Source organism: Sciurus carolinensis, chromosome X (genome assembly GCF_902686445.1).
Source record: "Sciurus carolinensis chromosome X, mSciCar1.2, whole genome shotgun sequence".
In the NCBI taxonomy this organism is placed as follows: Eukaryota; Metazoa; Chordata; class Mammalia; order Rodentia; family Sciuridae; genus Sciurus; species Sciurus carolinensis.
Genome location: NC_062232.1, coordinates 74080323 through 74224501, shown reverse-complemented (window position 1 = coordinate 74224501; position 144179 = coordinate 74080323). Strand labels below are relative to the sequence as shown.

At 32.7% G+C, this 144179-nt stretch overlaps 1 pseudogene; it reads right to left on the bottom strand.

Moving 5' to 3' along the window:
- Window positions 1-64750: 64750 nt before the first annotated feature.
- LOC124972732 (uncharacterized) lies at window positions 64751-64850 on the bottom strand (annotated as a pseudogene).
- Between the last annotated feature and the right edge of the window lie 79329 nt (window positions 64851-144179).

Here is a 144179-nt window from a genome sequence, read left to right as displayed (position 1 = left end):
ACATACATATGCTGGATCTCAAGAAAGTACTTATTCATTAATCACATACCTTGTTGGGATAGTGGCATTACTTTTTTTTTTATTTATGTATAACTAAATATTTTCAATATGCTTTTGAGGAGAGTACCCCACAACTATATAATTTCATGGTCATTAATTTGGTTTTTATAACTTGGAAAGAAATCAAATATTGTGTATTAAATGGGTAAGCCTAATGGGGTCTAGGGCTTTCTACCAACATCATTAGTGTATTAACTTTTCTTGGTATATGTTTATTGTGGAATTCATCAGTGGTGCTACACAAATTTCACAGTAAATTTTGGAACTGTTAATAACTTCTTGTGATGACAGCACTAGAAGTAGCCATTTTATAATGATGTTCTAAATGAAAAATTGATTTATCTGCTTTAATTGCTAACCATTGAAGTAGAAATAGTAAATACATTTATGACAACAAGCATCATTTTGTAATTGGGAAAACACTGTGGTCTTTTAAGTATGAAAATCAAAGGACAAATGAAAAAAGTTACTATGAGTGTGTTAAATTTACTATTTTTTTTCTTTTTGGTTTCGGGGGGTGGGTATTGAGGATTGAACTCAGTGGCGCTCAACCACTGAACCATAACCCCAGTTCTATTTTTTATTTTATTTTGAGACAGGGTCTTACTGAGTTGCTTAGTGTGTCATTGCTACTGAGGCTGGCTTTGAATTCGAGAATTCTCCTACTTCAGCCTCCTGAGCTGCTGGGATTACAGGTGTGCACCATAGCACCTGGCTTCTTTTTTTTTCTTAGAACACAAAATCTTTCTATATAAAAACCGGTAATTAACTTTCTTCAGTTGTTATGATTTTAAAAGGGTATTTGAAACTGGAAGACATATGAAGGATCATCTGGTCCACACATTTTCTCACTGTATTCCACAAAGGGCTAGGATGTCACATAGGTACCTTAGAAGCTAGGATATGAGGTAAAATGAGAAGATGGGTAGACAAAGCCCTGAATCATCTTCAAGTAAAATAGCTATCTTTTTTGCTGATACATATGTAAGGTTCTTCTTAATATTTTTTTTTTTATGAAGTCGGAGTTCCTACCAAAAACTACCTTAAGGAAATCACTTATCTAGACCATAATCTTCATTTTACATTTGAGAACACTGAGGCCTGGTGGACTTAGACAACATATTCATAAACATACCAATTTACTCAATAGCAAAGGAAATTGTTCATCAAAGAAACTTGCCAGGATATATTTAGAAACTTGCTAGGATATATTTAGAAACTTTCCAGGATATATTTATTATTTTTATACATGATTTTGAGCTTTTCAAAGCAATACCATGTCTATTATTTGATTTGATCCTCAGAAAATAATACTATTAAGTCGTCATTCATAGAAACTCTTAGCCCAGTTTTAGAGATAAGGAGATGAGGTTGAAAGGGACAAAGCCACCAGTTATACTACTTTACTGGTACACTCAGAATGATCATGCTGCTCTCTTGACTCCCAGAAGATTGTCCTAAACAATAACTTGTTCTATAAATAACTTCCTGAGAAAGTGCCATTTTACACAAATGTGGCATAAACACTTGTCAAAATACTTATCAACAATCAGTGAGGCTATCACCATAGAATCTCAACTCACTGAGCCTTTGAAAAAACACCTAGGCCTACATTCCCATTTTACTGAGAGTCAAGCTAAATAAAAGAGCTTATAATTAGAGCAGGGTTTGAATTAAAATCTTCATATTTTAAATTAAAAGTAGTGTTTTTCCTACCAAACTGCATTACATTTTAATTTGTAACATATGTTAAATAGTGAAAATACAAATTCCTGCCAGAGTTCTCTATGCTTTTAAATCAATTACCTTCTCTGTCTCTAGATGTTAAAGACCTTGCAGTAGTAGACTTAATAAACCTTCTGAGATAGGTGTGATGAACTTTCTTATGAATTGCAATGTCCCCAAAGAAGACTGAAATGTTCATTGTGTGAGGAGGAATTATACACATCTAACATTTGCACAGAAATTATAGTTTTCTTGGCCCATTATTGTGAGAGCTTATAAGTGAAGAAATACCCACTTTTCCATTCAGAAGATAGATACAATCCTCATGTTTCCTATGTAAAATTGAATTACCTAAAAGCTTAATTCCTTTGAAAGGTAAAATTCTTTTTAGTTCACAGAAAATTCAGACATAAAGAAACTTAAATATCTATTTTTTCTAAATCTCTACTAGATCAATTACAAGTTTTTTAAAAATTCTTCTGTGTGCACTCCATTTCTACTATTAATGTCACCTCAAATACGTTCTTAAATGTAGAGTTTTTTTCCACAAATACACAGGCAAACTGGGATGTGATCTACTATATCATAATTAATAATCTTAGTAGCACACTTATATTGTCTATAATTAACCCTTGTTCATATTGTGGTTGAGGGATATTTGGGGTTGTAAAAAATTATGGCAAAAAATATAAGCTACTCTCATGAGCTTATGGCTTTTCAGCTAGTTGAAAATGAAATAAGAAATTATTGAACAAAATCCATGCTTCTAGTGGTATATAATTAATTTTAATTATGCATAGAAATGTATTCAGGAGCAACAATTATATATAAATTATTATGAAGTACCCATTAAAAATCAAGTATAGCAAAAGAAATATTAGTGTTTAGAAGAAGATGAGATGTGTTACAAAGATAAGATCTATTCAATAAATAAGGTTGGATAGGGCAGGAAAGATTGTAATGAGAGAAAGAAGCCAAAGGGTAAGGCAAGAGCTCTTGACCCCTTAACGCTGTAGCTCAAGATTGCTGTGTATTCTTAGGCAACTGTTCACAGCACAAGGGATTATCAAGTGGGAATGTAAACCCAAGGCTTTCTCTTAAGGGAAGGACTATTGTAATAGCCACAATTTAAAAAATGTCCCCTTCTTCCCCTGAACCCTACCCAAGATTTCTAAACTCTGATTATTCAAAGACTGATCTAGATACTATCATAAAGATATTTTGCCAATGTGATTAATGTCCAAAGTCTGTTGACTATAAAATCTAGATATTATTTTGGTGCTCCTGACCTAATCACATGACTCCTATAAAAGCAGAGTTTTCTCCTGCTGGTTATAGAAGGGGAAATAAGAGTTCAGAAGAGTAAGGGCTTCAGCATACCTTTGAAGAAGAAATGCAAGTTACCATTAGGAACTGAAGCAACCTCCAAGTGATAACCAGTAACGGAGCAGGACCCTCAGTCCTATGTTCATAAAGAACTGGGTTCTACTAACTACCTAAATGAACTTGAAAGCAAATTCTTCCCCCAAACTTACAGCAAGGGAACCCAGACTTGCCAGTACCTTGACTTCAGCCTGATGACACCCTAAGTCCAGTTAAGTCTACTTGGACTTCTGACCTATAGAACTGTGAGATGATAGAGGAGCCTCCACATTTATGACAATTTGTTATGATAGTAATAGAAAACTGGTAGGTTTTTTTTTTAATCACATAAATAATCCTTATGCCCTAGTGGTAGTTCTTTCTATGGCTTTATGGCAAAGCTCCTCAGACTATCAGAAGAAAATCTTAGAGGTAACCAATAGTATTTTCCCCTTGTATTCTCACTTAAAGTAAATTTACTTTCAGAGGCAGTTTGACAATTGTTAGTGTAATTACTGATCTAAAAATCTCAATCAAAAGTAGAGGGATTTTTGTTCTCATCTCATTTTTCCTTTTAAATTTACTTCCTGCTTCACCTTTAATCTCTTCCACAGAACATCATTAAGGAAGTCTTCATAACGAACCTGTTAATGAGGCTAATGCTTCCATAAACAGATATTAGGGAAAGATTTATAATTGTGGATGTCACTAAGTAATTCTTAGAAAGCATCCTGCTTATTAGGAAGAGGTGAGTGATAATTCATTAGGGCTTTGGTTGGGTAAAACCAAACAAAGCCAGAGGGAGTAAGATTTGACACCTGACCTTGTCAGCTAAAAACCCAAGTCTTATAGCTAGATAGTCTCTGAAATAAGGGAAGGTAGAATTCTTATGACACATCACCTCTTTAGTGCATTTATAGGCTATGCTTTTTTGTTTTTGTTTTTCACAAAGTGACATAGTATTTCAATGTGTAGGAAGAAAATTGGAGAAGAGTTCAAGTTAACTCCCAAGTTCCAGTTATCTTTCAGTATTTTTTTGATGCAAAAATAAAATTAAATGAAACCAAATAAAAAAGAAATTGTGTAATGCCAAGTACTTTAAAAATGTTTTAAAAATTTATTTATTTTTGTGGTGCTGGGGACTGAACCCAGGGTCACATACATGTTAGGCAAATACTCTACTATTGAGTTACATCTCCAGCCCCAATGCTAAATATTATAAGCAGACTTTGCTTTCTTGATGTGAATTATTGTATTTATATTTTGTCAGATTTAGAGATTTCAGATTTCCTGACAAAATGCCACTATAATATAAACTCCTGAAATATGAACTCCTGAAATATGAATTCTCATAGCTGGCAACACGTTTAACTTATGAATATATCTTAAAAGCTTCCATGTATTTGTTTACTGTTTTATGGTGAAATAGTGCACATGCCTAGGCATAGTTCACTAACATTTAGTTTTTAATTTACTCTGAGGAAAAAAAAAATCTCTGCTACCTAATGTTATAATCTCTAATGAAATGGATGAAAATGAAAGCATCAAATATGCTATGACTAGATGAAAATAAATTTATTATACATAAACTGTTGTTATGGCAAAAGCAATAGTAGTCCTGGTGTGTAGTAATTACTAGTCACTATAAATAAATAATAGTACTTTTTTTTTTTTTTGGTACTGGGTGCCAAACTCTGGGCACTTGACCACCAAACCACATCCCCAGCCTTATTTTCTATTTTATTTAGAGACTGGGTCTCACTGAGTTGCTTAGTGCCTCGCTGTTGCTGAGCTGGCTTTGAACTTGTGATCCTCCTGTCTCAGTCTCCAGAACCACTGGGATTACAGGTGTGTGCCACTGCACCTGGCAATAGTACATCTAATCAGAGGGATGATGGCACAACAATATTTTACTCAAGCTGGATGGACTCTGGCAGCATTTAAAAAAACATATATACTCAGGCAGGTAAAGTGCTTACCCTGAAACTTTTTCCATTCATGAATTTTTGTTTAGACATCACTTCTTATTCCTAGGATTCTTATTCCTTGGATTGTTCTCTGAATCAGTCTCATTTATCTAATTTGTGGGCCACCATTTCCTTTCATCTAAACTATTTCTTAGAAATGGAAAATACAGCAATATGTAAGATAACATGCTTTATCTCTTTAATGAGCACTCTCAAAAGAAATGTGATTCTGGATTATGTTTGCTTTGGTCTATAAATATTGATTATTAATATGACATGTTGAAAAATGATAGTGATTCCTCTTTGTCTCTATGAACAGAAAATGAAAAATTCTGAAATCATATCCTCTTATGTTTAGATATACCACTGTGGGGCAGTCACAACAGCTAAAATAAACTGATTTAAACAAGTTGTTTGTGGCTTTCAAATAAAACTGTACAAAAAACTGTACACATTTGAATTTAGAGACAATCTACATATAATCTTTTTATTCTGAGATCTTTAAAACTGTATAGCTCATTTTGCTAACAGACTTTTAAGAGTTTGGTTTATTTTTAACCTTTGGTTTATTTTTTGCTTATGCTTACCATTTTTTCTTTCTAAAATTGCCCTTTAGTTACAACTGAGCTGAAATATCAAAGTAATTATTTGTCATTATTTTAAAACTGAAATGCTGAATTGGGAAATGTCAGATAGTGAATCGAATCCAATCTACATGTTCCAAGTGCTGCATTTACTTTCTTTTGCATCATTTAAGAAAGAAGCCTAGATGCTAATAAAGATTTAATTATTCTCATCAAGTTGGTCATAGATTTAGTCTAAAAGAAATTTGTAACACTCTTTATTACAACAGTGTTTATGTCCAAGAAATATTCCCAAGAGTATAACTGATAGGACTTTTATAATGAATGCATATTTTGAATGGGATTTTCCATATAATCACAATGTCAACTTCAGGAATAAGTAGTTAACTCTACACACAGGTAGAGAAGAAAATTAGAAAATTACAAAGCTGGTAAGAGTAAGGGAAGATTGATAGATAATACAGAGTGTATTTGTAGGAAATTGGGAGAAAGACTTAAGAACTGACAACCAGCAAGAAAAACATAAGCTGTTAGCTCTTGAGTCATCACAGTATTTAAGACTCTGGGACAAAGTGTAGAGGAAAACCCAGTAATCAGGGCATCAAGTCAGTGTTGGATTCCACCTATCTAAAGATGAGTTTGATCTTAATAATTTTCTTAATAGGGAAATTGCTAAGCCAACTGGTAGAGGGCAACAATTGAATCAGAGGAGAGAAAAAGAAAACTTTTAAAGGTATGGGATAAAGAAGGGACTAACTTTCAGGGTCAATGCATACAGATAGGGGTTTCTAAGAGCTATTGTTATTTAGGCTGGATAATTTCCTGTGGAGGACGCCCTAGGGCAGGATAGGATATTTAGCAACATCTCTGGCCTCTACTCTACCAGATGCCAGTAGCACTCCCTTCTTCGCAGTTTTAACTGTGGAAAATATCTCCAGACATTGGAAAATGTTCCCTGAGGAGCAAAATTGCCTTAGATTGAGAACCACCTTTTTAGAATATAGTAAAGAATTAGTCTTCTGTAGAGTCAAGCCTGACCACATGGATGGCTAGAATTTGAAGTGGAAAGAAAAGGGCAGTTTCTGACCAATAAAAAAAGAATTTCAGTGAAAATACTTGAAAATTGTCTAATGTTTATCCTTGAATAGATATTGACACAAATTTTAGTTATAGCAATGATTAACTAGGCTTTACTACAATATACAATTGTTTGGTAAGATATTCATTATAAGGTCAAAGGTAGAGGTAGAATTACCAGTTAATTTGATTGGTACAATAAATCAATATCAGTCTATCAAGACACAAGCAACAACATAAAGTAGACTAATGTTTATTGACTATAAAGTGTGTTACTATAGAAAAATGTGCAATATTTCATAATTGTTCATAAAAATTAAAATTTTTCTGGGGGCAGTTAGGATGTAATCATAAAATTTAAATAATAATATGAAATTTGAAAGGTAAAACATAATTGATTCTTTACAAAATTAATGGTAATTCATAATTCAAATTACGAGTTAGAATCGTAAAAGAAGTGGCTAGATTTTGGAGGGATTTGGTTCCAGATGGCACAGATTCATTGAAAAGTGTTGCGTATAAGAATGATTTGATGAAACTACTTTTCAGTAGATTAATTTAATAGTGATTAGCATAATTAATTTGTAGTAGAGTGAAGCTTCAGAAAGAAAGCCTTGTTAGAGCATTATTGTAGGGATCTGGTAGAGAGAAAAAAGGATATGTGCTGTATGAATGAATGGACATCAAAAGGAGATAACTAATCAAAGACACAATTACGAAAAATTTGTAAGACTTGGGAGGTCATAAAATAAAGAAATTGACTGAGACTTAGTTCAAGTATCTAATTAATGATAATACCATTAATAAAATTGGAAAACTCTAGGAAGGGGAGTCGGATTGGAGGGAACTGCTGGCATTTGTATTCAATTAATATAGAGAAAACTAATAATCCCCATAGGTTCTTAGTTGTAATGAACTCCTATTACAGAAGGCAGACTAACAAGAGAAAAACAAAAGTTTACTACTAGGCATACTTCATATACACCTGAGAGATGCTTAGGACAAGAGTACCTCTCAAATGGGTGACTTTGAATCTCAGTTTATAGAACTTTTCAGAAAGAACAGTAACATTTTTAAATAAAAAGAAAAGAGACTTTGAGTCTCTACAGGGACACTTGGGGACAGGCAGATAACTTCTTAACCTAGATTTACCTGGTATCACCAGGATGATAAGTATCCAAAGATGTCTTCAGTGATTTACCTTTCTTTTTTCTCTTGGGAGAAGAGGTCAGGGGAGAAAGATTACATTTATCTTTGTAAATCTGTGTTCTGCTTTTAGGCAAAGAGCTTTCCTGCTGGTGGCAATCCCAGAAGCAGTAATCCTATGCCAGTAATCCCAGCAGTTTACAGGCTGAAGCAGAAGGGTCCTAAATTGAAAGTCAGACTCTGCAACTCAGCAAGACTCTGAACAACTGGTGAGACTCTGTCTCAAATAAAAAATAAAAAAAGGGTTGGGGGATGAAGCTCAGTGGTTAGGCACACCTGGGTTTAATCCCTGGTACAAAAAAAAAAAAAAGCTTTTTCTCAGTAATTCTTCATATTTTGCAGAGGAGTATTCTGGCCTCCCACTGTTGAGTACAAGAGGAAAACAAGTCTTTTTTTTTTTCTTTTAATAACAACATTTTCTGAAATGTTTGTTTAAGACTTTTGTTATTGGGTAACATGTATTTTTTTTGTAGGGGGAATTGAACCCAGGGATGCCTTACCATTGAATCACATACTGGAGTTTCAACCCACGGGCACTCAACCACTGAGCCACGTCCCCAGCCCTTTTTTTGTATTTTATTTAGAGACAGGGTCTCCCTATGTTGCTTAGAGCCTTGCTAAGTTGCTGAGGCTGGCTTTGAACTCATAATCCTCCTGCCTCAGCCTGCTGAGCTGCTGAGATTATAGGCCTGAACCACCATGCCTGGTGAAAGCAAGTCATTTTATGTTGTTGTTTCTAATATAACATTGAATATATTAGTCTGGAGCTTGGAAGAATTTCCAGAAAGCATGGAAACATAGAGTTGGAAAACATTCATGCACTTTCTATATGCCAGGAACTGTTCAAAGTGCTTCATATATATAGCTAATTAAAACTTTTTAATACTCATGTCTTTAAATAATTTATTGTTCCTATTCTGCATATGAGAAAGGTGAGGAACCAGAGTGTTAAGACTTTTGTCCAAGGTCTCATAGTAAGATGAAATCTGTGAAGAAAAATATGATAAAAAAGAGCAGAAGAACTGGAGAATATTTACAGATGTACCATCATAGTGTTGATGTAGAAGAAGAGTCAAGAAAGGCTTGACCATATGATGGGAGACAAACTAAGATAGTGCAGTATCATGTAAAATAAATGAATATCAAGACTAATTGTGGGAAAATCTTATCTGTTTCCTAAAATAAACAGGAGTCAAAATATGACCTCTAAATTTTTCCTTTGTGGTAAAATAACCACATAAAAAAATGAAGGCATTATTTACATTCCAAAGAACTATATTCTTTGTTTGCAGTCCAATAATTGAATAAATGTGTGCTGTATTTATTTATCCTTGACTTTAGGGTGGACAAATAAATAGAATACTCTAGGAACCAGGAAATGGATTCTGGGTATGAATGGAAATAAGGACTTCTAGAAATTATTATGGAATAAACCAGATTCTTCCAATACCAAAATTATGGCAATGCCTGTTTACACAAAAATAGTAATTTATAATTTACTAATTTCAATGCCAAAGTTTTAAAGGAGTGATGCAGAATTCAAAGACAATATAATTTACAAAAATCATTTATTTATTGTAAAATAGGGTGGCATGCTTGAATTACTAACTCTCAAATAATTTAAAAAATTAGGCAACAACATTTTCTGAAATGTTTTTTAAGACTTTTGTTATTGGGTAACATGTACTTTTTTTGTAGGGGGAATTGAACTCAGGGATGCCTTACCATTGAACCACATCCCCAGCCCTTCTTATTTTTTAAATTTTATTTCTACACAGAGTCTCAGTTGCTGAAGATGGCTTTGAACCTGTGATCCTCCTGCCTCGGCCTTCTGAGTCACTGGGAATACAGGCATTCACCATCACAGGCAGGCTTGGAGGAGTAATTTTAAGAAGTGTGTCTTAAGCTTGAACATGCACACAAATCATCTATGATGAGGATCTTGTTAAAATGCAGATTCTGTTTTTATGTGCCTGAGGTAAATTGGGAAATTCTGCATTTCTTACAAATTCCCAGTTGATGCTAATGTTGTTGGCCCACAAAGTACACTTGGGATAGCTAAGGACTTCAATTCACTGTTTTTTAATTACTTTATCCACAAAATGAAGGGTATTTTTAAAATAAATCTGTGGCTTCTTTTAGCCATAGCTTTTTGCTACTCTACTTCATCTGAAGTAGTACCTTTTTACATTATTTTTATTTTCATTTGGTTTGGTGTAAGAAAATATTCTTTTCAAAATTTTATTGATTTTTAAATTTTGTTCCCTGTTTAATTAAATACTATGATAGCTTAAAGGAGGAACTTATTTTTTTCCTTTCTAACCAGATAGAGAAACCTGGAAGAAAGTGCTTTCTGAATAAAGCATTTAGCTTTTTGCTCTAAGAAAGTTGGCAAAAAAGCAACTATCAATCCAAATAATAATTTCCCATATGGTCTGAAAAGGAAAAAAAGCAGAATTTGGAAGGTGAGTGGCTACCCAAACTTGACTACCAGAAGAAGAGGTAAGTCAGATTCTTTATAGCCAATGCACAAATACATGCTAAATTTTATTCCTATACAAATCTAGATCCAGAGAAATCAAACTCCAATATTGATGCACTTTTCAGTATCCACTATTGTGAATTTTCTGTGTGATAGCAGGAAATTGACTCTACACATCCAGTATACACTCAATTTGTTTTATGCAAAGTCTTTTTCCTGTTCATACTCATTTTCCATTCTGAATTGTATTGCCATTCTTGAATTGCAGCTGATTTCCAGTTCCCAAATAAAAGATTTGGTTTTGATTCTTTGAAATATTATATCCTTGTCCCAGGTGTAGTTTTTACATTATCTTGATTAAGATTCCAGACACACTGAAATGCACTTTGCTACTTATTACTATTTTTTATTTGGGAAGCACGTAATCCAGTTACAGATGCAATCTGTGTTTTCTAGCAGTCCTACAAAAACCTCTTTTCATTCACTATAGCTTTAGTTACTGTAACCTAAATCCTTTCTTTTAGATATGTATTTGTAACTCCTGTCAACACCAGTGTGTGCCACAAATATGTTGATAATTGAAGATCCTGGTTAAATGCTTTTCTATTCATCATGTCTCAACTTTAATGGGAGGCTTGTGATCACAAAAGGAATAATCTATATGTAAAATTTCCAAAATGTCATTAGAATTCTTATGATTCATAACTCTGTTATCTGCCAAAAGGACTAAGTTTCATTTTGTTTTAGAAAACTGTTGCTTATTAATTTATCATTGTATTTTTTCAAAATACATGGCAGTCATAACTCTAAGAAGTTGCACATAGTTTAAAAAAAACACAACAAAACAAAACAACATAGATACACATTTGTCTCCTAAAACATTGAGTGTTAAAAATAGTTCTTGGTTGGTCTTTGTATGTGTGTGTGTGGGTGTTGTAGGTGAGGGAGATATAATCATAAGTATTTGGGTACATGGGTACATGATAACAGTAAAGAATTAAAGACATTTTATATTTTACATAGTTTTATTTTTCCTTTAGTTATTCCTCCCTTAATAGTTGGGACAAGAAGGAATGCTAAAACAGAGAAAGTGGAAATCAGATGGGAAGAGAGCTCCACAAAGAGTGAAGGTCTACGACAGGAATTAAGTTTGTCTTAAGGGACAAGAAAGAGTACATCTTCAGTCAAGTCTAGTTTGTGGGATTCCTTGCTCTGTTTCTGCCCATGGATATGGTACATTGACAGGAAAGAGATTTTGTGGAATAAATGTCCTCCCTATTATTAGTTGGCTTATTCATTTTAAAATATGTGCATTATAATAATGTTGGGTAGTTCAAAACTATTGCTTTCATATCCTTCTAAACAAGGGCTATGGAAATCCTGTAGTAATAAGCATGGTTTGTCAGTTTATGTAAACACATCTGTGACATCTCCCTGCTTTGGATAAATGACAGCAGGCTATTTGTCAGAACCTTTTTCACATTTGAATTTTCATATTACAATTTTCATATTACCTGACAGGAACCTGTCCTTGTCACTGATTTATTTATTTTTATTTTCTCTTCTTTTCTTCCTTCCTTCCTTCCTTTCTATATTCTTTCTTGTTATTATTGATCTTGTTTATATGTGTTCTTCCTGATTGCATTGGCTCACCTAACTGGACAGCTGGAATATGTTAGAGAGCAGATCGTTCAGAGAAACAAAATTGTCCCTTTCATAAAATTTCCAGGAGTGACTGGAAGATCTCTAAGGTCCATTTCATTTAAAAAGGCCTGGATTCTACATTTAGTATAATCCTTCCTTTATTTGAATTTATTTCCTCTCTGAAAACAGCTTAATAAATTGGTTATTTTTTTCTATGAATGCCTTGTGACTATTGAGACCACAGAAAATTTTTGGAAAATGTGTAATAAAGAAATTATATTAATTAAACATTTTTCATAATACATATTTTTTGAACTGCTTAGGTCTATTAACTAAGAATTCCTATTTATGGTTTCCATTCCCAATATATGCTAGAATACAAGTTCCCTAATAACATTATCTGGAAAATTTTTTATAAGGATATGGCCTTGCTGGTTATAAGACCTGTATATTAGAAAAGAGAGAAGTTTTATATTTCAGTGAATAATATAAGTCAATGTTAATGGAATTTTATTTTGTTAAAAATCTATCCCATTTGTTTACAATAAAGAATAAATAAATAAATAAAGCACATAAATGTGACATCTTTTTTAGATTCATGTTTTGCCATGGTAATATTTTAGTGCATTCACTTCAGTCTTTCTAGAGCTAAAAATAAATGCTTAGTAAATTTGATGCTTCCTGTGTTTTCACAATGACTGGCTTCTTTGTGCTTACCAACATTCTTTAAAATCATATTTTCCTGTAAGAATCTCTAAAAACAGATACTTTTTTCCTTTTTTTTTTTTTTTTTAAATAACGTCTACTTCAGTCAGGAGGTAAGCTAGCTGTTCTTGTTTAGTTATTCTGGTGAAATTCAACATTTATAACTATTTTACACAATGCCTATAAAGGAAAGATCAAATCTTATAGGATGACCTCCTGGGGAGGTTTTTATCCTAACCTCATTAGCAACCAACATCCAGGAAAATAGTTTACCAGATGTATGGTTTATAATTGCTTGGATAGCTCTTTCTCCCTGCACATGCTTTATGACCCTTACTTCACACCCTATGTAGACAAAGATTTTGTGGTTTCAGATAGCAATCACGCCTCCCTATCACTGGTGCCAGTGATTCTTTGTACCTGAGTTGTGTAGTATAATCTCTTATTACTGACAGTAGAGTTATAGCATATCAGCTCTTAGAAATCTTCTCTTAATAATTGCCATGTATTATTCAATTAGAACTGCTTCATAATTAATACTCTGTGAACACACTATCTACTGTTATCACAATGGTAATTTCCTCTACAGAATGGCATAGTATAGATATTCTCAGAGGAGTTTTTATCCAATGCTGTTATGTTTAGAGACAAGATCCTCCTTACTAGTCAAATCTGTGATGTGGGATAAATAATGCTCATGTTTTAATCTTATATGTCCCACCAACAGAATAAATTAAGCTAATATTTATTCATTTTATCAACCAGGGTGGGTGAGTTATTAGAAAATAATTAGACTGTATTTTGTGGCTGGTTATTGACTTTACAGAATCAGGCATTTAGAGTTATAGAAAGCTCACATGTTCATTATGCACTTTTTACAGATGTGAAAACTGAGGTACAGTGAAAGTTAAGTCTCCCAGTTAGTTAGAGATGGGAGCCGGATCATCTGAGCCTGAGTCAAGATTTTTCAACATGAAACTCTTTTTAAGTTTTTATCATCAAGGTATCCTAAGGGGCTGTGGCGATGAAGCATGATAACATGTGTGGGACACTGGGTTCGATCCTAAGCTCCACATAAAAATAAATAAATAAAATAAAGATAAAAAAGTACAATAGCATTATAGAAAAGTATCCTAAAACTTACAGAACTATACTGGGTCATTAAATATTGTACATTTGCATTATAAAACCCTATGAAAATATTCTAGTGATCAAAGGGCATCTTTGAAATTTATTACCCTGGTATCCTTTGGTGGGCTTAAACTGGGCACAATTTCATACCATCAGATTGACAATGTAAAATAAAACTGGAAAGTAATATCGTTAATTTTTTTTAATTATTGGACCCTAGTGCAAAACGGGGTCACCTTGTGTGTACTAATTCTTTGAATACAATTGATTCACTAAGGAAAATTGATAGCATTGCCTTTTATTAGTTAAGCAATATCGAATTCCCAGGAGGAAAGAGATCTTCTTTGTTCCTGCCTTCTACTGAAATCTGAGCAATGTGGGGATTATTATTGCTTGTTATGCTTATATCATTCAGTTGTTGAATAATTGTTTTGAGATTAAATGCATTAACATATAGATATGAATTAGAATGTCTGAGGAATGCTATTCTTTATCGGTATTATGTATTTATGTTTTTTTATTTTTTATTTTTATTGTAAACAAATGGGATACATGTTGTTTCTCTGTTTCTACATGGTGTAACGGCATACCATTTGTGTAATCATAAATTTACATAGGGTAATGTTGTTTGATTCATTCTGTTATTTTTTCCCTTCCCCCTACCCCTCCCAACCCTCTTTTCCCTCTATACAGTCCTTACTTCCTCCATTCTTGACCCCCTCCCTAACCCTAACTCTAACCCTAACACTAACCCCTCCCACCCCCCGTTATGTGTCATCATCCACTTATTAGCGATATCATTCGTCCTTTGGTTTTTTTGAGATTGGCTTATCTCACTTAGCATGATATTCTCCAATTTCATCCATTTGCCTGCAAATGTCATAATTTTATCATTCTTTATGACTGAGTAATATTCCATGGTATGTATATATACCACAGTTTCTTTATCCATTCATCAGTTGAAGGACATCTAGGTTGGTTCCACAATCTGGCTATTGTGAATTGAGCAGCTATGAACATTGATGTGGCTGTATCTCTGTAGTATGCTGATTTTAAGTCCTTTGGGTATAGGCCAAGGAGTGGGATAGCTGGGTCAAATGGTGGTTCCATTCCAAGTTTTCTAAGGAGTCTCCACACTGCTTTCCAGAGTGGCTGCACTAATTTGCAGCTCCACCAGCAATGTATGAGTGTACCTTTCTCCCCACATCCTCGCCAACACCTATTGTTGCTTGTATTCTTGATAATCGCCATTCTAATTGGGGTAAGATAGAATCTTAGGGTGGTTTTCATTTGCATTTCTCTTATTACTAGAGATGTTGAACACTTTTCCATATGTTTGTTGATTGCTTGTAGATCTTCTTCTGTGAAGTGTCTATTTGTCGATTGGATTATTTGCATTCTTGGTGTAGAGTTTTTTTAGTTCTTTATAGATTCTGGAGATTAGTGCTCTATCTGAAGTATGATTGGCAAAGATTTTCTCCCACTCTGTAGGCTCTTTCTTCGCATTGCTGATAGTTTCCTTTGCTGAGAGAAAGCTTTTTAGTTTGAATCTATCACAGTTATTGATTCTTGCTTTTATTTCTTGTGCTATGGGAGTCCTGTTTAGGAAGTCTGGTCCTAAGCCGACATGTTGAAGATCTGGACCTACTTTTTCTTCTATACTCTGTAGGGTCTCTGGTCTGATTCCGAGGTCCTTAATCCATTTTGAGTTTAGTTTCGTGCATGGTGAGAGATATGGGTTTAGTTTCTTTCTGTTGCATATGGATTTCCAATTCTCCCAGCACCATTTGTTGAAGAGTCTATCTTTTCTCCATTGAATATTTTTGGCCCCTTTGTCTAGTATGAGAAAATTGTATTTATTTGGGTTTGTGTCCATCTCCTCTATCCTGTACCATTGATCTACCCTTCTATTTTGGTACCTATACCATGCCATTTTTGTTACTATTACTTTGTAGTAGAGTTGAAGATCTGGTATTGCCATACCCCCTGCTTCACTCTTTCTCCTAAGGATTGCTTTTGCTATTCTGGGTTTCTTATTCTTCCAGATGAATTTCATAATTGCTTGCTCTATTTCTGTAAGGTACGTCATTGGGATTTTAATTGGAATTGCATTGAATCTTCATAGAACTTTTGGTAGTATGGCCATTTTGACAATATTAATTCTTCCTATTCAAGAATATGGGAGATCTTTCCATCGTCTAAGGTTTTCTTTAATTTCTTTCTTTAGTGTTCTGTAGTTCTCATTGTAGACATCTTTCACCTCTTTTGTGAAATTTATTCCCATGTATTTTATTTTCTTCGAGGCTATTGTGAATGGGGTAGTTTTCCTAATTATTCTTTCCAAAGATTCATCACTTATGTATAAAAATGCATTAGATTTATGTGCATTGATCTTATATCCAGCTACTTTACTGAATTCACTTATGAGTTCTAAAAGTTTTCTGGTGGAATTTCCTGGTTCCTCTAAGTATATGATCATATCATCAGCAAATAGGGATAGTTTGAGTTCTTTTCCTATTCGTATCCCTTTAATTTCTTTGGTCTGTCTAATTGCTCTGGCTAGAGTTTCAAGGATGATATTGAATGGAAGTGGTGAAAGAGGGCATCCCTGCCTTGTTTCAGTTTTTAGGGGGAATGCTTTCAGTTTTTCAACATTTAGAATGATAATAACCATGGGCTTAGCATAGATGGCCTTTACAATGTTAAGAAATGTTCCCACTATCCCTATTTTTTCTAGTGTTTTGAGCATGAAGGGGTGCTGTATTTTATCAAATGCTTTTTCTGCATCTATTGAAATAATCATGTGATTCTTGACTTTAAGTCTCTTGATATGGTGAATTACATTTATTGATCTCCTGATGTTGAACCAACCTTGCATCCCTGGGATGAAACCCACTTGATCATGGTGCACTATCTTTTTAATATGTTTTTGTGTGTGATTTGCCAAAATTTTGTTGAGAATTTTTGCGTGGATGTTCATTAAGGATATTGGTCTGAAGTTTTCTTTCCTCGATGTGTCTCTGTCTGGTTTAGGTATCAGGGTGATATTGGCTTCATAGAATGAGTTTGGGAGGGTTCCCTCCTCTTCTATTTTATGGAATACTTTGAGAAGTATTGGAATGAGCTCTTCTTTAAAGGTTTTGTAGAACTCGGCTGAGAACCCATCTGGTCCCGGACTTTTCTTTGTTGGTAGGCTTTTGATGGCTTCTTCTATTTTATTACTTGAAATTGGTCTATTTAAATTGTGTATGTCCTCCTCGTTCAGTTTAGGCAATTCATATGTCTCTAGAAACCTGTTGATGTCTTCGAAATTTTCTATTTTGTTGGAGTGTAGATTTTCAAAATAGCTTCTAATTATGTTTGTATTTCAGTCATGTCTGCTGTGATATTTCCTTCTTCATTACTAATTTTAGTAATTTGGGTTTTCTTTTGTCTTCTCTTTGTTAGTGTGGCTAAAGGTTTATCAATTTTGTTTATTTTTTCGAAGAACCAAGTATTTATTTTGTCAATTTTTGTATTGTTTCTTTGTTTCAATTTCGTTGATTTCAGCTCTGAGTTTAACTATTTCCTGTCTTCTACTACTTTTGGTGTTGGTCTGTTCTTCTTTTTCTAGGACTTTGAGCTGTAGTGTTAGGTCGTTTATTTGTTGAGTTTACTTCTTTTATTGAATGCGCTCCATGAAATAAATTTTCCTCTAAGTACTGCTTTCATAGTGTCCCAGAGATTTTGATATGATGTTTCTTTGTTCTCATTTACCTCTAAGAATTTTTTAATTTCCTTCCTAATATCTTCTGTTATCCATTTATCATATAATAGCCTATTGTTTAATCTCCAGGTGTTGGAGTAGTTTCTGTTTTTTACTCTTTCATTTATTTCTAACTTCAATCCATTATGATCTGATAGAATACAAGGTAGTGTCTCTATCTTCTTGTATTTGCTGACATTAGCTTTGTTGCATAATATATGGTCTATTTTAGAGAAGGATCTATGTGCTGCTGAGAAGAAAGTGTATTTGCTCTTGGTTGGATGGTATATTCTATAAATGTCTGCTAAGTCTAAATTATTGATTGTGTTATTGAGTTCTATAGTTTCTTCATTCAATTTTTGTTTGGAAGATCTGTCCAGTGGTGAGAGAGGCGTGTTAAAATCACCTAGTATTATTGTGTTATGGTCTATTTGGTTTCTGAAATTGAGAAGGATTTGTTTGACATACCTGGATGAGCCACTCTTTGGGGCATAGATGTTTATGATTGCTATGTCTTGCTGATTTATGCTTCCCTTAAGCAGTATGAAATGTCCTTCTTTATCTCTTCTGACTAACTTTGGCTTGAAGTCCACATTATCTGAAATGAGGATGGATACTCCAGCTTTTTTGCTGAGTCCATGTTCATGGTATGTTTTTCCCCATCCTTTCACCTTTAGTCTATGGGTATCTCTTTCTATGAGGTGAGTCTCTTGCAGGCAACATATTGTTGAATCTTTCTTTTTAATCCAATCTGCCAGTCTATGTCTTTTGATTGATGAATTCAGGCCATTAACATTCAGGGTTATATTGAGATATGATTTGTATTCCCGGTCATTTGGTTCATTTTTTAAATTTTATTTATTTATTTATTTTTTTGACATGACTTGGTTCCTCCTTTATTTGACAATTCCTTTATGATAATTCCTCCCTTTGCTGATTTGCTTCTTTGTTTTTCATCTCTTCCTCATGGAATATTTTGCTGAGAATGTTCTGTAATGCTGGCTTTCTTTTTGTAAATTCTTTTAGCTTTTGTTTATCATGGAAGGATTTTATTTCATTGTCAAATTTGAAGGTAAGTTTTGCTGTGTATAAGATTCTTGGTTGGCATCCATTTTCTTTCAGAGCTTGAAAAATGTTGTTCCAGGCCCTTCTAGCTTTTAGGGTCTGGATTGAAAAATCTGCTGATATCCGTATTGGTTTCCCCCTGAATGTAATTTGGTTCTTTTCTCTCACAGCTTTCAAAATTCTGTCTTTATTTTGTATGTTAGGTATTTTCATTATAATGTGCCTTGGTGTGGTTCTGTTATAGTTTTGTGTATTTGGAGTCCTTTAAGCCTCTTGAACTTGATTTTCCATTTCATTCTTCAGATTTGGGAAATTTTCTGATATTATTTTTGAATAGATTGTTCATTCCTTTGGTTTGTTTCTCTAAGCCTTCCTCAATCCCAATAATTCTCAAATTTGGCCTTTTCATAATATCCTATAGTTCTTGGAGATTCTGTTCATGATTTCTTACCATCTTCTCTGTTTGTTCAACTTTGTTTTCAAGGTTAAATATTTTGTCTTCAATATCTGAGGTTCTGCCTTCCAGGTGTTCTATCCTATTGGTTATGCTTTCTATGGAGTTCTTAATTTAATTTATTGTTGCCTTCATTTCAAGGATTTCTGTTTGGTTTTTTTTCAGTATCTCTAACTCTTTATCGAAATGATCTTTTGCTTCCTGTATTTGCTCTTTTAACTGTCGATTGGTGCGATCATTCAATGCCTGCATTTGCTCTTTCATCTCATCATTCAATGCCTGCATTTGCTCTTTCATCTCATCATTTGCTTCCCTGATCATTTTAATTATGTACATTCTGAACTCCCTTTCTGTCATTTCTTTTGCCATGGTGTCGTTGGATCTTATTGATGTAACATCTAGATTTGTTTGGGGCATTTTCTTCCCTTGTTTTCTCATATTGTTCAGGTATCAGTGGACCACTGAGATATTGCAGATTTCCTGTATTGACTTATAATGTGCCTGAAGATTTCTAGTATATCCCCTCTTAGCCTTCAGTAGCCTGAAGTCTTGGAGGAAGTTGATAATGCGGTGCTCCACAAGGAAGCTGCCTCTGTAGGGGTGGTGGCCTTCAGGTGGGGTATATTCCCTGCTAGTGGGCAGAGGTGCCTCCACTTGTTGACCAATGGTCATCCAAAGGGGAACTAGGCTGCGGGTTGAGGCAAGGCCTGTTTGGGCCTGTGTCTCTGGTTTTACTATACTTGTGGGAAAACCTCACCCGTGTATTTATGTTTTTTAATAGTGATCAAGAAATTGACTCTGCAGTGAAATTGCATGGATACAAATTGATTCTAACATTTACTTCCTATGTTACTTTGCCCTTAGTTTATTCTCTTCACCTCCGTTTGTTGATCTACAAAATGGGGGTATGGGGGCTGAGGTTGTGGTTGAGTGGTAGAGTGCTTACCTAGCATGTGTGAGGCACTGGGTTCAATTCTCAGCACCACATGTAAATAAATGAATAAAATAAAGGTCCATCACAATCTAAAACATATTTTTTAAAATGGGAGTATCAATATGTAGTATGTGTTCTTTGTAAGGATATGAGTTAATATATATAAAGTACAGATTTCTTGGCAGACCAGAAAACACTTTTTAAATGCTAGACATTATTATTATTTTATTTTTGGTATTTTCAGGGTTATTCATGTATTTATTTATCCTAAAATATCATTGCATTCCTGCTATGTTCTCCACATGATGAGGATACAATATCCTAGAAGTAGGCAAGTAAACAAGCACTCTGTGAAGTCATTAATGATATGCTGTTGACTATGTAGTGTTTTTAGTCAGCACATTTAAAAGCTACCTACCCTGTTTGTGTATGTGATGGGAGGAAAGTAGAGAGGTAGGATTGATAAAAGAGTGCATGATGAGAGATTGTTAGTTCAAAGAAAGTTTCCTGGAGGAGATTTCATTAAGTCTGAAAGAAAAAGCATGAATTGAAGTCAAGATGGAATATGAAAGATGGAAGAGAGAATTCATGAGCAAAGTGAATCTAGAGAAAGCACAGAAAATCAAGAAAATAAAAGAACTTCAAAATGACTAGGACATAGAATATAGGATGGGAAGTGAAGAAGAATGAGAATGGAGAGTTAGATAGGGATGGAGTTAGATCATAGCAAGGTCCTGAAAGCCATGATAATGTGCTCAGGGAATAAACTGAAGAATCTGTTAACTGCTTTAAGAAAGGATGTGAAATCAATAATACTTGTCTTTTGAAAATATTACTTGGGCTATAATGTGTAAAACAGTTGTGTATGACTTGAAGTGGGCAGAGCACTTAGAATGCAGTTACAATAGTTAGAGTGAGGGATGATGGTACCCCATATTAGGGAAGAGGAAATAAAATTACACAGAAGTAGATTCCAGACATTTTAAGTAATTGAACCAAAAAAACTGATGGTGCATGTAAGAATGTTTAGAAAGATGACCCCCCCACATTATTAGTTTGGAAATCTAGATTTTTTTTTATTGTAAACAAATGGGATACATGTTGTTTCTCTGTTTGTACATGGAGTAAAGGCGTACCATTTGTGTAATCATAAATTTACATAGGGTAATGTTGTTTGATTCATTCTGTTATTTTTTCCCTTTCCCCCCACCCCTCCCACCCCTCTTTTCCCTCTATACAGTCCTTCCTTCCTCCATTCCTGCCCCTCTCCCTAACCCTAACTCTAACCCTAACTAGTGTCCCCCCATTATGTGTCATCATCCACTTATCAGCGAGATCATTCGTCCTTTGGGTTTTTGAGATTGACTTATCTCACTTAGCATGATAGTAGTACTATCTCCTCTCATCAGAAAGTCACAAAAAGGAGCAATTTTTACAGGATAGGGGGAAGTGGAGATCATCATTTCCAGTTAGAGTTGCTTTAAGACATCTAAGTGGAAATGTGAGGTAACCAGTTGAATATGTGAATATGGAGTTTAGAGGAGAGGTTAGGATTGGAGATTTGGGAATCACTGTGTGGAGATGGTAAATGAAGTCATGGAAAACAAATGAGATGATTCAGAGAGAATGCACAAACTTACATGAGGAAGTAATGTAGGCAAGAGACAATGGTTCTTATCCTTTTTTATTCCACCAAACTCTTTGTTACTTTAGTGAAGTCTAAGAACTTCTTATCAGAATTAGGTACCCTAATTATTTGTTGTTTGTATATGTGAGTGTATATGACATGTAACATATACACACATATACATACACACTTTATAATACACAGTTATGTACTTACAATACTTAATTTAGTATAAAACATATATAATATTAATGATGCAGTCAACAATTATGTTGAATTGCTTATCAAAATATTTTGAGGGGCTGAGAGTGTGGATCAATAGTAGAGCACTTGCCTCACATGCATGGGGCACTGGGTTTGATCCTCAGCACCACATAAATAAATAAAATAAAATAAAGATAAAAAAATTTTGATGTTTATTTGTTGTAAGCAAATACATGTGCTTTTTACTGACACATTAAATAACAATATCTAGTGAGTTTAATAAACAACCTTAATATTAAAGTAATAAATATTTTATTAAAGTAATAAATATCTTTATCTATTATTATTGATATGAAATGATCTGATTTCTATTGGTGATTAATTTGCAGGTTTTGTTCATAATATTTTGGTTTTGCGAAGGCATTGCTAATTTTCATTTAGTTTCTAAGAGGCTATTGAAAATAAAGATAATTTTTCACCATCCAAATCGCAATTTCCTAAGTGCTATGCATAACCTCTTCTTAGAGGTCCTTGGACTCCAGTTTATAGGGAGTTAGAACCCTGAATACCAGTAACAGTTCAGGGTGGTGCAGAGTAATAGTAGTTCAAAAAGGTGTCTAAAGGAAAGGTGTGAGAAGTAGGAGAGAAACCAGGAGAATATAATGATAGAATGAAAGGCAAGTAAAAAGAGTATTTCAAGAAAAGGTTGTGAACACCAATTTTAAACACTATGGAGAGATCAAATGAAGTAAGGCCTAGGAAACATCCTTCAGATTTAGTTGGGAACAGTTTGTGGTTAGGTTTGAGAAGAGCAGTTTTAGTGCTTGTAATAAGTGTGCTGTTGATGGTAGTGATGTCAGTGATACAAATTTGAGTAGCTTCAAGAAAGTTTAATAGATGATGAAAGATAGAAAATTATTTTTTTCTGAAAATGTGACAATATATGTAGAAAAAAATATTTGGATGGGAACAGTCTCAAAAGAAAACTTAATTTATTTTTTTAAGATAGCAAGAGAGTTGATCATACATAAATTCTCATAAGAAAGTGTTAAAAGGAGTATTAGCACATTGAATGGTATCCTTGAGGAGGGGCAAGGGAGGACATTGAATACAAAACTTAATTTGAAATGCTTGGAACTTTCCCAGAGTAAAATGACATTCAGAGCAAAGAATGATAACTACTGAAAGGTCTGAGATGCTACTGCCTTTCCTTTCCTGTGCTTTTCTGCACTATTTTCTGTTCTACCTCATTCTGTCTTGCTCCAGATACATTCCATGAGGGTAGACTTAAACTTCAAGGAATACTTTTACTTATGCATCTTGATATGACCTCTATAAGTTATAATCTTTGATTATACCACTACAGTCTGAAAATGCAATGCTGTACTCTGGTATTCACCTTTTAATAACCTATTTATTTGCAGTTTACTTCAACTTATGTTTTTCTCAACATAGGACTTGTTTTTCCTTAATGATTCTGCAAGTGTTAGTATCACTACTATATATCAGTATTTAGACATTTTTAGATAAAGCTTACTTTTTCATACCCTTTCTAACGGAATCTAACATATGCAATCTATGAATCACATTTAATAATATTTTTAAAAATACACCGTAATTTTGAAGTACTCTTATAGATATTGAACTGTTTTGCCTCTTACCTTATGCATCATCTGTATTTAAACATATAATAAAAACAATTGTGAACTCAAGTAACAACCATGAATAAAAAGTTTATTTATATGTATATAAGGCACATTCTCTCTGATTAGAAATTTGGGTTCTAGAGTCAGATTCCTTACTTTTGAATTCTACCTCTACTACTGATTTGCTGTGTGACTTTGGACAAGATATTTATCCTGTCTGTGACTCAGTTTCCACATTTGTAAATGCATAATAAAGGGCCCTATCTTATATAATTGCTTAGAAAGATAAAATTAGTCAATAGATGTAAGGTAGATGTGCTTAAAAATGTTTGCTATTGACCTAAAAAAATGTTTGCTATTTCAATATACCCCAAATGCTTAATTTTATTAAATATGAATCTATTGGATGTAGACCACCATACTAACTGGTGTTTTGAACTAAATAGTGGCTCCCCAAAATACATGTACAATTCCTAATCCCTGGAAACTCTTCTTGTTATCTTACATGGTGAAAGAGTGAGTACTACATTACATGGCAAGAGATGTATATTAAGGATGCTGAGTGGAGATTATCTTGGAATATCCCTGAAAACCTTAAATCAAGTGACAAATATCCTTATAAGAGAGAGGCAGAGGGACATTGCACTGAATGAATAAGAAGAGACAATGGGAGCATGGAAGCAGTGATATACCCACAAAAAAAGGATGAATTCTTCCTAAGACACTTCCGAGGAAATACAGCCCTAATGATATCTTGATTTTTTATTTTAATTTTATTTTTTACTTCTGGTCTTCAGAACTGAGAAAGATAAATATTTCATGTTTTATGTCACCCAATTTTTGATAATTTTTGTAGCATCTTTGGAAACTATTATAGTGTTTCATGTTGTTTAGTTACATTGGGCTGGTTGTTTTTGTTATTGTTATTAACATATTGCTAGTCATCATTTCCCATTTTTTTCTCCTCTCCATTGACTGCTAAAATATTTGTGGATTGAGTACAGGGAACCAGATTCAGTGTCAATTTATCAATATATACAAAGAAAACATAATTTAGATCTCACATTAAATATTTTACTGTTTTAAAAATTCTTGGGGCTGGGGTTGTGGCTCAGTGGTAGAGCGCTTGCCTAGCAAGTGCAAGACACTAAGTTTGATCCTCAGCACCACAAAACAAATAAAATAATGGCATTCTGTCCATCTACAAGTTAAAGTTACAGTGTATTTTTAAAAATTTAAAATAGTCTTATTATTATTGTTACACTGATCATCTTCACCATTTTATTTTTAGTGGGAAAAGAGCTTGTATTTGTTTGTAAAGTGCTAATTATGTGATTTCACACTTTTTTCTTTTACACTATTGCTTTTCCCTTTCTCCTACCTTAGCTTTTTGTTAAGCATTAATTTCATTATTCACCTTCCCACCTGTTTTCTCTTTGCTTTACTTCTCCACCTTTGAATCTTTTCTAAGATCAACCACCATATCACTTTAAGCTATTTTAATGTCTTTTATTTCATATTTTCACATAAATGCTAATTTGATCCATATTAACTCTGGGGTATTCTTATCAAAATTATGATCACTATTTATACAGGAAGAAAACACAGGCTTAGAAAACCCAGAGGAGCAGAAATAGGCTTATAACCTGTTTATTGTTCTTCCTGTTATATCAAATGTAGGCATACAAATTACTTGGGACCTTACTTAAATACAGATTATGATTCTGTTCATCCATGATGCCACCTCAGATTCTGTGTTTCTGTGATGCTACCAGGTCACTTAAATTCTGCTTATCTGAGGAGCACACTTTAAGTAGAAGGAAGGATGTAGGTGATAAATTTATGAGATTTATAATACAACTTAGAAGTTCAAACTAAAGCAATTCAAATAACTATAACTTTAAACTTAATATGTCTGGTTCATGTTCATATATTGCAAGGCAAAACAAAATTACAGATATCTGAATGTCAAATTTTTAATATAAACAATTTTATAAGTGCTTCAAACTTTCCATTGTAATTTTTTCAGATGTTTGTGAAAATGTGACATTTATCATGTGTTTGTTTATACAGAACATATTCATATACAAAATCATGATTATACAAAGTATGAATAAAGTCAGATGTGGCTTTTAAACTCTCAAAGAAAAAATCAACGATACCATATTTTTTAACTTGGAAGGTTAGCTGTTCATCAAGCCTATTTACCATTTATGAAGCAGTGCGTTAGTGTTGCATTAGTTTACATATTGTTTTAATATGATTTAGAACAGTAGGGTGTGTAATTGTTTGAACGTTTTTTTCCACTGACTGCTCAGCATTGCTTCTTCCTGCACCTGAGAAAGTGTTTTCTTCTACCTGACACTTAAAAAAGCAAATTCTCAGTCATTTGGCAACAAATGCATACAATTTAGAATACATTTCATTCATATAATTAGTATTTAAAATTTAGCAGATTGCCAAATAGTATTAGGACAGCTGACACACAGGGGCAATTGTCTCCTTGTTATTCTGCAGTATATTATACCTCTCTCTCTCTCTCTCTCTGCTGTATTATGATCATAGAAGTAAGTGAAACCAATGAATCAGTTTTGCCTCTCACCAAGACAGTAATGGTAACTAAATCAAGAGAAAGACTAAAAGTAAATGATCCTTTCTTAGTTTTCTCTTGTAATTTCAATTATTTAACATGTAATTGGAAAGGATTTTGAAAGTTGAGCTTCATTACAGACTTACAGTATCCTCCAGAATGAAGTCAAGTACTTCTAAGCAACCATAACACATCCCCTTGAGAAATGGTGAACATCAGTTTGTACATTTAGAAAAAGAAGTTCCTTCCAAACCTAAATGATTAGGACATCCCTCAGACATAATAAAAAGTTATGTCCTTGAGCTTTTATACAAGGATATTTTTGTCATGAACTCTGGGAAACAGCAATTATAAAAATCTAGCCTTAGATATTTCTAAAGAGTCAATTAACACATTATATATTTGGTCTGATATTTAAATCCCCATCTCAAATTTTAAAACACTCCATTTTCCCCATTTATACTTACGTGTGTTTTTTTTATCTTTAGGAGGGTAAATATCTATATAGAAAGATGATTCACTTTTCCATATTTATCTACTCATGTAGGGGCTCACACAAAGCATTTTTTAAAATATGGGAAAAGATTTCTATATATTCCAAATACTAAAAGTGAATAGCAAACTCCTCTTTTCATATTTAAGAATTCATAATAAAAGTATTCAGTCTCCTGAACTAATTTGTTTTTACCTAACTGCTCCTTTTTTCACCTACCTCAGAGTGTTTTGAAAGATGGAAGGTAAGATTCCTTACTGTTCTTGATACAGATTTGTCTTACCTCCTGGAAAGATCTCAGTCAGATGGAAAAAGGAGATAGGCTTTTAAACTGTCCCAGATTCAAACGTAACAGTGGGATCCATCTGGTAGGAGGGAAAAAGAATGATTCTGAAAGAGATGTTTCTATGCCAATTCTGACATGCAAATACTTATTTCTTTCTAAATATACACAATTGAGAGTAAAGTGTTAACAATTTCTCATGCTATTTAGTTTTATTAAAATGCACATATTTGAAAATCATTAATTTACCTCTGTTCTTAGACATAAGTTCATCATATGTATACTTTGATAAACCCTTTGTATACTATTTTAATAGATAACCATTTATGGGGTAAACTTATGGAAATCTTAAAAGGCAAATTTAAAAATTTTCCATGAGCATTAAACAAAAATCAATTTCTTACTGTTATGAATTTCACAAAATGTAATTGTGCATGCATATGGCAGACTAATAAGATCATTTTAATCTTATTTAATTAGGAAGTAAAGATGATGAAGATTAATCCTGATCTACGCCACTGGCTTCCTTTGTGACCATGACCACACATTTCCTGACTTCTTTTTATACTTGGGATGATAATAAGCCTAATCTTTCTCAGAAGGGTTTGATATAAAAGTAGAGTGCTTTGTTCTCTTAACACTCACTGAAAATTCTCAGAAGAATAAAGGGCTCCAAGTCATCAAATCAGCAGTGAACAAAATAGAAATGGATCATAATGTCGGGTACATCAGTTCAAGGCTCCCATTGACCATGAAAGATTTATCTTCAATATAAAGACACACACTGACAGAAGGAGAGGAAAGCAAACTCAGGTAAGATAGAAACTGAAGGAATTATTTTGAAGGGAAATGGTGCTAAGGGACCAGGAAAGAAAACTACCTTCCTTACTTTTTGAAACTTAGGAACAATGTCTTATTTAACTTTGCATTCACAAAGTCTAGCATAGTGCCTGACATATATAAGACTGTATATAAATTTTTGTTGCATAGAATCGAGAACAAATACTAAACTTTTTGAATTGATTGGAAAGGTCTTTTGCTTTGAAGAAAATGTTTCAAACGGCCATTTTTATGTTGAATTATTTAGAGGTTTGTGTAGCAGATGTTAGCCATTGCACTTGGAAATTAGGTCTTTTTGTAAAATGAAGCAATATGTTGCTAAATTTGTCTAATCCAATTTCCTGGCATTGATTGCTGTCAGCCCCATCCTTTGAGTAATATTAAACGAACTGTGACTACATAGTATAGAGAAATCTTGGACATTTATTAGAACATTCAAAATAAATCATATCTTTAAATCCAATATTAATGTAACAGTTTTGAACTCTTACACCCCACCTCTTCAAATTACAGGGATCCTGATTACAGGCAGGTCATCAAATTAATTATAGCTTAAAAAGGTGCTGGTATGGGAGCTTTACATAGAAATAAGGACAGCATTAAAAAAAATAGGGTAGCCAGGCGTGGAGGTGCACACCTGTAATCTCAGGGGCTCAGGAGGCTTAGGCAGGAAGATCACAGGTTCAAGCCCACCTAAGCATTTTATTGAGGTCCTAAGCAATTCAGCCAGATGCTGTCTCTAAATAAAAGTATAAAGAGGGCTGTGGATGTGTCTTAGTGGTTAAGCACCCCTGTGTTCGGTCCCCATTAGGGGAGAAATTAGGGACCAGTTGAGGTATCTTTCCAGTCCTTGGTAACAAGTAGAATAGTGCTTAGTGAAAGGTAAAATGACCCCTATCACATGGGGAATGATGCATGACAACAATGTCAGGGTATCATCCCAGTTGATGTATATGAATTTGTGACAATTTTCTCAAAGTTAAAAATTGTTGGGAGAAATCCTAGTTCTTGGCTCGCAGCAGTTAATGTCTCAAGTATGTAAACTTGCAGAGAGGAGCACTCCGCTCTGACCACCTAGGAATGTAAATGACTGCCCCCAAATTCACCTAGTGTTACCAAGGGAACCTGTATAGGGGCCTGGTGGTCTGATCCCCCGTGGCACATTGTGATTGGGCAAAAAGTTTATAAAATGTATGGTTTTTCCTGCAATAAACGAGTTTGCAGGTTGCTTGCCACAAGCCTGCTTTTACCCAATTCCCGGGGTCTGGGTTCTGGCTCTGCTGGCTCTTCCTGCGCCTGAGTTAGCCTGGAACTCCCTACACAAAATAAAATATTGTCACATTTTTTTATGACACCATAAGGTCTACCACATTATAATCACTGAGTTATGTAGTCGACCAATATGTCTAGACAGTAAAGTTGCATATGGATGGAAAATCTTTACAAGATAGAGCATTCTTTCATTGTGAAGAGAAACGTTTTTCTTGAAATTGTTAATCACCACCTCCTTTTAGAAAACATTTTCCTACTTTCCTCTGAGTTCCTTGCATTAGTTAGAAGAGTGTATGAATGTACTTGTACTGTCATGGAAAGTTCTGTGAGGGCCACCCTAGTGTATAAAGTCTTTTATAAACCTCATCAAATCTAAATTGGGATCCTGTTTGTGGTAGTTGTTACATAGCCATTTTTTGTAGTAAAAACTGTAAGATGATACAGTAGGCAGTGTTTTTTTTTAATTTAATATAGATTTTTGTTGTATACAAAGGCTTAAAATCCATATGCTTAAATCCATATTCCAACTCTTTTTCTCTTTCTCTATCTCTTTAATTGCTTTTTGATGAAGGAAATGTTGAGTGCACTAAAGTAGAACAGATTTAGAATTGTTAGACTGAGGAGAATTCTTGTAACTTGAGTGTCTGTATGTCTGATATTCCTGCAGCTGTACAATGAGAAGCCTTCTTAGAGAGATTTATTCTAATTTTGCTTTTTCAGTATACTGTAGCTGAGGCAAAGGAAGGGATATCAAAAAGGGTTTAAAGGTGATTTATTGTAAAACATTGTCCTTGACTACTAGATAGTAGCACTAGGAAAGGAGCTACAATTGTATGAGATGAATAAAAAATGGGAGGTGAATAAGCTTTGGAGTCCTCAAAGGTCCCTTCATCAGTTACCACCTTTATCCTTCAGAAAGAAGTTCTCATTTTTCCAAAGCAAGCATGCTTGACGTTTTTCTATGCAAGACTAATAAAAGACTTTTTTGTTGATAAATTCTGGAACCTCACTGTGCAAGGTACTTTAATTTTAAAGAAGGGTTAGAGAAATAGTGTAAATAAAGATCTGTTTATTTGTAGCTATTGCTTCAGAGGGGTAGTTCAGCTCCTGTTGGAATTCACCAGTTAGTGTTTTAAATGAAAGATACTATTAAATATCAGCAGCATTTCGATATATAATAGATTTTGTGGAGATGCACATTGGGTATCTAACATAAAACAATGTAACTGTTTTCCTCTGGTACCCATCATATGGCAAATCAAATTATTGCAGAAAAAAGTTTAAGCCAGAACAGGCAGGGACTCTCAGTCCTATTTGAAATAGGAATACTACTTTCTCATGGGTTTACTGGGAACCAGATAAGATAATATCTGTGAACATGCTTTGTGAATTATAAAATGCTCATCAGATATTAGTCCAAATTCCATTGTCACATACATTAATAATTAGTATCCTTTTATTCTAGTAAGTGCTTTTATTTTTAAATGAGAGAATACTTTCTTTTCACTAGTCTCCTGGATTTGTGTGTGTGCATGTGCATGTGTGTGTGTGAAACCAGTTGTGTGCCTATGCCATTTGATGATAGAAAGTGAAAAATGGAAATATCCCCTATAACCAATCTATGTGTAGATAGGTAGATAGACAGATAGATATAAAACTATGTTTGGACATGTAGGGCACATACTCAATAACTAAATATCTGGCCATGTATTATAAAATACAGTATATAAGATTTCATATTTTTAAACAAAATATTGTCATCTCATTTTTGGAATTAAGGTTTCAGTTCTCTTTTACTCTCATGTGAAATTAATTTCTTTTGAATCAATCAAAGTTTGAACCTTCCGACAAGTGTTATTCAGTCTCATGCATCTATTAAATTTTCTATTAGTATGACATGTAGTTTGGATGTAGACATTACTAAAAAAAAGAAAAGAAAAAGTTGAAATGATTCTTTTCTTGGACTTGGATAACAGACATGGTACTATATAGTCTTTCTTTATTTCAACCTTGGCAAAGTTGTGAGGGTAGCCAAAAACTTTCATTCACAGATTGTTTCCCTATTCCTAACAAGTGATTTCATAGATAAGTGCTGCAAGGACAAGAACCAGAGTATGTTTCCATTAACATTCTCAATCTCATTTCCTTCTTGGGAAAGCTGAACTTTTTTATTGGGGAAAGAAGAAGGAAGTGGGATTTTCCCAGTGTCTTGAACATTGTAAATTCTCAACGTATTTGTTGAACAAATGTAAAATAATTGCACATTGTTCTAATGGTTGCATTAATTCTCATGTAATGTATCATAATACACATTTACATTCATGTATGTTTATATAACTGCATGTGTAGAAATACAAAATATTTCATCTTTATTTAAATTATGACACTTGTAAGCAGTAGCTGACTATCACAAATATAAACTTTTAGAGAAGGACAGGTATGTGGTAGTTTGTGCAATAGAATGGTGTGATGTGTCTGCATACTGTAAATGGAAAAGTAATTTTGGCTCTTGTTATCAGTGTGAAGAAACACTGCTGGGAGCACCATGTGAAAGCTGTGCAGAAAGTGTCAATGCAGGGAAATCGAGCAGGAAAATACACAACTGACAATAACTATCTCTGTGTTTGCTTATTAGCCATACTTAAATAAAAATTAAAGATGTATTTTAACCTAAGACCTTTAAAACCATTTGATTTCTTTGTAATTAGGTTGAATTTATTTATTTATTTTTGGTGAAAGTATTTTAATTTAAAATACAAATAAAAGGGTTTATGTGCAGTTACTAAAACAAGATCTTATAAAGGCTTTAAAATATTTAGTTAGAAACATGGTATCTTTTATTATATTTCTTATTTACCACAACAACAGAGGAGGTTCATATTTATGTAAATGTTGCTGATTAACCAATGTATTTTTATTTTTCTCATATGTAAATTGGACCTTAAAATACCTATTTCATGTGGTAAAGTTGAATTAGGGTAGTATATGTAAAGTGCAGAAGCAAGTGCCTGATACTAAATTGTAGTTGTGTGGTCTTGTCCCCCATCTCCCCCTCCCTTTTCCTCTCCCCTCTTTCTTCTTCTCCTTCTCCTTAAGCAACTGACACCCTGACTAAAAATAATAATAATAATATTATTAGTAGTAATATAATAAGGGCTGGGGATATGACTCAGAGACCTCGGTTCAATCTCTAGTATGAAAAAGAAAGAAAGAAAGAAAGAAAGAAAGAAGAAAGAAAGAAAGAAAGAAAGAAAGAAAGAAAGAAAGAAAGAAAGAAAGAAAGAAAGAAAGAAAAGAAAGAAAGAAAGAAAGATAGATCAAGGAATACACTTTAATTCTATTTTCTTCTTTGTCTTTTCTTAAATTTTAACATATATAAGAAATAATTAGCCTCCTTTGAATTCCATGACATATTCTTCTTTTAACTGTTTTCTTCTGTCCCTAGTTCTGCAGTAGCATTTTTACAGTTAGTGTAGTGTACGTGTAACCAAACTACCACTATAGTGTTCAGGAATACCAGATTAAGTAAGGTTCATTTTTTTCATTGTTTTTCAGAGTAATTTATAATTAACTGTAACCTAATCCTGTTACGATGCATTAAATGACAATATTTACTTTTCTTGAAACTTATTTGATGCTTTTGTGTCAACTCAAATAGCCATGTTATGTGTCTTCTTGGTTTAACAGACCCATATAAATTGGCATTTTTCTTTTTCCATTTTCTTTGTACCATTTAAATGATCTGATGGGTAGGTAACAAAGCTAGATAATAGTGCACTCTGTTATGTGAGATTCCTAAAGACTTGTCCTAAATAACTAAAGAAACAGGTATCTTTCATGTAGGCAGAGTGTAAGGTCACCTTTGTGCTATCTTTTTCTTACTTATTCATTGTTACACTAAAAAATGAGACTATCTTCAACTTTTGGTATGGTGAAGAGGTTGAACCAATTAGTATGCTTTACGTCCTGGTGACTTTACTGGGAATGGGAGAAGGTTATTAATCATTGAAGAGTCAAATTACATTTTCTGTAGGAATATCTATCTATCTATCTATCTATCTATCTATCTATCTATCTATCTATCTATCTATCTATCTATCTATTTATTTGAGACAAGTTCTCAACATGTTGCTCAGGGGTTCTCTAAGTTGTTGAGGCTGTCCTTGAACTTGAGATGCTTCTGCCTCAGCCACCTGAGTCACTGAGTTTACAGGAGTGAACCACCATCACCCAGTGCTCTCTAAGAATAACTTTTGACCTCTCCAGGCAATTAGACTTGACTTTACCCTCTTTCAGCTCTATGTTCACACTTTTGTTGCACCATTAGAAGTTTTCATGATATGTAACACAGTCTGAAAGTGATATTCTCAATATACATGCATAAACAAATTAAAAATAAAAAGTGAGACAAATATTTAAGGGAATGATTTTATCTTAAGAGTTTAATACCTCAGCATGCAATATTTAATAAGATCTGTGTATGAGTTGATTTATTAAGGACAGATCTTTTGAAGTGTGAGGAATGTGGTGGGGGTATTTCCTATACAAATGAGAGGGGGTTCTCAGTTGGAGAGAAGTGCAGAAAGGACAGGCAGATAATTCTAACAATTTTCATTTAAGTCTTCCTGAATTAAGCCATGCCTTTGCATACTTGACCACTAATTATGTTCTTAACTTCACACCATTCCACAATATCTTCCTATATCTTCTTTGCATGTTGACACCATTTCTTTTTCATACTCTTGCCTTTGTGTTCCAAATTTACCAACCCATAGAGGATCAAATGTAAACTAGGAATTACTAATCTACACCCACAAGACTGGGCCCCTAATTAGAATAAGGTATATTCCATGCATGTATATTTATATCAGAATGAAATCTACTGTCATGTATAACTAAAAAGAAACAATAAAAAAGAATACTAAACAGCCAAACAATGTACATAAATGTAGAAATATATTAAGAAACCAAAAAAGTGACAAAATTTAAAACTATAATATTATGAATTGTAGATATCCATTTAGAAGGATTTATTTATTTAGGAAATAAGTTCTGTTTTAATTTTTCATAAAGAGTGACATAAAATATTAAACATTTTGAGTACAAATGTTACATAAACAAAAATAGTCATAGCATTGCTCTTGGTTGAAGCTCTATCTTTCAGATTCATACTGTTAATCCACCCACAATGAGGAGTTTCATGGAAGATTATTTCCTTTACCTTTTTTTTTTTAAGCAACTTGTCAGAGTTATTTAGGTAGGTTAATAAACTTTTGGGTGACAAATGCCTCTGTTTATTACTATATGCCCACTACTGTTTTCTTTATAGAGCAACCAATTCTATGAGATTTGCGTTCAATTTTATGTGCTTTACTTTTTAAGAATTAGAATAAATGAATCATATTTCCATTTAGGAAATATTTTAAGAAATGGGATTCAATTATAGGGCTAGAAACTTATTTTTTCTGATTGACATATTTTAATTATCATAAAGGTGGAATTTATTGTAATATATTCATACTGCACATAACATAATTTGATCAGTTTCATTTGCCAGTATCTCCCTTTTTCCTCCCCTCTTTCCTTTACTTCATCCCTTCCTCTTCTCCACTGGTGTCCCTTCTGTTTTTTGTGAGATAACTTTTTTATATATTTTCTTTTTGGGATAGGAAATGCACTTTAAAATAAAAATGATACCAACACAAATGAATGTAAGGTTGATGGTGATACATGGAAATAAAGAACATGCTTTTAGGATTGTGAGTGAGGAATGCTGAAATGTAACATAAAACTTAAAATCTATATTTGAATATTTCAAGGAAAATGTCAAATTCTTTGTTCTATATTTCTCATATATGTTTTGAAAATTATGACCATATTGGCCTGAGGAATGTCACCCTTAAATCTCCTTCTAATAGTACTTCTGGTTCTCTCAGCCTTTTCAAAGCAATTTTCTGTCACTAAGGGCATTTTGTCAAAATTAACATGTGGAAAGTAGAGTTTGATTAGTGGAGGGTGTACTTTATTCCTAGCTCAACTTTAAGCTTATTTTCCATGTTTCTAGCATTAGTCTACTTCATCTCACCAGGAATAAATAGTTCATTTTATTCTCTCATCATTTGAACCAGACGCCTGTCCTTATGAATGAATAGCTACCTATGTGGCATGATGTGAAAAATACTGACATGCTTCTTAGTTTATTAATATCTCCCTTGTGTATGCTGCTGATAATCTTGACAAGTTCCTTTACTTTCATTCCTATTTTAGTTTTGAGGAAATATTATAACCTTTGTTAGCGTCATTATCTTTATATATACAAAGAAAATAACAATATGAATTATTCTGAGTTTTAATTTGTATTATATGTATGGAATGCTTAGGAATGAGTAGATGTGGTACTATGGCTTGAACGTGTGCCCTCCAAAATTCAGGTGTTGCTAATGTGACAATATTAAGAATGGGGCCTTTAAAAGGTGTTTTGGTCATGAGGGCCCTTCCCTTGTGAATGGGATTAAAACATTATAAAATAAACTTTAGAAGGCTTATGCCTGCTAGCTTTTCTGCCTTACACCATGTACAGACACAGGATTCCTCCCCTCCAGAGGATGCAGCAGTAATGTTCCATCTTGGGTTCCTCACCCAACATCCACATGTACTAGTGCCTTGATCTTGGACTTTCTAGCCTCCAGATCTGTGAGAAATGAATTTCTGTTTTTAAAATTTACCTAGACTCAGGTATTCTTTTATAGTAACACGCATTGACTATATAAGATAATAATAGCAATTGTATGAATATATATATATATATATACGCTTATATGCATATTTTATATATAATTATAAATGTAATACTAATAGTCAGAAATTGTGAGGATAATTTAAATTTATTTTTATGGAAGATGTTAGTACTACTCTCCAGTATTTTTCATTATTCTTTCTGGGTACAATGGAAAATTGTACTGCCCTTTCTCTTTGAAAATTGTTGCATACATGTGACTTGTCTTGAGCAGGCATTTGTTTCCTTCTTTGAGTGAGTTGTTTTCTGGTTTCTTTGTATACCCTTTGGTTATATTTATTATATTTTGATATATTCATTATAGTATATGTATAGTACTATATTAGCTGGTTAAAAATTTGGCTTTTGAAAAAATGCAGAAGTCTTTCCCCTCCTTTCAGACTGGCTTTGTGCCTGGTACATCCTCCACTAATTAATTGGATCTTGGTTATGAACTTTAAAATCAGTCTAAGAGGAAAACTAAGGTGTCTTCAGGTCTTTTTTGTCCAGGCTTTTTTTTTTTATTCTAGAAATTTTATTGCTTTATATTTTAAATTTAGATCTATAATCTGTTATGAGTTTAATTTTTGTACATGATGCTTAGTATGGGTTTTTCTCCACATATGAATTTTCTGTTACAATTTGTTGAAAACACACCCCAGTTGCCTTGGTACCTTTGGTACCTTTGTTGATAATGAATTGACCTATTGTGTGGATCTGTGTATGGATTTTATCCTGTTCCGTTGAGTTAGATGTCTATTCTCTCTCTCTCTTTTTTTTTTTTTTCAGAAAAAACAGAAACAGAATTTTAAGGCTCTGGGGCACAAAACAATAGGTGAAGTCAAAGGTGAAACACCAGAATCAAAACAGAAGCATGATTACATTAATCATGAGATCCTTAGCAACCTTCTTTCCAATCCTCAGAATGTTAGTTCCAAGGTTTATGATTGCCCAGGAAGGAGTTGGTAGAATTAGTCTTTAGATTAATGTGTCCTCCAATTAAGACCTATAAATGACAGCATCTGAAGTGCAATAATTTAAAAGTTATTTGTGCACAGTAGGCTAAGTCTGCATTAAATCAACTTTGTTATAGACCTTTTACAAAATAGTCTCTTGGGTTCAGGATTTTGGCTCAGTCTTTAAAAGTATCAATTTTATAACAAAAGTCAAGAAGTGCTGATTAGTGCATTTCCAAGAAGTAAATTTCTGAATATTTTTCAGAATAGATGAGCCATGAGATCATGTCCAGGCTTTTTATTTGAACTATTTTATTACTTATTTTTTATCATGTTCCCACCACCATTGCTACTTTTATATGTCTTCATTTAAAGAGTTTTATCCCAGCTTCTCTTAAGGGCTTTGATTTTCTAGTGTACTTCTTTTTCCAGAATCTTTGGGCCCAGTTTTTGTGATCTTATGCATGAAAGTATCATTTTTCCAACTGGTCATGCAGATCTGTTGCATTTATGTAGCTCTTAACAATCAGTGCTCACTGATTTGTGCTGTCTTCTTGCTTGAGGTCTTAGATTTGTTGCTTCTCCACACCTGAGCTCATTGTTAAATAAAATGGAGACCAGTCCTTCAGTCTGCCCCAGACAGGTTGGGACATTGAACAAACTTGCTGACCTTCCCTCTAGTTCAAGTTTGGTAATAACTGGGAACTCCTCTGGAAACTTCTCTAGACCAAGAACATGTTATATGAAGGAGGGAGCAGGACAAGGAAGAAAAAAATTACCATGAAATTTCTTACCATATATCTTTTTCTTGAATGGACATTCAAGTGGATGATATAGTCCTTTAGTTATTTTTCAGAAGCATCTATAAATTTAATCCAGCCATTTTTTTGGCAAAACAAAGGCCTACAGCTCTCTGGTTCTCAATTTTTCTTGAGAATTTTAAAAATTGTTTATCTTTACAATTTTCATTCTGCCATCTACATATTTACCATAAATATGTGCTTTGTAATTTGCAGTGGACATTATTTTCTATTGAACAGTGTTGGACCATGCACAAAGGCCTATGACAGACCTCTAACTGTATTTCTCCAATATTGTCAATAGTCCATTAAATAATGTGGTTAATATCAGTTACATACTAAGTTAAAAGTGCCCTTAATCTTGTTATCTAAGCCATACTTTTGTATCATTCATTTCCTTTATTCAAGATAATTAGTAATGCCTTAAACATTGATCTGATCTGCTTATAAGCAAATTTTTAAAAAGACAGTTAAGTTGGTTCCCTTACTCTCAGTCATTTCTGGTCACCTCATGACCATTAATTTATTTGATACATCCTCTTAAACTGCATTTGGTGTTCTTTTTAATGTTGCCATTTATCTCAACTCTTGAATTTCCCTCCCCAACTTTTTTCTGCCTGTAATGGGGAAAACACTGTAAAAGCTACTAGGCAACAGTAGTCAAACATTACATCCAAATGGCTGAAGCTGGAGGACAGAAATAAAAAAAAAATGTAGGCAGGGCATGATGGCACATGCCTGTAATCCCAGCAATTTTGGGGGGCTGACGCAGGAGGATCACAGATTCAAAGCCAGCCTCAGCAACTTAAGAAGTCCTTACACAACTTAGCAAGACACTTTCTCATAATAAAAATAAGAAGTAAAAAGGCTGGGGATGTGTCTTAGGGACTAAATAACCGTGGGTTCAATACCTGTTTGAAAAAAAAAAAGAGAATTTAGGAGTATCTCTCTCACCTTGCCAAGTAAGATCCCTGCTTTCTTGCCCCTTCTTTAAATGGGTCATTCACCCCTATATTTTAAGGATCTACATTATATTCCCTTCTATTTTTTTTTTTTACTCTCTCTCCCAGACTCTTCATTCCTCTCTCATGTGCACTGTGGAAGGAGGACTACCTTCCTGAAATCATTGTACCCTCTTGGCCCAGCATCTGTAGGAGCTTTATGTAAAATTCTTTGAAAGTTTTCCTATTTTGCTTATGTATTGATTTGATGTACTGATTTGTGAAGAACCAGGGTCTGCACCAGGATGGATTTTCCCCAGGATACCAGGAAAAATACAAGTTTGTATTCCTGGCACCAGACTTATGGTAAGTTTGTCATAAACTGGACAAGTTTCATACAAGTGCCAGGATGCCTTCTTTCTGCAAATACATACAAGTTACTTGTATGAAGGACTACTTACTGAGCATAGATCAAACAACTAGGCATTAGGTTATCTATCAGCTGAAAGGAGTACCCCATGAAAGGCAAACTTTAAACTCCCACATCCTGCTTCCTTTCACTTTGCATTATGGCAGAGTTGCTGGCCACTGTAGTACTGCAACCCCACTTAAGCTGAGGGCTCTCGAAACATTCTCCCAGTTTTTTCAAATCATGCATGGCAGTGTTGCTCAATGTTCATGCCAAAAATTTTAGAGTAAATCTTGACTCCTATTTCTCACACTTCTCATCTATCAATAGTTGTTCAAAACAGAGTTAAATATTATCAGTTTTTGTCAAATGTGGAACTCATTTCTTCTTTACTACAGGTTATTTATTAATCCCAATAAAACAAAATCCATTATTGTTTCCACAAACTTCTTTAGCAAGTAATATTTCCTTATGAATGTGATTTTATTGCTATTACTATTCTCCTTAGTCATATTCTTTAACAAGAAATTTGTTGGATATTCCCATTTTTGGAGAATTCAAGTATTATTTCATTTCATATTATCTCGCTTTCACAAATACATACATTTTATTACCAAATGGGTTTTTAAATACTGCAAACCACGAATTTTCACATTATATGTAACAATTGACAAAATACATTCCTGGCAGTATATAAGATAAGGTAACCTTCATTATTTCAAGATATTGTAACCATGTTGTTTGTAAAAATAAAAGGTGTATTTATTTTTATGTACATGGATAAAGTCACTAATACACTTTGAACAAATACAATTAGTATTCTACTGGTGCACAGAGGTTTCAAATTAACTAATGCAGCTTAATAGCTTGAGGTTCTTTGTGATGAAGGGTTTGCATCTAGTATTCACAAAATAATAAGGAAAAATTATGGGAACAAACACTTGTAAGGAATTTTGGTATTATTTCCAGGAAGAAGAATTATAGAGTGATTGTGGCTACTTTCCTGCTAAGAAGTGAGTGACTGAGATAAACGATGACAAGGAATAAACAAGCTTAGAAGAACAGTTGAAGTAGTGGTTTTAGTTTTGACTTTTAGTCAATATAATAGTTAATAATATCTGTTAAATAGACGGTCTTAATTAAACAATTAAATTGAGAGCTGCTATGACCTAGGTAGAAATCATGTAGTATGGAGTTGAGAGCTCAAGTATTTGAGACTGACCATCTGAATTCAATAAGAGATAGTTATTAATTTAATTTTTATTTTGTAGATAAATGCTTAGAATGCTTAGTTTATGTGAAGTTAAAGACCATACTAGTAGTGAAACAGCAATTCCTTACACCTAGGGCTTTTTGACTTAGAACTTATGCATTAAAACCATTATTAGATTTTCTAAACATGCCATATACTTTCATATCTCCACACTCTTATTGGTGTTATTTTTTGGTGTTATTCCAGGCAAAATGCTTGTAAAGCTCTTCCCCAGGCTTCTATGTCTGGGAGAATTTCTAATCTTCCTGAAGATCCTAAACTTATAATAATAGCTAAACTTCTTTAAATTCACACCATATGCCAAGCAACATTTTAATTTACACATAATGAATATGTTAACTAGTTCTTCTTTTCTCTGGTCTTTGCTTTGTTCTATTACCATCATAATATGGATTTAAAACTTTCAAATTTAATTTTAGTCAAAGTTCTTCAGAGAGACAAAACCACATGAATAAGCGCAACTTGATGCCTTTTTCCAAATGAAAAATACATATGTAACAAACACCAAAATCAAGATATCACCTTCTTTGATACCCTACACTTCACCTATCACCTGTCTTACTTCAATGTAACAATTGTAGATTGTATAACTAAAATTATTATTGTTTGGTACAGTGTATTGAACCCAGAGTACTTAACCACTGAGCCACATCCCCATCCTTTCTATTTTACATTTTGAGACAGGGTCTTGCTAAATTGGTTAGGGCCTCACTAAAGTGCAGGGTTGAGCCTCAAACTTGCTATCCTCCTGTCTTAGTCTCCCAAGTCACTGGGATTTCATGCCTGTGCCCTCTGTACCAGGCCCCAAAATTATTTTTGCATGTAAAAATATGTAATTTGGCATTATATACTAGAGATTCTTTGTTGCCTGACTTTTTACATTCAATACTATATTTGTGAGAATCTTCCACAAAATGCTTATGTGTGTATGAGTTCATTTTTTCATACCTGCATATTAACCCACTGTGTGTACAAATTCCAATATATTTCTCTGATCTACCATTTATGAATATTTGTACCCTTCATTTAATGTCTATTCTAAATGCTTCCATTTTGATCATCTTCTTAATGTCTTTTGTGCACATGTATTTTGGCTACCTTAGCATTTTATTAAATATTATTCTATTCTATTAATTATCACCAGATTTTATTGTATTAGTACATTACATGTACCTCTTTATCCTCAAGGGTTTTCAAGCTCCTGGCACTGTGTTTGGATTGTCGGTAAACTTCAACAAATATTTATATAATGAATGAATGAACGAATGAGCAATTGCTTGATAATTTTTTACTATTTTTTCCAGAAAAAGATGATGAACAACAACATTTGAAATTGGCAAACTATTTGCAGAAAAGCAAGTTCTCTGAAAAAAGCAACTATCAGAAACCTTATCAGTTATGTTTTTTGTATATGAAATTGTTGTCTTTTGCTAATTTTAGTGTTTAAATAGCATCAATGTTCTCAAGGAGAATAAGGATGTGGGAAAAATGGTGAATGAATGTGTATCTTACTTTTTTAAACTTATAGCAGTAATTTCTTTACAATTCCTTGGCCAACAGATAGTAATTATTGAGCTTATTTATGGTTTACATGTAAAAATGGTAGAAGGATTATTTGTATAACATCTTAAGAGATTTTTGTTTAGATAAAGACACGTTATTTGCTATAATTTCCTTACATAATTATATGAATAATTTTTTGTTGTCCATCCATATCATTCATAGTAGTTTTCAACACAGAAGAAATTACTATTATTTGACTTCTTGCAGAAAAGTTTTGGAGTCCAAAAGAGGTACTATAGAAAAATCATTTTTCTCTCCCAAAATTTTGAATATTAGTGAGAATAATATATTTCTTGAAATATTGAAGCATTAAACTGGATAAATATATTGATGCTTTTTCAGATAAAACATAACATGATAATTATTCAAAGCAAAATCAATTAATATAGCTGTTTCTGGTGCTTGATTATAAAAAGTATAACTTCATTTTATAAAAACAAAAAGCTGAGAATAGTTATGGTTAAAATATAAACAACTATGCCAGATTAAGTGTAGACATTTTCACAGCATAGTGGAGTACTGGAACCTAGGAGTATTAGCACTAGAAAAGGACAACAGGTTTAGTGAAAAAAAAAATTATAGTATTTGGGCTTTTATATTTTCAGTGAATACTGAAAAAGAGCACATACAATAATTTAAATGAACATTTAGATAGCTACATGAGTGATAGATTTAAAATGACTTTTTAGGAATACTAATAAGTCAATGCATGTATTGGGGTCAAAATAAACAAGTAAGATTTACCAGATTTTGATAATTGACTTGACTTCTCTTTATTACCTTTGGAAACTGAGGGAATAATCCATTTTTTTCACATATAAAAGAAAATGACAATCATCTCCATTACTATCACTATTATTTAATGCCTTTTTAATAGAAGTCCTTTGGTTGCGGTAAAGCACTCATGGAGTTAGCAAATATGTGTGTTAATAGGCCTTGAAACATCTAAAGAACTGTTCAGATACAGGTATTTTTTTTTCCTAGTTTTTTAAAGGTAAATATACAGGAAACCATCTGTGCCACCAAAGATATTTCTTTTTTGCTCTGATAAATAAATTTGAATGGATAGGACATAAATATGACCCATTATTGCCTCACATATGTTCTGTTTTATGGAACATCTCTTCATATAATAGACTTTCCTCTCTCAGCTTAATTATACAAATCTTCATATTATTTGAAAATCACTGAAAACTTTATGAGAACATAAATGTTAGATGAATGAGTGATGCTTTAGAATACACAAATTATTCTATAAAATGTATGCTATATTTATTCATAATTTTTTAAAATAAATGAACTTGAGAAAAATACCTAGATATGAGACTATTCCATGCCATATTAATACCATGGTATTGTGCTAAAATATTTACTTCTTTGTGTACATATGATCTCAGGTTTATACCTCACTTTTCTCTTATAATCACAAATAACATTTCAGACTATATTTTGTTTAGTTTTCTTTGCTTTGAAATTTAACAAATAAGTGTCGATATTTTCATGTTGTATATGATGCAAAGTGTGTAAGGCTGCCAGTTGTTATCAAGTTAAACAAGTATCATTCTGCCTGTTGAAATCAGATGAAGGGAGTTGATGTAAAATGTTTACCTCATGTGTCAGAACAGAACAGAACAGAACAGAACAGCATATTATAATTCTGAATCTGGATGCATTCACTCATTCTCTGCTTTATGAAACTTGGCTGGAAACAGTAAATAATGCTAGATTTCACATCTGTCTTGCTGTTTCTGAATTTGAAATAAGTAACTGTGATGGTAGCAATGTTGTATGTCCATATGACAAACATAAAATTTAAACTTTCTCCCCAATAATTCCTAAAAATACTTTTGGTGCACTCAGTAGAATTTCAAGTGAAGCTTATGAATTCATCCACCTTTTCTGCCTGAGAGATACATTGATTGATTTACATATTTATTAAATATATCTTACTAAGATGCACACATCTGTGATATTTCTTCTCATTTACAGGGTCACTTTTGTTGCACCAAGTCATAAAATGGAACATATATTGAATATCTAAACAAAAAATAAAATATGACCACATCATATTTTATGAATACAACAAACAACAAATATAAAGCAAACAAAACATAAGGCTTTAAAAGAATCTTAAGTTTTATATTTTAAATTTAGAAATGTTAAAATAAATCTGAATGCCTTAACTTTTGTTAAATATTAGACTTAAACATTATCTACAAAATATGATTCAGGTTTTCTAGGTTATCTTGAAAACAAAAGAAAAGGAGGAACTATATGCTAAAACATTTTGCAATTTATTTTAAATGGTTATTTCTATTAATAGCATGACTTAAATATTAAGTTTAGCAATCTGTATTTATTCATTTTTGTATTTCATTGGCTGTAACATTCACTTTCTGTATTTAAGAGACATATACATTTCCACAAAATATAAATTCCCTGTACAATAGAATAAACATCTGAAAACCCATGTTTTTCTCCTACATGCAAGAGTAAATTCTTTATATTTTGAGGTATTAATTAAATCTTGGCACTTATTGACTTAAATTTTAAATTTAAATAGTGTCTAATGATTCATTAGAGACATTGTCATAGAACAAGAACTCATCATTAAAGGCTGTAGAGACTAAAACTTTAATAATTTAAATAGAGTAGTTCCCTCTTATGTATGGAGATCTGTTCTAATATCTCCAGGGGATGCCTGAAACTGCAGATAATACAGAAATCTATAAATACTATGTTTTCTCTTATATACATGTACTATGATAAATTTTAATCTATAATATAGTCCCTAGTAAGAGATTAACAAAAACAGCAATAAAACAGGAAAATTATAATAATACAATATAATAGAAATTATGAGTTGACTATTTCTGGAGTTTTCCATTTAATATTTTGAACTTTGGTTGAGCACTGGTAATTGAAACTATGGAAAGCTAAACTGTGCATAAGAAGGGACTACTTTAGGTTATAAAAAAACACTGCCTAAATTAGTTGAATTTAGTCTTTCAAAAGAACACAATACATGGAAAGGAATTTGATACTTTCTTAATATGAAAGATACTTGAACACCAAATAACACCAAACTTGATAGGACCATCTAGCTTTCATTAGTAAACTTTTAAAGTCAAGCCATGTGAAGACTGATATGCTTTACAGATTATAAGTGTTTAGATCGGGATAAATGCGCTGCCACATATAGATAAACATTTTCTTTTATGGTACTTTTGATGCCATGATCTGGGTCATTATATTTGTCTTTTGGAACTGTAGAGAATAAAAATTATTGTTTTCCTACACTTGGTTTGATTTATTCCTTTAATTAGTTCCAGGAATTTATTTAGAACCCCAGTTTACCTAGGAAGTAAAAATTCTAAAGTAGTATGGCACAGTATATACTTGGGAATTAAAGTTTACCTGAAAGTTATCATTTTTTATGTCAGAGCATCTAGATACCAAATTGTCTTTATATTAAATGATGTCAAATACAGAAAATATAAACTTTTGTGGTATGCAGACCAGAGATTGAAAATTATCTTTGCTACATACTAATTAAACAACCATGAGCATGTTAACTAACTTGTTGGAACTGCTGATGAAAAATAATAACCTCTTTCTGATAGGATTTATTACATGTGGGACATATAGAAAGACATATAGAAAATATGTCTATTTTAGAGTCTGGCATATGTAAGGAAGCTCTCAAATATTAGTATTTCCTGTCAACTTTTAACTCATTTTTTCTCCAACATCTCAAATCTCCTTTTTAAATTTTAATTTTTATTTGTTCTAATTAGTTATAAATGACATCAGAATGCATTTCAACTCATCGTACATGAATGAAGCACAGCTATTTATTTCTCTAGTTGTACATGATGTAGAGTCATACCATTTGTGCGATCATGCAGATACCTAGGGTAATGATGTCAAATTCATTCCACCATCTTTCCTATTCTGCTGCCTCCTTCCTTCCCCTCACTCCCCTCTGCCCAATCCAGAGTTCCTATATTCATCAAATCTTTTGAAGCGCTAAGAATTTTGGTCATCTTTGTGGCATCATAAGTAGAATGCCTGACCATTGCAAAAGGAAAATGACTGGCTATTTAGATGTGCAGATTATTATGCTCTTTTTTAAAAATTTTTTTCTTATTAGTTATACATGACGGTAAAATGTATTTTGACACATTATATATGTATGTATGTGGAGTATAATTCCCCATTCTGCTGGTTGTACATGGTGTGGAATTACATTGGTCGTGTATTTGTATATTTATATAGGAAAGTTATGTCTGATTCATTCTATTATCTTTCCTATTCCCATTTCCCCTCCCTTGCCTTCATTCTTCTGTGTCTACTCCAAAGTACTTCTATTCTTCCCTACTTCCCTGTTTATTGCAAGTTAGCATTTGCTTATCAGGAGAACATTCAGCCTTTGTTTTTTTGGGATTTCCTTATTTCACTTAGCATGATAGTCTCAGTTCCATCCATTTACCAGTAAATGCCATAATTTTATTTCTCTTTATGACTCAGTAGTATTCCATTTTGTATATATACCACTTTCCTTTATCCAGTCATTCATTGAAGGGAACCTAGGCTGGTTCCATAGTTTAGCTATTGTGAATTGAGCTGCTATAAACATTGATGTGGCTGCGTCACTGATGTATACTGATTTTAAGTCCTTTGGCCTAAACTGAGTGGGATAACTGGGTAGTTCCATTCCAGATATTCCAAGGAATCTCCATATCGCTTTCCAGAGTGGTTGCATTAATTTGCAGTCCCACCAGCAACATATGAAAGTACCTTTTTCCCCACATCCTCATCAAATTATGTTGTTACTTGTATTCTTGATAACTGCCATTCTTACCGGAGTGAGATGGAATCTGAGTGTAGTCTTAATTTGCATTTCTCTTACTGCTAGAGATGTTGAAGATTTTCATATATTTGTTGCCCAATCATATTTCTTCTTCTGTGATGTGCCTGTTCAGTTCCTTTGCCCATTTATTAATTAGGTTGTCCGATTTTTGTGTTTTTATGTTTATTTTTTAGTTCTTTATATATCATGGAGATTAATGCTCTATCTGAGGTGCAGGTGGCAAATATTTTCTCCCATTCTGTAGGTTCTCTCTTCATCTTCTTGATTGTTTCCTTTGTTGTGAAGAAGTCTTTTAGTTTGAATTCATCCCATTTATTGATTCTCAATTTTACTTCTTGTGCTTTAGGAGTCTTGTTAATGAAGATGGCTCCTAAGACAACCTGATGAAGATTTGGGTCTACTTCTTCTTCTTCTGGATGCAGGGTCTATGATCTAATGACTAAATCCTTGATCCAAATTTGAATTGAGTTTTGTATAGGGTGAAAGGGTTTAATTTCATTTTGCTACATAAGGATTTCCAGTTTATCCAGCTCCATTTGTTGAAAAGACTACCTGTTCTCCAATGTATATTTTTGATGGCTTTATCTAGTATGATATAACCATATTTATGTGGGCTTGTCTCTGTGTCTTCTATTTTGTACCATTGGTCTACATGTCATTTTGGTGCCAATACCATGTTGTTTTTGTTATGATTGCTCTGTAATGTAGTTTAAAGTCTGGTATCGTGATGTTTCCTGTTTCACTCTTTTTACTAAGGATTGCCTTGGCTATTCTGGGTCTCTTATTTTTCCTACTGAATTTCAGGAAGGCTTTTTCCATTTCTATGTCTTCTATGTCAGTTATATTTTACTAGGAATTGAATTAATCTGTATAATACTTTGGGTAGTATGGCCATTTTTATAATATTAATTTTGCCTATCCAAGACCATAGGAGGTCTTCCCATCTTCAAATATCTTATTTTTTTGAGACTACTGTAAATGGGGTAGTTTTCCTAAATTTCTCTTTCAGTTGATTCATCACTGATGTGTTGGAAAACAATTGATCTATGGGTGTTAATTTTGTTTCCTGATATTTTGCTGAATTCATTTATGAGCTATGGATATTTTCTGTTGAAGTTTTTGGGTTTTCTAAATATAGAATCATGCCTCTGGCAAATAGGGATCATTTGAGTTCTCTTCCTATTCATATTGCTTTAATTTCCTTCTTCTGTCTAATTGCTCTGGCTAGAGTTTCAAGCATGATGTATTAGTGGTGAAAAATGGCATTCTTGTCTTGTTCAATTTTTTAGAAGAAATACTTTCAATTTTTCTCCATTTAGAATGACATTGGCCTTGGGTTTAGCACACTTACTTTTCCAATGTTGAGGTATGTTCCTACTACTCCTAGTTTTTCTAGTGTTTTGAACATGAAGAGATGCTCTATTTTGTCAAATTCTTTTTCTGCATAAAATGAGATAATCATATGATTCTTGTATTTTTGAGTCTATTGATGCGAAGAATTATGTTTATTGATTGCCATATGTTGAAACAACCTTGCATCCCTGGGATGAATCCCACATGATCATGTTGCACTATCTTTTTAAATATGTTTTGTATGTGATTTGCCAGAATTTTGTTAAGAACTTTTACATCTATATTAATTAGGGATATTGGTCTGAAGTTTTCTTTCCTTGGTGTGACTTTGTCTGGTTTTGATATCAGGATGGTACTGTCTTCATAGAATGTGTTTGGAAGGATTCCCTCCATTTCTGTTTCATGGAATAATTCTAGGAGTATTGGTGTTAATTCTTTGATGGCCTTGTAGAACTTGCTGAGAATCTGTCTGTTGTTGGGCTTTTCTTACTTGGTGAGCCTTTGATGGTGTCTTCTATTTCATTTCTTGAAATTCATCTGTTTAAATTGTGTATGTCCTCCTTGTTCAGTTTGGGTAGGTCATATATCTAGAAATTTGTTGATGTCCTCAAGATTTTCTATTTTATCAGAGTATAAATTTTTGAAATGGTTTTAGATTATTGTCTGTATTTCAGTAGTGGCTATAGTGATATTTCCTTTTTCATCTTGAGTTTTAGTAATTTGAGTTTTCTCTCTCTTCATTAGTGTGGCTAAGGGTCTATCAATTTTATTTATTTTTTCACAGAATCAACTTTTTTTTCTCAATTTTTGAATTGTTCCTTCTATTTCAATTTCCTTAATTTTAGCTCTAATTTTTAATTATTTTCTGTCTTCTACTTCTTTTGGAATTGATTTGTTCTTTTTCTAGGTCTTTTGAGTTGTAATGCTAGGTTATTTATTTAGTGATTTTTTATTATTTTAATGAACTAACTCAATGTAATGAACTTTCATCTTAGAACTGCCTTCGTAGTGCCCAGAGATTTTAATATGTTGTGTTGTTATTCTTTTTTACCTCTAAATATTTTTAAATTTCATCCCTGATTTTTTCTGCTACAACCAATTCCATTATCAACATCAATTCGGTAAGTTACAAACATCATCTTTAATTCATCTAAATTAGGTTTTGTGAAGATTCTTGTTACATTTCATTCTGGGGAAAAATTCTCCATTTGTGACCTTGTGAAATCTAGAAAACAAGCCATATGCTTTTATCATACAATGATGGGACAGAAATAGGAAAGATGTTACTATTCTAAAAGGAATATATTGGAAGAAAAAAAAGCCTTATGTATCAACATGTCCAAAATTCAGCTGAAAAAAATTCCATGAGATTTCAAATTCTGAGAAACAATACTTATGATTTGATGTTTAGTTTCCTGACCTGTTGGGGTGGAGGTTCAATGAGATACTATTAGTCCCATCCTCCACATCCAAATTTCTGCCTTTGGAACAATTTCACCTTCATTCCATCTGTCTCTGCTCATTTTAGTTAATGCCAGCAGTCTTTCTACTCATACAAAATCCTCAAAAATCTTGTGGATATCAAAAATCCCTGGATATCAAAGAGGTCTTCCCCGTTAAATACAAGATTTTACACAAAAACTTCCTGGAAATCATCCGTATACCTGGTTGCATCTGAGATAAGTAATTGTGTCCATAAATCACGTGCATACTCTATTCTGAAATGGTTGCCCTGCTACACCTTGGGCTAATTTTCACAACACACTATTTGGTTGGGTTTAGAATTACCCTACGAAGTGCTGGTTCTTTTTTCTGTGTAGTTCCTTCCTCAATTTCTCTCTTCCCTGTTATATTTTATAATATGTGGCAAAGAAATACCAGGGTGCAACTTCTACACTTTGGAAAACTCTTCAATCACATATCCAAATACACCATTAGAAGTTATGCTTTTCACTCAATAGAGAACATGATTTAGACCAGTTATCTGGCTACCAGTTATAACGATTGTCTTTTCTCCAGTGTCCAATAACAGGTTCTTCATTTTCATCTGAGAACTCCCCAGAAATAACTTGAATTCTTATGTCTAGCAACATTCCGTTCAGGATTATACTTGTATTCTCAATGATAGAACATTTTTCTAAGACTCTTCTTTCTTAATTCTGAGACCTCATTAAGACATACTATAATATCCATATTTATATCTACTGTTTCCTCGAATCAATTATTTGTTTTATCTATTACTGCTTCAAACTTATTCCAGCCTGTACTCATTACCTGATTCCAAAACCATCTTAAATTTTTTAAGGTATTTCTTACAGCTGTACTCTGCCTATCATTAACTGCATCTATATTAGTTTCCTAAGATTTCTCTAAAAAAGTACAACAAATTGCTGCTAAACAATAGAAATGCATTTTCCCACAGTTATGCAGACTAAAAGTCTAAATCAAAGTATCTTTAGGACTGTGCTCCCTCCAAATCCTCTAGAGGAGAATCTTTTCAAGCCTTTTCCAACCTTGGGAAACCCCAGTGCTTCCTGGCTTGTGGAAGCATAAATTGAATCTCTGTCTGTGTTTTTGTATGGTTGCCTTCCTTTTGCATCAGTCTCTGATCTGCTTTTAAGGATACCAATCATATGACCTCATCTTAACTAATCACATTTTCAATTACCCTATTTCCAGATAAGCTCACATTTTGATGTACTGGGATTTAGGACTTCAACACATCTTTTATGAGATAACAATTCAAAATATTACAATGGATGATTTGTGAAATGAGTTATTTTAAAAATGAATGATATTTCAGTGCTTTGACTTATCTTCATACTATATATGTATCTTTCTTAACAGTTTCTACTTTACTTTTCCAATTCTGCTACATTTAGTAGTTAATAATAGAACTTCTCAGCATGTATTCAAAAAGTCAGAGAAGATTGAAAAGATTAGAGTTTCTGAGAGTTTTGGATAGTGGAGGTTATAGTAGGATATTTTAGACATCTTATAAACTAGCATGTCAGTTCAGAGTATGATATTTTAAGAGGAAGACATGATTTAAGTAGAAGTATTTTTCTTCAAATATTGGCTTTTGACACATGAGTTTTTCATTCATATTTCCAGTTTCATTTTTTTTGCCCCCCCAAAGATTATGTATTAGTTGTCTGTTGTTGTGTAACAAATTATCACAAACTTGGTGGCTTAAAAGCAGCATCTGTTTTGTAGATCAATATTCTGTAGGTGGGAAATCCAACTTGACCTGGCTGGGTTCTCTGCTCAGAATAAAATCAAGTGTCACCCAGGCTGAGTCCTTGCCTGGAGGTTCTGGGGAAACATCTTTTTTCAAGCTCATTCATCTTGTTGAGAGAATGCATTTCCTTGCAGCTGTAGGCAGGTTTTCCTTGCTGGCAGTCAGTCACAGGTTATTTATTCTCAGCTAAAGAGGACAATACATATTAATACATAACATATTAACACATATTCTTTCTCAGATTTACCTGCACCAGAAACAGCATCTTTCTTATATTTTACATTTACGACATCCTTCTTAATGACTTGCTGAGGAATATCATCTGCTTTAAAAGCAGACTCACCTGAATATTCTCCTAATTTCAAGATTACGTATGCCAAATCATCTAACCATGGGGGTAAAATGCATTATATATCCCATAACAGTTAAAAAGAGGAATATATAATGTAATCACCATGATGAAATGACTAAAGTTTAAGGTGATGGATATGTGAATTACCATGAATTGATCTCTAGTCAAGATACACATGAATACAAACATCACATTACACTTCATAAGAGGTAAACATAATATATCTATAAAAATTTTAATTAGATATTATCAAATTTACTGTCTTTGGAATTATAGAGTGTTTCTACATCAAAGGGAAAGAAATCCTGTGGGCCACCTTAGAATTCTGCTTTCTATAATTTAATTTCTAATATTTAACATCATTAATGGTAATAAAAACTTGGAGTAGATAGAGGGAATGGATTCTTTGTGGTCTTCTTTGTTTTGTATAATGAAATTTTTATTACATTTTAAAGAACTATTTGCTATATAAAGTAATATCCATTTCATAAATTATGATATGTACTTTATTTGTATATGTTCATGTACTATATAAAATATATATGTATATAAAGTATATACATACATGTAATATATAAAATATATACATATTTTAATACTTTTTTACTTGTAGATTAACACAATACCTTTTATTCATTTTATGTGATACTGAGGGTCAAACCCAGAGGCTCACAAGAGGTAAACACTACACCACTGAGTCAAAACTTCAGCCTTATATATTCATATTTAATCAATAATTAAATGAACACATCTTACAACCTGAGAATTTGAATCTTGCCAATACCTTGCATCTATTTCCTTGCAATGCAACCTTTTATGATTCTCTTTTAGCTTAAAGGGAAGAATTATAATCAAGATTTGGTCTTAAAAGTGCTAATGATGTACTCTCAATGTGCCTTTATACCCCTTGAAGGCAAAATTTAGAAACAAATGTGTAAAATCCAAGTTCAGAGCAATTCAAAGAAGAAACACATTAACTGTAAAAATTATGGAAAATTTTATGACAGGACAGAGATATTATTTCTTACTGACTGTGGTTGGACAATGAATAGTGTTTTGTCATCAAGAAGACAGTGAAAAAAATTCATGTGGAGGAAAAACACTGAGAAATAGTACAGATTCAGGAATAAATATATTGTATTTCAAGGACAAATTTTTAATATTAGTTAAACATGATAGTAGAATGTATTTTAACATATTATTACAGAGTAAATCTTCCTATTTTGCTGGTTGTACATGATGTAGAATTACACTGGTCATGTGTACATATGTACATAGGAAAATAATGTCTGATTCATTCTACTATCTTTCCTATTCCCATTCTCCCTCCCTTCCCATCTTTCCCCTTTGTCTAAGTTAAAGAATTTCTAATCTTCTCTACCCTCCTTTGTTATGATTTAGCATCTGCACTCCAGAGAAAACCTTTGGCCTTTGATTCTTTGGGATTGGCTTATTTCACTTAGTTTGATAGTCTCCAGTTCCATCAATTTACCAGTAAATGCCATAGTTTCATTTCTTAAGACTGAATAGTATTTCATTGTGTAAATGTACCACATTTTCTTTAGGATAATGAGATTCTCCTTACCATATTAGAGAGTTTGTGTTGGCTAGTATTAAAAGAAATACGTGGAAAACAAGTATGGGGCCATGTTTTGAAGTACTTCAAATACTAGGTTGTGAAACTTGAAATTGAGTCAAAATAGTGGGATCCGTTTCAGTGTTTTGTTGTTGCTGTCATTGTTGCAGTAATGGGGTTTGAATCCAAGGGCATTCTACCCCTGAGCTCCTTCCCCTTTCTTTTTTCTTTCTTTTTAGTTTTTATTTTGAGACAGAGTCTCAAAGTTGCTCAGGTTGGCCTTGAACTTCTAATCCTCCTACCTCAGACTCTTGAGTCACTGATTACTGTCATGTATCAATGTGCCTGGTTAATGTTAGGTTTTTAATTAGAGGCATTCTCAGTATTTAAGCCCTATATGACCAGGAATCAATGGAATTAGTGTCTCTTTGGTTTACCACTGTATCTACAGTACCTGGCATTTAGTAAATACCCAACTAATATTTTGAAGGAACAAATTGTAAGATGGAAGGTACAAGATTCATAGAGATCATATTTGAGGCTATTCAATAAAAATCATAGCTAGAGTGGCTGCAGTAGGAAAGAAAATGAAAATTGAGACAACTAAGGTAAGTACAATGGAAGACTGTGGTTGGACAAGAACATTTTAAGTACAAGTCAACACTGAGTCAGGTAACTAAAGAATTTAATTGGGGTGTGGAATTCTTATATGTTATTGTACCAGATGAAGTGCATGCTTTTGAGGAATTTCAGGTCTCATGTAAAGCTATAAATCGGGTTCAGTGAGTTTGAGGATTTGGATATAATTTTATTTTTATGTATTTATTTATTTTGGTACCAGGGATGGAGCACAAGTGCTTTTAACAACTGAGCAAAATCCCAAGCCCTTTTTATTTTTTATTTTGAGGCAGAGTTCTGCTAAGTTGCTTAGGGTAGATATATTTTTAAATTTAAATTATTTTATTTAGGAATGTAAATGAGCTGGAGAAAGGCCATAATTCTTACAAGACTTAAGAATATATTTCAGGTTTCATAAAAAGTGGTTATTATTTTATATACATTGCAATATGCCAATAAACACACTGCTTTTAGCATTGTTTTAATTTGTGCAGTAAAGGTGATGATAGTTACTTTGTAGGATATTTATAAGAATGAAACAAGTGAATAAATGCAAAACATTTAGTAGAATACTTGGCACATGAAAATCATTTAATGACTATTTCTTAGTATATTAGTATTATTAATTTAATACTAACTTCTGATTGAACATTTATCTGATTGATTGTTACTAAAATTCTACCACTCTTACAGTTTTGGGGACTCATTAGGTGTAGAGCACAATACACTTTACATCCTTCTTTTATCCTTTTTGACCTTGGATTGGATCTATATTAAGAAAACTGTTGGTGTCCTTAATGTATTGTTTTGACTGACCCTCCCTGGGGTAAAAATAAGCAATCAGTGTCTTTTTAAATAGTGTAATAAGCACTTTGCTTATCTGATTAGGACATATTCATTTTTTGAAGTAAATTAGGCATTAAGTCATTGGGATTTTGTATTTTTGCCAACATCGAAATCTGCTTCTGATTTATAAAAGTAAAAGAAAAAAGAAAAAAAAATGGAAAAGAAATAGCTTCAAATATCTTGAGTGATATATAAGCCAGGGTACTTCCTTTAAAGGCCTTTCTTTTGAAAAAAATGATAACCTTTAATACTTAGGGTTATTTTTAGTAAATCAGACAACTTTTGATATTAATTTGATGTGGAAATTCAGGAAATGAATATTATGATTAAAGATGTACCAGAATATATTAAGCCATTCTTTAAGCTATACTTACAGTTGTAAAAAATTCCCCAGGGTTATACTTGTAGATATTTATTTTAAACATTATACATATTAAGTAATGCTGCCAGGCATTTAAGTAAGGCTACCAATTTGAATCCTACTACAAAGTTTTTCATCCTTTTTCTCAGTTGAGAAATAAGGGATGACAGGTATCAATCTCATTGATTTATTGTGAGAATAAAGTGAGTTAATATATGTGAAATACGTAAACCAATGCCCAGCATATATTAAAAGCCCTACATATATTATCTATATTATTTTACATTTGATTTCCAAAAATTATCACAATTGTGTGCTAATATTTTAGGTTTTTCACGTCACAATGTGTGTGTGAAATATTACAAATGGTTTCTTGAGGATGTCAATTTTCAAGTTCTGGATTGCGATTGAAAGGCTATTTAAATCATATATGAAAGAAATATTCCAGTGTTGAAGATTGAATTTCGTTACCACTTATACATATGGCAGTTTTCTATATTCATGCTAATAACTGGAGACACCATATTTCTTCTATAGTTTCCTTACTTTCAAAAATTCTTAAACATATAAGACTACATAAAGATACTATTCATAGATGCCTTCCAGTATCAAGATAAGAGGTTACTTTTTGAAGGAGGCAGTTGTCTTTATATGAATGGTAAGTTTGTTTATTTTAAATAATGTTATATATTTTACTTGTGTATCAAGAGAAAACATTAAGTTAAGAGTGTAGACTAGATAAGAGGTTCTCCAACATATCTTTTTTTTTTTTTTTTTTTTTTTTTTTTTCCATTGTTACCATCAATTTAGTAAAACATAAAGCAGTTTATTATGTCTCAGTTTCCACAAGCAATGCCTTCATTACCTTGTTCTATATTTGTATTAGAGTACATTTTTCGATCCATCAAAAATTGTGACTATCCTCACAAAGGTATTACAAAATTGTTTCTTTGTTTGTTGAGCTCATCACCAGTGAGCTTTCAAAATATTAGATCTTTAAATGTTAATTATGGTTGCAGGTATTTAGGGAAACCCACCTTCTATTGATACAGTAAAAATATTAAGGTTGGTGTGATTTTTATGTAGGAAGAATCAGGGCTAATCTTTTGAAATAACAATATGTTCACCTGGAAAGTATAGCAATCTGAATGCTATGGACTTTCCATTTCAGATTTCTGTTAGGGAGGAAAAAAGATATGAACATCTAAGTGGCTTTAAAGTTTAAAAATTGCTCTTTAGAATGTTTTCTTTTATGAATGCTTATTGTCTAAGTATGACTTAGTTTACTCTTATAAAAATGTTACTTGGACATCACATTTACTTAATTTCAATTGACAAGAGATTCTAAGGCAATTCTTACACAATTGAAAGCTAAAAGAAAAAAGTGATATAAATATGTTTTCATATTTTGCCTACTTGTGAAAAATAATGAAATTTTACTTCAGAGTTTTTTGATACAAATTTTTTTCTTTCAAACATTTTCTTTTAATAATAAAAATATATAAAACATTGATATAAAGCCAAAGGCAAAGGAAGGCACAGTTCAGCATATGTGAAATTAAAGAGAGAAAAGGTTCACATACTTATTGGTTACAAAAAAATATTAATAAAGTTTCTTCACTCTCAATGTGTTCAGTGCTTAAAAGTTGAAAGCACATAAAAACAAAAACTTTAAAATTCACTTAATGCAACATGAATTTTCAGATATACTTGAATATATAAAAAACAGTTTTTAAAATGCTAACATAAATGTAGACTATCCATGTTATGAAAAGTGCAAGCCAAATGGACAGAGGTTTCCACAATGTTCTTTTCATGACACAGGTAAACTAGTCCAGGGGGACAAATTTGATGAGTTAATGAGCCCTTAATTGCAGTCAGATATCATCAGGATTTCTTTTTTTTTTTTTTTTTTTTTTTTTTTTTTTTTTTTTTTAAAGTTTACATAGGGTAATGATGTTTATTATATTTTTTCCCTCCCCCCCACCCCTCACACCCCTCCCACCCCTCCCACCCCTCTTTTCCCTCTACACAGTCCTTCTTTCCTTCATTCTTACTGCTCTCCTTAGCCTAACTCTAAACCTAACCCTAAACCTAATGCTAGCCCCTCCCACCCCCCATTATATGTCCTCATCCGCTTATCAGCGAGATCATTCGTCCTTTAGTTTTTTGAGATTGGCTTATCTCACTTAGCATGATATTCTCCAATTTCGACCATTTGCCTACAAATGCCATAATTTTATCATTCTTCATTGCGGAGTAATATTCCATTGTATAAATATGCCACAGTTTCTTTATCCATTCATCAACTGAAGGGCATCTAGGTTGGTTCCACAATCTGGCTATGGTGAATTGAGCAGCAATGAACATTGATGTGGCTGTATCTCTGTAGTATGCTGATTTTAAGTCCTTTGGGTATAGGCCAAGGAGTGGGATAGCTGGGTCAAATGGTGTTTCCATTCCAAGCTTTCTGAGGAATCTCCACACTGCTTTCCAGAGTGGTTGCACTAATTTGCAACCCCACCAGCAATGTATGAGTGTTCCTTTTTCCCCACATCCTCGCCAACACCTATTGTTGCTTGTATTCTTGATAATCGCCATTCTAATTGGGGTGAGATGAAATCTTAGGGTAGTTTTGATTTGCATTTCCCTTATTACTAGGGATGTTGAACATTTTTTCATATATCTGGTGATTACTTGTACATCTTCTTCTGTGAAGTGTCTGTTCATTTCCTTAGCCCATTTGTTGATTGGATTATTTGTATTCTTGGTGTAGAGTTTTTTGAGTTCTTTATAGATTCTGGAAATTAGCGCTCTATCTGAGGTATGGTTGGCAAAGATATTCTCCCACTCTGTAGGCTCTCTCTTCACATTTCTGATAGTTTCCTTTGCTGAGAGAAAGCTTTTAGTTTGAATCTATCCCAGTTGTTTATTCTTGCTTTTATTTCTTGTGCTATGGGAGTCCTGTTAAGGAAATCTGATCCTGAGCCAACAAGTTGAAGATTTGGACCTACTTTTTCTTCTATAAGATGCAGGGTCTCTGGTCTGATTCCGAGGTCCTTGATCCATTTTGAGTTGAGTTTTGTGTAGGGTGAGAGATAGGGGTTTAGTTTCATTCTATTGCATATAGTTTTCCAGTTTTCCCAGCACCATTTGTTGAAGAGGCTATCTTTTCTCCATTGCATATTGTTGGAACCTTTGTCTAGTATGAGAAAATTGTATTTATTTGGGTTTGTGTCCATGTCCTCTATTCTGTACCATTGATCTACCTGTCTATTTTGGTACCAATACCATGCCGTTTTTGTTACTATTGCTTTGTAGTAGAGTTGAAGATCTGGTATTGCAATACCCCCTGCTTCGCTCTTGCTACTGAGGATTGCTTTAGCTATTCTAGGTTTTTTATTCTTCCAGATGAATTTCATAATTGCTTGCTCTATTTCTGCGAGGTACATCATTGGGATTTTAATTGGAATTGCATTGAATCTGTATAGAACTTTAGGTAGTATAGCCATTTTGACGATATTAATTCTGCCTATCCAGGAACATGGGAGATCTTTCCATCTTCTAAGGTTTTCTTGAATTTCTTTCTTTAGTGTTCTGTAGTTCTCATTGTAGAGGTCTTTCACCTCTTTTGTGAGATTGATTCCCAAGCATTTTATTTTTTTCGATGCTATTGTGAATGGAGTAGTTTTCCTAATTTCTCTTTCTGAAGATTCATCACTTATGTATAAAAATGCATTGGATTTATGAGCATTGATCTTGTAAACTACTACTTTACTGAATTCACTTATGAGTTCTAAAAATTTTCTGGTGGAATTTCCAGGTTCCTCTAAATATATAATCATGTCATCAGCGAACAGGGATAGTTTGAGTTCTTCTTTTCCTATTCGTATCCCTTTAATTTCTTTGGTTTGTCTGATTGCTCTGGCTAGAGTCTCAAGGACGATGTTGAATAGAAGCGGTGAAAGAGGGCATCCCTGCCTTGTTCCAGTTTTTAGGGGGAACGCTTTCAGTTTTTCACCATTTAGAATGATATTAGCCATGGGCTTAGCGTAGATGGCCTTTATAATGTTTAGGAATGTTCCCATTACCCCAATTTTTTCTAGTGTTTTGAGCATGAAGGGATGCTGTATTTTATCAAATGCTTTTTCTGCATCTATTGAAATAATCATGTGATTCTTAACTTTAAGTCTGTTGATATGGTGAATGACATTTATTGATTTCCGAATGTTGAACCAACCTTGCATCCCTGGGATAAAACCCACTTGATCGTGGTGCACTATCTTTTTAATATATATTTGTATGCGATTTGCTAAAATTTTGTTGAGAATTTTTGCATCGATGTTCATTAAGGATATTGGTCTGAAATTTTCTTTCCTTGATGTGTCTCTGTCTGGTTTAGGTATCAGGGTGATATTGGCTTCATAGAACGAGTTTGGTAGGGTTCCCTCCTCTTCTATTTCATGGAATAGTTTGAGGAGTATTGGAATGAGCTCTTCTTTAAAGGTTTTATAGAACTCGGCTGAGAACCCATCTGGTCCTGGACTTTTCTTTGTTGGTAGGCTTTTGATGACCTCTTCTATTTCATTGCTTGAAATTGGTTTATTTAAGTTGTGTATGTCCTCCTCATTCAGTTTAGGTAGTTCATATGTCTCTAGAAATTTGTTGATGTCTTCAAGGTTTTCTGTTTTGTTGGAGTATAGATTTTCGAAATAGCTTCTAATTATGTTTTGTATTTCACTCGTGTCTGTTGTGATGTTTCCTTGTTCATTCCGAATTTTAGTAATTTGAGTTTTCTCCCTCTTTCTCTTTGTTAGTGTGGCTAAGGGTTTATCAATTTTATTTATTTTTTCAAAGAACCAACTATTTATTTTATTAATTTTTCCGATTGTTTCTTTTGTTTCGATTTCGTTGATTTCGGCTCTGATTTTAACTATTTCCTGTCTTCTACTACTTTTGGTATTGGTCTGCTCTTCTTTTTCTAGTGCTTTGAGCTGTAGTGTTAACTCGTTTATTTGTTGATTTCTACTTCTTTTTTTGAATGCACCCCATGAAATAAATCTTCCTCTAAGTACTGCTTTCATAGTGTCCCAGAGATTTTGATATGATGTGTCTTTGTTCTCGTTTACTTCTAAGAATTTTTTTATTTCCCTCCTGATGTCTTCTGTTATCCATTCATCATATAATAGTGTATTATTTAGTCTCCAGGTATTGGAGAAGTTTCTGTTTTTTATTCTGTCATTTATTTCTAATTTCAATCCATTATGATCTGAGAGAGTACAAGGTAGTATCTCTATCTTCTTGTATTTACTAACAGTAGCTTTGTGGCATAAAATATGGTCTATTTTAGAGAAGGATCCATGTGCTGCTGAGAAGAAAGTGTATTCATTCTTTGTTGGATGGTATATTCTATATATGTCCGTTAAGTCTAAATTGCTGATTGTGTTGTTGAGATCTATAGTTTCTTTATTCAATTTTTGTTTGGACGATCTATCCAGTGGTGAGAGAGGTGTGTTAAAATCGCCTAGTATTATTGTGTTGTGGTCTATTTGATTTCTGGAATTGAGAAGGATTTGTTTGACGTACGTGGATGAGCCAATGTTCGGGGCATAGATATTTATGATTGTTATGTCTTGCTGATTTATGCTTCCCTTAAGCAGCATGTAATGTCCTTCTTTATCCCTTCTGACTAGTTTTGGTTTGAAGTCCACATTATCTGAGATGAGGATGGATACTCCAGCTTTTTTGCTGTGTCCGTGTGCATGGTATGTTTTTCCCCATCCTTTCACCTTTAGTCTATGGGTGTCTCTTTCTATGAGATGTGTCTCTTGCAGGCAGCATATTGTTGGATTTTTCTTTTTAATCCAATCTGCCAGTCTGTGTCTTTTGATTGATGAATTCAGGCCATTAACATTCAGGGTTATTATTGTGATATGATTTGTATTCCCAGTCAATTGACTCATATTTGTTTTTGACATGATTTGGTTTCTCCTTTATTTGGCTATTCCTTTAGGCTAGCGCCTCCTGTTGCTGATTTGCATCGTTGTTTTTCATCTCTTCCTCATGGAATATTTTGCTGAGAATGTTCTGTAATGCTGGCTTTCTTTTTGTAAATTCCTTTAGCTTTTGTTTATCATGGAAGGATCTTATTTCATCGTCAAATTTGAAGGTAAGTTTTGCTGGGTATAAGATTCTTGGTTGGCATCCATTTTCTTTCAGGGCTTGGTATATGTTGTTCCAGGCCCTTCTAGCTTTTAGGGTCTGGATTGAAAAATCTGCTGATATTCTTATTGGTTTCCCTCTGAATGTAATTTGATTCTTTTCTCTCGCGGCCTTTAAAATTCTGTCTTTATTTTGTATGTTAGGTATTTTCATAATAATGTGCCTTGGTGTGGGTCTGTTGTAATTTTGTATGTTTGGAGTTCTATAAGCCTCTTGTACTTGGTTTTCCATTTCGTTCTTCAGATTTGGGAAATTTTCTGTTATTATTTCATTGAATAGATTGTTCATTCCTTTGGTTTGTTTCTCTAAGCCTTCCTCAATCCCAATAATTCTCAAATTTGGCCTTTTCATGATATCCCATAGTTCTTGCAGATTCTGTTCATGATTTCTTACCATCTTCTCTGTTTGTTCCACTTTGTTTTCAAGGTTAAATATTTTGTCTTCAATGTCTGAGGTTCTGTCTTCCAGGTGTTCTATCCTATTGGTTATGCTTTCTATGGAGTTTTTAACTTGGTTTATTGTTTCCTTCATTTCAAGGATTTCAGTTTGGTTTTTTTTCAGTATCTCTAACTCTTTATTGAAATGATCTCTTGCTTCCCGTATTTGGTCTTTTAACTGTTGATTGGTGCGATCATTTAATGCCTGCATTTGCTCTTTCATCTCCTCCTTCAATGCCTGCATTTGCTCTTTCATCTCCTCATTAGCTTCCCTGATCGTTTTAATTACGTACATTCTGAACTCCCTTTCTGACATTTCTTCTGCTGTGCTGTCATTGGGTTTTATTGATGTAGTATCTAGGTTTGTTTGGGACATTTTCTTCCCTTGTTTTCTCATAATGGTCAGTTGTCAGTGGGACCCTGAGATATTGCAGTTTTCCACTATTGGCTTATGGTGTCCCAGTAGATTTCCAGTGTATCACCTCCCAGCCTTCAGTAGCCTGATGTCTTGGAGGAATCTGATAAAGCAGCTCATTCGAAGAATACTGCCCCTAGCCCCCTACTGGTTCCACGTTTTGGAACTGGCTCTGTGCGGAAATGCTCTCACTGTGGGCCTGCACCGTGCAGCTGGCCGTGTGGGAAGAGCCCACTGCCGGAGTGTGGAAGACTACCTTGGGAAGACTCAAGCCGGAGTGGGCAGAGCCGCCTGAAGAGGTCTCCGGCTGCCCTGCCCTTATCCCTGAGGCTGACTGCAGATCGAGGCTCTCCGCTGGTTCTTTGCAGGAGTACACTGCACTGCAGGGGCTCCGGGACTCGGAGCGTGCTCTGTTCAGACAGGCTCTGACTAGCGGGCCAGTTCCGTTCCGAGAACCTGGAGAAGCTGGCTGTGTGGGCGGGGCCCACCGCCGGAGTGCGCAGGACTGCCTGTGGATGACTCTAGCTGCCCTGCCCGGCTCCGATAAGCCACCTCTATCTGGGCCTGCCACCCGGGCCGAGCTCTACCCAGTGGGCAGACTCACCCGTGGCTCCACTTCAGTCCGAGTCTCTCAATGCCTCCCCTTCTTAACTCCTGGGTTGTGGAGCGACCGGAGGTGCAGTCTCCCTCTAGGCCGCCATCTTGGATCGCCCCGTGAAGAGAGCCCGCAGCCGGAGTGGGCAGAGCCGCCTGAAGAGGTCTCCGGCTGCCCTGCCCTTATCCCTGAGGCTGACTGCAGATCGGGGCTCTCCGCTGGTTCTTTGCAGGAGTACACTGCACTGCAGGGGCTCCAGGACTCGGAGCGTGCTCTGTTCAGACAGGCTCTCACTAGCGGGCCAGTTCCGTTCCGAGAACCTGGAGAAGCTGGCTGTGTGGGCGGGGCCCACCGCCGGAGTGCGCAGGACTGCCTGTGGATGACTCTAGCTGCCCTGCCCGGCTCCGATAAGCCACCTCTATCTGGGCCTGCCACCCGGGCCGAGCTTTACCCAGTGGGCAGACTCACCCGTGGCTCCACTTCAGTCCGAGTCTCTCAATGCCTCCCCTTCTTAACTCCTGGGTTGTGGAGCGACCGGAGGTGCAGTCTCCCTCTAGGCCGCCATCTTGGATCCTCCAACATATCTTTATAGTGACAATTAGGCATTTAGAACCTTATAAAAATGGTGATTGTATCAAAATATAGTAATTGTCAAAAGCTTTAATTTCGTATGTATTATCAATTTCATAGTTATCCTCTAAAATCCTTGCTTGATCCTTGACCTTGGTAGCACTTGTAATTCACTAAATAGAGACTTATTTTTGCTTTTAAAACATCATCCTTTTTTTGGGAATAAGAAGATTTTTCTTCAGTTTTCTGGATTCTCTTTCTTCCATTTTTCAGAATTTGTCTCAAAGAATGTATTCATAATCCAAAAATAGTTTCTTAAAAAGTCTAATCTACAGTGTGTTTATCATCAGAGAGAAAAGATCTTTTCATTTGCAATGAATAGAAATGGATTTACTTTAGTAATTTCAAGTCTAATATGACAATCATTTAAAGTCAATACAAATTTCAAAAAATTTTGTTATACACTTGACCTTTAAGTCAATTAATAATTTTAAAGTTTAGATATTTTGTAATATAAAACACATAAAATCACTCAGCATGTTCTTTATAGCTAAAAATGTTTGCATACTGGCATACTGGAATATCAACACCTTATTTTATATATATTAATATATATACACATACTCACATGACTTAAAATTGAACAGTATTAGTCCATGTATTTTAAAATTCACACTGGGGTTGCTGATTTTACATTTAAAATACTATTTTGTAATGAAATGTGGAAATTCTATTTTCCTTATTGCAGACATTCAGACATATTACCATTTTCAATCATTTACCATGACATCATTTTATAATACACAAGTTATGGTTCATGTAAAACAGGAAATTTTTTCTTTCCATCATCAATGATGTATCTCGCGGTACTTTTAATATTTTAATTTCAGGTTTTCTCACTTGTTTCTCAATTTCCTTTTTGTTTTCAAATATCTAACTATGTGTTCTGTCAATGAAGATCAACTTTTAGTAGTGATTTTTAAATTTTATCTACAGTACAAGTGAAAGGTATTGTAATTTTGTTGATTAAGTAAGGAATATTCAGAAAACTGAATAATCATGATTAACTCTAAACCAGTGGAATAAACTAAAAAGGGAAGACAATATTCTTTCATTTGGTTGGAATATAGTACACTCTGAAATCTACCAGTATGGGAAAATAAAAATTGAAAAAATTTTACTTTGTTCTTATTTTTCTCCTAAATTCCATTCCTAACATTTTTTAGGATTGAAGGTGCAACAAATGGAAAATCTAGAAGTAGAAAGTACATGGAAAGAAAGATTTTATGGCTGAGTTGGCTTAGACTAAACTTTAGAAAGGTTTAGAAACCTTTAGAAAGTCAAGACTTCAAAATTAAAACGGAATGTTTTTTCTTTTCTTTACATCTCCTTACTTTTCTATTATCACATAAGCACAAATGTCAAATTGTATGTGTCCCATTGTGTCTTTATAGTGGACACATTTTAGTTTGCTACAGATACATTTTCATATTAGATGATATAACTGAATTGCTATGCAACTTTTTGTGAGATGAATATATTCTACACTTGATCTTAGCCAAAAGGCTGAGAAGCGATGAATATATTCTAGTAAGGCATACATTTTACACTATTTTCTCAATTCTAGAGAATCATGGAAGTCATTTCCCTTATATGCTACTACATTAATCAGAATCCCTGGGTAATTAGAACTGTTAGGTTAACAAAAGTAACTAGGCTTTGTATAATATATTGTTGTTTGAAGAGTAATTCTAAACATTTTTTTTTATCAGATCCTCATATCTGCCCTATGGAAAATAAAAATTTTAGTATCTGTATTTTAAGGGTGAATTAACTGAGCCAGTGAGGGTAATGTGATAAGAATCAAGATTGAAAGATTTTTAAAAATCTCTTATTTTACATCACTGAAATTCCCTAAAAAATTGGCTAGTTTATGAACATTGTGTCACATGTCCAAACAATTTTACAGTTCCTTGCACTATTTTCTGCAACTTCATCTATTGCATTCACCAGTTTTTTTGCCATCTTTCATAATTACCGCAAATAATACTTCTGTACTTACTATTAGATTAATCTATTTTGAAATGCCTTTTATAATGGCATAAATAGTTAATAACACAAATTTGAAATTCATTTCTAAATGCAGTCATAATAGTGAATTTACAAATATATATAATGTGAGGGGCACAGGTATATGAATGTGCATGGAGATGTTTATGCACATTTCTGAAGGAGACTTGTCAAATGAAGACTAGATATTAATTTATCTTGTTTCTCTTACTTTAATTCCCATGAACTCTACCATGAATTTTACTACACATGACATTCTTTGACCTGGATGTTGTTAGGCAACCACAAGCAATGCCCCACCTTGATTCTCCAATGATTTGACTCTTCATCTCATTTCCTTAGGGAAATAATGTATCCAATTTGGAAAAGTCCCATGAGATTAGTATGATTGCTAGAGGTATCTACTGTAGTTTCCTCCTCCCAGATATCCCTACATTGGCCATAATTCTCTTGGTACCTTTCTATTTATTTATTTATTTTGGGAAGTTAAACTTAACCACATATGATGGCAAACTCCTGTTTAACTTTTAGTTTCAAACATCCAGAATTACATCAAGAATTTTCATAAAACATAAAACTGACTTCTTTCTAAAGGTTTTGTAGGAGTTTCAACAAAGAGTTAAATGAAAAGCAAAGAATGGTGAAATTATAATAATTTACTGTTCCAGGATCATCTCAAACTTTGTATATATTTAATATTTTATTTTATTTTATTAAAATTAAATGAAATAATATAAACGGTATATTAAAATTGCAAAAAATTTAAACGAATTATCTATACTATCAGTAATATATCATTGTTCTCCTTGACAGAATAAACATTTCCTTAGAGTTATAAAATGCCCAGTCCTAATTATAATCTTGATAAATAATTCACTGAGTTGATCAGTAAAGTAACTCCTGTGAATTTCTCTTATCTAAAAGGATAGAAAAATTTCTTCATGGTCTCATTTGTTTTAATAATATAAAATTATAAGATTACTATAATGTTTTCAATATGTCAACATCAAAGACACCATAAGCAGAAAAAAGATAGCCTCTTCAACAAATGATGCTGGGAAAATTGGAAATCCATATATAATAGGATGAAATTAAACCCCTATATATCACCCTTAACTAAACTCAACTCTAAGTGGATCAAGGACCTAGGCATTAGACCAGAGACCCTGCACTCATTAGAAGAAAGAATAGACCCAACTCTTCAACGTGTTGACCTAGGAACCCACTTCCTCAATAAGACTCCTAAAGTGCAAGAAGTAAAATCAACAATCAATAAATGGGATGATATCAAACTGAAAAGCTTCTTCACAGCAAAGGAAATAATCAAGAATGATAACAAAGACTGCACAGAATGGGAGAAAATCTTTACCACCAGTACATCAGATAAGGCATTAATTTCTAGAATTTCTAGAATATAAAAAGAACTCAAAAACTTAAAACCAGAAAAATAAATAATCAAATCAATAAATGGACAAAGGAACTGAACACTTTGCAGAAGAAGAAATATGAATGGTCAAAGAATATATGAAAAAATGTTCAACATCTCTAGCAATTAGAGAAATGAAAATTAAAACAACACTGAGATTCCATTTCACTCCAGTCAGAATGGCAATTATCAAGAATATAAGGAACGATAAATATTGACAAGGATGTGGTGAGAAAGGAACTCTCAGACATTGTTGGTGGGACTGCAAAAGGGTGAAACCACTATGGAAAGCAGTTTGGAGATTCCTCAGAAAACTGGTAATGAAACCACCATTTGACTCAGTATTCCCACTCTTCAGTATATACCCAAAGGACTTAAAAACAACATACTACAGTGAAAAAATCACATCAATGTTTATAGCACCTCAACTAATAGTAGCCAATCTATGGAAACAACCTAGGCACTCTTCAACAGCTGAATGGATAAAGAAAATATGGCATATATGCACAAAGGAATATTATTCAGTCATTAAGAAAAATAAAATAATGGCATTTGCTGGTAAATGGATCGAACTGGAGAATATCATGCTAAGTGAAATAAGCCAGTTCCAACAAACCAAAGGCTGAATGTTCTCTCAGATTTGTGAATGCTAACCCAAATCAAGGGAGGTTGGGGAGAGGAATAATAGTAATACATTGGATTACACAAAGGAAAATGAAGGGATGGGAGGGAGGAATGGACTAGTAAAGACAGTAGAATTAATCAAACATAACTATCCTAGCCTTGTATTTGTATACCCAACCAGGGTACACCCACATCATGTACAAGCACAAGAGTGGGATCCTAAATATAATAAGTTATTTTTACAGTTTATATGTGATATCCTCTATAAACTCACATGGGAGACAATGCAAGAAGGTTTGGAGGATAAATGATTGGGTTATACCTTTAACTGATTCAGTGAAATAGTCTCTGACGGGATTAACTGAGTGGTAATTGGAGGCAGGTAGGGTGTGGCTCTAGGAAATGGTTCATTGGGAGTGTGGCTATTGAGTATATACTTTGTACCTGGAGAGTACCCACTGATGTTTTAGTTCGGTCTTTGAGTTTTAATTCTATTCTCCAAAACCACCTACAATATTTTGGAGAATTTGCATTAACAATGGATTATTAGTGTATAATATCTACTTCTTGACATTCATAAGTTTGATACATATTTGTTGAACATCTAATATTTAGTAGACGGTGTATTAGATATTAGAATAAAAAGAATGATACATATAATACCTACTCTAAAATCTCTCATAATTTATTGGGATAGAGAACTCATAGGCCCATGAAACTAAATCTATTAATCCTTATGTATTCTAAAATTGCATATAATAGTGGGATTCATTATGCCATGTATGAACATGAACATAAAATAATTAGATCAAAGCCTGTTTCATTAATTTCTGCTCTGAACTTAATTATTTGAGAGTCTATTATATAATAACGTCAAAGGATGTATTTAGAGATTTAGGAAGAGAATACAGAGAGGACGGTGCCTCAGAAATTAAAGAATGAGAATGTGGTCAGGGTGTCATGTGCAAAACAACACTAAGTGAAATGAGAAATGAATGGAAATTTCAGTTATATGTAGCAGTTAGGCTATTACTGTTGATCTCAGTGAATGCAGTTTACTTGGAATGGCAAGATCATATACAAGAATGCAGAGGTCTCAAGGATAAATGTTAAGTGGGATTTTTTTTCTTCTTAAAGAGAGATAAATTGAAAGAGATATTAAACTATAACAACATATGTATTATATCACAACTTGCACACTAAAACATAACTGCATTGGATATTAGATAGTAATAACGATGATAATAGTTTGAAATATAGTACTAAAGTATTTTACTAAAGAATCAGTGAGTTTCAGGTAAATGAATATTAATCTATCCTCTTCAAATGAAAATTATATTAATTAAATATTTTCAAATTTAATATAACTTGCTAGGAGCTTTTAATTCTGTTTCACTGAGATTCAAACAGGCCATTTGAATGAAGGGAAAAAGCTAGTATTCAGAATTTTTTTTTAGTATTCACAATGTTATTTAAAACAATTGGATTTGATTTTGATTAATGCAATTGGGCTGCTGTGTTAAATCATACGTTTGAGGCTAATCTTTTGGTACCTAACTATTCTACACAGCCTCTACATAGTAAAAGTTATCATTGAAATATATCAATTATTAGAATCTCATCCTCAACAGTATGAATTATTACTATAGTTTTCAACAATTGACATTTTTCAATATTTTCTTATTTACCATATAATTTCAACTTTCTTGTGTTATTTTTGATATATTGTATTTCTGGAATACAGCTTTAACTGTGGCTAACAAATTTACTTCTCCATGTTATTCATAAGTAGGAATACAGATAATAATTTAAGTCATTCACCCAAATTTACCATCAATAGTAAAGGATGCAGTATAGCAAGGCAGTGAAGAATAAAACTTTGGCATAAACTAGAACTGGGATAGAGTACTATCTCTTGTCCATACCAACTATTTCTCAATTTCCTCATTGATGAAATATAAAAAATAATTGTATCTTCATTAAATAAAGTAATACATTGCATTGAGTACTCTTGTGCTAGACACAACATAAAAAACAATGTGTTAGTTATTATCATCATTTGAAAAAATCTGAGAACTCAGGACATGCTTGTGATGCATTATTAATATCGCATTTGTGTAGATATTGATTAATTCTAACACTCTGTGGTAAAATCTTGATTTAAATTGTTCACACATATTAAATCTAACTTTGGTGACTTGAATATTTTGATATGCTTTCTTACCTAATTTGGAAATGTAGTTCTTATAATTAATATAATTTTATTCAAATTCATCAAAGATGTATTATGCATCAATGATTTTGGGAATGATACCTAGTTCTACTCTGTTAGCTAACAGAATGTAGTTATATGCTGAAAAATATGTCTTGTTTTTTAAAGTATCGATTTGACTTTTGGAAGCATCATAATAGTGAATATTATATTCTATACCTAAGAGAACTCTTGTCTAGAAAAGTGATGAAATAATATAAACAATAGGATAAGCGCTGAATTTAAAAGTCTTAATAAGATTAAGAGTTCTATATCTCTGGTGAGTCAAGGAATGTATGAGCTAAGCAAGGATACAAATATTTCGATGTTTTCTTTCCAGTTTCAACAATATTTTAGTTAATAGGTATTTGGTATTCCATTTAAAAATATTATTATAGTAAAAAATATATAAATCAGAAAGGTCTTAGTATTCATTTTCTTTCCTTTTTCCTTATTTATTTTTAAAAATTTTTACAGACTCCATTTTGACACACTGTACACAAATGGGGTACAAATTTTCATTTCTATGGTTGTGCACAATGGAGATTCATACCATTCGTGTAAACATACATACACACAGTGTAATGATATCTGTCTCATTCCACCATCTTTCATATCCCTGCTCCCTCCTCCCTCTCATTTCCCTCTATGTAATCTAAAGTTCCTTCATTCTTCTCTCACATCCCAACCCCCACCCCCATTAGGTATCATCATCCACTTACCAGGGAAAACATTAATCCTTTGGTTTTGGGGAATTTGCTAATTTCACTTACCATGATATTCTCCAATTCCACCCATTTATCTGCAAATGCCATAATTTTATTCTTCTTTATGACTGAATAATATTCCATTGTGTATATATACCACAGTTTCTTTATCCATTCATCTATTGAAGGGCATCTAGGTTGGATCCACAATCTAGCTATTGTGAATTGAGCTGCTATAATCTTTGATGTGACTGTGCTACTATAGTATGCTAATTTTAATTCCTTTGGGTATCAACTGAGGAGTGGGATAACTGGGTGAAAAGGTGGGTCCATTCCAAGTTTTCTGAGGAATGTCCATACCACTTTCCAGAGTGACTGTGCCAATTTGCAACTCCACCAGCAATGTAAAACTGCCTTTTTCCCCACATCCACACCAACATCTATTATTGTTTGTGTTCTTGATAATAGCTATTCTAATTGTAGTAAGGTGAAATCTTAGAGTTCTTTTGATTTGCGTTTCTCTAATTACTAGAGATATTGAACACTTTTTCATATATTTGTTAATCACCTGTATGTCTTCTTCTGTAAAGTGTCTGTTCATTTCTTTGGCCTATTTATTGATTGGGTTCTTTGTATTTTGGGTGTAAAGTTTTGTAAGTTCTTTATAAATTTTGGAGATAAGTGCTCTATCTGAAGGGTGTGTGGGAAAGATTTTCTCCCACTCTGTAGGCTCTTTTTTCACATTATTGATTGTATCCTTTGCTGAGAAATAGCTTTTTAGTCCATCCCATTTACTGATTCTTGCTTTGATTTCTTGTGCTTTGGGAGTCTTGTTAAGGAAGTCTGATCCTAAGCCAACATGATAAAGATTCAGGCCTACTTTGTCTTCTATTTGGTGCAGGGTCTGTAGTCTAATTTCTAAGTCCTTGATCCATTTTGAGTTGAGTTTTGTGCAAAGTGAGAGATAGAGGTTTAATTTCATTTTACTGCATATGGATTTTCAGTTTTGCCAGCACCATTTGTTGAACAGGCTATCTTATCTCCATTGTACATTTTTGACTCCTTTGTCTAATATAAGGTGACTGTATTTAAGTGGTACAGAATAGAGGACCACTGTGTCCTCTATTCTGTATCATTGTTCTGCCTGTCTATTTTGGTGCCAATACCATGCCATTTTTATTACTATTGCTCTGTAGTATAGTTTAAGGTCCTGCTTCACTCTTTCTGCTCAGGATCGCTTTGGCTATTTGAGGTCTCTTATTCTTCAAGATGAAGTTCATGATTGCTTTCTCTATTTCTATAAGGAGTGTCATTGCATTGAATCTACATAACATCTTTGGTAGAATGGTAATTTTGACAATGTTAATTCTGCCTATCCAAGAACATTGGAGATCTTTCCATCCTCTAAGGTTTTCTTTAATTTCTTTCTTTAGTATTCTATAGTTCTCATTGTAGAGGTCTTTCACCTCTTTTGTTAGATTAATTCCCAATTATTTTATTTTTTTTTAGGCTATTGCAAATGGAGTGGTTTTCTTAATTTCTTCTTTAGAGGATTCACATTATAAATAGAAATGCATTAGATTTATGCCTATCAATTTTATATATTGCTACTTTGCTGAATTCATTTATTAGTTGTAGAATTATTCTGGTGGAGTTTTTTTTGATCCTCCAAATATAGAATCATGTCATTGGCAAATAGTGATAACTTGAGTTGTTCTTTTCTCTTTCATATACCTTTAATTTCTTTGGTCTGTCTAATTGCTCTGGCTAGTGTTTCAAGGACGATGTTGAATAGAAGTGGTGAAAGAGGGCATCCCTGCCTTATTTGAGTTTTTAGGGGGAATGCTTTCAGTTTTTCTCCATTAAGAATGATGTTGGCCATGGGCTTTGCATAGATAGCCTTTATAATTTTGAGGTATGTTTCTACTATCCCTATGTTTTCTAGTGTTTTAAGCATGAAGAGGTGCTGTATTTTATCAAATGCTTTCTTAGCATCTATTGAAATAATCATATAATTCTTAAATTTAAGTCTGTTGGTGTGATGAATTATGTTTATTGATTTCTGGATATTGAGCCAAACTTGCATCCCTGGGATAAACTCCACTTGATCATTGTGCAGTATCTTTTTAATATGTTTTTGTATGCAATTTGTCAGAATTTTGTTAATGATTATCACATCTATGTTCATCAGGGATATTGGACTAAACTTTTCTTTTCTTGGTGCATCTTTGGTTTTGGTATCAGATGGATACTAGTTTCATAGAATGAGTTTGGAAGGGTTACCTCCTTTTCTATTTCCTGGAATACTCTGAGGAGTATTAGTATTAGTTCTTTAAAGGCCTTATAGAATTCGGCTGAAAATTCATCTGGTCCTGGTCTTTTCTTTGTTGGTAGGCTTTTGATGGCTTCTTCTATTTCGGTGCTTGAATTGATCTGTTTAAATTTTATATGTGTTCCTTATTCAGTTAGTGAGAATCATATGTCTCTAAAATTTTGTCAATGTCTTCGATTTTTTCTATTTTATTGGAATATAGATTTTCAAAATAGCTTCTAATTATGTTATGTATTTCAATGGTGTCTGTTGTGATCTTTCCTTTTTCATCATGAATTCTAATAATTTGAGTTTTCTCTCTCCTCTTCATTAGTGTGGTTAAGGGTTTATCAATTTTGTTTACTTTTTCAAAGAATGAACTTTTGGTTTTTCAATTTTTTAATTGTTTCTTCTCTTTCAATTTCATTGATTTTAGCTCCAATTTTAATTACTTCCTCTCTCCTACTTTTGTTGCTTATCTGCTCTTCTTTTTCTAGGGCTTTGAGATATAATGTTAGGTCATTTAGTTGTTGACTTTTATTCTTTTAATGTATGAGTTCACTGCAATGAACTTTCCTCTTAGTACTGCTTTCAGAATGTCCCAAAGATTTTGATATGTTGTGTCCTTGTTCTTGTCTACCTCTAAGAATTTTTTTTATTTCCTCCCTGATGTCTTCTGTCATCATTACATTGTTCAATAGCATATTATTTAGTCTCCAGGTGTTTGAGTAGCTTTTGTTTTTTATTTTATCATTGATTTCTAATTGCATTCCATTATGGTCTGATATAATACCAGGTAGTATCTCTATTTTTTTTTTTTTGTATTTACTAATGGCTTCTTTGTGGCATAGCATATGGTCTGTTTTGGAGAAGCATCCATGAGCTGCTGAGAAGAACGTGTACTCATTTAATGATGAATGAAATACTCTATACATGTCCATTAAGTCTATATCATTGATTGTATTATCTAGTTCTATAGTTTCTTTGTTCAGTTTTTGTTTGGAGGATCTATCCACTGGTTAGAGCGGTGTGTTAATGTCCCCACTATTATTGTGTTTTGCTCTATTTGATTATTGAAATTGAGAATGGTTTGTTTAATGTACATAGATGCTCCACTGTTTGGGGCATAAATATTTAAAATTGTTATGACTTGCTAGTTTATGGTTCCCCAGAGCATACTGCATACTTACAAACTTGGGTTTGAAGTTCACTTTATTTGATATGAGGATGGAGACCCCCGCTTTTTTACTGGGTCCATGTGCATGGTATGTTTTTCTCCATCCTTTCACCTTTAGTCTGTGGATGTCTTTTTCTATGAGATGAGTCTCTTGAAGGCAGCATGTTGTTGGGTCTTTCTTTTAATCCAATTAGTCAGTCTATGCCTTTTGATGAATGTGTTTAGTTCATTATCATTCAGGGTTATTATTGTGATATGTTTTGTATTCCTGGTCATTTAGGCTTATTTCTTTTTAACTTGACTTGGCTTCTCCATTGATTGCTTTTTCCTTTAGGGTAGTTTCACCCTTTGCTGACTTGTATGTTTTTTTCACTTCCTCATGAAATATTTTGCTGAAAATGTTCTGTAGTACAGGCTTTCTATTCATAAATTCTTTTAACTTCTGTTTATCATGAACAGATTTTATTTCATCTTCAAATCTGAAGGTTAGTTTTGCTGGGTATATGATTCTTGGTTGGCCTCCATGTTCTTTCAGATCTTGGAATATATCGTTCCAAGCCCTTCTAGCTTTTAGGGTCAGGTCTGAGAAAGCTGCAGATATCTGTATTTGTTTCCCATATGTAATCTGATGCTTTTCTCTTGCAGCCTTCAACATCCTATCTTTATTTTGAATGTTAGGTGTTTTCATTTTAATGTGCCTTGGTGTGGATCTGTTGTGATTTTGTGCATTTGGTGTTCTGTAAGTCTCTTGTATTTGATTTTCCATTTCATTCTTCAGGTTTGGGAAATTTTCTGATATTATTTTGTTGAACAGATTGTTCATTTCTTTAGTTTGTATCTCTGTACCTTCCTCAATTTCAACAATTCTTAAAGTTGGTGTTTTCAGGGATGTGAGCACCAATTCCATGTGGAGTTTGTGGGCATCAAGTCCAAAGGCAGGGGGCCTTTGGGTGAGTTTGGGGGTCCTGAAGTGGTGGTGGGCAGGCTTCATATTCTTAATTGTAATGTTAATATTCTAAATTTATACAAACCAGGCTATCTCTCCCTATCCTGTTCCCTTATTTATTCTCTCTCCCTCTCCCTCTCTCTTTTCTCTCTCTCACTCTCTCTCTCTGAAATAATACTCTAATTCAGGGGTGGTAGGAGATGTTGTGTGGTGATAAAGGGATACACTCATGGGCTCTGGGATTGAATATATTAATCTGAAAATATTCATGAAATCAGTATGTAGACCTCAGTGCATCATACATGCCACATGTGTAATGATGTGAGAATGAAATGAATTACTTTATGCTTATTAAAAACTACTAAATGATTAGTCACTATTTGTATTTATTGTTATCACCATCATTAGCTATGCAGTTTTGAGACATGCTGATTACTGTTATTAAGCTTCCATTTTCCCCACAGAAAATACTGTTCTTTGATATTACAGTGTCAATAGTAAAAATATTTTGAAGTAAAAATATATTCCTATGTATTAGTTTCTATTGATGCTATCACAATTTGCCACAGACTTACTGGCTTCAAAAGCACCCTTTTATCATTTTATAATTCTAAGGCAAGAATTAAGAAAAAATAAAACTTTGCTAATCTAAAATCAAGGTAGTGCTGGGGTTGTATTCCTAGGGGAGAGTTCCCTTGCATTTTCCAGCTTCTACATGCTGCCCACATTTATTGGCATTAGGCCCAGTGTCAAACTAACTACTCTGTCACAATCACATTCCTGCTTCTAAATCTGACACTTCTTTCTCCTTACAGAACTTTGTGGTTATTTTGGGCTCCTCTGTCCAAGATAATGCTCCTATCTCAGGATCAATAATTCAGTTCCATCTGCAAAGTCTTTTTACCATGTAGGGAAAAATTCATGGATTCCAGGGATTAGGAGGTGAACATCTTTGTGAAGAAATTATTCTGCCTGTGACAGCTTATGTAAGTGTTTTTCAAAGGATAAAAATTTCAGTGATTTAATACATGGATATACTCTTTAAGTATTCATCTTTTCATAGCATGGATGTGAGGTGATTTTTTTGGTCATCTGTTTGCATGTGAAACACTTTAAATTTTCACAATTACATTAATAATCATATTTTCACAAATATATCAATTGATACATAATTTTGAAAATTATAATACTAGTTAAAATTTAGGCATATTCATCATTTAGTGTTATCCATCTGTAGATGATATAGTAAAATATTTCTAAAAATTAATTATCCTTTAGCCCTTTACTGCCATACATCTTTTAAATTAATTTATTGTAATAGTCTTTTAGTCAAAATTAACCAAAATATATTTTAGGAGTTTATTCTTTTGCTTTATTCACTTGTTTCCTTGGATTTGGTTATCTCAGTAGAACAAAATAATTTTGTCTCAGAATAGTTAAAAATCTATATTAGTATTCCTTTCTGTTTCAAGAGGAAGAGAGACTCGCTTTTCTATTTCTTTTAAATAGCTTCAACTGGATGCTTTGTAGTTATTATCTATCAGCTTCAAAGGTCATGGGCAAGGCCAAGCCTAAATCTCAGATAATGTTTATAGTATTCTCAAATAACTTAAAAATGGACTAAATTGTTTTCAGTTGACAGGAGTAAAGGTCACCAAGAAAATTAGTTTTGTAAGTCTTGACTAGTTCCTAAATACACATAGTAAAATATGCCATAAAGTACAGTGAAAAACTTTTATCTTTAAAAGAAATGGGTGACCAGGGGATCAGAAAGTATCTCTTATTTCTTAAATTACTGGATAGGGATTTTTCAGGAAGGGTTATTATTAAAGGTTTCAGACCAATCACTCCTAATTTACCCTTTTATATTGCTTCTCTTAATCACATTAGAATAAATTATTTATTTAAAGTATTTAGATTTATGACTTCTTCAAGTTATTGTTTGTGGTGAGAGGAAGGAGAGAGAAGACAGTCATTATTTCCACTAGCCTTAATTAATAACTGTCACATATATAATTTGAAAGCCTGTATACTCTGGTTTAGGATTTTATTACTCATTTACAGGAATAATTTAAGAACAAAAAAAAATAAATAAAATACTGTCTCCTATGGCTTCATCCTAGTAAGCTTGGCACTGTTTGTGCAATTTTAATTCAATAAAATGTCAATTCAGAAGTACCTCAGATGGATTGTTAGCATTAGTTAGTTTCTTCTAGCTGACTTCTGCTATTATATTGGCAGAATCTATGAAAATAGGATTTCTTAATAGAATTATAACTTGTTCATTAGTCATAGTGCTACTTATTTAGAATGTCAGCAATTACACAAATTTTCAAATAAGGTTTAAGCCAGTAATTAGTTAGAGTTGAAATACACAAGTGAGAAACCAATATTGTGAGCTCAGTTCAGAATATTTTAATGATGTTTCTGGATTTGAGGATGAGCAAAAAGCAATAATTTTCTTACTGCAAGTCATCATATTGTTGTGTGAGATGACTATTTGAGGAAAAATGTTAGAAAAGAGACAGATTCTTGCATTAACTCCCTCTGTAGCATACTAGACTCCCTGCTTTAAGACTTAGGCCAGGAAACTTGCCTTTAAAACAAATTAATGTGATGTCTAATTCAACATACATGCATATAACAGTATCCTACTATATCTAAGGCATATGGTTTTGAAAAAATATTATTTCCATGAGTAAAAATCCCAACTTGCTGTAACCTTTGCACTCCTATCCAAATTTCAATCTGTTTCTGTTCAAGTCTCTGCTTTCCATCAAGATTTCTAATTCCTCTATTCTAGTTTACCACTCAGCCTGAGAAATAAAAACATTATAAAACTGTTGGAAGTTCTCTTTCTCTGAAACTCTTATGAAGTTAATTTCTCCTCTTCCCCCCACCTAAAGTAACACTTATGCTGAATTAATATGTAGCATCACTAAATAGTCATTATTCTTTTTATACACAAGTATGTGTTCTAAATACTTTCATAATATTGAGTCCAAATTTTTTAAGAAAAATTTCATTCAGCAAATTTGAAATATTATATGATTAAGACTTATATAGACAATACCTAGATTTTACCCATCATCTTTTGCTCAATTTGCTTTGTCATATATTTATCTGATTTAGTACTTTTTTATGTTTTGAAACTATTTATAATTATTCCTGTTTTTGTTTTCAAACAACAGAGTCATGCCATAGTCCCATTATTTCATTATTATTGCTATCATCATCATTTTATTTTGCTTTTTCCTTAGCTTGTTTCAGGGAGGGTCTAATTGACTTAAACGTATATACATTTAAATACAAAGGATTTAAAATTTAAATACAAAGGATTAATAAAATCTGGACCAAAGTACAATAAACATAGGAATATAAGATGCAGTAAAAAAGTTGTATGCTGTGAAAGCCTGTACACTTGCAAGAGGAGGTTTAAAAATTTGATTTAATATTTTAATGTACAAACTGGAGAAGAAAAGAATCATTCATTTATTTCAAAAGCGTTCATTGAATTCCATAAAAATACTTTCTTAAAAGCCTCAGTACACACAAAAATAAAGCAAACTGATGTCTCGGGAGAAGCATAGCTCTCCACCGAACTGAGATCAGTGTGAAATTTCTTTTGTGAGCCATCATAAAGAAAACAATGTGTAACGTGGTGCAAATTGCACTCAAGAATTATTCTCACAGTAAACAGAATGAATTCAGGATAGTTATTATAAGGTCCTTTGGTATTGGTTGATTACCTAATGTCAAGGATCAGTACAAGGAAAACAAGTATTTGTGAAACCAAAATTATTTAGCCCCATTCATAGTTCTCTGGTAGTCTGGATTCCTTTAGGGATAGATTTTAAAGTATAGTCAGTTTGGCTATAACATGACTTAACAGTATCTTAAAAAATTTGCATTTAAAAAAATTATACACTACAAACTTTAAAGCTCATGGGAAAATAGGATTAAAACTGTAATATTTAGACACATGTTTATCAGGAGAATTCATGTGTTTTCATTTACTTCCATTGTATGTTTCTTTGCTCTTATTTTTCAATTTTTTATTTTGATGCTTAGAATATTTACATATATATATATATATATATATATATATATATATATGTCTTTTTTTTGGTACCATTGACTGAACCCAGGGGAACTCAACCACTGAGCCACATCCCCAGCCTTATTTTGTATTTTATTTAGAGACAGGGTCTCACTGAGTTGCTTAGCACCTCACTTTTGCTGAGGCCAGCTTTGAACTCATGATCCTCCTGCCTCAGAACCACTGGGATTATAGGCATGCGCCACCACACACATCTTAGAATATTAATTTGGAATATTTTTCCCTTTTAATTTAAGGTCATGCATTTATAAATAGCATATCTCACAAGTGTTGAAATGTCATGTTTCTGTTGTCATTTAATTTTAAATGTGAAGGGAGAGAGAATTGATTCATAAAATATTTAGAGGTAGAATGATATTATAAATTTTCAAACATACAGGAAGATTTGTTATTTATTATTTCTTTCCACTCTAATAGAATTATTGCCACAATTGTAATCTATACAATTTTGGATTTTTAGTGTTGCTTAGACTTGGTTTTTAATTCAGTTTATAATAAATTTTGCAAGTGCTCTTATGTGAACTGACAAAGAAAAAGTGTTTTCCAATTGTTGAGTAAAGGGTTACATATATACCTTTCAAACAATCTTATTAATTCTCACCACATATTTATTCTTTTAAATATTTCAATTATTCTGAAAAAGTTGAAATTTCACAATTTTTGTAGATTATTCAATGAATAGTTTTTAAAATTCTGCCTTATATAATTTAAATCTATTTACATATATGTTTACTCTTAATTTTTAGAAATTTATTATAGCATTTTTACCCAAAGAATGTCTTTGTTGATATAAATTGATATAAAATTGTTACAGTCGATTTTATCAAGCTTTTCTGTATTGTGTTTCAAATGTGTCTTACATAAAAAATTATATTTTCCCCATTCTTTATATTGATTTAATTTTTGGTTTTAACAAACTCTAATTTTGTTAACTTTTATTTTTAATTCGGTGGTTAGAGTTTCTCAGAGGTCATATTTTATGATTTTTTTCACTTTTTGCTTAATTAATTTTTTCTCTAGCCTTATTATGAATTAATTATATTTTATAAATTTTTTTTTTCTCCCTAGAGTTTGGAACCTCTATGTTCTACTTCTATTTTTGTTTTTTTGGTGGATAGTCAAATTTTTGCAGAATCTTTGTATGCACAAGTAAGAAATTAAGCATTATCTATACTTTTATCTCAACAATAAATTGGAATGTTTTCTAAGCAAATACTCCTTCCCTTCTCTGAAAGTTTTTGTTGCCCTATAGTTTAGTTCTCCACTGTTTCCATTTTCTCCAAGTTGGACCTTAGTATTAGGTGTTGCATAAAGGCTTTGCTTCTTTAGGTGTGCACAGATAGTAAACTACTTACTATTACTCTTGGTATTTTCATCCATATTTCTGGATTCATTTTCTTGAATTGTTTTCTGAGTTCATACAGCAAAGGAATATTACTGACAAATTGTTTCATTTAGAGTCAGTGCTATTTTCTTTGCAACTTAAAGATTTCACTCTTTTTTATTAAGAACTGTATTTGACCAATGATCTTTCTAAATGTGATTGTATTTAAGATTTGTTTTTTTATTTTGATATTTAACATTTTGCCTGCATTTTTTTCAATTTAAGAATTGTAAACATGTGTTAATTTATCCTGATGGTGATTTTTTTGTCTTTCCTGAATCTGGTACTTCCAATCTATTATCACATATGAAAAATTCTCACTCATTTTCTTTTCACTGTCTCCCTTTCTGTTTTGTTTTAGATTGCCATGTCTACATATTCTTTTCTTTCTATCATCCCTGTCATTTATTTCATACTTTGTATAACCTCATCTATTTGTGTTGTGGTTTGTTTATTTCTTTGGAGACATTTTTCTTTTTTTTTTCTTTTCTTTTTTTTTTTTTGAGGTACTGGGGATTTGAACCCAGGGCCTTATGCTTGTGAGGCAAGCACTCTACCAACTGAGCTATATCCCCAGCCTGCCGAGACATTTTTCAATTAAATAATTATCTCTTCAATTATGTCAAACTTTGTCTATGATTCATCATTTATGATGTGTCACTTTCAGAATGACACATAAATTCTAAATATTAGGAAGGTAGTAAATATGGCAGCACTGTTTTAGTTTTATTTTACATTTTTAACAGTCTTTTACATTTTAAAGTTGTAGCATCAGATATGAATGTGTATGTTGATTGTCCTAGATTTGACAATGTTGCCAAATATCAGTTAAGAATCTTTTACAAATGACAATTATCAAGAATGCAAGCAACAATAAATGTTGGAGAGGATGTGGGGAAAGAGGTACACTCATACATTGCTCGTGGGACTGCAAATTAGTGCAGCCACTCTGGAAAGCAGTGTGGAGATTCCTTAGAGCACTTGGAATAGAACCATCATTTGACCCGGTTAGCCCACTCTTCAGTCTATACTCAAAAGACATAAAATAAACATTCCACAGTGACAGACACATGAATGTTTATATCAGATTAATTCACTAGAACTAAACTGTGGAACCAGTCTAGGCTCACTTCAACAGATGAATAGATAAAGAAATGTGGTTTATTCACTATGGAACATTACTCAGCCATAAAGAAGAATGTAATTGTCATTTGTCAGTAAATGAATGGAGCTGGAGAATATCATGCTAAGCAAAATAAGCCAATCCCAAAGAACCAAAGACGGAATGTTTTCTCTGCTATGCAGATGCTAATTCACAGTAAGATGGGGAACTAGGGAAGAATAGAGTTACTTTGGATTAGATAGAGAGGAGTAAAGGAAGGGGAGGGGGTATGGGGTTAAGAAGGATAGAATGAATCAAACTTTATTACCCTATGTGCATTTAGGATTACACAACCAGAGTAATTCTACATCATATAAAACCAGATGAATGAGAAGTTATACTCCATTTATGTACGATGTGTCAAAATGCATTCTACCATCAATAATAACTAATTAGAACAAATTATCAAAAAAACTCTTTTACGGCCTTAAACTCTGGGCTCTGGGCTTTTTTTTTAATTTCAAGATTTCAGGTATAGATCTTTCTTTAGGGCATGAGTTTACAATAGTCACCTGTTTCATCAAAATTGAAGTTTTAAACTGAAATTGAATTTATCATTTGGGGGAATTATTTTGTGAACTCATCATCCAAATTCACAGTTTTTCTTGACAGCTGAAGTCTGAAATTTGTGGAGATGTTTGACAGCACTAAAGCAGCCACCACCATGGTTACACAAAGTCTCCTCTGTAGAATATGGTGATTTCTATTTAAGATTGTTGTGTACAAATAGTCCTTTCTTTTTTAGTGAGAATATTTTTTCCTGATTCTTTCACCACTTGGTCTAGAATCAGAATGTTCACCAATCTGTTCATTTCTTCAGTTTCTTTTAGGCCTTGTTACTGATATTGCAACTGTACTTGAAGTTGTTCCAATCCATATGAAGTTCTTCCACACCAACAACCGGTTCCCTGATTCTTTCACACCAAATGGGTGTCCAACAATTCAATTCAGTTCTAGTACTTTCTTCTTGTCATTAGCATAAGATCACAAAATTTAAAGGGATTGGGTCCACCAAATGATTCCTACATCAGACACCATTTACAACTCTCTTTTCAGGTTTGACAATTTGCTAAAATGGCTCAGACTGCAGGAAAATGGTTCACTTATGTTTATTCATTCAGTATAGGGGATGCAACTCAGGAATAAACAAATGGGAGAGATAAGTAATGAAAGGTATTGGGGAAGGATACAGTGGAACTTCCTTGCATTCTCCTTACATGCCACCCTTTGAAAAATTTCATGTATTGATCAACCTAGCAGTTCCCTGAGTTTTTCATAGATACAAATCTCTTAACTCCAGTTTCCCTCACTTGGAGGTCAGTAGGTTAGGCTAAAAATTCCCAAGTCTATAATTACCCAGTCTTTCTGGTGACCAGCAAAAACTCAAGTGTTATCGAAAGGGGCTCATTATGAATTATAAGAAAACACTCCTATTATTCAGGAAAATCCTTCAGTTTCAGGAGCTCTATGCTAGGATCCAGCGACAAAGACCAAATATATTTTTTACATACCATGTAGCCAAAGACATTTCTTTTGGTTTTTGCAAGTTGTCATTGATGGGCTACATATGGGATTCCTTTATGCCTTTACTAGGAAGAGATCATGCTGTCTCATTTTGAAAACACTTTATTATTTCAAAGTTTTCCTCAACATTTAAAATTTTCCTTTCATGTGCTACTTGGCATTTTTGAAACAGAATATGCATACATCTTGTGGATACTGATTTTTAAAATGTAAAGCATTCACAAAAGTAAGAGATAGCAAAATGTAATACGGTAGAATAATGTTTGTAGTGAACTAGGTTACTGGTAGATTCATGAGCTATATATGTATATGTTTATATACATAAATATATATTCTTAATCTGGGTGCATTTTGCTGTGTTTACATAGATATTTTCAGAGCATAATCAATGTGACATTCTCTTTTTGCTCAAATTTTTCCTAATATATTTTATTTGTTGGAACATATTAATGTCTTCAAAACATGTTGTAGAATAACTGTCTGCATCTTGAAGAATGGATGTGGAGTATATACTTGAGAAAATTTTGCCTAAATTATGGATATATTTTACAATAAGTTTTACATAATTTGAGAGAGTTCAAAATTATCTTCTTTAACAAGTAACTGAAATGCAGTTATTCTTTATCACTATTTGCATGCTGCTTTAACTGAGGACTTTAAACTAGTGTGTAGGACCCAGTACCCTGTCCTCTTGTCAGAGCAATAGTTAGCTACTGGTTAACTCTTCCACAAAGAAGAAAAAACACAGTTGGCACTGACTTCTGATATGACTGCTATTCCTTATATATTTTAAAATTTCCTACAGTTTACAATGCATTTTCATAAGTCAACATTTACAAAGTTTTATAAAGTTTGGGACAGTCATTATCTAGTTTTTCAATCTATATATCTCAGTTCTTGTGTGGACAATAAATTTAAACTCCTTTTGAAGCATATATCTTAGTTTCTTTTGGTAATTTCCTTACATTTTATATATTTGCTGAAGTTATCAATATATTACTAATACTATATTGTGATGAGCATCTTTTTATTTTTTTTACCACCATCAGAAGTTCGTCCATAATTGACTATGTGTAACTTAGCTCTAGGATTCTTGTAGGAAAATCACTGTAGAAACTTTTACCTTTGAAGAAAGTACAATGTTATGGTTATATCATATTTTATCAGCTGGTATATCACAGAAAAATAATACTTTGGGAAGGTCCCTTGTTTTGGCATTATATAATTTATCATACAAAATGAACACTGTCATCAGCAAGAGATGTGAAAAACTGAGTTACTGATTTGAACATTAGATTCAAACTATTCCCTTTCTTTTTATTTCCAGGAGGCAGCATGAAACAAAAGTGAAAGCTTTCTGTTTAGCAGAACAATTGAAATAAGACAACTACACTTAGGGTATGGAACTGTAAGTTCTGGTTCTACTTAGTAGGAAAGTACTGAAATATGAGTAAAAACCACTATTTAGGACAATTTGTAGTATAGATACTAATGCTTACTAGAGAGAAAGAGAGAGGGAAAGAGAGAGGGAAAGAGAGAGATATTGAAAGAGAGAGAGAGAGAGCTCTTGAAATACTGACAGAAAAAAAAAATGGTGAATTTTTCAAAGAAAGCCATGATACAATGAACCAGAGAATAGGATTGTGTTCTTTGGTAATTTCTAATTGAAAGGAAAATCTTTTTTTTTTTTAAATGTTGAAAAATGTTGACAAAGAGAGAGGTACTTTGTGAAATCTAAATTTAAAAGATCTCTGGGAGAAGGAGATAACTATCTAAATCTAGAATTTCCATTCTTATTCTTTATAAGAAATAGCAAAACATTTACACTTTTCATCTTCAAACAGAAAAAGAAGATTGTCAAATATTATCTTAAGAATGAATGTTTTCTTCAGTGAGAGCGGTGTGAAATGGAAGAATATTTACACAGGGAAATTCCCTAGATGATATGCCAATATGCTGATGTTTAATTATATATTTTTAAATATTTCAATGGAATATTTACATGGTGTGTTTTTAAAAAATAACTTATTGTCAACATGTAATAGATAGTTGTGGCAATTTTGCCTGGCTATTTGGACATTACTGAAACTTAATATTCTCTTTTATTCAATAAATATTTTTTGAAGAGCAACTATTTGTTAGGGACTCTGGTAGACATTGAGAATATAAATAAAAATAGATATGCTTTCACACTTTGGGAATTCATAATATAGCAGGAAGTTCCACAGACTTTATTATACATACTGGTATTACTAATTGAATACAAACTAAATTTGTGCCTTCAGTAGCATCAGTGTGAAAGAGGATGTAGCAGATTTCTAAGAATCATCATTAGCATATTTCTTAATTAAATTTCATTTTAAATATGATAATTAATTCTTGATTTGGAAATAAGAGTTATATTAGTACTATGTTCTATATTTTTTAAAAGAAAAGAAAGGTCTGGAATAGAATGAGCTTTTTTTCAATGGTACATGATATAAGAATTTATTTGAAAAATATGCCCTTATCCAAAAACTTGCAATAGATACTAATCTGTTCGAAATTGATTGTCTTATCTGATTTATTTATTATTTGGTTTGTTGATTCATTTATCTGTCCCAACCAGCAGGACTGCAAAGGGAACCTGGAGGCGGGAGCGGGGATTGGGAGAGACAAGAGACACTAGAAATGGAGACAAGACAAAAGCCTGATCAAGTCTTGTTTATTAGGGGAATAAACCCAGTTAATATAAAGTACAAAGCCAATCAGGGGAAAGCGCAAAGGCAAGACTAGTCTGCGCGCCAGAGCTCAAACAAGGAAGTGTACTTGGCCAGTCATGAAGCACCACGCAATCTAGTCTGATACACCTGGTATTGTCTGACAGTTATGTGTGCAGGAGAGGCACCCCGCCGCCAGCATCCAGCAGGCGCCATCTTAGCTCAACATGTGGAGAGGCAGGGCGTGGCCTGCCGGCTCCGGACATTTATCTAGTGATGCCACAATTCTAGATACAAAAAGAGAAATCCCCAATGGTCTCTGTCCTCAAACATCTCAATTTCTTAACTTCTTGTCATCCATATTCTTGTTTCTTTAATAACGGTATCTCTAAAAGTTTTTACAGTAGCAGCATACAATCAAGCAATTTAGTTTGAAGCAGAGAAAGAAGTCAGACTATAGGAAAGAGGTAGGTGAAAAGAGTCAAATCCTTTGTTTTCGTCCTAGTCCAGAGATTTCACCTGTACTCCAAATCTTTCCTTTACAAAGTAGCTTATTTAATTTAGTCATTTATCAGAACTTAAATAACACTTAGGAATTAAAATATTCTTGGTAATTGTTAAATTGTTTGAAGCATCACACAACACTGTATTAGGTAGGCCCAGGGTTGACAATATATACTACTGCAAGCAGGTAGAACTGAACTACATGAAAATAATCATGTTAATAATAATGACTAACACTATATTTGCCTGAGACTTTACATATAATTCTTTTACTTCTAATTATAAACATTATAGATAGAGTCAATTGTCATCTCTGTTTTACTGTTGAGTAAAATACAGGTTAACATTTAGTTCCAGGTCACCAAGTAATTGTTGGAGTCTGAATTCAAATTCACATATGTTTGACTCCAAAGCTCATTACCCATCACCATCATAATGTATTTGTTGTATGTGAATTTGGATGCATAATTAAGGACCTTCTAACTTCACAAAATCTCTTCCACAGCTTGTCAAATTCTTTGAGATTATATCATTATTGATTTATTTTAAAGTATTTCTTAAAATCATCTTAAAAATTCAAAATCCAGAATGACAGTAACAAAATGACTACATTTTGATAGTGAATTGTCATCCATGTGCATCAAAACTTTTGAAGAGTAGTGGGCAAAATCACTAAAGAAATTGACTTGGTCAGAGAGAGAAAGGAAGTCAAAAGGATCTGCTGACTTGATTGACTTAGTTTATCTATCCACTTCTGTTAACCCAGCACTGATTGCCAACTATGATTGTCCATGTTTGTTAATTAAGACTTGAGATGATATTCATGAAATCTCTTAGAGCAACATTTATTCTTCCTGTCATTGGCTTTTAAGTTGAATTAACTATATAAGCTTGTGATAGAGTTATTGCTTTAACACAAAAGTATTTATTTTGTCACACCAGATTTTGTTAGAGACTAAAGTAGCAAAGATGATGTATAAGGAAAATAAGTTTTAAAATGTTTTTATTTAGAACATTAATTGATCTCTAATGTGGATCTCATTTTTCTTTTTTCCTTTAAGTCTTGCCACTTAGGTCAGAGCCACCCTCCTTATTAAAATATCTTGTCTTGAAATTTCCATCCCTCTACTATTGTAGTTGTACTATATCTACTCTACTTTAATAAACAGTAGCGCCTAGATCTTTCATTTATTTCTTAACTTCTCTCAATTTAAACCTGCTATAAACATTTCATGTGTATCCATATTACTCCTCTGTTTGAAATTGTCCAATGGTTTCTCATCTCAGAAATGGTAAAAGTCAAAGTCCTTTAATACTTTCTGTAATTTAAGTATTCCAAATGATCATCTTAACAAGGAAAAAACAGGAATGGAAGATAATTCCATGATATATCTTCAAACCTTTCAGTGCTTTTTAAAAATCCATCTGGTGTTTACTTAGATAAAATGGTTTATTTTAAGAATATTTAAGGAATAGTATTTTTCTTTTTAAACTATAACTCTCATAGTACAGCCCAAGCATACCACTATCCTTTTAAATCATGAAGAAAACATCTTTGGCTTCAGCAAATGTACATTTCCTGCACAATTTACCTAAATGCAGTGCTAATTATGAAGCTTATATTAACACATTTACATTCCAAAATAACTCAGAACTGACAGGACTTTTTCCTTTTCCCCAACTTCTATAATGGAAAGTCTAAGCCTTTTAGCAATAAGAAAAAACATTCTTTTTGCCTTACAGCATCACTTATACACACTACAGATGATAAAATTTAAAGAAAAATTGAATTCCATTCTATAAATAGCTGCATTTTGTAAAAGCCCATGGCCATAAAATAATAAACATCATAGTAATATGAGCCTTTCACTCATCATTATGAAGTTTTGAATTCATAATTTACCAGTGTGTTGTTATGAATTTGTGTTTAAGTTGTCTACTGCTGTAATATACAACATAAAATATGATTACAGAAAAGCAGGGGGAGTAAAAAAAATAGTGGGAATCACAACAGATATATGAACAGATTCCAGTTTTACTGAAAAGAAGTAGATCCTCTCTGAGTTCAAGAAACAAAGGAATTATACTTCAACTAGTAATATTTGCTAAACCTTGCTTTTGATATCGGAGACATGTTGAATCATGTTAGTCATCTGCTCAAAATTCTCCTATGATTTTCCATTTCAATAAGGGTAAAGACAAAAAGTAGACTCCATAGAATCTAAACCCCTTATTTCTCTGACTTCACCTTCTCTAACTTCTTTGCTCAGTGTACTCAATCAATATTGGCCTCCTTGCTGTTCTTACACAGGCAAGCTCAAGCTGTTGTTCTTCCTTACAGGTGAAGTTCTCTTCCTGCAGATATCCACATGATTAATTCTATTGCCTCCTGTTCTTCACTCAGATGTTAAGATCTCAGTGAATTTTCCCCTAACCATACCATATAAAAATATATCCAGCCAATTCCTGTTTTCTGCTCCTTTTTGGTACTTGGAATTGAACCCAGGGGTGCTTAATCACTGAGCCACATCCCCAGCCCTTTTCATATTTTATTTAGTGACAGGGTCTCGCTAAGTGGCTTGGGGCCTTGTAAGTTGCTGAGCCTGGCTTTGAACTCTTGCTCTTCCTGCTTAAACCTCTCAAGCCACTTCTGCTTCATCTTTTGTAATTCCCTTTTCACCTTCTAATATGCTATATAACTTCGTTATATTGCTTATATTCTTTATTCTCCACAAGTATATAAGCTTTATGAGGACAGAGATTTTTATCATTTGGTTTTTTAATTACTGTTTTATTGGTGCATTATAATTATACCTAATGGGATTCATTATGTCATATCCATACATGTACATAACATTATTTGATCAATCTCATTTCCCAGTACCTTCCTTTCTGTCCCTCCTTGCTTCACCTGATCTGCTTGCTCTACTCTACTGATTTCCCTTCTTTCATCATCATCATCATCATCATTATCATTATCATCATCATCATAATTTTAATACAATATATATATATACAATATGTATATATATGGAATTCACTGGAGTATATTTGTGCATAGATGTAGCATAATTTGGTAGATTTCATTTCCAAAGACTGCCCACGCCCTCTCTTTCTCTTTCCCCTTCAATACCAATCTTCTACTCCATTAGTTTCACTTCTATTTGTTTGTTGCTAATTCTCCCATGGAACACTGTCAGGCATGTAATAGATGCTCATAAATATTTATTGTATGAATGAATGATAGAATGGTGGATAGTAAATCTAAAAGAAAACATTATTGTACTGATACTGTGTGGACCTTCATATTTGCTCTCAGTTACATATTTGCAACATTTTTTAGGAAAAAAAAAACCCTTTTTGTATGCCCACCACTACTTTTCTTTCTGACTGAGATTCCTTTTTACCCTCTTAAAAGATAACATGATGCATATCTTCAAGCAACTGATTTATTTTCCTTTGGAGAATAAACTGTAATTGTTGCAAAGAGAGAGATAATCTCATAAACAAAAGTATATTTGAAACTCAAATTATAAATATTATTTCAGTGTTCTTGATAAGATAAAATATTACAGGAAGCTAAATGTCAATGTGTAGAATCTCTTCCTCTCCTGCCATACAAAATAGCCCTAATAATATGTTCTAAGTTTGAAAATTGAAGATTATTCATATTCTAAATGAAACTTCCAGGAAAGCATGTATATATATTGGGGGAGGAATGGGTAGATAAGATTGGGTGATGTCCTCAAAAAATAATAGAAGTCCATGATCAATGACTTTTATTCTTATAACATTCAAGATCAATGACTTTTATTCTTATAACTTTCAGTGTACAGCTTATATAAAATATTTATTAACAGTATATCATCTGCTGAAAGGGACTGCTAAGTACAGTAAATAATTAATTTACAACCACTTTGAACAAAAGCAAGCTTTTTAATCAGTTGGCTGCTAAAGAATCTCTTAGCATAAAATAAAAGGTATACTGCCAACTTGGAAAACGTCAGTGTATTTTTAAGAAATAATTCCATGATCACCCCTGATATTTTACAGAAAAGATTCTTAACTCATTCTTGAAAGTCAGTTCATTCACTAGTAACAGGCACAAATGCTAATAATATTTTCAAATTATTGTGAGACAGGAGAGACTATTTCTTCACAATATGAATGAGTAGATAAATGACTTAATTTGTATTAAAATTTTTTCATGAAAAACTTCTATTATCATACACATTAAAACACACCCTGATTTTACAATAGGCAGGTAGCACTCTACTTAACAAATGGAATCCCATGGACCACACAGCAGTCCTGCATATCACACTTGCTCCATATTCATGAGGCTAGAAAAAATATGTTTATGGGACTTTTGTTCTGAAAATTTTTTTTTCAAGTATAAGCCTCTTCTTTCAGTTATTTATTTATTTTTTGGTAGGAGGAATTGAACCCAGGGTCAATTTTTCTCTGAATCACATCCCCAGACCTTTTTATTTTTTATTTTGAGACAGGATCTCACAAAGTTGCCTGGGACCTCGGTAAGTTGCTGAGCCTGTCTTTAAACTTGTAAACCTCCTACCTCAGTCTCCCAAATGGCTAGGATTACAGGCATGCACCATACGACCCAGTTCAAATATAAGCCACTTTTTAAATTGACTATTCAGTGTCTTTGGTTATGCGTTTTAATGACTTGACCAGTATGATATATAATAGTAAATTAATTCCAAAAAAATAAAATGTGAAAAAGAAATTTTAATTTTAAAAGAATATAGAGAATAACTTATGCACTGTAATCTCATGTTTATAACACATGATTCTTAGTATACTGAGTTTCTAAATCAGAAATTTAAATAACTAAGATTAACTACAAATCTACTATACTAACAAAATTACACTTTTCCCTAAGTTGTATTTGACACATTTTAGTAAGTCTAACTTACCTGTTCAGAATATCTGTACTGAGGCAGTGGCAGGGAGGGATTTTGAGAAAGAAATATTAACAATAACACAATAAATACACATTTGGGCATTTACTCTCTCAGGAGTATTAGTGATTACTCACTTAACTACTCAGCAAATATTGACTGAAATATACCCTGGAATCCAAAATCCAGCTAAACTTCAAAAAAGTTACTCTCTGGTTGGGGAGCACAAATAGCCAAAATTTGGAAGGTATTGTCCTAAATGCAATTGCAGAGTTATATTTTAGTTTTAGTGGCACCATTGAAAAAAGAACTTTGCTTGTATGGATCAGAGTAATTCCCATAGTGGAAGAATAATTTGGTCTGCATATTGAAACTTATTGCATAACAATTTATATTGAAGTTATAATAAAGATAAAGTTTTTGAGTCTGGGGGTGTAGCTTTGTGATGAAGCACATGCTTAGCATTTGCAAAACCATAAGTTTGGTCTCCAGTACAGCAAAAAATATGAAATTATATATATAATTATGTATTATATATATGCATATTATGTATACATGCATATTTAATATATAGTTTCCAAATTTAGAAGGATGCTCAATGTTTTTCACTAAGTTTTAGTCACAAGGGAGATAGAGAACCCATCAGATTCTATTCCACTGTATAATAGAAACTTAGTTTTTTTTTTCCTTCCCCCCACCCCTCCCACCCCTCTTTTCCCTCTATACAGTCCTTCTTTCCTTCATTCTTACCGCTCTCCTTATCCCTAACCCTAAACCTAATGCTAACCCCTCCCACCCTCCATTATATGTCCTCATCCACTTATCAGCGAGATCATTCGTCCTTTAGTTTTTTGAGATTGGCTTATCTCACTTAGCATGATATTCTCCAATTTCGTCCATTTGCCTACAAATGCCATAATTTTATCATTCTTCATTGTGGAGTAATATTCCATTGTATATATATGCCACAGTTTCTTTATCCATTCATCAACTGAAGGGCATCTAGGTTGGTTCCACAATCTGGCTACGGTGAATTGAGCAGCAATGAACATTGATGTGGCTGTATCTCTGTAGTATGCTGATTTTAAGTCCTTTGGGTAGAGGCCAAGGAGTGGGATAGCTGGGTCAAATGGTGTTTCCATTCCAAGCTTTCTGAGGAATCTCCACACTGCTTTCCAGAGTGGCTGAACTAATTTGCAACCCCACAAGCAATGTATGAGTGTTCCTTTTTCACCACATCCTCACCAACACCTATTGTTGCTTGTATTCTTGATAATCGCCATTCTAATTGGGGTGAGATGAAATCTTAGGGTAGTTTTGATTTGCATTTCCCTTATTACTAGGAATGTTGAACATTTTTTCATATATCTGTTGATTACTTGTACATCTTCTTCTGTGAAGTGTCTGTTCATTTCCTTAGCCCATTTGTTGATTGGATTATTTGTATTCTTGGTGTAGAGTTTTTTGAGTTCTTTATAGATTCTGGAAATTAGCGCTCTATCTGAGGTATGGTTGGCAAAGATATTCTCCCACTCTGTAGGCTCTCTCTTCACATTTCTGATAGTTTCCTTTGCTGAGAGAAAGCTTTTTAGTTTGAATCACATCATTGCCCTATGTAAACGTATGATTACACAAATGGTATGCCTTGACTCTATGTACAAATAGAGAAACAACATGTATCCCATTTGTATACAATAAAAAAAAAGAAAAAAAATATAAAAAAAAGAAAACTAGCAATATGAACATTATTAATGTGAACATTAATTTGACACATAATACTCTAAGATTCAAGTTCTTTTAAACAATTTATTTCTGGAGGAGAATAATCTTGGGGAGTAAAGGTGAGGGTGCTCATAACAGCTTCTCAGATTTAAATTTGCAGTTTCTTTCTTGGTTTCCATTCTGCCTATGCTTGTTTATTCTGCCTGTACCTGAAGGGGCATGGAATCATGTTTTTCTGTTCTTAGAAAATTTCAAATGTGTATATATATTTTATATTAAACTAGTAAAGTCTTTTTTAAAAAAAATAATAATAAGATAGAAAGTCAAAACACAAAAAATTCAGTTACATTTTTCTTTTTACTTTTCATTTTTAATCCAGTTAGAATTAATTTTTGGGTAAATAATATTTTTGCAATCTCTTTTTATATATTTTTTTCTTAAAATGTTTATTTTTGCCTGGCTTTAAATTACTGTAATAAATTTGTATTAAAAATTAAAAAAAAAGAAACTTAGAAAGAACAATCTGAAAAAGGAGACAGTGATATTAATATATTCTAGTTTAATGTAAATTTTTAAAGTTACAACACATTGGCTAAGCCTGTATTTACCTTAGAAAGCTGTAACAAAATAGATCGACATTATAATGGCAGTTTCATATTTCATTTGTATTAATCTAGGACAATGTTATAACTTTATTTAAATGAGATTTCTAAGAATACCTTTAAATAATAATACAGAATGATATATCATTATTTGCTAAGCTCTCTACAAGTATTTTCTCAAAGGAAGGAGAGTGAGTTGAGAGTATTAACATTTTCATCCAAATGCAATTTTGGGGTTTGATCATTCAGATAATTAATATAAAAATAAAATACATACAGAGAAGATGAGTGCTAACCTTTCAATTTGTTTGATTGTGAAGATCTTATTAGACTAGTAAAAGAAGCAAAATATTTTGTGTTACGGTCTCATTTTCTGATACCATCTTCAACTTCTTTATTATTGCTTTGTAATAATACAGTATATTCCCTTTTGTTTTCTCCAACCAGTGTCATATTAGATGAGGATATGAAAAATAGATAACTTAGGCAATTCAATATAATTGATTTCATATGAAATAACTGGCTTCCTTGAAGGTTTGTTATTTTCACTGAATTAACCCATTTTCTCACCAAAATGTTTGATTACCTAATTACTTGCATTTCTAATTCAGAGCTGTCATAGAAAATAAAATAAGTATAAAAGTTCCCAACTCTTGTAGACAAAAGAAAACAAAATAAAAGAGATAGACAAACAACAATAAAAAACTAGTAGAAACATAATAAAAATTTCAAGGAAAAGAATGTTTCTCTCTATTTTGGGGTTAAATCAAGATAAAGATTATAAAAGGAATTACTGAAGAACTTTTTTTATTTGTTCTAACTAGTTATATATGATAACATAATGTATTTTGACACATTATACATAAATGGAATATAATTTCTCATTCATCTGACTGTACATGACTTAGAGTTTCACCAGTCATGTAATCATATATGCACATTGAGTAATAATGTCTGATTTCACTGAAGAGTTTTAAGCTGAAAAGTGACATTGTATATGGATGACTTTGATGGATATATGAATATTGGTTTAGATAGATCTAAAATTGGATATAGAACACATTTTAGGAAATTATCTTAATCAATGAGGCAAAAAGTGTATGAGGACCTGGCAAAATGCATTAGGGTGGAAAAGATAAAACCATGAGAAGGATGTTGACAGATAGGAATGCTAGGCTTGAGGTTAAAGTACTTAGAATGACTCACAAATTTTGACTTGAGATAGTGGAAGCATTAATGAGGATACGAGATACAGGATTACCTAAGTCTGGGGAAGGAGACTGTGATGATGAAATTAATTTTGGACATGCTAATATTGAGAAGTTTGTGAGACTTTCAAGTAGAAAATGTACAATTTGAGTTGCTTTTGCTCATCCAGTCTCAGGAAACAGATATGGGGGGAGGCAGGATTATGATATTTGAGTGCCAGAACTTTGATGGTAATTGAAGTATGGATAGTGCTTGAATTTATCCAGGTATAATATATTGAGTGAGTAGAGAATTGAAGATAAAACCCTAAAGAACACTTACCTTAAATAGAAAAAATTTATGGTAAACAGGGAAAGAAATGTCCCCCTCCCACCTCCATTAATGATAAAATGTAGGAAAAGAACCAGGACAGTGTGTTATCAAGGAAACCTAATCTAGGAAACTGAAGACAAAAAGAGAGTTGATAATTATATCAAATGATATAGAAGGGTGATATTCTTTGTATGACTGTATCCCAGCCGGAGTTGAAAAGTAATATGTGTAGTTATTTTCTTCATACTCAGCTTAGCTATCAAAAACTGATGTTGAAACAAAAATATGTAACCAATTATGACCCCATATTTATTCCTGAGAAATAATAATGCAATGAGAATATAAGCAAAAGGAAAATAAGAATTGGTCTTATGTATGTTGATGTTTTGTGTTTAAGTAAGGAACAGTTCTTTGCAAGGCTGGGATGTGTTGTGTAGTTAAATTTTGATATTAACTAATTTACTGCCAATAGTTTCTAAGTTCAAAGGTGAATATGATATGGACCTAGCCCTCACAGAACTTGTAAAAAGATAGATTTTTAATTCTGATCCAATAAATTGGGAATTGCTAGAAGCATTACTTGCTTCTAGAATTTATTTTTGTTCTCTACTTCTCTCTGATTTAGTGTTTAATTATAATATTTACAGTTTGAAGCATTAAGCATTGAAAAACAAAATATGTTCAGATATATGTATATGTATATATATATAATCATTTTGACTTTTGTCTATGGATATCAACTTATTGTTATGCCACTGTGAGTTTCCTAATCTGTTATCTGATTTAAAATAGTCTATCTATCTATCTATCTAGATATAGCAAATAGCCTTCTTTAAGTTTCTTCCAAGTGATAAAACTAGGGGAAAAATAACCATTACACTTTTAATAATTACATTGTTCTGTACATATTTCCTCTCCTCTAGAATTGGAGCTTAGCACAACAAAATTTTTAATAGCAGCAAAAATAAGTAAATTATGCATTTTTTAAGCAATGAAAGTAAAACCAAAAGCACCTTATACTGATAAGAAGCCATTAAGATAATATCATTAGCTTATATCAAAAGAATAAAAAATAGCAATTTTCAAGCTGAATTGTTTTCAGGCATATGATTTTCTCTGTAGTGTTTAGACTAGCAAAGTAATGTGTCTGACTGGCTAACCACCCAGCCCCACCACTTCACAATCAACAGGAAATAATGTTCCCAAACTATAATTTTTTCAGTATTTTTCTCACCTCAAGACTCCAGTTTTTTCTCTATCTTGGGAATCATAAACTAAAAGATTGATATTAAAGAGAAAAATTCATGGAGTGGATAATATAGACTATCTAGGGCATAGAACCTGAAAGAATTAGAGTAATATTAAAACTTCAAATCAAATGTCTTGATGAAACAGATTTTGTGAATTGGAACGAATTTTGACTGAAAATATTTTGGCTTGTGGTTGTTTCTGTAGGATTGGGACTTTTTTTCCTAGTCTTGTAAATTAGACTGTGGTTAAACATTCACTTTCTATGTCTGAAATCCCTGTTCTTCTCATTTTATTTCTGACAATCATCTATTCCAGCCAGCTATTCGCTTAATTATTCATCTAGGAAAATGGTTTAAATCTCATCTGTAAAAGTTTTTAGTGTATAATTTATTTTCTTTTGGATATGATTTAGAAGACAGTGTTTCAAGAAGGATACTTTTTGTTATCATGCCAAGGATTAAAAGGTGACTTTATTTCTGCTTTGATCAACACAACATTTTCTTTGGAGTGTGGTAAATCCAAAATCAAAAGAGAATTAATACCCATCGTGTGGAGCTTTTAAATAAAACTATACACAATTTGAACATGGGACTTTCAAAAAGGAATGGACCAGTTTGACGAGCGTAAGATATGTATCTATAAATCATATCTAAAAATGAAGTTAAACATTATGATATCCAAACTTAAAGAAATTCTTGTGAATAGTCATGACTGAATTCAATCATTGTTAAATATTCTTGTAAATTCTTAGAAAGAAAAACTCTTTCATGCTCAAGTCACCAAGTATAAACACAAAAAGTTTGAGCTGTGTCTCCCAAGCCCAGGAGGATACAGAGAAAAGAACTAGCTGGAGTGCAGTGTATACTGAGGACATCTATCATGCTTTCTAGTTCTCTCTTATATCAACCCTTATAGGAACTATCAACAGTGTCTGTCCTCAGAGGTTTCTAACAGTTGTTCTTCCAAAACCTCAGAAGAAGAGCTGGAGAGTGAGGTTGGAATCAAATCAGAAATTTGTATTTAAAGTTTTGAATCAGACATGTCTGACATTCCAAGATTCTTCCACGTTTAATTTAAAATAATTCATCTTTTTTATTCAGAAACTATAAACAACTTCATTTCATCATACTGATTATGACAATTTAATTTAGCAATGAACATATTATTTCTCATACATCCTTTAACAATATTTTAATTGAAAAAGTTGGAATGGAAATATGTAAGAGCAAGAAATGTCAGGTATACTATTAATCAATGGTACCATGAAAACAATAATAAAACCTGTGATTCACCTCCTATATTGATGTATTTACATGTGTATGGAAATCATTTAGTTCATAGATTGGTGACATCTACCTAATTTTTAATATTAAACACATGGTATACATCCTCTAGAGAGTATTTATTTGATAATCATGCCTGCTCATAGAAGTGGTTTGATAACAGTGAAATGGAAATGTTAAAATCTTTGCACAAATAATTGCTGATTGATTTTATAACACTAAGTTTTAAATAATTGTGGGCAACACATTAGTTTTGTACTCAAATTTGATTTCAATGTGTTCCTCTCTCTTGCTATATATATTTCATCAGCTCTTTTTTAATAGGTATTATATTTAGTGATTTACTTCACTCACTCAGATTCTCCTAGTTAGACTGTCAACTTCACTGGGCTTTTGCACTCCATTGTAATATTCCTTTCTTCCATTACTCAATTCCTACTACTTTTTTAAAATTCTCATGTGAAGTTTCCTTGTGAAAACTTTCCTTGGGCTTCTTGATCAAGTAAAAACTTCACATGCTCCTATAGTACTATGTTTTCTTCTTCCTAGCAATTTTCACAGTTCTAATCTTACAGTTATCAGTGTGCTAATTTTGTTAATGTCATTTTCGTAACTAGTCAGATAAGCTAAATAATCTTTGCCTGTTTTAACTCTCCATTATTTCTTCCTCTTTCCTTTGTTACAAAATTTCGTGTCAAGAAGATTCTTAGTGGGTGTGACAGGATAAAAGGAAGGTAGGGAGGGAAAGAGGAAGGGAAATACGGATAGAAGGAGAGATGAAAATGCCAAATTAAAACTTTTTATTCAGTTGAAGTACAACTGAGCAGACTTTGGTTTCCTTCTTTGATAATAAAGATAGTTACAATGACTTTTGTATTTGTAATTTGTTAAACAATGGTAATCTGTAGGACTGGTCAGTTTTCCAGAGAGACAACCTAAACTGAGAGAAAAAAAAGGAAGGGCTTACCAATTGGTCTCAGTTTAGTGACTAAATAGGAATTCAAATGAGGTTCTTTCACATGTGGAGTACATTTTAATAAAGAGTGATGAAATTGACAGTGGAAACTATGTTCTTTCCCATATGAGAAAAACTGATTTCAGGTACAAAGTTATAAAAGTATTTCTCCTACTCCTTTAATGAAAATATTCTAGAAAGATGATGAATATATAAAACATAGATGAGAGTCAGTACATTTCTAAATGCTCACCTGTGCCTCAACTTTTGGGATGTTAGTTGGCTGTTCCGCTAAGGATCACAATTCAACTGGAGATTGAACCTTTATAAAATTAGTTCTGAATGTTGATCAAGCATCCCTTAGGTTTAAGAATTCTTATTCAAGTTTTACATTGACACTGTTTCTTTGTTTTTATTTTTCCCTATAGGAATTACAAATCCTATTTTAAGTGGCATTTAAACTTTTTGCATTTATGTTATTTTTTAATGTAATTGAAAACATTTTTTACTTTATTAATAACATCTGTATTACCTTTATAAATTCCAGTACAATGTTATTGGACATAGAGGTGGAGGTGGAGAGTGGGTAGTGATAAAATTTAAAGATGCATAGTGTATATTTAATTGATGATTTGTTTGAATAGAACTTGAGAAAGAGGTGCCAAGATGAATAACTCACTTTATCAAGCATTTGCTTCATATGGTCTCTTTCTATTTTAGATGTAGTTTAACAGAGATGGTTACAAAGTGCAGGAAAACGGGCTCCCCAAGCAAAACCAAATGATATTGACTAAGTGTTGTGTCACTAGAAGCAGACATTCAGACTCCCTGATGTTTTAAGTTTTGATTTAATTTTTTGATAATGCAGCACAGTTGAAGCTCTGTGTATCAGACAGGAAAGGAAAAAAAATGAGAAGCTAAACCATTAGGGGGTTTGCATCTACTTACCAGTTTTTTTCATACTTTTGAGGCCTCCCTGGATAGTAAAAGAGATGCAAATGGGTTATTATCTATCAAAGATAAAATACAGTGACTCATACAAAATTAAATCAAAGAGAATTGTAAAACCTAAAATGATATCCCTTACCCCACTTTCTCATAATCAAGTTCTCATTCACCTTGGGTATATAAATATGAAGCTAGATGTTCCATCTTTTCTTGTTTCCTTCACTCTTATCAACGTCTCTATGATCTATTGCTATGTAGAGAACATCTACTTCATGAACATTTATTTCAGTTGCAAAATGAAACAAATAGAAAAATATTTTTATGCTGAAAGCAACCAGTTGGTTTATTAAGTCAGACCTACTGTTAAGGCTTCCAATTGCTTCATTGCCAAAATTAAGATCAAGGTCCAACTCTTCCTTTTAGCAGTTTAGAAAGGTTTGTTTTGATTTGAATCACTTGATTTTGTAACTTAAATTCTTAGCTTTTGCTTTTATTTCTACTAATATTAATGGTTTTAAATTGCAGCTTTTTCACAGTTATCAAATTAGTTCCCTTGGCTTTAGAATGAGAACTAGAGAGTGGTGAGGAGAAAGAAGATAAAAAGAAATAATAACCACTGTTATTATTTATTTTGTGGTACAGAGAATTGAACCCAGGGCATTCTAAAACCAAGCTACATTCACAGTTCTTTTATTTATTTATTTTTTTTGTTTTGAAACATGTTTTCAAATTGTGGAGGCTTACCTTGAACTTGAAATACTCCTACCTTAGCCTCCCGAGCCACTGGAATTACCAGTGTATAATACTGTATTGAAGTTTGGTATTACAATTATTCTGCTTGTTGCAATGATGTTTAACATAAAACTAATACTACCATTCTTTAAATGACACCTATTGTGTGACATTAATGGTGCACTTAATATCCACATATGATGTATCTAAGTAATTAGACCCTAAATTTCTCAACTAGCAATTGAGTAAAATTAAACTAAATTTTGTCAGATGTCAGGGCCTGCTTTTATTTTATTTTTTACTTCTGTACTGGCATAGTAGGGTGTACCCATGATATTAGCAGAGTTCAACTTCCATCTTAGCTCAAATTTTATGAATATGCACCTTCTAATGAAATTGTTATTTATCACTTTATTAACAAGTTCAAATGAAGATGAATTTTATTTTAATACTTGGTGAAAGAAATTCAAGAGATGACAATTCAAATGGTTTTCAACATTAAAGGTTTATGTGTGTGTGTGTGTGTTAATACCATTTCAGAGAATTATGTGCATTTATAGTAGGAGTGGTAAAAGCCCATTGAAGTCAAGTTTGGAATTTTTTTGTTGTGGTTACAGAAGCAACTTTGTGACAATCAAAGCGAGAGGTCATGGAAGGAAATACAACAATTTAGCATATCACTCTTCACTTTAACAATCTTTCCTTTTTTTTTTAAATTAGGAAGTTCACTTTTCGTTTCTAAAACAAACTGGATCTTTCTTACTAGATATTAACATTGGAAATCATATATAATTTTCCAGAGATACAGAAAGCCACTCATTTTGCCCCTTTCATTTTTTTCTGAGAATAATTTTACATTGTATGTTATCACCACATATCTAAAAGAACTATTTTAAATATTTTCTTTTTTAATTTTGATTCATTGTACAAAAATGGGGTACAAGTTTGGTTTCTTTGGTTGTACACCAAAAGTAGAGTAACACCGTTTGTGTAATCCTACATGTATATAGGGTAATGATGTTTGTCTCATTCTATTATATTTCCTTCCTCCTGCCCCCTCCCCACCCCTCATTTCCCTCTACAAAATCTATCCTTCCTCCATTCTTCCCTTACTTCCTCCCCATGTCCATTATGTATCATCATTCACTTATTAGAGAAATCTTTTGGACTCTGTTTTTTTGGAATTGGCTTATTTTACTTAGCATGATATTCTCCCCAACTCCATCCATTTATCTGCAGATGCCATAATTTTATTCTTATTTGTGGCTGAATAATATTCCATTGTGTATATATAGCACAGTTTCTTCATGCCATTCATCTATTGAAGGGCATCTAGGTTGGTTCTACAATCTAGCTATTGTGAATTGAGCTGGTACAAACATTGATGTAGCTGTGTCACTGTAGTATGCTGATTTTAAGTCCTCTGGGTATAGGACAAGGAGTGGGATAGCTGGGTCAAATGGTGGTTCCATTCCAAGTTTTCTAATGAATCTCCACACTGCTTTCCAGAGTGGCTGAACAAATTTGCAACCTCACCATCATTATATGAGGGTACCTTTTTACCCATATCCTCGCTAACACCTATTATTTTAATAGATGCAGAAAAAGCATTTGATAAAATACAGCACCCCTTATGCTCAAAACACTAGAAAAAATAGGGATAGTAGGAACATGCCTCAACATTGTAAAGGCTATCTATGCTAAGTCCATGGCCAACATCATTCTAAATGGAGAGAATTTGAAAATATTCCCTCTAAAAACTGGAACAAGACAGGGATGCCCTCTTTCATCACTTCTATTCAACATTGTCCTTGAAACACTAGTCAGAGCAATTAGATAGACCAAAGAAATTAAAGGGATACAAATAAGAAAAGGAGAACTCAAGTTGTCTCTATTTGCCAATAACATAATTCTATAATTAGAGGATCCAAAAAACTCCACTAGAAAATTTTTAGAACTAGTAAATGAATTCAGCAAAGTAGCAGGATATAAAATCAATGCTCATAAATCTAATTCATTTTTATTCATAAGTGATGAATCCTCTGAAAGAGAAATTAGGAAAACTACCCCATCCACAAGAGCCTAAAAAAATAAAATACTTGAGAATCAATCTAACAAAAGAGGCAAAAAACTTCTACAATGAGAACTATAGAACACTAAAGAAAGACATTAAAGAAAACCTTAGAATATGGAAAGATTTCCCATGTTCTTGGATAGGCAGAATTAGTGTTGTCAAAATGGCCATACTACCAAAAATGTTATACAAATTCAATTCATTTCCATTTAAAATCCCAGTTATGTTCCTGATAGAAATAGAGAAAGCAATCATGAAATTCATTTAGAAGAATAAGAGACCCAGAATAGCTAAAGCAATCCTTAGCAGGCAGAGTGAAGCAGGAGGTATTACAATACCAGACCTTCAACTATGTAACAGAGAAATAGTAACAAAAATGGCATGGTATTGGCACCAAAATAGACAGGTAGACCAATGGTACAGAATAGAGGACACAGAAAGAAGCTTACATAAATACAGTTATCTCATAGGAGAAAAAGGTGCCAAAAACATACGATGGAGAAAAGATAGCCTCTTCAACAAATGGTGCTGGGAAAACTGGAAATCCATATGCAGCAGAATGAAACTATACCCCTATCTCTTACCCTGCACAAAACTCAACTCAAAATGGATCAAGGACCTTGGAATTAGATCAGAGATCCTGCACCTAACAAGAGAAATAGTAGGTCCAAATCTTCATCATGTCAATTTAGGATCAGACTTCCTTAACATGACCCCCAAAGAACCAGAAATAAAAGCAAGAATCAATAATTGAGATAGATTCAAACTGAAAAGCTTTTTCTCAGCAAAGGAAACAATCAACAATGTGAAGAGAGAGCCTACAGAGTGGGAGAAAAATCTTTGCCACTCATACTTCAGACAGAGCGCTAATCTCCAGAATCTATAAAGGACTCAAAAAACTCTACACCAAGAATACAAATAACCCAATCAATAAATGGGCTAAGGAAATGAACAGACATTTCACAGAAGATCTACAAGCAATCGACAGATATATGAAAAAATGTTCAACATCTCTAGTAATGAGAAAAATGCAAACTAAAATTACCCTACCATTTCATCTCACCTGATTAGAATGTCTATTATCAACAATCTTTTTTAAAAATAATGTTACAGGCAAGCATTGCCAGGCTGCAAAATAAAAAATGTTAGTGATTTTGACCTATCTATAATGTGACTTCTGTTAAGTCTCCCTGTTAGCAAGTTTTGCTTTAATAAGTAACTCCTTACAAACTGTTGGTGACTTTTGAATAGTTAAAGTCCCAGGTCTCATAGATATCTGTTAGGCAAAGTATTGCAAATGTTGATTGATTTGGTGAGAAGTAAAAAACTAGGAAGCACAGAGTTGCTTAGAGACCTAGATAACTTCTTTGAGTACATTCTGATGTCATGATTTCAGGAGTCTCTGGTAGTGGTTATGATGATGATTTCTGTTCTTTTCAGCTCCCCAAATCCATTGCTCAACAGAACACATTCTGAAATTTCCCAGGTAATGGAAGTTAAAGTTTGATTAAATTGGGAATTGTGATATAGTAGCTAGAGGGTATATAGCACAGTTAGCTCAAGAATAAATCTCAAGTGAGGGTTTATTGTCTTCCTCCAAAGGGACCTAGGGTTATGGTTCTATTCTTTCTCTACGAATATCTGTAGTGTGAGGTTTTTTTATTTCCCAAAAGCCTGATTAGTACCATGGAGTTAAATGTGAAGAAAATATGAAGATTCTTTAAAAAGAAGTTGGAAGTCAAAAATGATTTAATTATTTTATCTGTTTCACATTGAACTACAGTTAGGTGGGGGAATGATTTGAATTCTGAGATAAGCAATTCTACAGAGAACAAAAACAATATAGGAATGGACTTAATGATTTAAATATTTTTCCATCACAGTATCTTTGCATGAGGTTGGCAAAATTTATCCAAACAAGGAAGAAAATAAAGTTATTTTAGAACATATTTGAGTGCCTACTACATATTAGAGGGGTGGAAGGATTATGCAAATATAAGTTAGAAGGGATCCTTTCTTACTTTTGAGGAGTTCACAGTATAGTCAAAATATAGTGTGAAAAATATGACATATTTTAACCTGCCTTTATTTTATTTATTTTTTTTTTTGCAGAGCAGGGCCTTGTGCTTGCAAGGCAAGCACTCTACTGACTGAGCTATCTCCCCAGACTTTAACCTGCCTTTAATAAGCATTCAAATTATATTATTTCAGCATGCTCTATCTGTGAAGAATCCTAGAAAGTACTGTGAAACCTGAATTCAATGATTTATTAATTAAAAGAGAGAAAAGTTTCAATTCTCCTTTTCAATACTCGTTTTTTTTTTTCAGGCCCAGAAAAAGTCTCACATTTTTCATAAAGTCTGACCTTTTCATTTCAAAGTGTACGCTTAAAAAAATCTTGTATTATATATTGCCTGAGTAACTGCTTTTCCATTAGTTCTGTCCTGTTTTTTCATGATTGACATCTTTATGAATGAATTTTTTTTGTGTTAAAATATAAGCAATATGAAAACAAGTTTATCTTTTTTTGTCTGTTTGGTACACTACTGTATGTAGAGCATAATAAGTTTTGATAGCATTTGTTAAGTGAATAAATAAATTAAAGAAAAGGTTATATAGTTTAATAAATAGCTTAACAAATAATACAATCTGGTTAAAAAATCAGCTGAGATATGTTTTAAAATAGGCTGATTCTGTTTTTTTCTCTTGCTTTAGAGCTGTAGGAAACAAGCAGATGCCTAATATATCCTCCATAGCTACTACGAATCTAACATAAATATAAGCAAAGTAACTTTAAAATTATGATGGAATAAAATGTGCTGAGAAATCTAGTAACAAAATGATAGCTTTCTTAAGATTTATTTTGAATTAAATTAAATTTATTACTAATGCCTCTGATAAATTAAATGAAACTGAGAAAAATAGAATTTTACATATATATGCATATGTTCACACACAAATATATTTGCATATTTATGCATATTTACATATCCATATATACACATGATACACATGCATATATAAATATATGTCTATGTATATGTATATCATCACCTCAAGTTGATCTAGATAGACTTCATCCCCTTGGGTAGCCCCCTAGAAAGCTGGTATTTTGAATGCAAGCTTCAGTTTTCTCTCGTTCCCTTAGGTAGAGGCCCCCCTAGCTGTTTGGGCCTCTCCGTGCTGTATCACTGCCCTGTGGAACAGCAGCACACTTCTCAGAATTTTTTATCATTGTCCTCCAAGCATTTAGAGTATGCAAGTTCATATGAGTGATCAAGATAGGCAAGACACAAACAAGTTTGTTGGGTAGCCTGACCTAAAATAGAAATGTTGGGTCTATGATCCACTATTCTTACATATATGATTTTTTAAAACACCATCATAGAAAAAATACATTTATACACACACACACACACACACACACACACACACACACACCTATATATATTTATAGCAGAGTATTAAAAACATTGAGGGTTCAGGTTGGGGCCTTTCTGATATTAGAATTTTGTTTTAGTCAACTGTTTCACCTGTAAAAGTGGACAGATTTATCTGAGGGCTCAGGACTTCAGAGGTCTCTCAATCTATAGACTGCAGGCTCTGTTCCTCAGGACTCAAGGTGAGACTGAACATCATGGGAGACGAGTGTGGTGGAGGGAAATGGCTCACATGGTGATCAGGAAGCAGAGAGGTCTCCACTTGCCAGATACAAATATATTCCCCCAAAAGCCACTCTCTGAATTCCCACCTCCTCCAACCACACCCTAACACTTCAATTGCCACTATGTCCCTATCAGGGCATTAATTCACTGATTGAGTTAGGACTCACAACCTGATCACTTCTCCTCTGAACCTTCTTGTATTGTTTCACATGTGAGCTTTTGGAGGACACCTCACATCCAAACCATAACAAACTGTTTAGTGATATTTTGCATGTTCAAAATTTATGATTTAATCTTAGAAAATCTTGAAAACATAAAATTGTTAGAGTTGTTTTCAGAAACCTGTACTTTTCAGAATACAGCACATAAATGTGAAGGAAATTAATGTTTTCTATTATATAAAATCCCACAAAAATACAAAATAAAGCTTGATAACCTCTAATATCAATAAAGGCTATCAGTGACAAAATGGAAAAGCAGTCCTCTTGCTAATGTCAATGCTACATTGGTTGCATATGCATTTTGATTAGTAAGATGAAAGGGATGTTGCAGACATGAAAATGCACCTCTCAGATTTCCAACTCCAAGACATAATTGATCCATAAGCCTGGCTTCTGTGCTGTGAGACCATATACTCCCCAAGGGCTGCAGTAAGTTGATGGATGTACTAGGGATTCTGAATAAAGTAAAATAAAGCAATTCTTGGTGAAATTGAATCTCCACATATGGACAACAGCTCTGAGAGGTGACTTTCGCTTTAAGGCTCTGAATCAGTATTGATGAACTTTCTTAGAACTCTCCTGCAGTCTAAAACTAACACAAACTTCCTCCCTTCCTTCTCTCTCCCACAAAAATCAGACCTGCATTTTGTTCTAATAGTTTTTGAGATGCTCAATGTCTTGTCTCTCCCTCTAGGGAATTACTCTAATAAATCACTTGCGTGTGTAATCACACTTTGGCTTCTGCTTCTTGAAGAACCATTATGGTTTGGATCTTAAATATTTGCTCCAAACCTTAGGCGTTGAAGACTTGGTCCTCAGCTAATGGTAATACTGGAATTTGGTGGAAACATTTGGAAGTGAATCCTGGTTGGAGAAAGTTTTATCACTGGGAACTTTCCCTTGTAGGTTATATTGGGATTCTGGCCCCAACAGTTTTCTTCCACTTCTGAGTTGCCATAATGTAAACAGGCTTGCTGCACCATGTGCTCATCACTGAAATACTGTTTGGCCTCACCACAGGCCCAGAATGATGGGGCCAAGTGACCATGGCGTGAACCTATGAGCCAAAATAAGTCTTTCTTCTTTTGAGGTGTTTATCTCAAGTATTTTATCACAGTAATTAAAACTAATTAACAAAAGGACTCAGATGAACAGAAGCATCAAATAATTCTACTGGTAGAAAATACAAATTTATTTCTATTTAAATTTGACTTTTTTAATGAACATTATATTTTGTTTTGTTTTGTTTGATACATGTGTCCCTTAATGGAAAGGCAAACCTAACATTAAATTCAATGTTTGTGATGACCACATCTATGATATATATTTCACACACATTCATATGAAATATCTCTTTGGTGACCTTGAAATTTTGTAAGTAAAATATATATAAATATTCAGTGAGTTCCTATAGTACTTGGCAAATATTTCTAATTTTACAATTATCTAGTGATATTGGGATAATTTGTTTTCATAGGGTTCTTGTAATACTTTATGAAATCCTCAAAGTGGGAAATTGTACTTTATTTTTATTTATATTATCAATGACTGGAAAAATCCCTAGCACATAGGTTTTCTTCACAAATGTTTATTGGATAACACAGATTATTAAGCTTCAATAAGTCCTGAATTATTTTTACTTTTTAGTTAACACATAATATATGTATATACATACATTATGATAATTCAAAACTTATATAAAGTGTGTAATGATCATTCAGGGCAACTAGCATTTCCATCTCCTCAAACATTTATCATTTCTATGTGTTTGGAAAATTCAGACTCTTCTAGTTATCTTGAAATATACACTAAATTTATACTACTGTGCTTTAGAACACCAGAATCAATTCATCTATTTAACACTATTTTGATACTAGTGATATAACTTATCTCCTTCCCTCATCCCCACTACCCTCTTCCATCTCTAGTGACCATTATTCTATTCTTCTCTCCTATGAAATTATTTTTTAGCTTCCACAAATAATATGGGACATTTGTCTTTTTCTGTCTGGTTTATTTCATTTAATATAATGTCCTCTAGTTCTATCCAAGCTGCCACAAGTCACAGGATTTCATTCTTTCTATGATGTAAAAACATTTAATTATGTTAATATCCCTCATTTTCTTTATACGTTCATCAATTGAAAGACACCTTGGTTCATTCCATATCTTGACTACAGTGACTAAAGTGACTATATAGTGACTATAGAGCTGCAATAAATATGGTAGTACAGTTATCTCTTAGATATGTTGACTTCATTTTTTATGGATCTATTCATCAAACTGGGGTATCTGGGTTATATGATCTATTTTTTTAAGGAAACTCCCAACTGTTTTCCATAATGACTATACTAATTATGTTCCCCCTAATAGTTTAGAAGTGTTCTCCATTCTTCTCACTCTTGCTAGCATTTATTATTTTGTCTTTTGTATAATAGCCATTCTAATTGGGATGAGATAACATAGTAGTTGTGATTAGCATTTTCCCTGATATTTAGTAATCCAGAGTTATTTCCCCCTATACTTGTTGGCTATTTGCATAAATTCTTTTGAGAAATGTCTGTTCAGATGATTTGTTCATTTTTTTAATTTGTTCTAATTAGTTATACATGACAATAGAATGCATTTTGACACATCATACATATATGAAGTATAATTTCTCTTTCTTCTGGTTGCACATAATGTACATCACACTGGTTTCATGATCATATATGTATATAGGGTAATAATGTCCAATTCATCCTATTATCATTTGCCAGTTTTGAAAGCTGATGATTTTTTTTCTTACTGTTGATTCAGTTTTTTACACATTCAGGATATTAATAACTTGTTTGTGAGTTGTTTGCAAATGTTTACTTTCAATATGTGAGTTGTCTCTTCATTCTATTGATTTTTTCCTTTGCTCTGGAGAGGCTTCTTAGTTTGATATCGTCCAATTGTCTATTTTTGCTTTGGTTGTCTGTGCGTTTGGGGACTTAAAAATAACTTTGCCTATACCAGTGTCTTGGAGTATTTATTTTATGGTTTCTTTTAGTAGTTTCACAGTTGGTCTTAACATTTAAAACCTGAGTATTAAGACAACTTAAGATCAATACAAGAAAACTGCAAGTTAGAGAAAATAAATTTGTTGAAATTATTTTTCTTTTGATATATTATATAACTATTTCAGTTAAATATATACAAACGTATGATTAAGCATATTACATAAAGATTATTATAGAAATAGAAAAACATGTATCCTTCAAGTTTTTCTGTAAGTATTCTTTCTTTTAACATTGAGCCCAGTCAAGGAAACATTCACCCTTAAAATCATATTTTTGTCAATCCTACTATTTTTCTATGTAGTAAACTAAAATCAGTAAATGTTTGCTGTTTCCTACCAGGAAAAAATGGAATATTACAGGTTTAGATCTTCATATTTCAAATTTTATAAGCATATCCTTTTGTTATAAAACCTTGAAGAATTTCAAATAAGGTTCCTTTTTCAACAAGAAAATAATGGAGAGTTATAATTTATTTATTCTATATTTTTTTCTTTAAATATGTTTTTAGTTATTGAAGTATCTTTATTTTATATATATGTGGTGCTGAGAATTTGAATCAAGTGCCTCACACATGCTAAGCAAGCACTCCACCACCCCATCCCTATTTTATATTTGTAATGATTCATGTGATCATTTCTTCCTTTCCAATCAGTAGGTCTTTTAAAATGTTTTCCTTTCTTCTTATGTGGCAAGAAAATCCAGTGTTATATTGAATAAGGTGTTTGCGATAATCCTCAACTTGTTCCTGAGTGTAAAGGGAAAATAATTGTTAACTATTAAGTGTGACATTATCTACAGGTATTTTGTAATTCCTCTTTATCAAGATGAGGTAGTTTCTCACTTTTCCTAATTTACCTAAAGATTTTTATCATGAATGTTTTTTTGTGAAATATCTATTCACTTCCTCTCTCTCTTGCCCTTTCACCTTCTTCCACGGACAATACAGCAAGAAGGACTTTGCCAGGTACCTAGCACCTAAATATTTAACTTCCAAGACTCTGGAACTGAGACACAAAAAGTTTCTTATGATTATAAATTACCCAGTCTATAGAATTCTGTTATAGCATCACAACATTGATAATGGTAATGTTTTTGCCAAAATGACTCATTCAATCAAGGGGAAAAATTAAACTCCCTGGGTTGTCTTCTGTAGTAAGGGGAGGTTCAGGAAATGCTGAAACTGGATTATTTTATTAGTTTCCTAAGTTTTTATAACAAATTATCTAAAATTTGGTAGCTTAAGACAATACAACTTTAACTGTAGAGGTCACAAGTGCAAATCAGTTAACTGCAAAAAAATCAAGGTATCAGCAGCAGTGCCTGTACTAGAGGCTCTGGGGAGAATCCATTTATTTGTCTTTTTCAGCTTCTAAGAGGTGGGGCACATTCTTTGACATATCACCCCATGGCACTCTTCAGTGTGCTTCCATTGTCACATCACTTTCTATGTCTGATTATGCCTTTCTTGCTTCCCTCATGTAAGGAATTTTGTGGTTGTACTGTACCACCAGATAATGCAGGAAAATCCCCACATCTCAGGAAACTTAATCACATCAGAAAAGCCCCTTTTACCCTGTAAAGCAATATATTTGTAGGTTTCAGAGAGTAGTTTGTAAATAACTTTTGGGAAGGGAATTATTCTATTATCATTGCCTTCTGTCGAGTGGAATTGTCACTAAATATCCTATCAGTTCTGTATTCCTTAACTGCTTGCCTTTCTTTCCACTGTTGATATTTCTTTGACTGTCTCTTCCATTAGTTCTAGGTCCTATCATGGTATTATACAGGGGTGAGCTTGGAAAAATGAGATATGCCATCTTGTTCATATAACAAAAAGCCCTTTTATATGTTATCCATCTTAAATTTTATTTCTAGTGACTTAGTGCCCTATAATTTTTGACTACTGAATAGTTAATTATGTTCTCTGCCAGTACACTAGACTGAATCACCACCACTGTTTCCAAATACTACCAAATCACAAGTTTCTGAACAAAGTGATTTAATGAAGCTGCCATTAACCTTGCATATTACATTTAATTCAAAGATCCTAGGTGTTACTAAATTTTATTGTTGAGAACTTAGAATAAGCACTGCTGGTATCCCTTTTATTTTCATAATATCCTTTAAAAATTCCTTTGAATAATATCTTTTAAAATTTAATATGATGAGCTAAATCCCAGGTGTCTCTGTCTCTTTCACAGTGATAGATCTCATGAAACTAAAAGGGAGACGAATAGAGGAAAGTATTGAGAGGGAGGAATGAGGGGAGGGCATGGGGAAGTACTGGGGAATTCAATGTACCAAACTATGCTATTTGTAAGTATACCACAATGAATCCCATTATAGATATATGATAATGCATTAATTTAAATAATAATAATAATAATAGGAGGGAGATCAGTAGAGTAGGGCAAGCACATCAGGGGAGGGAGGAGAAGAGGGAAGGGAAGGTATCATAAATGAGATTGATCAAATTATGCTACATAACATGAATATGGCATAATGAATTCCTCTGTTATCTATAACTATAATGCACTTATATAAGTGAACTAAAAATTTAAAAAAATATAAGAAATAAAAAAGAGTAAGCCCTACTAGATATAGTACAGATTTATTCCCTTTCCCATTACTCTACAATTTTCTTCTACACCAGGCAGATATTATTTATGTTTTCTATTATTGAGATCATAGAAGAAAGGCTTGTTCCTTGCCCTGTTTTTCCATCATATCTTTTCCTTTTCATGATACTTTTTCTTACAGATTGAGGGGAAGAAACATGCATCTTATTTCTAAATGTAACATTGTTTATCCCATTTACTTATGATACCATTTCCTCTAAGTTCACACTTTTGCTAAATGTAACTTCCTTTTTTAGGTTGCATTACATGCATATGTCTTCTTTTCTCAAAAATAATTTGTGGGCAAAAATAAAGGCAGGAATCTATATTACTGGATGTAAAATCCAGTAATTCTGATACTAGATTTTACTTCTAGTTCTGACTTTTATGGAAGCTTCAAATATCCCTTTCTTACATCACCATAGCAATAGTTCCTCATAAAATTGAAGCAATGAAAACACTTAGGCATGCAAACTACTTCACATCATCTAATAAATGAATGACATCTATCATTATTCATGCCACCATCATGGCCATTTTCATAACTTTCACATACCACTTCAGGTTCTTTTCTTATTTTCTTTGACTTCTTTATTTCTGTATCTTTCTCCTGTATCCCTCCTGCAAATGGACAGTATCACTAAATTTGACATGTGAATTTTCTATTCTATAATTTCTACCATTCTCTTGGATGTCTACAGATGGCTCCAAATTTTATTTCAGTTGCTGTCTGTCTCACGATCACTAATTACCAAATCCTTATCAATATTTCCTTTTTCAATATATTTTTCAACATAACTGAAGTTATTTTCATTTTCAATGTTCCAAACCATTGCATGAGGCTATTAATTGATTTTTCTGCCACTAATCTTTGGTTGTTAATAATTCTTAGGTCATAACTTTTACTTTCTCGGAAGCTTTAATATCTACTTGTATAGGATAAATATCACACTATTTAATTGACATTTATATGCCTCCAGCATTTATCCCTAGTGCCTATTTTAACCTTTTTCTTACAAATCCAATACCTGCGACTGTTACTCCAACTAAACTGGTTGACCACTCATTATTCCCTAAATGTACTTTGTGCTTTGAAATGCCCATCTTTTTATACTAACTAGTTTCCTCATCTGGAAGTTTTTCCCCTCATGTTAAATTTTTACAGATTCTTCAAGGCTCAGTTTTAGTCATCTCAGTAAAGTTTTCCCTCCCTAAAGCTTTTCTTTGGAATTTCAATCTCATCTGAACTTCACTTCCATTTAATACATGTCAATGTTTTCACACTTGTAGTTAATATTTTCTGGTACAGTTTTACTACACAGGCACTTCTGAATGACACCACTGGGAGAAAGTAGTGTCAGATGCTCAAGATTTTGCATGTCAATTTATATTATTTGCATATTCATGGTGGACAGTGCTTAATCCTTTTCACATAATACTGATCACTCAGCTAATGAAGCCATGGCCAACTAAAGAAAGCTTGCTACTTTAGGAACTCTTTTAATATCTGGTCTGCACTACACAAGCCCACACAAAAAGGCACTCTGACAAAGATAACTCTGACATTCCATATTGTTCTAGGAACCTGCCCTCCAGAGACCTGCCATCAATGAAACAGTGGCAGAAGTCTGCTTTCTTCAATCACAGGAATATGACCATAAGAAGAAGGCATTTTTGTTAGCCCACTTATCTTCCTAGGATAGACTGGCATACTTGGTATAGGGGACTGGGCCTATAGTGGCATTAGTCTGAACCTGGACATGATGGTAGCCCTGACTGTGGTTCCTATTATTCTTATTCTTCCAAGGAGGCATCATGCTGCTTGCCACCTTTTAATGTGCTGTGTAACTACTTTCGATAAAATAATGAAAGTGAAAAGTTCTTAAAATTTAAAAAAAACCCTGTAATGCTCAGTACTATGCTATGCATAATACTCAACTACCAATAAATATTTGTTGATTACTAAGTTTTAGAAGATAAGCATTTGTAGTTAGATAGTTGTTTAAAGGGGGTTGTTTTAGATCTGTTAGAGAAAATGTCTCAGCATGGGAGAGATTTCCTATTTGTTGGCATATAGTAGAACGTTAACCAGTACATGACAGAATAAAAGTCAACTGGATGTGATTATCAATGTGTGAAAAATAAAGAAATCAATAATCATTCCAATATAAACTTGCAGCATTGGCTAATTTGCCACACAGACTAAAGGACACATTTTCTATTAATACAAAGGTACTCAATAGTTAGTAAGGCTGCCTTACTTAATCCTCCCTATTGTACTACACCTACAGCTGTTTCCAATTGTTTTTGCCATTTCAGCGTCAGTATATAGGACTAGTGAATTCACTGTTTGATGGCAACAACTGGACAACTGCTGGAGTGTTAAGTCTAATTATGCTACCAGATGGCTCTGATGTGACAATTAGTCTTGAAATGTGCAACATGCTGAGGATAATAATTTTATTCTATTTATACTCATAGTTTTAAGATATAAGAATCATAAGGAAGAGCACATTTTAATTAATAAGAATTAAGGTAAAACAACTATTAATAAGCCAACTATTTTCATAGAAGTAAAAATAATCCTGATAATGGAATCATCCCTTCAAATCCTGCCCTAGCTAACATCAATGCTTTAATGATAGTTGTAGAATATTATGAATTTCACATTTTTTTCCTTTAATGGATTCACAAGATAAGAATTTTATTTATTTTCCTACAAAATAAGAACTACTTATCCCAGAAATGATTAAATAAACTTTTAAAATACATACTTGAATTTGACAAAAATCTGACAATCTCATGTAATTCAGACTAATTCTCATGCTAGAAATTGTCCATTACAGGAAAGCATCGTGTTTTGGTGGAAAGACCATGAATTAGGAGTCAGAAAAAAATGGTTTCAGTAATGTCTGTGGGTAATGCTGGGTTAGTAGAACACAATTCTGCTGAACTTCAGTTTTCTAGTCAGTAAAATAACTGTCTTGTTCTCCTCACAGTTGTTCTGATTATCAAATAAAGTTATGCCAATTAAAACATTTTGAAAATGAAAATACTATTATACATATAAGGAGAATATTTTGTCATTCATTTATTTGGACAATTTCTATCTTTGAGGAATGAAAAAGCATTTAACTATTGCTTCTTTAGAAACAGAAACAACTGAATCTTTAAAGAAATTGACTAATGTCCTCCATATTCACTGGCGTGTTGAATTGTGTTCAATATAACTCAATGTGTTAAATGTAATTATGTTCAATATAATTCTAAATGGTGAGGTATATTTATTACTTACTTTCAAAAAAGGTATTTAAACTTCCTCCCTGTCCACAAATCATGCTAAAATCTTTACAGGCAGTTTGTACTTAAAGATCTGACATTCTTGCAGATATATATTAGAAGAGACATTCAAAATACAATATAATATAAAATAATATATTTCTTTCTGTAACTGCTTAATTTTGCTCCAACCTGTGCCCAAATATATGGAGTAACAGTGAGTTTATGTTCTAAGGTAAATATTAAAAAGCTTCTCTTTTTTGGCTCCCAAACTGCCTCTGGATATCTTCAACCCTCTGGGACCTGAGCTTTCTTGAATACCACACAAAATAGTTCTAATCCCTTTCTCCATGACAGTCTTTCAGATATATAAAAGTAGCTTTCAAGGCCACCCCTTTTCTTTATTCCTGGTTGAACTTTTGATGATTTTTCAAATGCTTTCCATGTGACACAGTTAAGTTCAATAGGAAGCTATTGCTGTGATCCAGAAGAAATCCACTGAAGACTTAACCTATAGTACTTGATCTTTGAATGACAAAGAGGTATCAATGCAAAAATATATTATAGTGCTAGAAACAACAGGGCTTGAAAACAACTGGTTTTGTGTTGGTAAAGAGGAAATCAAAGACAACACTGATATTTTAAGCCTAAATCAACAGGAGGATATAAAGTAGAACAGTATTGGCACCATTAGTGTAAATGAAGCAAACTAGAAAGAATATTGCATTTGAGAGTGAACAAGATACACTGGTGCTTATAAATACAATTTTAGATGCTGTTAAGTTGTGCAAATTGAGAAGGTTCACACAGAATTGAAAATAAATACTTAGAACTTGACAGAGTTTGCAAGGCTGAAGATTTGAAGGGCAAAGTATTGAAGGTTACTGGTAAGCCTAAATATTTAAAATAGGTCAGTTATAACATAATAGTAGTTGGTGAGGTTTGTGTTAAATCGGAAAACACATGCTAAGTTTGAGTGTTGACCAAACTAACCATATTTGTGAATCATGCTTGGTGTGAAGAATGCCAGTTTATTTTCTTTGGTATGTGTAGAAAAGAGGACAAGAAAAAGAAAAAAATCCCAGGGGAAAGCATGCTTTCCTAGAAGGAGGCAAAAGGACCATTGAAACAGAATGCAAATATTGCATGAGACCGAGAAGAAGCAGTCCACAGAGGAGTAAGAGGACAGCTAAGAATACATACAGAATTACAGCAGCCAGAAAAAATTAAGTAACACAATCAAAGAGACTGTGTGACAAAGAGAACTATAATGAAGAATCAGAAGTGTGCTATGTTTTTAGCTAATGACCTCTGAGTGACGTAGTGCATAGTATATTTTATTTAGAACGACATAGCTAGGACCTCCAGACTAGATCCAGATCATGTTTGATAATGTTCAATTCAAAAAGAACTAGAAATACAATTAAACGGCAAAGAAATAAGAATCAAACGTGTTCCACTCTGCTTTAAATTACCTATATTAATAATTAGTTTTCTGATGAAAAGGTAATATTAAATCCAACTGCCCTAATCAAAATATCTAGAATTCTATTCATTATGCTCTTCAATAATGAGGTGTATTTATTACTTCATCTTCAAAAAAGACCTTTAAACACAACACAAAAAAATGAAACAAAATTCCTGGATATCAATTTATTTTTCATATCTAATATTTAATTCTAAATTAAAAAATTAATTTATCATCCTTTTATTTTTCTTTAAAAATGAAAATCTAAAGAGTATCACTATGAATTTTGATATTGGTTCTCTTAGTTGATGCAGTATATCCATAATGGTAAAGCACTAAACCCCAGATGTATGGTTACCGTGTGATACATTCAGTTCATAACATCTCAGTGGACTCAGTATTACACTGTCTCTTTTGTTTTTAACTAAAATTTCTTGATAACTGCGTCACCCAAATCTACCTTTGAATCAATGGAATGATACTCCTTTATGCCAATGGAAGACAAAATCTATATGTTGTATGTGTCAATAAATATTTCAACCCAATTAAATGATTAATGATTTTTTTTTACTGTAATTTTTCCATACATATGGAAAAAATGTGGAAATATGATTTCAATTTCCTACCCTGTGACTGGGAGAGGTTTATGATTTAAAAAATACTAAGGACCTCAGGAAAATATTTTGTTGTTGTTGTTGTTGTTTTGTTATTGTGGTGCTTGGGATTGAACCCAGGGCCTTGTGCTTGTGAGGCAAGCACTCTACCAACTGAGCTATATCCCCAGCCCCAGGAAGATACTTTTATTTGATTTACTGTATACCTCAATGTGATATTTACTTTACAGAACCATAATTATATGATGTGTTTCAGAATATTTGGTTATAACCAGCCTTGGAAAGGTGTTTTTTCTATATCCAGTTTAATCATAAACTGTATTGAATATTCAGGTTTCTGCTTACAAAAAGGATTACATACAATATGCAAATGTGAACATTGTTCCTACCCCATCTTTTTTTCCTTTATGAGGGAAAGAAATTGTAGGGAATTTATTTCTCCTAATTTTTAAAAACTAAATATTTTCTCTAAGGTTCATTTAGTAATGATACTCTATTTTTAGGTAATATTTTTGTAATGAAGAATAATCTAGTTATAGGCATAAAACAGTGACATCACTATGTGTGATATCTCTTTGGAGGGAAGCTAAACCAAAACCTATCACTTCAAACAATAAAACTGAAAACTCTGTGTAAAGTAAGTTATCTTGAATACCTAGTGTCTTATTCATTAAAATGAAAGTACCAGAGTTATTCTGGTACTATGGAGTTCTCCTGCCAAATACTATAACACTTGCATACAACACCTGAGCTATTAGAAGTCCCCAAACTATTGTTCTAATAGGAAGAGAGCAGTGTACGATTATATAATTAGGTTTCATACTTCAATGAGAAATACCTTTCCATTAAAGGATACACACAAAAAACGCACAATAATGGAAAGGCCATTTTTGATTTCTTAGAAGTAATGAAGTACTTTGTTATAAAATAAAACTCTTATTTTAAACCGTGAAGAATAAAAAAAGAAGTACTTCTGACTTCAGACAGCACAGAGTGATTTCATAAAGAAAATTACATGCACTTTAAAAGTCATTGGTTCCTGTTAACAGATTTCCTTTGATAACCATTTTGAATTATAAACTACTTTATAAAGATCATCTGAAATAGAAGTGCTTTAATTTCTAATCAATAGTGTTTTTGAAATTTTTGTTAGTTATTGATGAATACAATATCTTTATCTATTTTTATGTGGTGCTGAGGATTGAACACAGTGCCTCAAATGTGTGAGGCAAGGGCTACATCACTGAGCTGCAACCCCAGTTCCTAATCGATAGCTTTTAAAGTGCTAAACAAGTGGATACCTAAAGCTTCTACATATCCAAATATTTGTTTTATTGAACAATAATCTCTACCACAAGAATAATGTTCACGTGATTTGTCTGCAGGTAGAATATTTTCTCCAAATTAAGTTAATTTTCTTATTGATCTGCGCTACTATTTGTTTCCAAAAAGTTTTTGAGGAAAATATGAAAATGACTCATAGAAATCTCGGTGAGGTCCCAGTGATAACAGATTACCTTGATAAATGATAAAAAGTAGGTATTTTGTATCTATGTGCTTATTTCTAAAATCTTTGCACCTGAACTATTTAAACAATATTTTGAATATTATTTTGTGGGAAGATTATGAAGCCTTATCATTCAGACCTTTGTTATTGAATTCTTGTTTTGAACTGAGAGCAAAAGGGACAATAATATTAACTTTTAAATACTTGCCTTGTTCTCACATCTACTGTTATAATTCCAAGTGTTCTTTAGGATTTCAATTGCATGGCCCTTAATCGGCACATTATTTGATGAGTAAATAAATTTTGTCTTATATCTTAATTGAAGAAGTTGTTCCTGACTTATGTCCTAATTTAACTGGTAATATTGAGAATTTACTGATCGTAGAGGTGAGCTATATTTGGTTCAGCTCAATCTGATGAAATCCCAAGCTTAGCAAGAACAAAGAAAGGTGATTAAGTAAAGTTGTTAATCATTCACAAAACAGGATAATGGCTAAAGAGCACAAACTGTGGAGTCACATTACTGGGTTCAAATTCAAGCTCCATAGCTTAATAACTGTGTGTAATCTTACACATGTAAATTGTATTATGAGTGCCTTGTTTTCACTATCATTAAACTGGGATCAATATAATGCCATACTTAAAAGTTGTAATATGAGAATTAAGGACAATGTTATGTGTCAAGTGTTTGTTAAAATATCTGTTTATTAAAGCTTTTGATATATCAACTTTTACTATTCTTTTCATTAGATTATTGAATGTATTCAAGCCCTGCAATCTTATTCAGTATGTCACTGCACCCTTGCTGGTTTATATGTTTTCTCTAGTGAGTGATATTAAGGTCTATTCTTAAGTCAGCTCCTCAAGTGAATTACAGGAATGTGTGTAGAGCAGTTAATTCATGAAGATATTTCTTCAAAAGATTATGATTCTGTATTCTGAAATAAAAATAGAAAATTGTATTTCTCTGTTCACTCAGGGTGATCATGCTGTGCTGCATGATAGAATGTACCATGAGTGTGGCCCTAGACAAAGTGCAGATAACTGTCATTTAGAGAAAAGAACAGTGTTATTGGAGCTAGCTGAGAACAGACAATGTGAACACCAGTCTCAATGGTAAAGCATTAATTAACATCAAAAGAAAAGGTAGAATGCAAAAGATCTAATCTCTTGCAAAGCATTGCTTTTGCATGGCCAGTGAAACCACTGCAGCCTTTGTGGGTACTGAGGCTGCATACACTCACCTTCATGCTGCAGTAAAAAGACCCCATTCCCTCCCACCCATGATTAGATAGAGCCTTGGGGTTGGCCAGGAGGCAAATGTTGCAAATTTAAGCACAAGAAAAAAGTAAACATCAAGCTTAGAATACAGATATTCACATACAAAGAGATTTGGCTATTATAGGCTGTGAGGGCTCTTTCTCTCTTTGCAATGGAATGTTGCAGGCCCAAACCTATTTTTTTATATGCCCATGCATATGGTTACCATTTTCTCAAGAGATGGCTTTTTAAAAGATGGGAAATATTAAAACACATTTTTTGTTGTTGTTGATTTAGGTGATCTAGCAGAGAAATAAGAATTGCTGATCTAATAAATAATGGTGATGATTGCAGGAGTAGTTTGGGGGCAGGAGAGAATGGTATTCAATGTGAATTCTTTAACCTAGGGTCCATGGAAAGATGAAGAAAATCTCTACTATCTGTATTATGAGTGAAACAAGAAGCAATGACATGAGCTGAGAATAAAAAGGTAGCATGTTAGAGGTTTGAGGAGAAGAAGAAGGTGAAAACCAGTCAATTTAGAGGGCTGAGAAAGTTTGCCAGCAAGGGAAATGAAGCGTCATTGCCAGGCTACATTAAAGATTATTTCAGGTTGTATCCTTAAATCTAAAGTAAAAACAATATGATAGGATAGTTTCTTCCATATTAACATCTTCAAGTTTGGGTACGGAGTAGGAAGACATTTGGGTTTAGCCATATAATTATGTTGGAGTTGACACAAGGCAAGGTAGCTCAGGATACACATTAAGGAGTTCAGTAGTCCTCCCTTACCTTCAGGGGATATGTTCCAAGATCCCATTGGGTGCTTGAAATCATAGATAGGCCCCAACCTACATAAACAATATTTTTCTTACTCTTACATACTTATGAGGATGTTTAATTTATATATTAGGCATACTGAGGCTACCAACATTAATAAAATAGAACAATTATAACAATATTCAATTAAAGTTTTGTGGCTGTGTTCTCTCTGAAAATATCTTAGTGTATTTCACTTAAAAGAAACACTTTATGGCTTCTCTTTTTTCCTTCCTCATTGCCAGCACCACTATTCTTATGATTTGTGGTCATTATTAAGTAAAACAAAGGTTATTTGAATACAAGCTCTGCAATACTCTGAAAGGCAATGTGAGGACTGGGAGAGCTACAATGTGATTGATAGGTGGATAGCTTATACATCATGAATATTCTGGGGAAAGGAATGATTCATGTCCTTGGTGGGATGGAATGAGATGATGTTAGATTTCATCACATTAATTCAGAATGGTTTGCAATTTAAAACTTATTGTATTGTTTATTTCTGGAATTTTTCATCAACTACTCAAGACTCACTTGCCTCCTCTACTCTTACCCTTCTTCCCCTGTCAAATATTCCTGCCCTTCTTCATAATGATTTTCAAATGGCTATTGGCAGGGATCTAGTGAGATGAATCTCTTGATATACTTATTAGTGAAACTACTCTTTCTTTCATCTAACTTTGTTAAAACCAAGTTACTGCTTACTTGTGAATTTGAGATATGCTGAACGTAAATATAAGTGTCATAGATCACCTGTAGATATTCTGGAGGCTTTGAATGCCACCAGATAAGAAGGCCATCTTCATGTCTTTGCATGTATCAGCATAAAGCCCTCTTTACAATATCTGATGTCTTTTTATATTTTCCTTTTGAAGGGGCAAAAATTCATTTGATGTTGCTTTTAGTTGACTACATTCTCTATTTTCTTTGTTCATTTACCTGTTTAATGGACATTACATTTAGTGAACTAAACCAATCTTTGAAAAATACTCATGATTTCACTCCTGTGAGGTATCTGAAATACTCAAATTCATAAAATCAGAGAATTTAATTATAGTCACTTAGGGTTGTGGGGAGGTGGGGAAAGGAATTTGATAATCAAGGTACATAAAACTTAAATTATGCCTATTGTTAACAGTACTGTATTGTGCACTTAAATTTTTGTTGGAAGTGTACATATTCCATTAAGCATTCTCATTACCACCGTCACAACAGCAACAAGAAAAAGCCAAGCTGGGTGTAGTTGTCCATGTCTGTAATCCCAGAGGCTCAGAAGGCTGAGGCAGGAGGATTACAAGTTCAAAGCCAGCCTCAGCAATTTAGTGAGGCCCTAAGCAAGTTAGTGAGACTCTGTCTCTAAATAAAAAATAAAAAGGGCTGGAGATGTGACTTAGTGTTCAATCCCAAGTTTAATTAATTTTAAAAATAAAACATCATACTAATATTGGTATTATCTCAGAGGTATAATGTAGTATTTACATTTTTGCTAAGTGTTTAGCATATGCTATTTCATTTAATGTGTTTAGCAAAGTTGTACACAGTAAACACATGATAACTTTACTCAATAAATATAATGGCTCTGTGATAACAAAATAGCAATATTTATATAAATAAAATATTAATATTTTTATATGTGAAATATATTTAATGTGTTCTAAATGTTCTAGGAATGATAGAATTTTTGAAGTGGTTAGAAAAATTAAATTATAAATGAAACACCTCTCAAACCATGTTACCCTAAGAATAAAGGGCCATATAATTTTTAATTTGTTGTATTATATATACTCTAGAGTGGTTAACAATTTTAAAACTTGAATATTTACAAAAATAAAATCACTTTCCTGATTCTTTCCTGATTTAAAATTGAAAGTTTGATAAGTTTGATTGGTTCATCCCTGACTATGAATAAAAGTAGACATGTAAAATATCTACTAATCCTTTTTTCAGTAAGCAACCACAAAATTCCTAGAATACATGCAAATGGATTTGTTTATGTTTTAAGGAGCTGCAGCCTTTTGATAAATACATACAGTATTACTAGGAAATATTTAATAGCTATGAGAACCAGTTTGTTGAGAAAACATAATTTCAGGCATTAGATTCAAAGCATCTTTTAGATATTATTTCACGTGTGTGAGAGTATGCATGCGTGTATTTGTATACCTGAAGTTTTTAACTAATTTGCAGTATCTTATTTACATTAAACATAGGAAGTACACAGGGCAGGAAGGTGAGTCGTTTTTTAAATTAATTGAAGGAGTTGAAGATTTCTGAACTCCTATCTAGCTTTTGATTTTAAAATGATATAAATAAAATCAATGATAACAAGAGCTTCATTTTCTTGGTATATACTGCATGTTAGGTATTATATATATTTTATTAACACACAACATTGCATTTTTGACATTATTAGCCCCATTTGACAGACAACAAAAACTGAACCATGAGGTTTAGTAATTTGCTTATGTTTAAACAGCTAGTTAATAGTGGAAACAAATGAGGTTCGGTTGTGCTTTTTCATGACTTATTTTTTAATATTGAAATATATTTGTATGCCCCCAAATTCTTTTAATGTGTTCAATTCAGTAGTGTAGTATATTCACAAAGTTGTGTCACATATGTACTTTTTAATTCCAGGAAAGTTCATGAGAAGCCCTGTACTCATTAGAAGTCATTGACCATTCCCTCCTTTCCCAGACACTGTGGACCACTAATAGACTTTCTCTATGGATGTGCCTATTTGTGACATTTCATATAAATGGCATCATAAAATATGTGACTCTTTTGTGCTTGGCTTGTTTCATTTAACATAAGATTTTCAAGGTATACACATGTTACAGCATATTTCATTCTTTTTCAGTGCTAAATAATATTCCATTACATGGAATATTCTCTACTTACATTATTCATTCATTAGCTGATGGACATTAGGGTTCCCTTCACTTTCCAATTATTATGAATAATGCCACTGCTGTTACTGGAGCTTTATGGTAGGCTCCAGCTCCAGGGGTCTCAAAAGATTCATCCCAAGATGACAATTGAAGTAATGAGCAGTGGTGAAGTCGGACAAGGAACTTTAATTAGTATATCTATACTGGGAAGGTGAAGGGACCAGTGTCTTCAACCATGACTTTAGGGGTAGTAACATCAACATTAGGTTGATGCAGGGAAAGAACAGAAGCCGGGAACCAGAAGCATGCAAAATTAGTCTTCGTCAAACTGGACTGTTTGATTGTTATCTGAGTTCTGGTTCTGTGTGGTGGCTCCAGAAAAATCTTATCACTTGAAAAAGCAATTTGTTTCCCTTGAGATTACTGCTCCTGCTTAGAGGTCAGTTTCAGTTTCCATAATGAAGTAATTATGGTCTTGTCCTGGGGTTATTTTCCTGCAATGCTCACTGTTCCTGTCAGGATTATGTTAATGACAAGAGACTTCTAGATATCACACAGCGGTCTGAAATAGGACACTATAAAAGTTGTCAGTTGAAAAATCTCTGTATTATGATGTCACAATATCTTAGTTACCCTTATCTTGATGCTTTCAGTTTTGAAAGAAGATGAGAAAGGTTAGGTAAATTCAGGGCTAACCAACCTCACATTACCAATTTTTAGACTAAGACACTCCTTAAGTGTGTACTACATCTATATGCAGAGTGGAGTAAGAATTTGACCCCAAGTTTAAAGTAATAAAGGAGACAGAGACAAAATGAAGGCACATATACCAAAATTTTATTCTTCTTTTACTTACCCATTGGACATTTTCAGGCTCAAATGAAGAGTCAGTGATTTAGCCAAAGAGGTCACTAAGTCCTTGTTACACTACGAACAATTACATACAAGTTTTTGTGTTGACTTGTATTTTCAGTTATCTTGATTATTTACCAAGGAATCAAATCACTTGGTCAAATATAACAGTCTGGTTAACTTTTTAATTTTAGTTTTAATTTTTTGGTGCTGGGGATCAAACCTAAGACCTTATACATGCTAGGCCAGTGCTCTGCTAAACTAATGAACTACGTGTCCAGACTGTTAGATTTATTTTTTATTAGTTCATATGCCTAACATTTCAAGAACTTCTCAACTATATGTCTCAGTCCAAATGAGTTTTTTTAAAACTCTTTAATACTTAAGATTGATCATTTTTATACACATATGAAAAGACGCCAGTTCAATTTAATGAAGTTTATTTGAGGGGAAAAAACAAGGGCTGTAGAACCAGGAAGCACTCTAGACCAGAAGATGGTCTAGAATGCCCATCTTACAATGTGATGATCTACTTTAATTAGTTAATTAATTAATTACTATTCTAGTGATCAAACCAAGGACTTTGGGAATGCCAGGCATGTACTCTACCACTGACTTACTCCCTAATTCATGGCGAGTTACAGAAAAACACAAAAAAAAAATTACTTATAAGGATTACCTTACTGTTGCAGTTTGGCATCTGCCTCATTTGGGCATAATTTGTTAGCCATCATACTGGAATTGCCTAAAAGTTTGCCTGCTTTGACTTCCTGCATTTTAGTTGCTTAGTTATAAGAGAATCCTCTCATTTTAGGTTCCAAACTGATTGAACATCAAGGTAATTTGTAGTTCACTGAATATGGTGGGCACTTGGGACAAAATTCATTGTCAAGTACAGAGTATAGATTAGACTAATTTATTCCAGTCCAGCAAGAAGTAGTACCCAAAAGTAGCCTCTAAAATTCTTAACAACATTAAGATTTAATAATCCCTATTGTTTTCCTTTTTTTAGTTAATGAAAATATCAAAATGTAGCTTAATGTATTGAATCATAAATGATTATCTTCTTGATTATATAAATGTTGACCAAACAGTCTTTGGAATTTGAGGATTCAAAGTAATACAAGAAAAGAGAAACCTCTGTAGAGAATATCTGCTTATTTTGCTACTGTTTAATATTGTATTTGTTTTGTTTTTGTACTTTTAACTTAAATGCATATCCTATTTTAATAGACATTCATATAGCATTTAAAAATCTGCACTTGCTTAGTTACTGATTGCTTTCTGTATTTGAAGTTGTGTGTTTCAAAAGCCAGTATTAATTTGCAACTTTTACCAAAAGAAATATCTATATTCTGGTGTTTATGTGTATAGAATCAAAAGAAAAAAAATCATTACAGAAAGAATTTATAAATGAATGATCAGTGGATTTTGGTATTATTTTTTGTATTTTTGTACAGACACAGTTTATTGTTTCTGGAGTATTCATTCTGTTTTTGTTTTACGGTGCTGGGGATTGAAACTGGAGCCCTGTGGCTGCAGGTGCTCTCCCAACAAGCTATATACCCAGTCTCTTGTTTCCAAATGACAGTAGAACATTTATTTTTTCTATACATAACTTTATTTATTAGAATTTATCTTACAAGTTAACAGTTGGAAGCATTAAACTATACAGTAACTTCTATTTCCTGGACTGTTTTATTATTAATTGGGACCAATGGTGTTAAAGAATTGATAGTTAAATGATTTACCCAAGGTCCCAAAGCAAGTATGCTTGATGGAGTACTTGAAATTATTCTTTCACACAGAAATGTAAACATGTAGACTTTTCTTTTTTTTTTTTTTTTTTCTTGCATTGAAAGAAATCTTTCATGCTTCTAGTACTGGAATTATAAAGATAGAGAATAGAACAACAGTTCAGAGATGGGTCTCTGGGAAAGTATGCTTGGAGATGAATTCTCCACATTTGACAGATGCAGAGAATGGGAGCTTTGAATGGAATTGAATAGATTCTTTGTTTCTTCTATATTTTTTTTCATGGTGCTGAGGATCAAACCCAGGGCCTCCTGCATGACAGGCAAGCACTCTACCACTGAGTCATATTACCAACCCCTCTCTTCTAGTCTTTTTAAACTAGATTGAAATGATTAATATGCACTGTGATTAGTATGGTTTGTTATATACATTCATATACAAATGAACTGAAAAATGTTTGTGTAGAAAAAATAAACAAGATGAATTAATACTAAGCATAATATTTGAAAGACATCAAACTTCAAAATTGAATGAGTTGTGGAGGAAAGGGAAGCTCCATTTCCCAGGATCACAAACACTCATAATTCTGATAATCTGCCATTAAGGGTTAATGGAAAAAACTCAGTTAAACATTCATAACAAACAGGATTCCATACATTATTAAGAGTTATGTAGGGTGATTTCAAAGACTGACATTTTCAGGGTTGTTCTTTATGAGAGCTCAGAAGAAGTAAAAGAGATTCTCCATGATACTACCTTGTCAGATTCTATCATTGTGTGGCAGAGTAGGCTAATTCCAAAGAAATCTTACTGAACTGCTACATTAAAGTGTTGCGTAGCATTAAAACTGAACACCTGTTTATTTTGTGCTATGCCTATATAATATAGTGATGGTATGATCTTTATTTAATTTAGCAAATCCATTTTCTTGATAATTTATCTCTTTATTTTTAAAGAATAATAAATTACACCATATAAAATTATAGGTAAGCAAGGTGAGGGATATGCTTAATAGCTTGAATTAATCAAGCTACATTATATAAATATATGAAAACATCATATCACCCAGGTGCAGTAGCATATGTCTGTAATCCCAGTGGCTCAGGAGGCTGAGGCAGGAGGCTCAATAATTCAAAGCTACTCTCAGCAACTTAGTGAGGCCCTAAGCAACTCAATGAGAGCCTGTCTCTAAATAAAATACAAAACAGGGATGGGGATGTGACTCAGTTGTTGAGTGTCCCTGAGTACATACCCCCATACCAAAAAAAGAATCATATCATTCTCCATAAATGTACACCATCATAATTTGTCAAACACAAATAGTATTAAAATAAAATGGAAAATGAATATATGAACATAATTTAAACTTCTTTGAGGATTGAATTTTTTCTCTCTTTTGCATACTGCTACATCTCCAGCACAAATAATACTGTTTGATATATGGGAAATACTCAATAAACATCTGTTGAATAAATGATTTAATGGCTAACTGATCATGAAAGTTATTAAGAATGATGTATTAAAATATTACTAGAATCAATAATAATAGAATCTCATGGAAAATCGAGATTTCCAAGAGTAAAAATGTGGTAGTTTTTATAAAATATGAAGTAATATAAAATGAAACAGAATTATGCAATAGTATTTACTTTTGTAAATGATCAGCGATGTTCTAGGTGACATCTAAATATAAAACAAAATCATTGCTTTAGGGTGCAAAGATCTGATAGTTAAGCTACCAAGATGTAGGGAAGGTAAAGGACACTATTTTTATCAGGGCCAATAGTGTTGCTGATTTTCTTACTTTGAATTCATGATAAGCACTCTAGGCGACTTGCTTTATTTTGGATTGCACCTCTAAGAACATATGTCTATGATCTCTGTAGGCTTCTTATATTTTGAGTGTCTTTTATGGATTTTTCTATTTATTTCCACTTTACCTTTTCTTTTCCAACATAGACAGCTTCAACTATCTTCAAATAATGTTGATTTTTTACAGAATTTCAAATTAACGCAACATTAGAAATTTTCTTTTCAGAAAGGAGAACCCATTTTTTTTGTAAATGGTGATTTTAACTTATAAAAGTGAATTTTTAAAAATTATTCATTTTGGGATAACTTTAAACTTACAGAAATGTTGTAGTCTTAGTATGGAGTTCCTGCACATCCCTCATTCTTTTTCGTCCACTGTTAACCTTTTATACCAACATGATATGTTTGCAAAACTAGGAAATTGATATTGACAAATTACTATTAACTAAATGATATGACATTTCAATAACTCTACTTAGCTTATTTTATATATAGAAAAATGTTTTGAAAATAGAGTCTTCAAAAGCAAATAACCAAAAATCAGTTGATTAAGATATTCATTGATTATACTTTTAAAGGAAATTTTCTTTTAAAACAAATTAAACTAGTTTTGAATTAAAGAGAGTATACAGGAAACAAGAAGGGGGATTATTATTTTTAAAACCATATGAATTATGTGAACTATTGAATTCACCTTTTGTGTATGTATAGTTGGCAGCATTTTGTAAATTTGAACTTAATGGCAGCATTTTGGTTTTTTTTTTTCCTTATAACTTTTAGAAATTGAGAATAAATTACTGGTATATATACCAGTGGATATAGTTGGATTATAGTTCAGATTTTTTTAAAATCCAGTAAGCACCTCCCTAAAATGTGTTAATATATTAACATGTATAGGCTGTAAATTTTCATTTGGAACACAGTAATGCTTTTCCCCTTGATGTATTGCTTTCATGATTCTTAAATAGGCTATAAACCTATGTATAGATCAATTCAGATATATTCAAAATGGATATTTCAAAGCAGATCTGAGTTGAAGTCCATTGACCTATGTTAACTTAGTCCTTGTCAATAAAGAGAGAAAAAAATTTTATAAAAGAGGCAAGTTTGAAATGTCTAGTTGAAGCATAAGTCCCCAAATGAGATTTATGTGATGGGAAAATACATTTAGATGGAAGGAATTAGCTTTGGTGTTCAGCATTCAGTGCTCTAGTAGACAGACAGTTCTATAAAAAGTTATAGTCTATTTCAAAACAACCAGAAGACCCTGACTGTTCCCAACACACAAAAATTATTACTGTTTATGGACATGAAAATGCTAACAATCCTGATTATATTATTACACATTGTGTACAAGTATCAAAGTCTTACACATATCTGATAAGGATGTAAATTAATTATGTCTCAATAAAAATGAAAATCTAAGTTTTCCCTTTAAAATGGATAAGTAAAATTTTGAATTTTTCCCTTTTATTTTGCATTGAATGGCAGAAGTGAATCACTGTCAAACATGATCCTAACTTACTAAGAGGAAGGCTCTTTATTTTTTTAATCCCAAATGAGGTCAAAATTGTGTTTTCCTAAACTTGGTCAAAAAACACTGTGTGTGTGTGTGTGTGTGTGTGTGTGTGTGTGTGTGTATGCATGCGGACACTTTATTTTCACTAAGGAAAGTTACTGTTTCATTGCAAACTGAACCAAAACATATTTGTTGATTTTTAAAAGAAAATTTTCCATTTGACTACACTCATGGAAATATGATTGAGGAAATGAACTTTCTTAAGCTCCAAACAGAGTTTAAATGTCCTTTAAATTTTTCAGAGTGGGAAGCAAATTGTTGAGTTTTTCAATTGTTTGCTACCTTCTCTACAAAAGGGAAAACACCACCATCCTGGTGAAGTACACTAACTTTCTCATCATTGTCACTAGAAACTATTTAATATAATGTGAATACTATGTTCATTTCAAAATATTTTCTTGTTTTCCTTTGGAGAACTTTGCAGCTGCCTCCCACTCTCCCCAATCAAAATAGAGTTATACAAAGTATGACATTAGTCTTTATTATTTGAACATTAAATATTTCCAGGTGTGAGTTTTATTCTCTTCTTGTGCTATATGTTTTGAAGACTTTTCAGGAATGAACACGAGTTGGGTATATGGGAAATAGATATGATCGGCGTGAACGTGAAAAATGAACTCATAGAACAAAAATGAAATTGTCATGACACACATATGCTGATAATAATAATTTTAATTTAAGGTAATGTATGCTAGATCTAGGAATATGTTGTAGTAGGTAATATAGTGATAATATGAAGGTAATATAGTATCTTGTGATATGAGACAATGGGTTGGCCAGAGGCTCAGTTCATGCTAAATTTTCACTTGTATCTCTTTTGCCAGAAGACACGTTAATATTAAGCTATACTTGAACATATCCCTCACTATTTACTTAACATCAAAATATCAAAATATCAAATATTTGTTTTTTTAAGATAATGGGTTAAAGTCATAATTGGAACACTGAATTGTGGAATTTTCTCTAAGACATAAAGTTTATTTGGAGCTACAAATCTGAACTATATATAAATCATTTATAATGTATATATTCTTGAAACATCAATACTTTATATCCTTTATAAAGCATGCTTCAATAGATAAAATTTCAAATTTCAATAAGTAGATTATCTGAAAGGATTCAATAAAATCCATTATTACAATTATATTTTAAAGTAGTAATTTTGCTAGATAAATACTTGATGCAAATAGTCCTTTTTATTTTTTTCATTAGCATAGAATTTCATGATATTCTTGTCTTTGATACAATGAAGAGACAACATCTGGAGTTAGTCTAATACTGGACCATAAGATAAATATTCAAAAGAAACTTTGGGCAGTAGATGAGAATAAAAAGAGTGCTAGAATCTCTTAAGGTCTCTTAAGTGTAGTTCAGTATCTTGTTTGGGTTCCACATTTTATTTCTACCTTTATCATCTGTGGAGCCAAAGGACTTATTATATATAATAGACAGAGAATGAACTTATAGAACAAAAACGAAATTGTCATGACACACATATGCTGATAATAATTCTTTTAATTTAAGGTAATGGATGCTAGATCTAGGAATATGTTGTACTTGTGGGTACCAGTAATGAAATCAAGTAGAAAATTTACTGAAAAAAATAACCAGAGATATCTCACATTTACATTTAAAAGAAACAATGACCAAAAGAGAACAAAAATTATACCAAAAAATCCATGAATTTTAGATTAGAAATGATTATAGAAACCCACTCAGATAAAGTTATCTGATCCTTGACAAAGGTTCCCCAAACAAACAACAGAGAAAGGAAGTCCTTTATAACAATGGTGCTGGGAAAATTGGTTATTCATACGTAGAATAATAAAACTAGACCCTTATCTCCCTCTGACCCAAAAACCAACTCAAAATGGACCAAAGCCCTAGGAAGTAGTCCAGAAATAATGCAACTCCTAGAAGAAAATGTAGGTTCAACACTCCAACATAAAGGCACAAACAACAAGTTTCTCAATAGAACCTCTAAATCTCAGGAAATAATGAAAAGAGTTAATGAATGGGATGACATTATTTTTTTTTTAAATAAAGAAGAAAACTTTTGCACAGCAAAGGAAACAATAATGTGAAGAATACTTGACTTGGTGGCACATGCTTATAATCCTACCATCTCAGGAGGCACAGGCAGGAGGATAATGAGTTCAAGGCCAGCCTCAGCAACTTAGTGAGGTCCTAAGCAACTCAGTGAGACTCTGTCTCTAAATAAAGTATGAAGAAAGGGCTGGGAATGTGGGGATGTGTCTCAGTGGTTAAGAGCCCTTGGTGTCAGTCCTTGGTTCAAAAAAAAAAAAAAAAGGAAAAGAAAAAACAAAATATGAAGAGAGAACCTACAGAATAGGAGAAAATGTTTGCTAGCTACTCCTCGATAGAATATATAAAGAAATATAAAACGTTAACACCCAAAACACCCAATTAATAAATGATCAAATTAACTAAATAGATAATTCTCAAAAAGAAGAAATACAAATGGTCAACAAATAAAACACTTGAAAAAAATGCTCAACATCATCAGCAATTAGGGAAAAGAAAATAAAACTGCCCTGAGATGTTATCTCACTCCAGTCAGAATGACAGACCTGAAGAATACAAACAATAACCAAACTGGGTGCCCATCAACGGGTGAAGGGATAAAGAAAATGTGGTATATATACAAAATGAAGTATTACTCAATAAAATTAAGTATTACTCAACCATAAAGAACAATGAAATTATGGCATTTGCTTGTAAATGTATGGAACTTGAGACTATCATGTTAAATGAAATAAGCCAGGAACAGAAAGACAAATGTTGGAAGTTTTCTCTGATATGTGGAAGATAGTTCAAAATAAGCATGAGAGAAGAGAAAAGAAAAGAAAAGAGGGAGCTGGGTTCATCAAAATAGAAGATCCTTGGAGTAGAGGAAGGAGATTTAGCAGCTGGTAGCAGGGATGGCAGAAGAGAAGAACAACTGAATGAATTTGACCTAACCTTCTTATGTACGTATATGAATATAACACAGTGAACCTCATCATCATGTATATCCACAAGGTGCTGATTTTAAAAAATTCTGTAAGTAAATAGCAGTCAAGTATAGGGAAGGGAATGGGGGAGGAAGAACTGGGAAAGGGGAAGTGCTGGCAACTGAACAAGAGAAAATTATATTCCATGCTTTCATAATTATGTCAGAATGAATTCTAATGTCATGTAGAGCTAAAAGTAACTAATAAAAGTTAAAAATAAAAACAAGAAGAATACAAACAATAATAAATGGTAGAGAGTATGTGGAAATAAAAGATCCCTTTTACACAGTTAGTGGGACTGTAAATTAGTAAAACCACTATGAAAATCAGTATGGAGGTTCCTTAAAAGACTAGAAATAGAACCACCATATGACCCAACTATACCACTCTTTGGTATTTATCTTAAAGAAGTCAGCATAATATAGTAATATGTGCATTCCATATTTATAGCAGCACAATTTACAATAGTGAAACTATGGAACCAGCCTAGGTGTCCATCAACAGATGAATGCATAAATAAAATGGAGTGTTATTCAGTCATAACTAAAAAATTTGAATGATGTCTTTCGCAGAAAAAAATGGATGGAACTTGAGACCATTATATTGAGCAAAATAAGTCAAACTCCAAAAAGTTCTAGGGTCACCTGTTTTCTCTCATATGTGGAGGCTACAGAAGAAAAAGGAAAAGAAAGGTGGAGGAAGGGAGTCTCATGATAATTGAAGGGAGATTGGTAGAGGGCATGGACCCAGGGAGGAGGAGAAGGAGAAGGGAAATACTGTGGAATGATATTGGTCAAAGTATACTGTTATATGGTGTGTATGTACGAGTATGTAATAACAAATCCCACTATATGTACAACTACAATGCACTAATAAAAATATTAATAAAACTTAAAAATGAATAAATTTAAACACTAGTTGGAAAAGTGGAGTTTAGGACACAGTTGAAATTACTGTTCCTTAGGACAACATCATGTGTCAATTGCTTTATTTAGAACACATTTCAAAGGAACATATTTTTAGTAACTTGCATGCAGTTTAACTAAAAATCATGTTTTTTTCCACCCCTTTTATTGGAAAGAACTGTTGCCACTCCTAAATTATAGCCCAGCTGTTAATATCTTCTCAGTGACTTTATAAGACCAGTCACAATATTCAATTACAGCTGGATATAGAACAAACTAAGAAAAAGTATGTATAATTTAAGCAAAAGACAGAAAGCCTAGTTATAACATTAGTACTATTATGAAAATGCATAAGATTCAAACTTTCCAGTGTTTCTAAGGAAAAATACACTACAGGTGTAGTTGAAAAATGTTACTCTTGTTTTGGGTGTTAAATATGGGTTTGTTTTTGCTTAAATTTTCTTCATGTTGTTCTTTTTTTTCCTATCCCAGAGGCAACATATAGTTTTAAACTGCTTGTGAAACACTGAGTAAATTTCTGGAATCCCCATTTATACACAGGAAATTTGTTTTATTTTAGTAGTAATTGGATTTCATCTATTTTTACAGCACTCAGTAGCTATATCAAGTTTTCATTTTTAAATTGTTTGAAGGTAATTATTTTATTTAAACATGACCAAGAGTACCCATTACATTTGAAATGATGGGAAATGTGTGCCATTTTACGTTAAGTGCCTCTGAGGGAAACAAGAGAGAGTAATTTAATAGCCACTTGAGACACTGTGAACACACAACTCGCACACACATTTTTGTGGTTATGTAGGAACCATAAATATTAACACTAAGCAAAAGTTTTTCTCATACATATTATATTTGAAATCTTTGTTTGCTTTTCATATATACTTGAATGTTTCACACAAGATGTAAAAGTAAGACTACATATACAATCCAAAGTAATTTAATAAAATGTAATTATTTTGTGCCTAATACATCAATGTTAGCACAATTATTTTTGCTAATATTGGCAATTTTTCCTTTTACATATTCTTAGCCTGTTAGAAACTTAAGTGAACTTTTGCAACATTTTAATTTAAAACCCACATATTTCTTTGGGTGCTGCAAAATGAGCAATCAGCTAACTATCCAGTAAAGATTAAAGGAGGCATACAATACAAAATTCAATTGCTTAATATGTTGAGAAGTATTTCTACAGGCAACCAAAGTTATAATTATATATAATTAACAAAGCATTATTTTAGATTCCATATCTGTACTTCCCACTGACTCAGAACTTTTTCTCCATTTAATTTTTTGATTTTTAACTTTTTAATTTTGATTAATTGTACACAAATGGGGTACAACTATCAGTTCTCTGATTGTACATGGAGTCACACCATTTGTGTAATTATACATGTATATAGGGTAATGATGTTTCTCTCATTCTATTATATTTCCTTCCTCCTGCTCCCTCCCCACCCCTCATTTCCCTCTACAAAATCTATCCTTCCTCCATTCTTCCCTTACTTCCTCCACCTGCCCATTATGTATCATCATTCACTTATTAGAGAAATTATTCGGCCTCTGTTTTTTTTGGAATTGGTTTATCTCACTTAGCATGATATTCTCCAACTCCATCCATTTATCTGCAGATGCCATAATTTTATTCTTCTTTATGGATAAATATTATTCCATTGTGTATATATAGCACAGTTTCTTCATGCCATTCATCTATTGAAGGGCATCTAGGTTGGTTCCACAATCTGGCTATTGTGAATTGAGCTGGCATAAATAGTCATGTGGCTGTATCTCTGTAGTATGCTGATTTTAAGTCCTTTGGGTATAGGCCAAGGAGTGGGATAGCTGGGTCAAATGGTGTTTCCATTCCAAGCTTTCTAAGGAATCTCCATACTGCTTTCCAGAGTGGCTGTACAAATTTGCAAACCCACCAGCAATGTATGAGTGTACCTTTTTCCCCACATCCTCACCAACACCTATTGTTGCTTTCGCTCCGATGTGATCTCTTCCCAGCTGCTCTAAAAAGCTATTGTTATAGTCATCCTCTCAGTAATTTTACTACAATTCTTGCCCTGGTAGACTTATAAAATTAGAGGCAACTGTTTAACTATCAGGATATTTCTAAAGTGCTTTAATTGCCAACCATGAAGAAAATGACATGACCCACAAGTCATGTGTATGTCCCTATTTGACTGGACAATCATATCTTTCAGGTATCAGTAAGACTACTTGGTTATCTTATGAAGTTTCTAGTTCCTCTTTATACTCTGACTATGACCAAAAAAAAGAAAACAGACAAATACTAGATTTTAGCTTTTTATTGAATTTCATGGTTTTGGGTTTCCTGCCAGTGACCAAAAGAGAAAACAATATACATAGTGTTACTTTTCTAGGTAGAATGGTCAATAGACCATTGTGTAAATGCAGAAGTCTTCTTAAAAGGATTCTCTTTTTGCAGATAAATTAAAAGGCTAACAGCTGAAGTGCACACTCCAAACTGTAAATGGAGACAAGTACCTCTGAAGAGTAAAATTAGGAAGGGAAATAGAACTTTGGAGGTTTTGTTCTTTTACAACGTTGCTGCATTGATAGAAATGGTTGCAATGAACACATCACTTGCAATGATTCTTTTTCTATAAGCAGAGCAACAAAAGGTCTTATCACCAACTTTCATTCTCCTCCAGATCCAATCTACATGTTATCTAATTTGTCTGATTTTTGCATACTTACCCTCCCCCTAAAATGTACATACCTGGAGCCACATGTCTGCTAAATTTGTATTGTGCATTTTAATATTAATATGATAAATTTATGCTCATTAAAGTGTTTCTAGAGGTATTTTGTATTTCTCTAAATCCTTCTCACATATTACCTCCAGGAAATTACAGTCTGAAATAAGAACCCTTAAGGTGTCTGAATTTCAATCAGAAACAAAGCATGGATGTGAAATATGTGGTAACTCTCAAATCAAACCATGAAAGTACCCATTTTCTGACTGCCTCTAAGACTAGTCTTAGTACTGTGATGGTGTAATAATAACTGTGGAACTGAACTCTGTTTTTATTATAACTTCAAAATATACTGTTATTAAAAACTACAGAAAATATAGCTTCCTATGAATCCACTTGGGAGTTACAGTTATTTTAAACAGTAATTTTCTAATTATATAGAATTTTCACCCTTTGTTATAATGGTTTTAGGAGCTTAGGACAAAATCATGCCTGATTTCTTTGTGGGAAGGGTAAAATCTCATTATAATTATGGGAAAATTTCAGATGAATTGAAAAGAAGTAAGAGAACATATTGTGTCTTGACACTTTAGTGAAAATTAGGTTTATGTTAGTTTAGAAAATTTTTGAAGAAGAAAAGTGAATATTTATCTGATATATCATTCTCCTAATGTGGATAAAAGCACTGTTTTGTTGCATTTTCCAAACTACAGATTTGATTTTACAGCTTGAAAAACTAATGTCCCTGGACAATAAAAGTTCACAGTGACCATTTGCTTTACAAAAGTTTAACTTGACAAAGCTTATTTCAAATATGTTTATACATTTTTGCAATCTTTCTCATACAAGAGTTCAAACAGTATCAGCTCCAGTTTCTTAACTCCTAGTAACACATGAAGCTTTGGGAATGTTTGAAAGAAACAAACAACAACTTACAATGTTGAAAGCTTTTTTTTTTCTTATCAACATATTTGTGTTCCATAGTAAAGTTGCCTAAATTTTCTGATAAAAAATGATGGCTGTACCAAATACTTTCAGTAGCTTAGAAGTATCTATTTATTTTGTAAGATAACTTTAGACGTATCACATGAGATTTTGAACAAAGACCTTGGAAGGGTAATATGGAGAAATAGTACTGACAAATGGCATGAGCTTTGCTCTTTTCTCAAGGGATTAATGTGCTGCTAAAGAAAACAGGAGTGATTTGTTTTTATACTAACCATCTTGCTGCGTCTTGCTTTCTCAGTTTCCCATGAACATGTTTGTGTTTGCAGTTTTCACTTGTCCATCTTCTCCCCAGTATTTTGGAGAGAATAATTCAAATGTCCTGATTGCAAAAAGGCTCCACACACTGAAACATATATCTTTCTCAATTCTGGGTTCATAATTGATGATGCCTGAACAGGTTTCTTTCTTGGTTAGTTGTCTACCCACACAGCTCTTTAAGAACTGGAATTTAGGCAATTTTAGACAGTTTACTGTTTTCCTCTTTCCATATTCTCTCTCTCTCTCTCTCTCTCTCTCTCTCTCTCTCTCTCTCTCTCTCACACACACACACACACACACACACACACACACCACACATAAAGATGTAGAGACTTGTTACAAAAAATTAAATTAGCTGTGATTTGTCTATTTGAATAGGTTGAATGTGTATATTCACTCTTTCTTATACATATTTTTTCTTCTAGCTATTTTTCAGTGTGAATATTTTGAATGAGTATAATAAGATTAGAGTGGAAAGGCATTTTTTTCCTGCCTCAAATCCCAGTTTTACACTGTCATTCCTTGACACTTCTCAATAGTATTGGTAAGATTGCCTTTTCTGGTCTGGGGTTGTTGCTCAGTGGTAGAACACCTGTTTGAACGTGTGAGGTACTGGGTTTGAACCTTAGCATCACATAAAAGTAAATAAATAAAATAAAGTTACTGTGTCCATCTACAACAGAAATAGTTTTTTTAAAAAGATTGCACTTATGTATAGAATCAGAAAAATTCATCTTCTTAGAAACATTCCATTACCCAGTCATAGATTTTAATAATGAAGCTGTTACAATTCTCCACATGTTTCTGAGTTTGGGGTGGGACAAAAAAGGAAACAAATTAAGACGGAAGAGGGAGATCAGAATAGATGTTTCAGAGTAATCTTTGTATAGTGACAAATTGAGGAAGAAGAGTTAAATTTACCAAAATAATACATGAATTTACTCTTTCTCTTTTCTCTAGTATTAGATATTTCTTTCATGGTTTCCATAAAATTTTGTCAGAAAAGATTTTTTGCAACTACCTACTATAATAGTGTATGCTATCTATAATACATAAATATATTATATTTATAAATTGATTGCTAAACACAAAGTCAGGAGGAACACTGAGTATCTGACTCTCTACTGTTGATTTTCAGAGCTGGTATGAATCATTGCACATCTTAAAGCATCAATTTTCTAATGTTTATGTATGAGGAGAAAATACCCACTCACAAATATCTTATGGGGATTACATGCGATAACCTGTGCAAGAATTCTTTCTAAATTGTAAAAAGCCATTTAAATGTAAAGTATCTAATTCAACATGCTCTCTCCAAGCATGGCTGATTATTCTCTTCTTACTTTCCTTCATCGCTACTGGCTTTCCTTATGTTCCTTAAACACACTGATTTTTTTTCTGCCCTATGACTTTTGCAAATACTGTTTCCCCTTCCTAGAATGCTCTTATTTTATTGATAAGAGCAAGATATATATATAGATATATAGATATATAGATATACAATTACCTGTTATTGTACATTTTTCTTCAAGTTTGTGATCACTACACATTTGGTAGAGTCATATTTTCCCATCTTGAAATGTAATGCATCTTATTGCTCAGATCTTATTTAGATATTGATTTTGTTTTATTTACATCTCTCTAATACTTAGAAACCATAGCAATTAGGTACTGTTTTCATTGAAGTTCCCATGGAGAGTTTGGAAAGATACTCATTTTATTCATTCATCAGCATACCAAAGCAAAAATCTCTCCATTTACAAAAATTCATCAAATGTCTTTTTCTTCACATTTTTGTATCTGAAATATGTTACCTATTTTCAAAGGTACAAGAAATATGTTCAAGTGACCAGAGAAATTAAAGTTGGGGACTTCATTGCTTCTGTATGAAATTTAAAACCCAAGTTCTCTTGGATATTATTAGAAAAAAACATACAAACAGTTATTAATGTGCTGAATAGCCATTTAGTTTTGAACACTAGTTTGAGTCACACTAAATTACATAGCAAAATAAGATATCTGGTCAGAAGGCTTGATCAGAATTCTTAGCACATATCTCAAAACAGTTTCACCTTCACGTGAGCATTCTTATCCTAAAACAAGAGGAATCCAAGCTACTAGGTCAGAAAGCTAGGAAATCATTATGAATGCTGGAACAAAGGACTATAAAATATTGAAAGAACTCAATCATCTCTTGTACTGTGGATTCCTGTAAGTCAAAGATTGATTTCTTTCATTTCCACTATAGATAGTAGAATATGTTTAAATGATGATGAATTGTGCAGACACTTTTTATACAGAGGAGTGATTTTGGTGTTTCAAGAACACAAGAACATTATTTTAATAATTTCACAGATTATACAAGTCAACTGGTAAAATTAGGTTTAAGTAGAATTGTATTTTTGAGATAAGTGAAAGAAATAATCATTAAATTTCACTTTTTAAGTTTTAACCATAAGAAGATGAAATTAGAAAGTAGGGAAAACATAAGAAAAATGTGGAATATTTCCTAATTTTATCACTAATCATACAAATTCGTAAAAAGTAAAATCATATAAAATAAAATGTACATTAACTCAGTTTAAAAGTGAGAATTAATATGAGTGTATATGAAAAAATATATAAATAGAACTATGTAAAACATACATAACTAAAAAGTTAAATGAAACTTTATCACAAGGAACATTTTTATGTATAGAATGAAATTTTGGAGAGATAATGATTGAGTAAGGTATATTAATTTGAAACTGTTTTCACAGTCTATAGTAGAGATGCACTGAATATACATTTTGAGTGAGTGTCAAAAGACCAAATAACAAAATTATTATGTTCAACGTTTCAGTCATGGAATAAACTTGTGAAATATAACAATAAAATATAATTTTATTACTAATGTTCAAGTGTTCTTTGACAGTATGATATTCTTTAATCATTTATTAGTGTACAACTGAATGATGTAAATAAAAACATGTGTTTATAAATTTTTAATCACTAAAATTCTTTACATTATTTATAATCAGTGTAAATTACATAGCTATTTTTTTCATCTGCATTCTGTTCTATAAACATTGCTTACCATTACCATTGCTTGTGGCAAAATCAACAAGTGAGTTCCAGGTTTATCTTCTGCCTTTCATTTAACAGTACTCTAGGGATCTCCTTTAAAAGGAAAAAAATCTTGTGTGCTTTCTTGCATTTTCTGTTTCTTTTTCCCTTTGTGTTTCTCCTCCACTCTCTCCTCGGTAATAACAGCATTTGCTGTTTCCATATTTCGAAGTGGACACTTAAAATAGTCCCATCTTAAATTGAATGACTAAAACCCAAGTATTTTCTTTCTTTTTTTCATAAGTGTTGATCTCACTTTGTTTTGTTGACTAAGCTGGCCTTGAACTCAAGGGTTCAAGCAATCCTTCTGCCCCAGCTTCTGAAGTAGATGGGTTCAAAGGCACAGATCACTGTGACAGTTAATAAAATGCAAGCATTTCCTAATTAGTGCAGAAATTGAAATTTTATGTTCAGTAATGGTTACATTGAAGCTGTATGAGAGAGAAGAAGAAAGAGAACAATTGTCATATAATTCATCTCATAACAGAATCACTAACATGCAGAAAGGAAACTAGTTTGCTTAGTAAAGCAATGAAATACTGCATTTAATGAGGAAAAAATATAATGGTAACTGCTGAGAGAATCAGATTTCAAGTTGATTGTAAGAAATTTTACTTAGACTAACAACATATTTTGATTTTCTTCATTCTCAACCATAGTTACATCATCTTAAAACATTAACAGAGGATGGTAACTGATACTCAGCATCAGTAACATGTCTAAGGGAAATAATTGTAGTGTATAAATTGGCTAACTTTCAAAAGGAATTTTTCCATTGAAAAAAGTAAATGCAGAAGAGCTAACATAAGTGACAAGAACACATTTCAGAAGGTGAGTCAGAAAAAGTAGTTTAGGAATGTGCACAGATCAACAAAGGAAAGGATATTCAAGAATGACTGAAAAGGAGTTCATGATAGTTCCTTTTAAGTTGATTGTATCTGACACATACAAAATATTATCAATGAAAAAAATCTTGCATTCTAAGTGAAAGATAGAAAAGACCTTTCGACCTGCAAATAGTCTTCCAAATGTAAAAAATGAAATAGATGTAGATGAACACTTTGATTTAGACACATGAGTAAACTATTTGCTTTCTAGTCATACAAGAAAGAAGTCTATATAAACAAAATGCTTGCATTGCAGTTGTTAGATTTTCTAAATTATTCTATTTAAGTCTCAGTTTTATTGAGAATAAAAGTGGAAATGAGCTCTCTAATTGAATGAGATCAAGAATGTTCTATTCTAATGGGAATGCTGCTTTCAGGTTTGTAGTTATATGTAATCCTAGTTTGGACTTGCAGCCTTCATGGAATCATCAACGCCTTCAAGACATTGAGGACTACTTACAAAATAAATTCAGCAAAATCCTAGAAGAGTGAAAAAATAATATAATTCTAAATCTATACTTGTCAAATCTAGTTCTCCAATTATGAACTCTTTGTGGATATACAATCAGTTGCTGATAAAATAAGCAAAGAGCATCTTGATTTTTGTCTTTACAATAGGAATAAATGTTCTGTATACTGCCAACATATAATTGTAGTATTTATAAATGCTAAGATTGATTTTAGTTCACTTCTCTTTAAATACGATTAAGAAAAAAAAATTTTAATAGTATTCCTAAGCCAGAAAATTTTCTCATTTCCTTTCTCCCTGCTTTTATTTCTCTTTTTCCTATCATGTATTTTCTCTACCAAATTATAGCTATTATCTATAAAAATCACTTTTGAAAACAAGTAAAATAATATTTAATTCATTATTTTACATGAAACAATCCACTAGTGAGCCAGAGACAGATAATTGAATTACAAAATATAGTTTTTAGCTCCTATCCATTTTTATCTGGGAAAGCTGTTTTCTTTTAAAATAAATGTATAGTCATAGTGTGTACACTTCTGAAAAATTAACAAATTTTTCCTACAAATATCTGAGACAATAAGTTTAGAATAAATTAATGCAAATTGACCCATACATTACTAAAGCAATGTTATTTAATTATACTTACTGGTTATAAAATGGCATTTGCAGTGATGAAAGAAAGTTATAGAATTTCAGCAATAATTATGAAAGGTAAATGAGTACGACAACAGTTTTTTTTTTTTTTTACAAAATGAATTTGAAGCTGAGTTTGAGAACTTGGTTTTAGTAGGAGGCATGGAATTTCTATGCTGTTAAAAAAGAGTTGCCTAAATACACATCCTTTTTGTTCTGAGAGTATTTCTACTTCTTAATTATATAGTTATAAGTATAGCATAGAGGAGAATTTAATGATAAAATAATAAAAATTGAGATTGATTCAAGGTATTAAAGAAACATTTTCCAAGAACAGATTTCAATGGGTTACTGAGCCTAAGAACAAATATTTTGTGTAATATAGAGGTCCTATCTTCTGAGATTACTCCTGACTATTCCTTGAGCTTTTGATTTAAGTACCTAATATCCATCTTTCCAAGAATATTCTACTACGCAATAATATGGCAAAATACGGCAAAAATTGATGTATTTTTAAACTCATACTAACACAAATGTAAAAGGTAAAATTGCTTAAGTATTTAATATATCCATATATTTTGGATACATTCATGTAAACTACTTAAATTACATAGAAATATTTTGTATTTCTATGTAATATTTTCACAGGAAGGTAACTAAGAAAACAACACAGTATAATAAGCACTTATGCATTCTCAGTCTAAATGTTAATGAGATTGTTGTATGCTTCATTGAGGCATAGTGTATGTATACAAGGCACAAGTAGAAAACTAATATGTATATTAAATGCTTTAAGGAATTGTTGTAATACATTTACCATGAGAAATACTTATATTATTTTTCTTACCATTTTAAACAAACTGATAGTGAAATTTATGAAAATGTCATCTCTCTAATATCTATGAAAATCCATAACAGTAGCTGATGAACTCTGTTTGGCAGGGTAATAACATTTTCAATTACTTGCCTTTTAAATGTTGAATGTCAAATCTGAACAGTGACACTGTCAAACTGTCAAAAATATATATCATAGGCATTTCTTTCTTATCATTGTTAAGAAGTATGCAAATACAGTACATTAATTCTCTTCTTAGAGTTAATTCTATTTCTTCCTTCAGAGTAATAACATTTTTTAGAGTGAAAGTTGCTTAAACGTATTCTGTACTTAAATGCATTTTTTCTGGGATTGCCATAGAGAAGAATCTCAGATCTGTTGGTGAATTTATTTATTGATTTGGTATTCTTTTTCTAATCAAGCAAAAGGGAAAAGTTCAATCTGTCAATATGGCAAGAGGAAATTTGATATTAGGAAAATTATTCAGTCTATAACAAATTTCCCAGTTCAGCACCCACTGTGTCCTAGAGTTGACATCTCTGATGACCATGATAATGTTGTGGGAATATATGACTTGTTTTAGGTAGGACCAACCTTCTCTTAGGCCCTAAAATCCTGAATGAAGACCAGTTTCACTACCAATGGGATTACTTCAATGTCTATATTTCTGAGTTAAAAACACAAAAACACTTAACTGTTTTAATAAAACCAGGATCACAGAAATGAAGAGAATTATGAAAAATGTGA